General features: G+C 42.7%; 1 protein-coding gene across 1 annotated transcript; it reads left to right on the plus strand.

The window, feature by feature from the left end:
* Positions 1 to 2,113: 2,113 nt before the first annotated feature.
* Positions 2,114 to 87,419, plus strand: LOC120994922 (amine oxidase [flavin-containing] B-like). Its single transcript, XM_040423811.1, has 15 exons — positions 2,114 to 2,251; positions 11,683 to 11,777; positions 17,399 to 17,536; positions 22,555 to 22,659; positions 42,985 to 43,076; positions 44,481 to 44,622; positions 46,938 to 47,087; positions 47,926 to 48,085; positions 51,889 to 51,985; positions 59,418 to 59,471; positions 63,434 to 63,491; positions 77,909 to 78,006; positions 78,175 to 78,286; positions 83,870 to 83,932; positions 86,492 to 87,419. Exons 1-15 carry the CDS (start codon positions 2,206 to 2,208, stop codon positions 86,654 to 86,656), a joined length of 1,575 nt encoding a protein of 524 aa, XP_040279745.1. The 5' UTR covers positions 2,114 to 2,205; the 3' UTR covers positions 86,657 to 87,419.
* The last annotated feature ends 35,277 nt before the right edge of the window (positions 87,420 to 122,696 follow it).

The raw sequence follows: 122,696 nt of genomic DNA on the forward strand, positions 1-122,696 counted from the left end.
ATAAAACAAATATAACAATTTCAATATTTCAGTACCCATTTTTCATAAAGTAGGCAAACATGTCTTCTGTAATACTTATCACTGGCTCCCCATTGCCCAGCGAATTCACTTCAAAGTACTAACAAATACATACAAGGCCGTCCATAACCTGTCCCCTCCCTACATCTCTGAGCTACTTTCCCGATACGTCCCCACATGCAATCTCCGATCCTCACAAGACCTCCTTCTCTCCTCTCCCCACAATCGACTCCAAGATTTCTCCCGTGCATCCCCCATACTCGAACTCGCTACCCCAACATATCAGACTCTCACCGACAGTGGAATCCTTCAAAAGAAACCTGAAAACCCACCTCTTTAGACAAGCCTACTGTCACGGGGGGGGGGGGGGGGGGGGGGGGGGGGGAGTGGGGGAAAACCCCCCACCGTACAATGTAAGGTATAATAGGGAAGCAGCTAGGCCAGGATACCAGGATCAGGTCACCTCCTACAGCGTCCCTAATCCTCACCCTAACACCAAGCGGATGCAGTACGTACTGACACACAGGAACCAGCATTCCAGCAACAGCACCCAGACTTGGCTTCTGGTTCACCCCTCCGGGAAACCATGGAGCCCCCATCCGGAGGCACAACTAACAGTACGGTACGACTTGCATACATGCTGGACATAAAACGCCAACTTACCGGACATGTAACTACAACAAGACGAGACACCAAACCCTGAACATAAACCCACACAGGTTAGGTAGGGGAACGTGAAGGATAGAATGGGAAGACATCGTTGTCCCACTAGGTGGCCCTCACACTGGAAGATGGACCAACCAGACAAGGAGCATAACTCCAGCACACACCAAGACTGGAGTACAACTGACTCCTGACCTTAAGCCACAGGTATAAGAAGCACCTAGTGACCACACCCAGCAAGGAAGTTAACCCTTACTGCACCAGACAGGAGAAGGCTACAACTTAAAGGGGAAGTGCACACACCAGCCACAACGTTGCCCCCGGCAACAGCAGGCGTGGCAACCATGTCACGGTGCACACATCTTAAAAGGTGAAACTAACATATGAGATAGACTCATTATATGCAAAGCGAGATATTTCAAGCCTTTATTTGGTATAATTTGGACGATTATGGCTTACAGCTTATGAAACCCCAAAGTCACAATCTCAGGTACCCTTTGCTCAGGGGGTATGGACTAATTAGCTGACTAGAGTGTGACACTTTGAGCCTAGAATATTGAACCTTTTCACAAAATTCTCATTTTAAGCTGCATTAATGCAATTCCTTTTAATTTGTATTACTGAAATAAATGGACTATTCAAATTTTTCGCGTTTCACCTGTATAACAGCTGCCTTGCATCTTGGCAATTTCTCAAGAGTTACTATTTGGATTGCATGAAAGCAAATAATAAAAGCAATACATTTCAACGACACTTTATAATTCAGAGGGAACTTGTACAGACAGAAGCAGACATTCAAACAAGAGGAGAGAGTCTTTGCTCACAAGTGCTCGCAATCTATGAAGAAATACTCAAAAGGTAGAAGTGCTTATTTTGTACAACGGTCCAGCCATCTGTTATTAAAACGGAATAGAAACAGGGTAGCAAGCGAACTCGGAAATGGAAAATGTTGCCTATTATGTATTTGTTGACATAAAGGGTAACTATAGACTGCAGTATTTTACAGAGCCGCATAGATTTTGAACAAAGCATTTCATCTTTAGGCAGTCAAGCTAAATTCTATATATAAATTTCACCTAAAGAATTTGCTGTAATTGATATGAATATCAAAAAGGATTGTTTAAAGCCAAATAATTCCTTCTAGTCTTTAATTGCACAAGTGGTTGTAGATTAAGTAACATAAGCAACGTGGGAAAACTGAAGCGAACGTTAATTATTAACCTCGAATTCACAATAGGGCTGTTATTAGGATCTTACATAATAAGATGATTTTAAGCAAACTAAGCATTTACAGTATGTAGGATTTCAAATGTTGCCCCAGAGCAGATAACATTCTCTGTGTATTGTTTATATGGGAAAGCATCCAAGTCTGAGCCTCCTCCTAACACCCACTCCTTCACCAACCAATCCTGGTGCACTCTGCTCCTAGGCTCCATGTAAGTAACGGGCTGTAGAGGATCACGGACACTCTCTGCTGACAGCCTCAGCCTGAAGGAATCACCCTGCGAGGAGAAAAGCAGAGCCATGAGGGACACATACGACGTGATAGTCATTGGCGGAGGCATTTCAGGTCTGTCATTTCTGTTTAACAATTGAGTTGCTAATGATCAGTTAATGAATAGAAGTAAATGTATATATTTTTTTATGCACTTATATAGCGCTGATATATTTCATAACGCTTTACAGTATTCTGCAGGAAAAATGTACTGCTTCCACAAATACACAAAGATTTAAAATGATCCAAAAGGTGAAATGTTCACCCTCAGGATGAAATTTGGAGGAGGTGGGTGTGTCTGCTTGGGGCGGCTGTTGTGAAAATGTTATAGCTCTGATATAGCTGACTGTGTATTAGTTATTTCTCTACTGTGTAAATGGACAAGCCTACAGGTAGCAGATGTAGCAGAGCCTGATATGTGATTTATTTATTTGAGCAACATTGTTTGGGGCTACAGATGGGGAAAGCTACTATTCAGTACTATTTTATATATAGTATAACATAGGGGAAAGCTACTATTCAGTACTATTTTATATATAGTATAACATAGGGGAAAGCTACTATTAAGTACTATTTTATATATAGTATAGCATGGGGGAAAGCTACTATTCAGTACTATTTTATATATAGTATAGCATGGGGGAAAGCTACTATTCAGTACTATTTTATATATAGCATAGTAATAGAGATGAGCGAATCACTCAAATCTTGATTTGGGTTTGATTCAGCCAAATTGGTCTGGTCTGAATCAATTCTACCTGAAAATTCTGCCTGAAAAATTGTTTATGACATTCTGAGGTTTTAGGACTCATATTTTTTTCTCTCTTATCTTTCACTTTCTTAAAAAAAAAAAAAAAGACGTATATATGTGTATGTATGTATGTTCCGCGATCACTCAAAAACGCAACTATCGATTTCAGTGAAACTTGGTATACACATCCCTTGCTACCTGGAAAAAAATCTTGTGGGGGGGGTCTCAACTCTCTAGGATATACCGTTCCTGAGATATTCCCAAAAAATTACCTGCATTAGCCAATACAAGCCTGCAAGTCTTTCTCTTTATATCCCAACTGCTATACACACGGTCACATGTCCCTTATCAGCCAATAGAAGCTTGCAGGTCCTTAGTCTCCACATACACACAGTTAAGGCAGCGGAGTACTGTCAAGGTCACTGTTAAGGGGGCGAGCTCCTGAGGAGGTCACTGTCAAGGGAGTGGGGTGCTGTGAAACTCACTGTTAAAGGGCCGGACTGCTGTGGAGGTCCAATTTTAAAGTGGCGGGGCACTGTGGGGGGTGAGTGTTAAGAGGTGGGGGATTGTGGAGTTCACTGTTAAAGGGGGATACTGTCTATCTTGTAATGACACACACAAACATTAAATTAAATAGATGAAATATACCCGTGCAAAGCCGGGTCCTTCTGCTAGTAGAGAATAAAATTATGAAAGGTTCAATTTAAATACACTTTTATGTTCACCTTTTTATGTATGAAATTATGTAAAAAAAACATGTGAAGTATTGCAGACTAAAACTTGTTTAGTAGAGGTGATTTTTCAGCTTGCTCTTGTATGAATGGTAGTCAGCTCAATATCTTCAGAGGATTTCAATAAAAAGTAACACCTCCAGTATAAGGCCTTATTCACACAGTCAGTGTTCAGTCAGTGATTTCCAGGTGTTGCTCTAAACACGTAACAGTTGCAGATCTTTCCCTTAGGCTCAGTTCAGACCTGAGCATTCTGAAAGGAGCGCTCTGTATGCGCGATTGTACGGGCGTTTACAATCGCGCATACAGAGACAAGCGTACACACAGTGTCGCGCGTTCCCGAAAGTCTATGTACGGGAACGCGCGACAAGCGCCCAAAAAAACGCTCCTGTACTTGTTTGAGCGTCGGGCGTTTTACAGCGCGATCGTACGCGCTGTAAAACGCCCAGGTGAGAACCATTCCCATAGGGAAGCATTGGTTTCTCCTTGTTGAGCGTTATACAGCGCGTAGGAACGCGCTGTAAAACGCTCAGGTCTGAACTGAGCCTTAGGCCTTTTTGCACGCGGTCGTTCCATGCATTGGGGACTGCAATTTGCAGTCCCCAATGCACAGACCCCATCCGTGCGGCAGCCACGACGGATCCAGACCCATTCAACTTGAATGTGTCCGTGATCCGTCCGCACCGTAAAAATGGAACATGTTCTATTTTTTTGCGGTGCGAAGGCATGGACAGAAACACCATGGAAGCACTACGTAGTGCTTTCATGGGGTTCCATGCCTCCGTTCCCCTCCGCAGCTCCGGATTGCAGACCCATTCAAGTGAATGGGTCCGCATCGATGATGTGGGGTGCACACGGCCGGTACCTGCATATTGCGGACCAGCTGTTTGCGGGCCGCAATATGGGCCATGGCCAGCAACGGCCGTGTGCATGAGGCCTTATACCTTGAAATGTGAAGGCATAAAGCTGTATAAAGATCCTACTATTGACTGCTATGGGGACAACTCAGTTTCTCCTCCTGCCTTTCTCTTCTTGTGTAGTGACTGTTGCACAAGACATGGAGAATTCCACAATACTTTCCTATTTCAGTCCTAAATTGTATGACTTAGCTTTCATGGTGCCTGCCATAAGGGTACGTCTAAACAATGACATGTGTTGCGTTACAGCAAGTCGCAGAGCTGTGATTTGGCGGTAAAACACAGCCAAGTTGCAGGTGAGTCGTGTGACACGCGTAACTTCTATTAAAGCCTATGGAGCAAGGTTATGTCTACACGGTGATTTTTGCATGACCAAAGATCTCAGTGTAGCGGGGATGTCAAAATTATATATGGGGTCGCAGCACAACTCCCACCTTTTGCGAAAAATCCAAGACCACTACGACAGCATATCTGCGACATGATTGACTATCACACCAAAAAACGAAACGGAGTAGGACAAATATTACTGAATATGAGAGCTAAATTATATGTGCAACTAGCCTTTACAAGTTGAATTATTCTTGGCAGCGTTTCACTGTAGCATGTCTCTATATGCTTAAAAGGTCAGATGTAATTTTTTATACATGTGTTTGTTTTTGGTATTATGTTGAACTACGATTTCAAACAGAACTTGTAAGATTTGGACTAAAGGGCAGTCACGGTTGATGACCAATGCAAATATAGTATAAAAAATAGCCTGGTAAACTTTAAAAAGGTATTCAAGTCAGTGCCTGTAGGTGATTCTTGCCTGCTATGTATTTTCCTAATTGCAACCTCGATCGTTACGCAACTGGCCATGCTATGAAAAGAACAATCTAGAGCAGGCATGGCCAACCTGCGGCTCTCCAGCTGTTGTAAAACTACAACTCCCACCATGCCCTGCTGTAGGCTGCCAGCAGAAGGCAGTCTGGGCATGCTGGGAGTTGTAGTTTTGCAACAGCTGGAGAGCCTCAGGTTGGCCATCCCTGATCTAGAGGCAGAGTGCTGCAGAACCAAGGTGCACCTGCGATTAGCTAGTGTGCAGTGAAGAGGATTTGTGTTCAGAGCTGTGTCTGCTGAGAGAGGAAGAGACTCTGAAATCTGATGGGAAAGGGAAAGACTTCTCCCTTGGCCGTGGACTTGCTCTGGCCTGCTGCTGACAGGGCTACTTGAGTAAGTGTTTTTTCCCCAGTGAGGAGACCACTCTGGTAAGTGGTTGTAGACAACTTCTGGATAGAGAATGCAACATGGTAGGCCTAACCTGATATTCTGTACTGTGTGATGCACTGTGGCCTAGATAAAGAGACTGTTCTGGTGCTATGGGCAACTGTCTGGTAGAGGTGCAGCGAGCTCCTGAGGAGCAGGTGCAGAGGATGGAAGTGGTAGTTGCCAGGATGAGATGTTGTGTCATGGTGAACACCCTCAGGCCATCACTCCCTGAGGATTGGTGCAGTGGAAATGTGGTTTGAAGAATCAGACCAGAAGTGAACGTAGAACAATCTCTTTTTACTTAGTACAAAATATTATAACTTGTGGTAAATTCAGTAGCAGCAAATTCAAAGTGCAGTTTCTGGCACCAGTTGAAGAGGTATGATGGCCAATTGGATGACTTTATATTGGCCTTGTGGGTATAGGTGTCCACTGTAAGGTTCAGACTTGAGCGCTATCTGGCCTAGTGGTGGTATAAATGATAAGTGTCTGAGACGTAGTCCTGCACCTTGCAGCAGTGTCCGTAAAGCAGTATTTTGCTCATCACTATGCTGCCTTGTCCCTCGGGTGCTTTCTTGAAGCTGAATTTTGCTGGTCTCTCTGGAGTGTCTCTGTACAGTATTAAAATGTATGGGCTCCAATGAGCCAAAGTTGCTAATATATATGGAATCCCACAGGCGAAACGGCGTTGGGCAGGGTTTGACCGAGGGGCCGACACGCAGCATCTGGTAATACACTTTTTTATTCTCTTTTGTCAGTTTACTTTTGACTGCCAGCTTGTGGATAGTGTGGGATGAACATCTGCCGAGACGGTTCGCAAACGCGATCAAATGTTCGCGAACCGCAAGTTCACGGCGGGTCCCTTTCATTTTAATTGCAGGCGAACCTGAAAAACCTTCAGCTCCTATTTGTAGCCAAGAAATAATTACTAGAAGTGCACAAATAGTCCCACAACATGGACAGTGACATACCAGATGTATTATTCAAATTTGCGATCTCCATTCATTATTTTTTTTCAATGCGAAATATCGGCAATATAATTTTCGCGTACGCGAATGCGCACACCAGTTATAATTATTTTTTCCAATACCGTTTGTCACTGTGTGTAGCAGAAGGAACGCAGCAAAACATCAAATAAATGCTGCTGGACCCAAATGCACTATAAAGAAAGTATATTATTGGTATATAACACCCCGCTTCTATCAGTTTTTTTGGGGGGCGACTGGTATATCACAGCAGTTATAATTATTTTTTCTAATTGCGTTTGTCACTTTGTGTAGCTGCAGAACTGCTCACCACTGCTGCACAATACAAATCCACTATAATATACTTTCTATGTTAGAAAGTATATTATAAGTATATTACACCCCTCAGTACTGCACACCTATCAATAGTACACCTATACCAGTCCTTAAAAAGACTTTTGTGGACCTATTTGATAGCGTTTTTGTTCCTAACAGCCTGTCCCTGCTCCACACAGCAACCTTTCCCTACACTGACAAAAGACTGAATGTAAAATGGCGGCCAGATCAGGTCTATTTATAAGGTAGGGGGTATGTCCATGGGCTGAAACGTCTCAATTGGCTGTCCTGTACCACCTGATGGATGTGTCATGGGTCAAAGTTCTTCACAATATAAAAGAATATGGCGGGCCCGAATATCGGCATATGTTCGCATGTTCAGTGAATTGCGAACGAGCAAAGCCATCACTACTTGTGGATCCTTGTACCTAGTTTCTTTGAAACAGGTTTACTTAAACTCTGTTTTCTTACCTCTTGCTGGCAGTCTTGTGCCACGGCCTATGGTGTGCGCTGTGACACTGTTGCTACACTTGCGGTTGCCCACGGCAATGTGTTGCTGTGTGAGCATGCGGTGGCAGTGTCTCGGCCTTCTGGGTTATTGCCGTGACATGGTTGCCACGCATGTTGTTGCCTGCGGCAACATGTAGCTTTCTATGCTTGTGTGTGAACTTCCCCTTTAAGTGGCTTTCTTCCCTTGTCTGGTGTTGAAAGGGTTAACTCCCTTCCTTTTGTTAAGGCCGGGTTCACACGAACGTGTGTGACCCGTGCCTGTGAAGCGGCCCGCAAATAGCGGGCCGCAATGCTTGTTCGCCGGCCGTAGGTCAGCCGCATAGGATCGCGGACCCATTCACTTTAATGGGTCCGCGATCCGGCCGTTCCGCGAAAAGATAGGACTTGTTCTATCTTTTAGCGGAACGGAACAACGGGACGTAACCCCAGGAGGCACTCCGTAGTGCTTCCGAGGGGTCCCGTCCCGTGCGGCCGTTCCGCGATTCCGGATTAGCGGACCCATTGAAGTGAATGGGTCCGCATCCGTGATGCGGAATTCACACGGAACTGTGGCCGTGTATTGCGGCCCGCGATTTGCGGGCCGCAATACGGCCACGGGTCACGCACGTTCGTGTGAACTTAGCCTAACACTGGGTTTATGTGTGTGTGTGTGTGTGTGTGTGGCTGCTTGGGCTATTTAGCCTCTGCTGGATGCCTGAAGCTGAGGGGTACTCCAGTCATGGTGTATGCTGGAGCTATCCTCCTGGTCTTCATATTCCATCTGTCCAGTGAGGGCCACCCTTGTGGTCATAGATGTTTTTATGTTGTCTCACGTTTATTGCAGCTATGGTGGTCCTGGGTTCCTGTGTTGTTGTGGTTTGTGCTGTGTCCTTTTAATGTTGGTGTGGACATCAGCACTTGTGCACGGGTTCCAGTCAGTGTGTCTGTGGCAGGTAAGTGTGTTACTGGTTTCACTTACCTGCCATCTCTATAGCTGTATGTGTTCCCCTCTCCTTGCAGCCTGGCCTCAGATAGAGACTCCTGTTCCTCCATGACTGGAATGAACAGGTTGTTTCTACCCTGCTCCTACGTGAGGGATTACCAGGGCGACTTAGGTCCCTTTCACACGAGCGAGTTTTCTGCGCGGGTGCAATGCGTGACGTGAACGCATAGCACCCGCACTGAATCCTGACCCATTCATTTCAATGGGTCTGTATACATGAGCGTTGTTTTTCACGCATCAGTTTCACGCAGCCCTGGCCCCATAGAAGTGAATGGGGATGCGTGAAAAATGCATTGCATTCACTGATGGTTGCTAAGAGATGTTGTTAGTAAACATTCAGTCTTTTTGAAAAACGCATCAAAACGCATTGCACCTGCGCGGAAACAACTGAACAACTAAACACAACCGCAGACCAAACTGACTGAACTTGCTTGCAAAATAGTGCGAGTTTCACTGAATGCACTCTGAACGCATCCGGCCCCAATCCGAAACGCCCGTGTGAAACCAGCCCCCTATTTCTAGGAATCCTGAGTATGAGTCGTCCTACCATCGGGGTCCGCTCATACAGTGAGGAGTCAGGGAGAGGATTAGGGACGTGGTAGGAGGTGACCTGCTCCCTTATTACTCCTTTTGCCAGGCTGATCCCCCTTTTAACCTCTGACACCGCACGGTGGGGGGTTTCCCCCACTCCCCGCCGTGACATCTTGTTTATTATTACTATTATTATTTTCACTCTATTTTCAGCCAGAATCTTTGTGTTGCCGACCCCTCGGCCCTCCCCTGGGTCCATCAGTCCTTTACTGTCCGTTCATATCTGCTGCTTACTCTAGTATTTAATTATGCTGATCTATATGTATATCATTCTTTAATAAAAATTTTGCTTAATATTTGCCCTGTGTACCACAGTCTGCTGTTGCAGATATTTTTTTTATGATATCATCTTCAATAAATTGCTAATTTTGTAAAATATCTGTGTTGAGGGGTGTCCAATGTCTGTCAGTTTACTGACTATGTATTTTGTCCTCCTGACATTATTACATATGTATATAATTGCCCGGTCTTTCTAATAGGTGTGTTGTTTATTCAACACGTGTTTTGTACATGGACTATCTGCTGCGGAGGCGGCAGTGTTATATATGAAGAGAAAATTTGAAGTTAATAAAGAAGTTATTTCAAGCATTTGGTGTGCTCTTTAAACCTACTGTTTCCATAGAACAGCGCACATCCAAGATTTACCACGGTCCAGAGGACCGGGGTTACACCATGGAAGCATGTCCGCTTTTACGGATCCATCATGCCCATTACAGTCCATGAGTTCATAAAAAAAATAAAAAAAACACTGATACAACATAGATGGGATCATGTTTCATGGATTGTTGCTAGGAGATGCTCTTAAAATAATTTTCAGCTGAGCGGTGTCCATGGAATACAGATGACACACAAAGGGCAAAAAACACATGGACCAAACATGGATCCTTCACAGACATCTTCACGGATGCACCACTCACCATCTTGTCACTGATGTCATCACAGACACGGATGTGTGAATGAGGCCTTAGGCTGCTTCCCTTCTGGTTTTGGTTCAAAAGACTGAATAAAAAAAAGCTCTGTGTGACACCACCCTTAGGCCTCTTTCACACGGCCGTTTTTTTTTTCCGTTTTGCGGGCCGTTTTTTTGCGGGCCGTATACGGAACCATTCATTTCAATGGTTCCGCAAAAAAAACTGAATGTGTTCCGTATGCATTACGTTTCCGTATTTCCGTTTTTTCGTTACGTTTAAAGATAGAACATGTCCTATATTTGGCCGCAAATCACGTTCCGTTGCTCCATTAAAGTCTATGGGTCCGCAAAAAAACGGAATGCATACGGAAATGCATCCGTATGTCTTCCGTATCCGTTCCGTTTTTTGCGGAACCATCTATTGAAAATGTTATGCCCAGCCCAATTTTTTCTATGAAATTACTGTACACTGTATATGCCATACGGAAAAACGGAACGGAAAAACGGAACGGAAACACAACGGAAACAAAAAACGGAACAACGGATCCGTTTAAAACTGACCGCAAAACACTGAAAAAGACATACTGTCGTGTGAAAGATGCCTTAGGGTCATGCAGACGACCATTCCCCGGCTGTGCCCCTATTGTGGCCCGCAGACAGCCGGTCCGCAATATACAGACCCCCACCGTTTGTGCACAGCATCTGTTTTTTTTTGTGGCTCCATGTTTTGCGGACCACAAAATACATATGGTCATGTGCATGAGCGCTTATTCTTAAGTTTCTAGTAGGAATAATAGAGAAACTGCACCACATAGGAATAGATATGTCTGAATTGTTATTGCATGGGCAATACAAGTAGTTATTAAAGCATGTTTTTTTGCCTTTGAAATAAACTAAGACTTAGGGCTCATGCACACAACTGTGCCGTGTTTTGCAGTCTGAAAATTGCAGATCCACAAAACACGGATGCTGCCAGTGTTCATTCTGCAATTTGCGAGTTGCCTATAATAGAAATGTCTATTCTTGTCCGCAAAACCCAGAGTACTGTCCGCATCTTTTGCGGCTCCTTTGAAGTGAATTGGTCAGCATCCGAGCCGCAAAAAAAAAATGTAGCTCGGGTGCGGAACCAAATGTTCATGTGCATGAGACCTTATAGAGGCAGCATGGTGGCTTGCAGGGCTGGGGTCCTTGGTTCAAATCCAACCAAGAACAACATCTGCATGGACTTTGTATGTTCTCCCCGTATTTGCTGGGGTTTTCTCCAGGTTCTCCGGTTTCCTCCCACACTCTAAAGACATACTGATAGTGAACTCATATTGTGAGCACAATTTTTGACAGCCAGATGCTAATGTCTGTAAATCCCTGCCGAATATAGTAACGCTATGTAGGTGTGTATAATAAATAAATAAAAATAAATAACGTTTTCCCTACCATATATCCATATATATGCTTATCTACAGTATTACACAAGTTCTCTTAAATAATGAGGGTTATAGAAAAACATACAATTCTTATTAACTCTTGTGTATGTTTAAAGTTCGCAATTATATCTTTTTTGATTTTAGGCCTTTCAGCTGCTAAACTGCTAGCAGAAGCAGGACTTCACGTAATTGTGTTGGAGGCCCAGAACAGAGTTGGTGGACGAACACATACTATACGAGTGAGTTTTATATATAATATATATATTTATAGTGGTACATGTTTATTACAGAATTTGGTTGTAAAATCAGCAAATCGACAACATAGTACAGTTCAATATTAGTGACAGTGTTGAAAATATTTTTTGGGATTCCCATAGATTTTCACCACAAGTTTCATTTATTGCAATGCGTAGAGCGAAATCCATGGCTAAGTTCCAAACCAAGATCGACAAGGAAATCCACATGTAACACAGGCAGATTTTAATGCTAATTTTGGAGCAGATTTTTAGTCTGGAGTCATAGAATACTTTTTATGCTGTGTGTGCACATGCCCTAATTGTGTGTATATATATATATATATATATATATATATATATATATACACTGCTCAAAAAAATAAAGGGAACACTTAAACAACACAATGTAACTCCAAGTCAATCACACTTCTGTGAAATCAAACTGTTCACTTAGGAAGCAACACTGAGTGACAATCAATTTCACATGCTGTTGTGCAAATGGGATAGACAACAGGTGGAAATTATAGGCAATTAGCAAGACACCCCCAATAAAGGAGTGGTTCTGCAGGTGGTAACCACAGACCACTTCTCAGTTCCTATGCTTCCTGGCTGATGTTTTGGTCACTTTTGAATGCTGGCGGTGCTTTCACTCTAGTGGTAGCATGAGACGGAGTCTACAACCCACACAAGTGGCTCAGGTAGTGCAGCTTATCCAGGATGGCACATCAATGCGAGCTGTGGCAAGAAGGTTTGCTGTGTCTGTCAGCGTAGTGTCCAGAGCATGGAGGCACTACCAGGAGACAGGCCAGTACATCAGGAGACGTGGAGGAGGCCGTAGGAGGGCAACAACCCAGCATCAGGACCGCTACCTCCGCCTTTGTGCAAGGAGGAACAGGAGGAGCACTGCCAGAGCCCTGCAAAATGACCTCCAGCAGGCCACAAATGTGCATGTGTCTGCTCAAACGGTCAGAAACAGACTCCATGAGGGTGATATGAGGGCCCGACGTCCACAGGTGGGAGTTGTGCTTACAGCCCAACACCGTGCAGGATGTTTGGCATTTGCCAGAAAACACCAAGATTGGCAAATTCGCCACTGGCGCCCTGTGCTCTTCACAGATGAAAGCAGGTTCACACTGAGCACATGTGACAGACGTGACAGAGTCTGGAGACGCCGTGGAGAACGTTCTGCTGCCTGCAACATCCTCCAGCATGACCGGTTTGGCATTGGGTCAGTAATGGTGTGGGGTGGCATTTCTTTGGAGGGCTGCACAGCCCTCCATGTGCTCGCCAGAGGTAGCCTGACTGCTATTAAGTACCGAGATGAGATCTTCAGACCCCTTGTGAGACCATATGCTGGTGCGGTTGGTCCTGGGTTCCTCCTAATGCAAGACAATGCTAGACCTCATGTGGCTGGAGTGTGTCAGCAGTTCCTGCAAGACGAAGGCATTGATGCTATGGACTGGCCCGCCCGTTCCCCAGACATGAATCCAATTGAGCACATCTGGGACATCATGTCTCGCTCTATCCACCAATGTCACGTTGCACCACAGACTGTCCAGGAGTTGGCAGATGCTTTAGTCCAGGTCTGGGAGGAGATCCCTCAGGAGACCGTCCGCCACCTCATCAGGAGCATGCACAGGCGTTGTAGGGAGGTCATACAGGCACGTGGAGGCCACACACACTACTGAGCCTCATTTTGACTTGTTTTAAGGACATTACATCAAAGTTGGATCAGCCTGTAGTGTGTTTTTCCACTTTAATTTTGAGTGTTACTCCAAATCCAGGCCTCCATGGGTTAAAAAATTTGATTTCCATTTTTTTATTTTTGTGTGATTTTTGTTGTCAGCACATTCAACTATGTAAAGAACAAAGTATTTCAGAAAAATATTTAATTAATTCAGATCTAGGATGTGTTATTTTTGTGTTCCCTTTATTTTTTTGAGCAGTGTGTGTGTGTGTGTGTGTGTGTGTGTATATATATATATATATATATATATATATATATATATATATATATATATATAAAAAAAAGTTTTACATAAAAGTCAATAAAAATAAATAAAAAAATAAATAAAATATATATATATATATACAGTGGGGGAAATAATTATTTGACCCCTCACTGATTTTGTAAGTTTGTCCAATGACAAAGAAATGAAAAGTCTCAGAACAGTATCATTTCAATGGTAGGTTTATTGTAACAGTGGCAGATAGCACATCAAAAGGAAAATCGAAAAAATAACTTTAAATAAAAGATAGCAACTGATTTGCATTTCATTGAGTGAAATAAGTATTTGAACCCTCTAACAAAAAAAGACTTAATACTTGGTGGAAAACGTTTCTTGTAATTGATGACCAAGTTTGCGCACATTTTAGGAGGAATGTTGGTCCACTCCTCTTTGCAGATCATCTCTAAATCCCTAAGGTTTCGAGGCTGTCTCTGTGCAACTCTGAGCTTGAGCTCCCTCCATAGGTTTTCGATTGGATTAAGGTCGGAGACTGACTAGGCCACTCCATGACCTTAATGTGCTTCTTCTTGAGCCACTCCTTTGTTGCCTTTGCTGTATGTTTTGGCTCATTGTCGTGCTGGAACACCCATCCACGACCCATTTTCAGTTTCCTGGCAGAGGGAAGGAGGTTGTCGCTCAGGATTTCACGATACATGGCTCCGTCCATTTTCCCGTTTATGCGAATAAGTTGTCCTGTGCCCTTAGCAGAAAAACACCCCCAAAGCAAAATGTTTCCACCCCCATGCTTGACGGTGGGGACGGTGTTTTGGGGGTCATAGGCAGCATTTTTCTTCCTCCAAACACAGCGAGTTGAGTTAATGCCAAAGAGCTCTATTTTGGTCTCATCAGACCACAGCACCTTCTCCCAGTCACTCTCTGAATCATTCAGGTGTTCATTGGCAAACTTCAGACGGGCCTGCACATGTGCCTTCCTGAGCAGGGGGACCTTGCGAGCCCTGCAGGATTTTAATCCATTGCGGTGTAATGTATTTCCAATGGTTTTCTTGGTGACTGTGGTCCCTGCTAATTTGAGGTCATTAACTAACTCCTCCCGTGTAGTTCTAGGATGCTTTTTCACCTTTCTCAGAACCATTGACACCCCACGAGGTGAGATCTTGCGTGGAGCCCCAGAGCGAGGTCGATTGATGGTCATTTTGTGCTCCTTCCATTTTCGAACAATCGCACCAACAGTTGTCACCTTCTCTCCCAGCTTCTTGCTAATGGTTTTGTAGCCCATTCCAGCCTTGTGCAGGTCTACAATTTTGTCTCTGACATCCTTGGACAGCTCTTTGGTCTTTCCCATGTTGGAGAGTTTGGAGTCTGCTTGATTGATTCTGTGGACAGGTGTCTTTTATACAGGTGACTAGTTAAGACAGGTGTCCTTAATGAGGGTGACTAATTGAGTAGAAGTGTCTAACCACTCTGTGGGAGCCAGAACTCTTAATGGTTGGTAGGGGTTCAAATACTTATTTCACTCAATGAAATGCAAATCAGTTGCTATCTTTTATTTAAAGTTATTTTTTCGATTTTCCTTTTGATGTGCTATCTGCCACTGTTACAATAAACCTACCATTGAAATGATACTGTTCTGAGACTTTTCATTTCTTTGTCATTGGACAAACTTACAAAATCAGTGAGGGGTCAAATAATTATTTCCCCCACTGTATATATATATATATATATATATATATATATTTTATTTATTTTTTTATTTATTTTTATTGACTTTTATGTAAAACTTTTTTTTTTTTTTTAAAACATTTTTATAAATTTGCCAATGTCAACTTAAAAAAAATGATAATGATTTAGAATACGTATGTCTAGGCTATACGATATGCCATATTTTAATTATCACCTGTGATATCCCATACATACAAACAAATCAACTTGTAAGGCCCCTTTCACACGGGCGAGTATTCCGCGCGGATGGGATGCGCGAGTTGAACGCATTGCACCCGCACTTTATACCGACCCATTCATTTCTATGGGGCTGTTCACATGAGCGGCGATTTTCACGCATCACTTGTGCGTTGCGTGAAAATCGCAGCATGCTCTATATGCTGCGTTTTTCACGCAACGCAGGCCCCATAGAAGTGAATGGGGTTGCGTTAAAATCGCAAGCATCCGCAAGCAAGTGCGGCTGCGGTGCGATTTTCACGCACGGTTGCTAGGAGACTATCGGGATGGAGACCCGATCATTATTATTTTCCCTTATAATATGGTTATTAGGGAAAATAATAGCATTCTGAATACAGAATGCATAGTAAACTAGCGCTGGAGGGGTTAAAAAATAATTTAACTCACCTTAGTCCACTTGATCGCGTAGCCCGGCATCTCCTTCTGTCTCCTTTGTTGAATAGGACCTGTGGTGAGCATTAATTACAGGACCTTTGATGACATCACTCCGGTCATCACATGGAACGTCACATGAACGAAAAGATCATGTGACGTACCATGTGATGACCGGAGTGACGTCATCAAAGGTCCTGTTCCTATAATTAATGCTCACCACAGGTCCTATTCAACAGAAGGCGATGCCGGGCTGCGATCAAGTGGACTAAGGTGAGTTAAATTATTCTTTTATTTTTTATTTATTTTTTTTAATCCCTCCAGCGCTGTTTTACTATGCATTCTGTATTCAGAATGCTATTATTTTCCCTTATAACCATGTTATAAGGGAAAATAATACAATCTACAGAACACCGATCCCAAGCCCGAACTTCTGTGAAGAAGTTTGGGTTTGGGTACCAAACATGCGCGATTTTTCTCACGCGAGTGCAAAACGCATTACAATGTTTTGCACTCGCGCTGAAAAATCACGGGTGTTCCCGCAACGCACCCGCACATTTTCCCGCAACGCCCATGTGAAAGGGGCCTAAGAGTTCCCATTTTCTAACATTACATATCATTAGTTGGTTTTCAAGTCATTTAGGGCTCATGCACATGAACATATATTCTTTCCATGTCCGGATTTTTTGGGGTACTGTATGTGGAAACATTAATTTCAATGGGTCCGCAAAAAAAAACAAAAGTTACTCTGTGTGCATTCCATTTCTGAATTTCCGTTCCGCAAAAGAATAGAACATGTCCTATTATTGTCCACAATACTGACAAGAATACGACTATTCTATTAGGGACAGCTGTTCCGTTTTGCAAAATACTGAATGTACACAGTCTTCATCCGTATTTTTTGCGGATCAGTGTTTTGCGGACTTCTCCAAAAACAGTCCAATACTGATAAGAGAAATCCAACACTGTCTCAATAAAAACAATTCTTTATTGGTCACTTCTTAAAAAGATCCATAAAGTGTGAATTCACATGCTATGTTTTCAGACGAACGCATGTCATCCTTTTATCAAGTATATAGTTGAACCGCTTCGTTGAACCATTACTATGATGAAAGACAACACGTGTTAATCTAAAACGAGTAGCATGTGAATTCCGATTTTATGAATTTTGACTAAGAAGTGACTAATAAAGAATCATTTTATCGAGACGCAGTGCTGGATTTCTCTTATCAGAGTATTTCTCTACAGTAAAGGGGCAGAATGTTGCTGAAATTTCTGTCACTATTTTATTGAACTAAATGCGGCCTGCTTTCTCTTTGTTAAAAGAACAAGGACGTTCAATATGTGGATGTTGGAGGTGCTTATGTGGGACCAACGCAAAATCGTCTACTACGGCTGGCGAAAGAACTTGGTATAGAGACTTATAAAGTATATTTAAAAGGGCATCTTCTCCACCACAGAGAGGTATACCAAGCTTTCTTTGTAAATGTGAATTTCTCCTGCTCGAATAATATGGATGTGATAGTGGTTAGGAATACTCAATGGATGTGATAGTGGTTAGGAATTCAAATAGTGCTGAGGAATGACAACCAATGATATCCATACAGCTTCATACATTTTGAATATAATATTTTTTATGTCCACTCCATTATTACAGCAAGGACGGCAGCCTAATCTGGACAAGATATTAAGTGGCTCAACTAAATATTTAATACTTGCCAGAAAACAACTGTTAGTATTTAGTCACAAATAGAAGTTTAAAAGTGTTGCTTGTACAGATGATTAAAACTTGTTGTGACTCCTGCCCTACATACAGGATGTTTATATAGGAAATAACAAATGTATCTAACACATTCCAAGCCTTAGGTTTACAAATGTGGTGTTCATACACATGCAAGGCTATCCATGCACTGATAAAATAAAGTTTTTTTCTTTCACTGTTGCATTTGACTCAATTTGAACTAAAGATCATTTTTTCAATTGGTCTTTCTAAAAAAAAAATAACCACAGTCTTTGTGCAGCCTTGAGTTTCTTTAGTAGCAGGATCTGAATTTTCACTGTGTTCCATCAGGCTGCTCATCTGATGGCTCCCTACCTCTGATCTCTGATAAACATTCACTAAAGCTTAAAGGGACACTGACAGGCCCAATAAGCATAATTGGCTATATATATATATGCATGCACAGGTCTTCTAATGTGCATTAAAAACATATAAGTATAACCCCTGTCCACCTTATAAATACAGCAAACTGATGTTTTATAACCTGAAGTAATCGCTTTTCTTTCTGCCCAAGGGGCGGCGTTTCAGCTTGACTTCTGCCCAGCCAGCCTCCCCCAACCGCCGTTTTGAAGCGCCGCCCAGCTCATCAATATTCTCTTCGCTGGGCGGCTTCTGCTGTCCCCGACGTTCCTAGTTCCGGCGCATGCCCAATAGAAAGCTATGGTGCCGGGCGCATGCGCAGAAGCTGAAAGTGAGTCCGATGCCCATAGCTTTCTATTGGGCATGCGCCAGATCTCTATTGGGCATGCGCCGGATCTTGGAACGTCGGGGACAGCAGAAGCCGCCAAGCGAAGTGAATATTCATGAGCTGGGCTGTGCTTCAAAACGGCGGTTGGGGGGAGTTTGGCTGGGCAGAAGTGAAGCTGAAACGCCGCCCCTTGGGCAGAAAGAAAAGCGATTACTTCAGGTTATAAAACATCAGTTTGCTGTATTTATAAGGTGGACAGGGGTTATACTTATATGTTTTTAATGCACATTAGAAGACCTGTGCATGCATATATATAGCTAATTATGCTTATTGGGCCTGTCAGTGTCCCTTTAATTCTGATCTTACTGATAAGAATGTGGCTTAAATAAGTGTTTTAGTAATTTAGAGATAAGGTTCATAGAATGACTAGCACAAAGTGAAAGTAAAAAGTATGATTCACACAGCCAGAAAAACAGTTAACCCTTTGTAACAGAATGGCTTAATATTTTTACAAAGACCAATTGCATAACAATTATTTTAGCCCAAAATATGTAAAATGCAATAATAAAAAATGTGCATATCTTTCAAATAATGTGTTCTATCCTTAGGCTGCATTCACACGTCCGTGGTGTGTTGCGGACCCGCAAATTGCGGGTCCGCAACACACCAGCCCGGCACCCCCATTGAAATGCCTATTCTTGTCCGCAAGCTGCGGACAAGACTAGGACATGCTCTATCTTTTTGCGGAGCTGCGGACCCAAAGATCGGGGCCGCGCACCGCAAATGCGGACAGCACACTGTGTGCTGTCCGCATCCATTCCATCCCCATAGAGAATGAATGGGTCCGCACCCGTTCCGCAAAATTGCGGAACGGATGCAGACCCATTTTGCGGACGTGTGAATGGAGCCTTAAAGAGGTTGTTCCATCACAACAAAAGTCTGATAGTCGGGGTTCCGACCACTGGGGCCTCCACTAATCATCAAAACAGAGGCCAGAGTCATGCATTTGGTCTCTTGTCTATTCAGCTCTATTGGGCTGCCAGAGATGGTGAAGAGGTTGAATGGAGTGGTGGAAACGCATGCATGTTTGCCTCTTCATTAATGCACAGAGAATTCTCTCATGACAGGTGTCATAATGGAACAATCTATTTAAAGAGGACTGCCATCTCTTCTAACATGTCTGTTTTAGTAAATACCGTATTTTTCGCTTTATAAGATGCACCCGATGATAAGACCACCCCAGATTTTAGAGAAGGAAAATAAGAAAAAATATTTTTCATCAGTCTTCATATCAGATCCTCAGATCAGACCCCCATAAATATCAGGACATCATATCAGACTCCCATATCAGCCCTCCATGTCAGAACCCCATCAGACCCTTGATCAGCCCTTAAGGTAATACCCCCATCAGACCTCAGATCAGCCCTTAAGGTAATACCCCCATCAGACCTCAGATCAACCTTTAGGGTAATAAATACCACCATCAGACCTCAGATCAGAATAAAATAAAAAACTCTTACCTCTCCTGCACCGCGGATCCATTTAATCTCGGGCAGAAGTCACTCTCCTCTTCTCCGGCCGGAGCAGCATGCAGCATCAGATCATAGTGCACGCACTACGTCCTGACGCTGTACGGGGTCAGGAAGGTGCAGTGCCGGCCCCAGCAAAGAAGACCAGTATCGGAAGTGCTTGCACCCAGCTCCCAGCACCTAATGCATACTAGTGAGCGCTTCCATTTTGGGGGAAAAAGTGCGTCTTATAAAGCAGTGTTTTCCAACCAGTGTTCCTCCAGCTGTTGCAAAACTACAACTCCCAGCATGCCCGCACAGCAAAAGGCTGTCTGGGCATGCTGGGAGTTGTAGTTTTGCAACAGCTGGAGGCACACTGGTAAACACTGTATAAAGCGAAAAATACGGTACCTGCATTTCTTTTGAAATACCAATTTATAGGTCATTTATTTAAAGAAATCTCTGTGTTGTGGCGTTCATCTGGTATTTTTAAATATGTGCAATTAAATTGACAACTGGATGATGGGGATTTGTCACTGTACAAACTTTCATTGTCCAATTAGCACTTGGACACGAGACTGTGCATGCATAGACCCTATCAATAAGAGGAATTGTAACGCCCTGTTATCAATTTATTCATAAATTTCTAGGAGAACATGGTAGAACATTGGGGAGATTTATCAAAATTCCACCTTTCAGCTCCTGATAAAAGATGCTTCAGAATTAACATTTTATGAGCAATGCATGTACTGTATGTGCTAAAACAAACAAATCAGGGGAGCCAATTGATCATCTTTAACAAAGAACTCCTGCAAAGAAATGTATTCTCTGACCTGCTAGAAAGGTACATGATGTAATTTGTAGTAAAGGTAATCTTCTTACCAGAGTCCTCATTCATGAACTATCCCCTCCATTCTACTTTTTGGCTGTCATGTGACCAGCTATCAGATTTTCCAAATAATACAGCATCTTATGTGTGGACAGGAAGCCATTTTCTCTGTGTATTCCTATAGGGCCCTCAATAAATAGAGAAGTAACTGACTTCCTGTTCTGTATCAGTTGGAGATCAGAGAGCTGGTCACATGACGGCTGAGGATCAGAGGGGAGGTTATAACTCACAAATACAGTCTCTGATGAGAAGATTACATTCACTACAGTTTACATCATATACTTTTTTGCAGGTTAGAGAACACAATTTTTTGTGCAAGTACTTCTTTAAAGGGCTTCTGTCACCCCACTAAACAGTTTTTTTTTTTTGTGTACTTACAATCCCTATACTGCGATTTATCCATACATAATGTGATTAATCATTTTGGTTCAGTAGATTCTGCTAAAAACGTACTTTTATAATATGTAAATTACCTGTCTACCAGCAAGTAGGGCGGCTACTTGCTGGTAGCAGCCGCATCCTCCTTTCATAATGACGCCCCCTCCGCATGTTGATTGACAGGGTCAGCGAACGGGATCTTTCTCTGGCTGGCCCTGTCTGCTATCAAGATCTCACGCCTGCACCGTAACGGTATTCAATCTGCGCAGGCGCACTGAGTGGCGGATGCTCGCTCGGCCGCTCCATCCTCAATGCGCCTGCGCCGATGACGTCACATCTACACCAGGCGCATTGAGGATTGAGCGGCCGAGCGAGCGTCCTCCTCTCAGTGCGCCTGCGCCGACTGAAGACAGGTACGGCGCAGGCGCCAGATTTTGAATGCAAACAGGGCCAGCAGAGAAAGATCCCGTCCGCTGGCCCTGTCAATCAACATGCGGAGGGGGCGTCATTATGATAGGAGGATGCGGCTGCTACCAGCAAGTAACCGCCCTACTTGCTGGTAGACAGGTAATTTATATATTATAAAAGTATGTTTTTAGCAGAATCTACTGAACCAAAATGATTAATCACATTATGTATGGATAAATCGCAGTATAGGGATTATAAGTACACAAAAAAAAAAGTTTAGTGGGGTGAGAAAATCCCTTTAAGAGTTGACCAGTTTTATATATGAACATAATGAATCTATGGAGAAGGGTATGAATATAAATCCCAACTTACAGCCACAGTTACTAAGAAGTGCAAATAGGGATGAACATTCTTCACATTGAGTATATTAGCAAAACCACTTTCTCTAAAATGATTACTACATTAAAAAAACAAAAATCTGCATGTCCTAAGAAATATTTCTAGATGGCCTCTGTTTTCCTACAGTAGCTGTCAGTGATTTACCGCATGAGTGAGAACATTGTCTATACACACAAGAATGGTGGTCTCCAGTAGTTATCCTGTGTAGCCTGTGATTCTGGTCAAAGAAGTTGCATTATGGTGCCTTGAAGGGTAAGCACCAAAGAAAGAAAAGAAGGGTGACATGAAAAAATAATGCATGATAGCCAGAGTTTGGCTTTAATGCATATGTATATGAAATGACAGAACTGTTGTTGTTTTGTTTTACTTCGGATAAATCTCTCTGCAGATTATTTAATTTATATACATATTAATAATGAAACTTATTTTTAGGGTAAGTCATACAAATTTCTTGGAGCTTTCCCATCATCCTATAATCCTCTGGTTTTCTTGGATTACAACAACTTCGTGAGAACTATGGATCAGTGGGGTAGTGAGGTAAGATATTTTTCTAGGTCTGTATTAAGGTTTGTTGTTGAAAGATTGAAAGTGCTCTCTTTTGAAACACTTAGGTTTCTGCCTCATGAAGAGATATAGCTGTTTTTAAAAGCTTGCAGTCTCAGGGGGAGATTTATCAAACTGGTGTAAAGTAGAACTGGCTTAGTTACCCATAGAACCAATCAGACTCTTTATTAGAAAAAAGGGTGTAAAGATTTTCATTAGCAACACTCTGAGCATTGCTGAATATAGTCCCTCGTCAGAGTTCTACTGAGTGCTGAAGAAGTCTATGTGGAACATACAGCCTGCCTATTTTTTAGCACCTAAGTCTCCGGATCCGCAATACACCCGGCTGGCACCCCATAGAAATGCCTATTCTTGTCCGCAATTATGGACAAGAATAGGACATGTTCTGTTTTTTTTCCGGAGCCGCGGACCGGAATTTCGGGGGCACGTTCTGGAAATGCGGATGCGGAGAGCACATAGCGTGCTCTCCGCATCCATTCCGTCCCCATAGAGAATGAATGGGTCCGCACCCGTTCCGCAATTTGCGGAATAGATGCGGACCTATTATACGGACGTGTGAATGGAGCCTGAAAGACAGAAATGTTTTTAATATCACTGGTTCAACAATGACATTTGTATAGTAAAAGTTATTTGAAACATAAGGTCTGGTGTCTGCTAATATGGATATAACAATTGTAAGAAGGAACAAGGAGCCGTCATTGATGGAAGATACGTGTCACCGAGGTTCCTGGCCTCGGTGAGGTAAGAACCGGATTTTTCCCTGAAGTGTCAGTTTTGCAATTGCAGGCTGACACTTCAGCTGTTATTATGGCTGTAAAGCCGATCCGGCCAGTTCTTATTGGGAGCAGCCAAAGAGCAGGGTGGGTGGCTGTTCCCCATGGTTCCAGGCCGGATTTTGGGCTAGGATATAAAAACCCAGCCAGCATGTTCAGCTGTGTGGATTATCCTCCATCTGACAGTGGCGCTCTGTCAGTCTCGGCGTTGGAGCTTGAGAGTTTGGGCTGGGATTAAGGCATACTACACTGTTTGAGGACAAAAACACGTGGACTACTGCTTCATTCAAGGACTTATGTGCTGCAGCCTGGTGTGAACAAACACCAGACTCAAGGTGACTGTTTTTCCTTGAACTTGTTATTTTGTCACTTTACGTCTGTGTGAATACTGCACTGTTTAAGTTAAAGACGTTGTCATTGCCTCTGTACTGCGTCCGCAAGTCTGTCTACCAGAGCAAATCCCCACAATTGGTGTCGGATGCGGGCAAACGCAGTGAGGCAGGGAGCGTCTCAAAATATCCACGATGCCCGGAAAGTAGGGATGAGCGAACCCGAACTGTATAGTTCGGGTTCGTACCGAATTTTGGGGTGTCCGTGACACGGACCCGAACCCGAACATTTTCGTAAAAGTTTGGGTTCGGTGTTCGGCTCTTTCTTGGCGCTTTTTGAAAGGCTGCAAAGCAGCCAATCAACAAGCGTCATACTACTTGCCCCAAGAGGCCATCACAGCCATGCCTACTATTGGCATGGCTGTGATTGGCCAGTGCAGCATGTGACCCAGCCTCTATTTAAGATGGAGTCACGTAGCGCCGCACGTCACTCTGCTATGATCAGTATAGGGAGAGGTTGCAGCTGCGACGTTAGGGCGAGATTAGGCATTTTAACTCCTCCAAAAGACTTCATTCTGTGATCGATCTGCAGCTGTGGATCATTGAAGTGCTATTATTGACTTGCTCACTTTTTTGAGGCTGCCCAGAGCGTTTTTAGATCACTTTTTTTCTGGGGTGATCGGCGGCCATTTTGTGACTTGTGGTGCGCCAGCACAAGCTATCACCAAGTGTATTTAACCATCGATAGTGTGGTTATTTTGTGCTATATCCTACATCAGCTGCAGGCTGAGCCTGTGTCACCGAAGTGCATTTAACCATCAACAGTCTGGTTTTTTTTTGGCCATATACTACATCTGGTGCAGGCTGAGCCTGTGTCACCCAAGTGCATTTAACCATCAACAGTGTGGTTATTTTTTGGCCATATATTACATCAGGGGCAAGTTGAGCCTGTCACCCAGCGCCTAAAAAATAGACCTGACATTTCTATTCAACCAAATCTGTACTGTTTTAGCTGGTCAAGTTATTTGTAGTGACCGTAAAAGCACACTTTTTTTTCTGGGTTGAAAAACCATTCCCAAATTTGCCATTCTCAAAATAACTAGTTTCTGGTATTTGAGGCCTACTTGAAATCTATCCCAAACAGAATATCTTACATTGAAGCTAGTGATAGTGTCATTCAGAAAAACCTAAGACACACGCTAGCGTGCTGATAGAAATCTGATTCTGTGATTAAACCTATACCTGTCACACAGCGCAAAAAAAAACAGGCCTCACATCTCTATTTAACCAAATCTCTACTGTTTTAGCTGGTCAAGTTATTTGTAGTGACCATAAAGGCACACTTTTTTTTCTGGGTTGAAAAACCATTCCCAAATTTGCCATTCTCAAAATTGTGGTGAACGGGAACAATGAGGAAAACATCTAATAAGGGACGCGGACGTGGACATGGTCGTGGTGGTGTTAGTGGATCCTCTGGTGCTGGGAGAGGACGTGGCCGTTCTGCCACAGCCACACGTCCTAGTGAACCAACTACCTCAGGTCCCAGTAGCTAGCAGAATTTACAGCGATATTTGGTGGGGCCCAATGCCGTTCTAAGGATGGTAAGGCCTGAGCAGGTGCAGGCATTAGTCAATTGGGTGGCCGACAGTGGATCCAGCACGTTCACATTATCTCCCACCCAGTCTTCTGCAGAGGGCGCACAGATGGCGCATGAAAACCAAGCCCATCGGTCTGTCACATCACCCCCATGCATATCAGAGAAACTGTCTGAGCCTCAAGTTATGCAGCAGTCTCTTATGCTGTTTGAAGACTCTGCTGCCAGGGTTTCCCAAGGGCATCCACCTAGCCCTTCCCCAGGGGTGGAAGAGATAGAATGCACTAACGCACAACCACTTATTTTTCCTGATGATGAGGACATGGGAATACCACCTCAGCACGTCTCTGATGATGACGAAACACAGGTGCCAACTGCTGCGTCTTTCTGCAGTGTGCAGACTGAACAGGAGGTCAGGGATCAAGACTGGGTGGAAGACGATGCAGGGGACGATGAGGTCCTAGACCCCACATGGAATGAAGGTCGTGCCACTGACTTTCACAGTTCGGAGGAAGAGGCAGTGGTGAGACCGAGCCAACAGCGTAGCAAAAGAGGGAGCAGTGGGCAAAATCAGAACACCCGCCGCCAAGAGACTCCGCCTGCTACTGACCGCCGCCATCTGGGACTGAGCACCCCAAAGGCAGCTTCAAGGAGTTCCCTGGCATGGCACTTCTTCAAACAATGTGCTGACGACAAGACCCGAGTGGTTTGCACGCTGTGCCATCAGAGCCTGAAGCGAGGCATTAACGTTCTGAACCTTAGCACAACCTGCATGACCAGGCACCTGCATGCAAAGCATGAACTGCAGTGGAGTAAACACCTTAAAAACAAAGAAGTCACTCAGGCTCCCCCTGCTACCTCTTCTGCTGCTGCTGCCTTGGCCTCTTCTGCTGCTGCTGCCGCCGCCTCGGCCTCTTCCTCCGCCTCTGGAGGAACGTTGGCACCTGCCGCCCAGCAAACATGGGATGTACCACCAACACCACCACCTGCGTCACCAAGCATCTCAACCATGTCACACGGCAGCGTTCAGCTCTCCATCTCACAAACATTTGAGAGAAATCGTAAATTCCCACCTAGCCACCCTCGATCCCTGGCCCTGAATGCCAGCATTTCTAAACTACTGGCCTATGAAATGCTGTCATTTAGGCTGGTGGACACACACAGCTTCAAACAGCTCATGTCACTTGCTGTCCCACAGTATGTTGTTCCCAGCCGCCACTACTTCTCCAAGAGAGCCGTGCCTTCCCTGCACAAACAAGTGTCCGATAAAATCAAGTGTGCACTGCGCAACGCCATCTGTGGCAAGGTCCACCTAACCACAGATACGTGGACCAGTAAGCACGGCCAGGGACGCTATATCTCCCTAATTGCACACTGGGTAAATGTAGTGGCGGCTGGGCCCCAGGCGGAGAGCTGTTTGGCGCACGTCCTTCCGCCGCCAAGGATCGCAGGGCAACATTCTTTGCCTCCTGTCTCCTCCTCCTCCTACTCAGCTTCCTCCTCCTCTTCTTCCACCTGCTCATCCAGTCAGCCACACACCTTCAGCACAGCATGGGGTAAACGTCAGCAGGCCATTCTGAAACTCATATGTTTGGGGGACAGGCCCCACACCGCACAGGAGTTGTGGCGGGGTATAGAACAACAGACCGACGAGTGGTTGCTGCCGGTGAGCCTCAAGCCCGGCCTGGTGGTGTGCGATAATGGGCGAAATCTCGTTGCAGCTCTGGGACTAGCCGGTTTGACGCACATCCCTTGCCTGGCGCATGTGCTGAATTTGGTGGTGCAGAAGTTCATTCGCAACTACCCCGACATGTCAGAGCTGCTGCATAAAGTGCGGGCCGTCTGTTCGCGCTTCCGGCGTTCACACCCTGCCGCTGCTCGCCTGTCTGCGCTACAGCGTAACTTCGGCCTTCCCGCTCACCGCCTCATATGCGACGTGCCCACCAGGTGGAACTCCACCTTGCATATGCTGGACAGACTGTGCGAGCAGCAGCAGGCCATAGTGGAGTTTCAGCTGCAGCACGCACGGGTCAGTCGCACTGCGGATCAGACACACCTCACCACCAATGACTGGGCCTCCATGCGAGACCTGTGTGCCCTGTTGCGCTGTTTCGAGTACTCCACCAACATGGCTAGTGGCGATGACGCCGTTATCAGCGTTACAATACCACTTCTATGTCTCCTTGAGAAAGAGGAGGTGGCCCAGGAGGAAGAGGAGGAAGAGGGGTCATTTTTAGCACTTTCAGGCCAGTCTCTTCAAAGTGACTCAGAGGGAGGTTTTTTGCAACACCAGAGGCCAGGTACAAATGTGGCCAGACAGGGCCCACTACTGGAGGACGAGGAGGACGAGGATGAGGAGGAGGTGGAGGAGGATGAGGATGAAGCATATTCACAGCGGGGTGGCACCCAAAGCAGCTCGGGCCCATCACTGGTGCGTGGCTGGGGGGAAACACAGGACGATGACGATACGCCTCCCACAGAGGACAGCTTGTCCTTACCTCTGGGCAGCCTGGCACACATGAGCGACTACATGCTGCAGTGCCTGCGCAACGACAGCAGAGTTGCCCACATTTTAACGTGTGCGGAATACTGGGTTGCCACCCTGCTAGATCCCCGGTACAAAGACAATGTGCCCACCTTACTTCCTACACTGGAGCGTGATAGGAAGATGCGCGAGTACAAGCGCACGTTGGTAGACGCGCTACTGAGAGCATTCCCAAATGTCACAGGGGAACCAGTGGAAGCCCAAGGCGAAGGCAGAGGAGGAGCAAGAGGTCGCCAACGCAGCTGTGTCACGGCCAGCTCCTCTGAGGGCAGGGTTAGCATGGCAGAGATGTGGAAAAGTTTTGTCACCACGCCACAGCTAACTGCACCACCACCTGATACGGAACGTGTTAGCAGGAGGCAACATTTCACTAACATGGTGGAACAGTACCTGTGCATACCCCTCCACGTACTGACTGATGGTTCGGCCCCATTCAACTTCTGGGTCTCCAAATTGTCCACGTGGCCAGAGCTAGCCTTTTATGCCTTGGAGGTGCTGGCCTGCCCGGCGGCCAGCGTTTTGTCTGAACGTGTATTCAGCACGGCAGGGGGCGTCATTACAGACAAACGCAGCCGCCTGTCTACAGCCAATGTGGACAAGCTGACGTTCATAAAAATGAACCAGGCATGGATGCCACAGGACCTGTCCATCCCTTGTGCAGATTAGATATTAACTACCTCCCCTTAACAATATATTATTCTACTCCAGTCTCCAGGGCACTTCTTCATTCAATACTATTTTTAATTTCATTTTACCATTATATTGCGGGGCAACCCAAAGTTGAATGAACCTCTCTTCTGTCTGGGTGCCGGGGCCTAAATGTGTGACAGTGGCCTGTTCCAGTGGTGGGTGACGTGAAGCCTGATTCTCTGCTATGACATGAAGACAGATTCTGTGCTGACATGAAGCCAGATTCTCTGCTATGGCATGAAGAGACTGATTCTCTGCTGACATGAAGCCAGATTCTTTGCTATGGCATGAAGAGACTGATTCTCTGCTGACGTGAAGCCAGATTCTCTGTACAATTGATATTGGTTCATTTTTATTTTTTTAATTTTAATTTTAATTCATTTCCCTATCCACATTTGTTTGCAGGGGATTTACCTACATGTTGCTGCCTTTTGCAGCCCTCTAGCTCTTTCCTGGTCTGTTTTACAGCCTTTTTAGTGCCCAAAAGTTCGGGTCCCCATTGACTTCAATGGGGTTCGGGTTCGGGACGAAGTTCCGATCGGGTTCGGATCCCGAACCCGAACATTTCCGGGAAGTTCGGCTGAACTTCTCGAACCCAAACATCCAGGTGTTCCTTCAACTCTACCGGAAAGCTGTCCGCGCAGCAATTCCGAAGATGACCCCCTCGGATGACGTCGAGACCTATCTGGCGGTCTTCGAAAAAGTGGCTGTGAGGGAAAAGTTACCCCGAGACCAGTGGGCTGAGGTTGTTGCTCCGTTCCTGGTGTCTGATCCCCAGCAAGTATTGTTTGATCTCCCCGATGATCAGGCGACTGACTACCCGACAGTAAAAAGTGAGATCCTGGCGAGACTCAGGGTGAATGTATTGGTCCAGGCCCAGAGGGTACATCAGTGGGAATTTAACCCGGCTGAACCCGCCAGACCACAATATTATGATCTGCTGCACCGTTTGCAAAAATGGCTGCAGCTTGACATGTTGACTCCCACTGCTATGTTGGATCGGCTGTTGGCGATGTGTTTTGGAGGGCTTTTCCGTACCCTCTCCAGCACTGGATCGGCCAGGTGTCTCCGAATAATGCTCTGGAGATGGTCGACCTGGTGGAGCGCTATGAGGCCACCAGAAATCTGCAGGGGGGTTCTTTTGGGAGGGAGCCAGTTAAACCCCGGAAATCTCCACTCCAAACCCGGCAGCTGGTGCCAGCCAAACACGCCCGGGACATACCCCCTGCAGACCCAGCCCCGGTGGTCTGCTGGCGGTGTCACGAAACTGGACATATAAGAGCTGACTGTCCCCATTGGGGTGAACCCATGGATACCAACTATGGCTACCGTCACTCATTGTATGCCAGAAAGCTATGTGCCACAGGTACCTCCGAGACTGTAGACAATAGTCACCTGTGCCAGGTGGAAGTGGGGGACACTGCGGTGGCACTGTTGGATTCAGGGAGCCTGGTGTCCCTGATAAGAGCTGCCCTGGTGCGGCCGGCTGAGTATACTGGCCGATGAGTTGGAGTTGTCTGCATTCATGGGGACTTAAAGGAGTATCCCACCACCCTGGTCTCTCTGTCAATGGTGGCTGCATGAGGTGGCTGTCGAGTTACCAAAGTTACCGTATGAATTGATAATTGGGAGAGACTTCCCCAGATACGAAAGTTACCGATACCCGGGAGACAGATGTAACCCTAGCAGAGTGGACTGGCTCAGGGGGGAGGCTAGAACCTTGGGAACCTGAGTCAGAGGGGCCAGCAGTAGGAGTAACCGCCACTTCGGTGGAAGAGGGGGAGACAACCCCGTTAAGTGTGATGGTGGGAGAAGTAGAGGACTTGCCGCCTGGTCCTGAGCTGGCAGACCTCAATGTCTCTGGGGATAATTTCGGTACTGCACAACACCAGGATCCGACTTTATCCCGAGCCTGGGAGAATGTGGTAGTAGTTGAGGGTAAGCCGCAACAACCGGGGGCCGAATCTATGTTCCCCCGTTTTGTGGTTCTACAGGAGATGCTGTACCAGGTAAATAAACTACGGGGCGAGCATATTGAACAGTTGGTGGTGCCCAAGGCATATCGCAAGCTCGTGTTGGAGTTAGCCCACCAACATGTTCTTGGGGGACACCTGGGCCAGCAGAAAATGCAGGACCGGATTTTACAGCGGTTATACTGGCCCAGTGTGTTCAGAGAGGTAGAAGAGTATTGCAAGTCTTGCCCAACCTGACAGATAACCAGCCCCCAGCCACATTTCCGTAGTCCTCTAGTCCCTCTCCCGATTATTGAGGTTCCATTCGAGTGGATCGCTATGGATCTCATAGGCCCAGTACCGAAGTCAGCTAGAGGGCACCAGCACATCCTGGTCATCCTCGACTATGCAACGCGGTACCTGGAGGTGGTGCCACTGTGTCATACGTCAGCCAAACTCACAGCTAAGGAGTTAATGGAAATGTTTTCTAGAGTGGGTCTGCCTAAGGAGGTTCTAACTGACCAAGGGACCCCATTTATGTCTAAGGTCATGAAGGAACTCTGTAAGTTGCTCCACAGAAAACAGTTACGGACATCCGTGTATCATCCGCAAACGAATAGCCTGGTAGAGAGGTTTAACCAGATGTTAAAAAGAGTGGTGTCTAAGGATGGGAGGGACTGGGACCTTCTTCTGCCCTATCTCATGTTCGCAGTGCGAGAAGTACCCCAGGCCTCTACCGGGTTCTTGCCCTTCGAACTACTATACGGCAGACACCCTCGTGGTTTATTGGACGTCGCCAAAGAGGCGTGGGAACAACAAACCACACCGCACAAGTGTTGTTGAGTACCGCACAAGAAACATGTCAGGGTATTTCTAGCAGCTGTGTGGTAGATTGATCATATTCTGTAGAGAGTTGGTTACATTTCAACTGGATTTGTTATAATGACAATAAGTTCCAGCTGTGCAAACGCAGCTCACTATATTAATTAACCCCTTGAGGATAAAGCCTATTTTTGCCTTAAGCACAGCGTTTTTTTAAATCTGACATTATTTTATGTGGTAAATTTAAGCTGATGATCTTTGTCTCCATAAAATTTGTAAAATATAGCAATTTTCAAAATTTGAGTTTGTCTACTTTTAAGACTGATAGTAATACCTCTTAAAATTTGTTATAAATTAACATTTACCATATATCTACTTTATGTTGGCATCATTTTGTAAATGTCATTTTATTTTTTAGAAGGCTTATAATTTTAGAAGCAATTTTTCACATTTTGAAGAAAATTTCCAAAACCAACTTTATTAACCCCTTAAAGACCGGGCTAATTTTCACCTTAAGGACAGGCCATTTTTTGCAAATCTGACCAGTGTCACTTTATGTGTGAATAACTTTAAACTGCTTTTACTTATCCAGGCCATTCTGAGGTTTTTTGTCACATATTGTACTTCAAGACACTGGTAAAATGGAGTCAAAAAAATTCTTTTTTATTTATAAAAAAAATACAAAATTTACCAAAAATTTGCAAAATTCAAAGTTTTAATTTCTCTACTTCTATAATACATAGTAATACCTCCAAAAATAGTTATTATTTACATTCCCCATATGTCTACTTCATGTTTAGATAATTTTGGGAATGCCATTTTATTTTTTGTTGCAAGGCTTAGAGCAGGCATCTCAAACTCGCGGCCCTCCAGCTGTTGCAAAACTACAACTCCCAGCATGCCCGGATAGCCTACAGGTATCGGCCTAAAGCGGGGCATTGTGGGAGTTGTAGTTTTACAAAAGTTGGAGGGCCGCGAGTTTGAGATGCTTGGCTTAGAGGTTTAGAAGCAAATCTTGAAATTTTCTGAAACCCACTTTTTAAGGACCAGTTCAGGTCTGAAGTCACTTTGTTAGGCTTACATAATAGAAACCACCCAAAAATGACCCCATTCTAGAAACTACACCCCTCAAGGTATTCAAAACTGATTTTACAAACATCGTTAATCCTTTAGGCTGGGTTCACATGGGCATGACGGATTTGTTCAGGATGTGTCCCGGGTGCATTGCGGCAAACCCGCGTGAGTAGGTACGCAATTGCAGTCAGTTTTGACTGCGATTGCGTTCAGTTTTTATCGCGCGGGTGCAATGCGTTTTGCACGCGCGTGATAAAAAACTGAATGTGGTACCCAGACCCGAACTTCACTGAAGTTCAGGTTTGGGTTAGGTGGTGTGTAGATGTAATTATTTTCCCTGATAACATGGTTATAAGGGAAAATTAAAAGCATTCTTTAATACAGAATGCTTAGTACAAAGTCAATTGAGGGTTAAAAAATAAAAATAAATTAACTCACCTCCTCCAATTGATCGCGTAGCTGCCGGTCTCCTGTTCTTTCTTCAGGACCTGTCAAAGGACCTGTGGTGACGTCACTGAGCTCATCACATGGTCCAATCACATGATCCATCACCATGGTAATAGACCATGTGATTGGACCATGTGATGTGATGTCACCACAGGTCCTTTAGCCGGCAGCTCATGATTAAAGAAGTAAGAAGAGATCGGCAACTATGTGATCAAGAGGAGGAGGTGAGTTATTTTAATTTTATTTTTTAACCCTCAATTGACCTTCTACTAAGCATTCTGTATTAAAAAATGCTATTTTCCCTTATAACCATGCGTGAAAATCACTCAGCCCCATTCACTTCTATGGGGCCTGCATTGCGTGGTAAACGCACAATATAGAGCATGCTGCAATGAAAATCACCGCTCATGTGCACAGCCCCATAGAAATGAATGGGTCCGGATTCGGTGCGGGTGCAATGCGTTCACCTCACGCATTGCACCCGTGCGGAAATCTTGCCCGTGTGAACTCAGCCTTAGGTGTTCCACAAGAGTTAATGGCAAATTAACCAGAAATCCAGTAACAAAGCAAGGGTTAACAGCCAAACAAAACTCTATATTTATTGCCCTGATTCTGTAGTTTGCATAAACACCCCATATGTGGTCGTAAACTGCTGTGCGGGCACACGGCAGGGCACAAAAGGAAGGGAACGCCATATGGTTTTTGGAAGGCAGATTTTGCTTGACTGGTTTATTTACACCTTGTCCCATTTGAAGCCCCCCTGATGCACCCCTACAGTAGAAACTCCAAAAAAGTGACCCCATTTTGCGGGATGAGATGTCGGGTTGATTGGCACTATCTTGGGGTGCATATGACATTTTGGTCGCTTGCTATTACACTTTTTGTGATGTAAGGTGACAAAAATGGCTTTTGACACCGTATTTATATATATATATATATATATATATATATATATATATATATATATATATATACAGTACAGACCAAAAGTTTGGACACACCTTCTCATTCAAAGAGTTTTCTTTATTTTCATGACTATAAAGGCATCAAAACTAATGAATTAACACATGTGGAATTATATACATAACAAACAAGTGTGAAACAACTGAAAATATGTCATATTCTAGGTTCTTCAAAGTAGCCACCTTTTGCTTTGATTTACTGCTTTGCACACTCTTGGCATTCTCTTGATGAGCTTCAAGAGGTAGTCCCCTGAAATGGTTTTTACTTCACAGGTGTGCCCTGTCAGGTTTAATAAGTGGGATTTCTTGCCTTATAAATGGGGTTGGGACCATCAGTGGCGTTGAGGAGAAGTCAGGTGGATACACAGCTGATAGTCCTACTGAATAGACTGTTAGAATTTGTATTATGGCAAGAAAAAAGCAGCTAAGTAAAGAAAAACGAGTGGCCATCATTACTTTAAGAAATGAAGGTCAGTCGGTCAGCCGAAAAATTGGGAAAACTTTGAAAGTAAGGGCTATTTGACCATGAAGGAAAGTGATCGGGTGCTGCGCCAGATGACCTGGCCTCCACAGTCACCAGACCTGAACCCAATCGAGATGGTTTGGGGTGAGCTGGACCGCAGTGTGAAGGCAAAAGGGCCAACAAGTGCTAAGCATCTCTGGGAACTCCTTCAAGACTGTTGGAAGACCATTTCAGGGGACTACCTCTTGAAGCTCATCAAGAGAATGCCAAGAGTGTGCAAAGCAGTAATCAAAGCAAAAGGTGGCTACTTTGAAGAACCTAGAATATGACATATTTCCAGTTGTTTCACACTTGTTTGTTATGTATATAATTCCACATGTGTTAATTCATAGTTTTGATGCCTTTATAGTCATGAAAATAAAGAAAACTCTTTGAATGAGAAGGTGTGTCCAAACTTTTGGTCTGAAGAAAAAAAAGGGATTGGTTGATCCAGCTTGTATTCGTGGTAATCCAAAGGCTTTATTCAATATTCAATAAAATCCAGGTACAGGAATGCAGGTCTACATGTTTCGGGCACAATACAATCTTAGCCCTTACTCATGACAATTTCCAGTACACTGCAAGAGGTTTTTATAGAGAGGAGGGAGGGACTGACTTCCTCACCTGAAATAATCAGGCTGAGGTTCAACCACTCCCATCCGCAAATCAACACTCAATTAAAAACATACCATAAATTTATGTGATTCATAAAAACATATGTTCAAAGAAATAACAATGACATATTCAGAAAAATAATAGTAATGGTAAAGGAACGGGGTGAGGAAAATAAGAGAGGGAGGGATGCTATACTTTTGGTCTGTACTGTATATATATATATATATATTTTTTTTTTTGCTGTGTTCATCTGAGGGGTTAGGTCATGTGTTATTTTTATAGAGCAGGTTTTTACAGACGCGGTGATGCCTAATATGTATACTTTCTTTATTTACTTAAGTTTAACACAATAATATCATTTTTGAAACAAAAAGAAAATCCTGTTTTAATGTCTCCATAGTCTGAGAGCCATATATTTTTATTTTTGTTGGCGATTATCCTATGTAGGGGCTCATTTTATGTGGGATGAGATGGCGGTTTGATTGGTACTATTTTGGGATGCATATAACTTTTTGATCGCTTGCTATTACTTTTTGTGATGTTAGGTGACAAAAATGGCTTGACACAGTTTTTTTTTTGTTTGTTTTTTTATGGTATTTACCTGAGGGGTTAGGTCATGTGATGTTTTTATAGAGCAGGTTCTTACGGACGCGGCGATACCTAATATGTATAGTTTTCTTATTTATTTTACTTTAACACAATACCACCAGCATTTTAGAAAAAAAAATCTTGTTTTAGTGTCTCCATAGTCTGAGAGCCATGTGTAGTGCATTTTATTTTTTTTATTTTTAATCAGTGATAGGGAGGGGGCCCCCTCCCTCTGTGATCCCGTCAAGAATCGGGGGCTGAAACGGCACAGCAGCCCCCGATGGGAGAGGGAGGGAGCTCCCTCCCTGTTAACCCCTTCCATACAGCGGTCCCTACAGACCGCGGCATGGAAGGGGTTAAACAGCTGACATCACAGCACAGATGTCAGCCGTTTCAAGCAGAGTGTCAGCAATGTGCTGACACTCTGCTAAAACCGCTCGGCCATCCTGGAAATGAGAGTGGGCAGGCGGGATGATCGCCTGCACCCCCCTCCCTCGCACAGCCCACCGGAACATAACAATGAGGGCTGCAGGGGGAAGGTTAGAAATTAAAAGATCTGTCATTTTGAAGTTTCTGATCCCCGTGAGATCATAAACTTCCGAAAGCTCTGCAAACCGCAGGTCTGAATTGACCTGCGGTTTGCAGCATTCGCCGATACGGGGGGTCACAGGACCCCCCCTAGGCAATGTCAAAAACATTAGGATCAAGGGCCTGCTGGTGACCCTCTAATACATTACGGGCAAGGTCAACCATTGACCAAATTATGGGCGAGGGCCTGCTGGTGAGCTGACCCTCAAACATTATATGCGAGGGCCTGCTGGTGAGCTGACCCTGTAAAACATTATGGTTGGGGGCCTGCTGGTGAGCTGACCCTCTAAAAGATTGTAGGTAGGGCCTGCTGGTGAGCTGACCCTCTAAAACATTATATGCAAGGTCATGCAGGTGAGCTGGCCCTCTAAAAGATTGTAGGTGAGGGCCTGCTGGTGGGCTGACCCGCTTGTGAAGAGCAGAAGCTGACTGGAAAGGCGACAACCATGTTACAGCTGGTATTCCACTATTGCCCTCTGCTGTTCACAAATCGTGGCTAACATGTGGAGCTTTGAGTTCCGGCACGTGCTCACGTCGCACAACAGTTGATGAGCTGGCAATTGTAAGTGCTGCTGCAGCGTTGACAGACCAGCGGAAGCTGTCGATGACTTGCTGAAATGAGCACACATGAGGCGCACCTTCACCAGTAGCTCAGGCAAATTGGGGAAGGTTTTGAGAAACCGCTGAACTAAGTTGAAGACGAGGGCTAGACATGGGATGTGTGTGAGCTTACCTAGCTCCAAAGCCGCCACCAAGTTACGGCCATTATCAGACACAACCATGACTGGTTCTAGGTTGAGTGGCGAGAGCCACAGCTCAGCCTGGTCTCTTATCCCCTGCCACAGCTCTGCGGCGGTGTTCTGTTTGTCACCTAAGCAGATCAGCTTAAGCACGGCATGTTGACGCTTCCCCACTGCAGTGCTACACTGCTTCCAGCTACCGACTGATGCCTGACTGGTGCTGCACGTGGATAATTTGGAGGTGGAAGTGGAGGCGAAGGAGAAGTGGGGGTTGGAGCCACTAACGTAGGTGCTGGCGGAAACACTGATCAACGTAGGGCCCGCAATCCTTGGTGTCGGTAGCACCTGTGCCATCCCAGGTTAGGACTCGCTCCCGGCCTCCACAACGTTCACCCAGTGTGCCATCAGGGAAATGTAGTGTCCCTGGCCGAATGCACTTGTCCATGTGTCCGTGGTTAAGTGGACCATCCCAGTAACTGCGTTGTTCAGGGCACGGGTGATGTTACAGGACACATGCTGGTGTAAGTCGGGCACGGCACACTGTGAAAAATAGTGGTGGCAGGGTACTGCGTAACGAGGGACAGCCGCCGACATCAGGCTGCGGAAGACCTCAGTGTCCACAAGCCTAAATGGCAACATTTCCAGGGCCAGCAATTTGCAAAGTTGCACATCAAGTGCTATGGCCTGTGGGTGGGTGGCTGAGTATTTGCGCTTGCGTTCAAATGCCTGGGGAAAGGACATTTGTACGCTGCGCTGGGACACGGAAGTGGATGTGGTTGCTGATGGTGCTTGCGAAGGTCCAGGTGCAGGGCGGGAGTCATCCAGGCCTGCGCCTTCGACAGGGGATTGGCCAGCACGTAACACAGAGGAAGAGACAGAGGTGTGACCCGCAGACACTGATTGTGGACCCAGGCGTTTGGCCCATCTATTTCGGTGCTTTGATGTCAAGTGGCGGATCAAGCTAGTGATGGAGAGGTTGCTAGTGTTCACGCCCGTGCTCATTTTTGTATAGCACAGGTTACAATTCTTTTGTCATCCGCACTTTCCTCAAAAAAGCGCCAGACTGCAAACACCTACCCCTTGGTAAGGGAGATTTCTGCAAGGGTGTGCTTTGGGAAACCGTTGCGGGCCTGTTTGGTGTGCCCCGACTTCTCCCTTTTGCCACCCCACTGCCTCTTCCAGCCTGTTGTGGTGCTGCGGATCCTTCCCCCTCTGTACTGCTGTCCTCGCTCGGCTTGCCACCTTCCCAGGTTAGGTCAGTGACTTCATTGTCCACCACCTCCTCTTCCACTTCCTCACTCTGCTCATCCTCCTGACTTGTTGACCTAACCACAACCTCAGTGATTGACAACTGTGTCTCATACTCATCATCAACCTCTTGAGACACTAATTGCCGTTGACTTATTGGCAAATGTGTCTCATCATCATCTTTCACCTCGTGAAACACGAATTCCCGTTCCCCACCGTCATCTTCTTTGTGACTGTGGATGCTCAAGAGTTTGGGAATCAGGGCACAAGATCTCATGTCCCTCTTCAAGCAGGCTTGTCGAGAGGCCCAAATGAAGAAATGGTGCTGAAAAGAGCTCCTCGGAATATCCGAGTGTGGGATCACTCGTTTGGCAAGACTCTCCATGGTGGGAGGAAGGAGGATCAGGGTGAGGATTGTGTTAACCAGACTCTTGGCTACTGAGACTGGACTTTGTGGAAGACATGGTGGTGCTTAACCGACTGGAAGCATTATCTGCTGCAATCCAATCAACCACCTGGTCGCACTGGTCTGACTTCAAGAGCGTTGTCTTCCGCCGCCCTGCAAACTGGGACATGAAGCTAGATATCATGGATGATTGTTTTTCTTGTGCTCTGGCACAAGGCACAGTTCAACGTGCCCAGGGCCACGGCCTCTGCGTGCACCATCAGCATCACAGCCACTTCCCTGTCCCTTACTGCTCGCCTTCTTCATATTAAATGTTATATATGCTTGAAAGTATGTCACACGAACAGTAGCGTAGGATTTGTAAGTGTATGTGCAAATTTTTTTGGGATGTGGAAACGTTAGACAGGAGAAATACCGCAGATAATGTCGCTAATGTCAGCAGCAGCTAATATAAAATTACCGGGAATGTCACCGGTATTTGGAATGTGGAAACGTTACACAGGAGAAATACCGCGGATAATGTCGCTCATGTCAGCAGCGGCTAATATAAAATTACAGGGAATGTCACAGGTATTTGGGATGTGGAAATGTTGCACAAGAGAAATACTGCAGATAATGTCGCTGATGTCACCAGCGGCTAATAAAAAAATTACAGGGAATGTTACAGGTATTTGGGATGTGGAAACGTTACACAGGAGATGTACGCCAGGTAATGTCGCTGTCCGCAGTGGACACAGTCTATGGAAAAAGTACACTGGATGTCACAGATATTTTTGGGATGCGCACACGTTACACAGGAGATGTAGCACAGATAATGTCGCTGTCTGCAGCGGCCTAACTATTGCACGCTATTTTGCGCAGGATGCGCTAAAAATAGATATTGCTGCCACACACAATAGTCCTTAAAAGGACTTTTGGGTCTGTAAAGTTTTAGCAATTTAATGCAGGTTGCACTAAAAATATGTATAGCTGCTGCCGCACACAACAATAGTCCTTAAAAGGACTTTTAGGTCTCTGACAAGTTTTTCAACTTAAATATTTTTTTTTTTCACTCCCTACCCTATCCCTTCTTCAGCACAGCTCTCCCTGACTAACACTGAGCCAAACACACGTTCCGGCCAGTCAATCACTGTAATGCCAGTAACCAACATGGCTACGACATTACAGTGAAGTACTTACCTACATGTTTATTGGTTGCATAGCAGCCAACAAACATGCGGGGAGGCGACTCGAGCATTGCGCTCGAGCACATGCAGTATTCGGCCAAATACTGCCATGTGCCAAGCATCACATGCTCGATCAACACTACCACCAATCGGATATTAATTAGAATTATTTTTTTTGTTACATAGTTAATACAGTTGAAAAAAGACTTAAAGAGGACCTTTCACCTGTATAAACTATGTGAACCGAGTATGCTGCCATATAGAGCGGTGCCCGGGGATCTCACTGCACTTACTATTATCCCCGGGCGCCGCTCCGTTCTCCCGTTATAGGTTCCGGTACCTTTTGCTTTTTAAGTTATAGTAGGCGGGTCTTCCCTTGTCCTGTGGGCGTCTCCTTCTCCTAGGCTGCAGCGCTGGGCAATCGCAGCGCACAGCTCACAGCCTGGGAGAAAAAAAACTCCCAGGCTGTGAGCTGTGCGCTGCGATTGGCCAGCGCTGCAGCCTAGGAGAAGGAGACGCCCACAGGACAAGGGAAGACCCGCCTACTATAACTTAAAAAGCAAAGGTACCGGAGCCTATAACGGGAGAACGGAGCGGCGCCCGGGGATAATAGTAAGTGCACTGAGATCCCCGGGCACCGCTCTATATGGCAGCATACTCAGTTCACATAGTTTATACAGGTGAAAGGTCCTCTTTAAGTCCATCAAGTTCAACCAAGTGATAGGTGGGACCGCAAATCCCAGAAGGAAGTGAGACTATACACGGTCATGGTCATATTCGGACCCATCTGTGCAGAGCAATCTTTAGTTTTTATTGATGGCATTTTGGAGTGTTATGATCATTTCTTTAAAAACATTTTTCGGAGGTGAAGCGGAAAAAACGTTGAATCCACCATTTAGATTTTTTTTCCATTATGGCATCTACCAAACAGGATAAATACTTTTATATTTTAATACTTTAGGCATATTTTAAGAATATACATTTTTAAAATGGGAAAGGGTGGAAAGTAAAATTTTTAAATATTTTTCATATTTAAAAAAATAAATGTTTTCACACTTACTTTAAGTAAATCTGGTTGACTTTAACATGTGATCATCTGATTGCTTCTCCCATAGGCCCCCTGCACACGAACGTGTGTGCCCCGTGGTTGTGCTGCGGCCCGAAAAATGCAGGCCGCAATGCACGAACACAGTCCGTGGGACAGCCACAGCGGATCGCTGACCCATTCACTTGAATGGGTCCGCGATCCGGCCGTTCCGCAAAAAGATAGGACATGTTCTATCTTTTTGCGGAACGGAAGTACGGGACGAAACCCCACGGAAGCACTCCGTAGTGCTTCCCTAGGGTTCCGTTCCGTGCTTCCGTTCCGTACCATTTCGCATCTCCGGATTTGCGGACCCATTCAAGTGATGACTGTTATTTCTTGCACATGCTATTGTTGCTTTGTTATGATTACATCGTCTATTGTGACCTGGTTTTCTGCTCTACATCACAGGCAGGCCACGGTCGCCATCTATTTTGGTTGGCAACCATGGCATGTGTGATAAGGTGATATCATGTACACCTGTGGTATGCATTTAGTTACATGTTACTTTGGGTGATTCTACATCTCACCCACCATAGTGTGGTTTAGCACCTTGTATTTCTGGCACGATCCCCTGTCAGTATGGTATATGTGAGGGTGGGGGTTTTGCGGCTCTGATACACGGGGCGTACTATCCTCCCATTGCCTTGTGCCTTATGTCATTGTATGTTTACTTTATGTCTTAATAAAACTACATATATTTTATGAGTGTTTTCCTCTTTTTTTTTTATGGGGTTATTGTTTGTTTTTCTTTTCTTTTTGGTTATAGTAATTTATGCTAGACCCCAGTGTATTGCATGCACTTTATCAGAGTTTTTCTTATTGGTTGGTCCTATCAAAACCTGCCTTCTCAATGGCAGGCCTCGGAGCCTGAATGGCTGCCCTGATCTCGGCGTGCAAAGAAAAAAAATATAGTCTGAAAGCACAAAAACAAACACAATCCAACAGCACAAATAATAAAGTAAATACAATAGTGCCATACTCACTATAGAAAATGTAGTAATGCAAATGCTACGAGATTCTTGGCAAATACATTTTGTAAAAAATCATTTGTGCCTGTCCACCAACGACAAAGTAATCTCTTTAGGACAGGAACCTACACTAAATACTACCTGCTCTGGTGCTATATTGGCCTCCATTTATTTCAGGGAATGCAGGTTCCAAATTCATGCTGATCTCGCCGTGGTCACATTCCCGGAAGTGCAGTGTCCCCAGCAAAAGACAGCTCAGATATCGTGGTCGCAATTGACCAAGGCATCTCAAAGGTTAAAAGATCTGCGTTATCATATAAGGTGGATATCAGGAATGGATTCAAGTAATTATCCCACAAATGTAAAACTCTTTTTTAGTCAATTACTTTATTTGCTTTTCTGGAGGAGTTTCTTCTCTTTCTGTGGGCGGGCATAAAATGACTGGGCCGCGCAGCAAATATTTGAATGGACCCCCTCCCCAGGAACTTCTTTGTAATCCCCTCCTCCTATGCAACCCCCCAGTGGCTAGTTAAGGTCACTCTCTCAGACCAGGCCTAGCAGCTGCTCCGTACGTTTCAAACACAAATATACTGTACATTATGTCACTGTATATACTGTCACTGTATACAATGTCATTGTATAATACTGTTGAGGGGGCCCTGACAATAAAATCTTAGTCCTCCTCCTGGTTGGGCCCCTTCTGAGTTTGGGCCCATAGCAGCCGCTTCCCCTGCTTCGACTATAGCTAAGTCACTGCATATGGTATGTAATGCCCCCATAATTTCCTTCTCCACTGAATCACCTTGCAGGATAACAGGCTGAACTGGATGGACATACAGCATGTCTTTTTTCAGCCTTAAAAATTATGTTACTATATTACCGTCTAAAGAGATATTGCTATATACTTCAATGAATTTAGACGTAGGGATGAATGAAAGGTGTCTGGAGCATTTCACCTATCTTTCTGTTAGCTTACTATGCTGGCACTGAGGGGAAGGGAAGGGACAGGGAAGCTAGTGAGCATGTTAGACCACCACCAAATGCAGGAGGCACTACCAAAGAAGAAAATATAATGCTCATATGAAAAACTGAATCATTTTATTGAATGTATACTGCAATAATACTTCATTTGAAATGCCCTTTTTCCTGCATTGTAATGCTTTTTGTGTGATAACGCCTTTAAATGGAGAAATTCTGGTTAGATTCCTGTAGATTCACCATGGAAAGCTCCTCATGCTAAAGACTGGGACAAAATGTCAATGAAAGAATTCATACACAAAGTATGCTGGACAAAGTAAGTAGTTATAACTGTGCATAAAACACTGTAGGAAACAGGAAAAATAATCTTTGCTTTGTGAAACATTACAGTGTACACTATAGGTAAATGACTCGTCAGCTCTACGACTTCTGTATTTACAGAAGACCAGTACAAAGGGGTAGGAAAAATGTTCTATATCATCTCTATCATTTGGGAACAGTATGTACAGGATTATGAATGTGTGTTTTGATGGGAGCTGCTGGACACCAGAGCATTGACCTTAAATGGGTTATCCAGAATTTGATATTGATGGACTATCCTTAGCATAGATCATCAATATCAGATTGGTGGGGGTCCGACTCCCGACGATCAGCTGTTTGAAGAGGCTGCTGCTCTCACTGGGTTTCACAGCTTACCAAGCACAGTGCTGTACATTATATGGCAGCTGTGCTTGGCATTATGACCGATGTACTATGACATCAATGGCCTAGAAGGAGGCCTAAGTGCTCAGGAAACGCTGTGGCCTCTTGGAGTTGGACCCCCACCAATTTATTGATGACCTACCCTGAGGATAAGTCATTAATATAAAATTTCCAGATAACCTCTTTATATATATTTGAAGAGAGTCCTGCTTTGATTGTATCTATGAATGCTAAATTGCATACATCCTTATTAAACAACTATTACCTCTGAACTACTTCATCTTTGAATATAGAAGGAAAGCTACAGTTCATGTCCTTTATTCGCTTAAATTTTTCTTGGTAATATGAATATATAAGGTTAAAGGGATTCTGTCACCAGTGACCTCCCTATCCAGCTGCCTGCATAGACACCTTGCTGTGGTTCACTTGATTAAAATGAAGTTTTTCTTTCGTTGATCTAAAGCTTCTTTCCCAAGTTATGATACCTTTTCCTTAATATTCAGATTAGATCTTTTGTGCATTGATGGCATCAACATTGCTCTTGTTGCACACAAGCTCCACTCATTTCTGTGGCCGGCCCCTTCCTGGTTGCTTTGATTGAACGGGTCAGGCAGTGGCAAAATAGCAAAGGAGGGTCTGGCCACAGAAATGAGTAGAGCTTGGGTGCAACAAGAGCAATTGTAACCTTATTGCACCAAAGGCCTAATCTGCATATTAAGAAAAAAAATATCATAACTTGGGAACAAAGCCTCAGATCAACAAAAAAAAACTGTGTTTTAATCAGGTGAATCACAGTTATTTGTCTATGCAGCTGGAAAGAGAGGTCACTGGTGACAGATTTCCATTAAGAATGGGTTTACTTTGATTTTGGAATATCTACAGCTTTCCTATAGATCTAGGAAGTAAATCTGATTTTGTGCACATACTTACAGTACAAATACATTTAACTGCAAAGACATTCTTTTTGTGCTCATTAAATTTATATTACATTTTATGTCATTTATACTTATTTGAACAGTGAAGCAAGGAGGTTTGCAGAGTTGGTTGTGAATTTGGTTGTTACTGCAGAGACACAGCAGGTTTCCACACTATGGTTCCTCTGGTATATAAAGAACTGTGGTGGAACTACAAGGACTTTCTCAACTGACAATGGTGGGCAGGTAAATGCATTACTGTATATATACTTTTATTATGTACATTTAAAAAAACATACTTTATTAGGGTGGGTTCGCACTAGTGTTATAACATTACGTTATAGGTTCCGTTTATAACAGAATGTAATGGAATAGCCAGACGGAATGCAAAATGGAAGCCTTTAAGAGACATTCCATTTTGCTCCGTCCCAATAAAAGTCTATGCCCAAGCAAAACGGATCTGTCTGGTTTCCTGTGAACAGGACTTTGTTTCCGTCCTGCATAACGGAAACCAGACTCCTCCGTTATGTTTGCCCATGGACTTCTATTAGGACGGAGCAAAACGGAATGCCTCTTAAAGGTTTCTGTTTTGCATTCAGTCTGGCCATTCCGTTATATTCCATAAACTGAACCTATAACTGAATGCCATAACGCTAGTGCGAACCCACCCTTAGATGTTTACAGATAGCATATCAACAACAAGTGACTCTATCAGGGTATCTAGATAAAGGGCTTACATGAAAAAGAGGGAAAAAAGCCTAGTATTGCATCCAGCTTTGCATTCCCAAAATATAAATGTTTATTCATTTGTTAATGTCATAGAATGTACCCATGTGCGACATAATGGTCAGAAAACTGGACAGAGCAGAGTTAACCAACAGATTCTAAAAAATAAGATTTGGCATCCAGAGTTTATTATAAATGTAAAGTTTTCATGATATACTAAGAATGACCATGGGTATGAATCATATTTATGAGCTGATTAGTACATTTAATAAGATTTTTAAGGAAGAAAAGAGGAGCAAGATTTTATTTTTTTATCAGACAGCAATTGGGATCAATGATGGTGGCAGCAGGTGTTAATGAACTGCATATCAACAAATGAATAGGTTCTCATCAAATCATGGCTTTGAAGATAATGTCCAATAGGGTTAGCATTGATTTTCTGTGGCCTTATAAAGAAATATTGTGAAAAGTTTAATGTGCAAATGTGGCTGTATCTTTAAGTTACATCAAAGAGTTGTTTCATTACTGATCTTTGTACTGATTCAGTCATTTTATAATCTTTGTACTGAAGTCATTTTATAATCTCATAAAGGATGATAACATTTCTCCTCTGACTTTACTTGTAAGGAGTTACTCTTCTCACAAAATTCCACAAGTATAAACTAGAAAAATATCACGCAATGTTACCTACTATATTACAGAGGTAATCTTCCGTCAAAGTAGTGCTTGTAGGGCAGAAGACAGTGCCTCATGGTGTGCTTCTGGGTCAGTAATATTGAGCTATAGTGGCGGTATACATTCTACGTGCAAACAGTATAAAGTAAAAAAAAAACATTGTTGACTGACTGTAGGCTTTCCTTTTAAAACTGATGCTTCAGGAATTAGTTGTGCAAAAATGGTAATATCTTGCAAAAACTTACAGCAAAGTTCCTAGTCTTATTAAATATAGGTAGCGATGAGCGAATTTCTCCTGATTTTGTCCGAATTGGTAGGGTGAATCGATTTGGGTCTGAATAAATTTGATTTGAGTTTAAAGTGATTTAATAGAAGAGTTGTGGATGATATTCTAGGGTCTCCTAGTAGTGTATGCAAGCCAGCATTAGTAATGCCAAAATGACAGTGATATATATGCCTATGAGTAAACACAAAAATAAAATAAAAGTATGTAAAAATGTTCACTTTTTGGTAGAAAATGCCTTCCAGCGTTCATGTGATCCTCCTTCATCTTTCCGGTCTTCTAATCAGAAAAATCACCATTTTGATAAATTTGGTCAAATTGAATCTCCCAAATTTCAGGTTTCACAACATGAATTTTTGATAAATTTGGGTCAAGCTCAATTAGTTTAGAATTAATTTGCTAATTTCCATATATATAGACTGTATAAATTGGTAACTAATCTAGTGCATTTTATAATCTGTTCTGAAAAACACTATTTACTTGCATTTATTGTACTTTTGGTTGGTTAGATTTATGCACTTATTTACCCAATATAATACCAAAAAGATCCAGTTTTACCATATTATCTACTTGTCTAAAAAATTCCACAGTGAGTTGGGACTAAGCTTCTGGAAACAGCCAAGTTGTTTCTGTAGCTCCAATTGTAGTCAATGGGACCTACGCAAGCAGTGTAGAAGAGCAAGCTTCGGGAGTTATGGAAGGAGTGTAGCTTGTTCTGCTACACTGTGAGCTATAGAACAGCAGAACACCTACCTACTTGGGTGTTTCTGTAAGCCCGGCCTACTAGGGCCAGCACTTAGTCCCATCTCTCGCTTACACAGCAAGATGGAACAACCTCTTTAAGATGTCTGGTTCAAATCTTTGTCTATTCTTTTAGGAGAGAAAGTTTGTAGGAGGATCTGGGCAGATAAGTGAAAAGATGATGGCACGTCTGCAGGATAGAGTGAAGTTAGAGAGACCAGTGGTCAGGCTTGATCAGACTGGTGAAGTTGTCATTGTGGAGACTTTAAATCATGAAGTGTACCAGGTAAATGGAGTGAAATATGTTACAATATAGCTTCACTTTTGAAAATGATTTATGTATGTATCTACTAAAAAATAGATTAATACTGCAATACATGATTTAAAACAATTTGAAATCTAGAAAAGTGTATATTTTCTACTATTTTATATAAGAATTGTATGTAAGAATTGGACTCTTAAATAAGCAATCTGTTTGTCATGAGAGCACTGGCCCAAAAACATTTTGATTTCTTAAGAACATGGCTGTTTTCTGACCTCAAAGAAATAATGATTTTTTTTCATCGTCCGTTATCAACGGTTAAAACAGCTGTTTTAAATTTTTTTCATGTGTTTTTTTTTATAGTATAGGTATTTGCAGATGTCGAAATTCCAATTATGTGTTCTTTTTACATGCAGCGGTCTGTCTGGCTTAATCCCGGCATATTTGCCAGGTAGCTGCAGGATCTCCGTCGGACCCCATTATAGTCAATGGGGCCATCAAGGATTCCAGTAACATCCGCAATGTCGGACTTAGAGAGCTGCCAGAACAGCCAGCCAGAGTTAATAATGCTGGTGTAAAACTAGCCTAATGGTTAATATTCTCAAAGTGAAAAGGTACGGCCCTTAAATGAACATGTCCTTAAAATTGTTTTCATGGTCATTAAACAGTTCGTCCCGATCAATCCCATTATCATATACCCTATTAATGAATGCTGCATTAAAAAGGGAGATCCTCATCTCTCTGCCAGAGAGAAGAATGGCTACATGGAGAAGATCTCTGTGAAAAATTATTGCTACCTAGTAATAACCTAGAAAAGCCTAGAAAGACTTTGATTTAAAAAAAAAGTTTTTTTTTTTCGCAGAGCAAATTTGTTATCAGTGCCATACCACCAGTACTGAGCACAAAGATTCACTTTAATCCAGAGCTACCCTCACTTAGAAACCAGCTAATACATCGTCTCCCAATGGGATCTGTGATCAAGTGCATGGTGTATTACAAGGAAGCCTTTTGGAGGAAAATGGGTAACATATATATTTTTTTTTAACTCAACATTTACATCTATTTCCTGCTGCCTATTTAACTCTATCATATGCCTTGGCAATGTACACAGTTTGTGATCACTTTCATTTGTACTTGTCCCATAGGGGTTCACAATCTAATAGAGAAAATTTCTAAAAACTTAATTAACCTGTCAGTAAAGTAACAACAACTCTATTAAACCATGCATCATTATTGAACAACACCATATTAGCATATGGGAGAAAAGGGTGGACCTCAGTACATATGAAACTAATTGCTTTATTCTTCTAGAAGTAATGGGTCATTTAAATGCTGAACGTGTAGATTGAGAAGAGCCAGGGGTTCTAGGACAGAGCCTAGTGGGAACCTAACAGAGAGGGGATGAGACAAGGAAGTGGTGGGTAGATAATATCATGTTAAAAAAATAACATTATGTGCAATTATATAAAAATAGAGAAAATAACTATAATGAAAAGTAGAGATGAGTAAACCTGTTGAGATTCAGTTCAGGTTCACCAAATGTTTTGACAAATTTGGAGAGAGAGAGAGAATATCTGATTCTATCTGCTTTGCTCCAATAAATGGCTTTTGTCCTGAAAAAGCTAGTTGAAGATGGATGGCTTGGCTATTTTCCTAGTTTTGCTGCATAAGTATGTGTCACAATGTGTTCACTGTGACACTGTGTTGCCATGTAGGCTGGCTGCCAACGCTATTGCATACTGGCTGCGGAGTTGTGTGGATGTATGTCTATGGCCGTGTGTCGGTACGGTAGAGCACATTGTCTTTCCGTATATGCCGGATGCTGGTGTCGTGCGGTCTCCTGTGGCTGTGTATAAACTGCCTCCTGTGACTGTGCTCTCTGTGTTTGTTCTCCATTTCCATTGTATGCCGTGGGGGCTAGTCATGAAAATGTGTATCTACATTTGCCATTGCTACCATGTTGGCTGGTTGCCAGAGTCATGTTATGTGTATTTAGGGCTGTGTGTTCATGCAGCAGCGCATACTCTCTGCAGTCCATAAGTACTGGCAGCAGTGGCTTGTATTGTGAATAGTGTCTGTTTCTAGTTTTGTCTGGTCCCTGTGGGGTTAAGTTCACCAGTCTGTATTCTAGTACTTGTATGTGCCTGCCTGAGTATGCGGGGCGCCCTTAGGGTTTGGGCTAAAGTCACTCGGCATAGTGATTCTGTAATGGGTGCCTCCCCACAGGGCCCTCTATATCGTGTCCCAGGTTTGGTAGGAATGCTGAGTGGTGTAGTGTGGCCTAAATGTCTCTATGTGTCACGGTGCTCCTACCTGGATACTGCTGGACCCCAGGCTTTGGCTTCAAATCAATAAATAGGGGGAATAAATGAGGGATTTGAAAGAATAACTTGAGTCCAGACCTTGAGATGAAGTTCAATGGCAGCGTTACTTGAATAAACATTTCTTCAAACAGTTTTCAGGCTTTGTCTTGGTTCCAGCAGGCTTTAGCATTAGCTTTTACATGAACATAACAGTTGCATAAAGATATTAGCAATGCACATTGTGGATGACCTGAACAAAATACATAAGATGACATTGTGTTAGCCCATTCGAGATAGTAGCAGGATGCAGGAGTGCTAACACCACTCTGGGGTGTTACAGTTTTACATCTGCCACTAATCTGCCTGATCCGTAACAATGACTGGAAGGATGTGCTTTAGTTGTAGAACTTAACTTTTATAAATGCTCTTAGGGGGAAAAAAAAGAATTACCATTTATCTGAAATTAATTGAAAAATATTTGGTTTTGTTAGAATTTGGAATGAGCAAATCCATTTTGGCATTAACTTGAGATGAACCAGAGAGAGATCCTCCAAAGTATATTATTCAACTGAATGCAAGACAAGAAAACTAAAATATCCCACCAAGGATTACATCGCTCACAATGAGACAGGCAATCTACCTCTCTTTCCAGAAGGAAAAGCCTTAACAATAAAACTCTGGCAGAATTGTGGTTTTCGTCCGATTCCACCACATTTCTAATGTCGCTATTAGAAAGTACAACTTATCCCACAAAAAACAAGCCCTCGTAGAAAAATTAAATAAGTTATAATTGTAGTACTGCTAATGCTAATTGGCCACTATCCATCAGAGGGATAAAGTGAGTGTCAGGACCACTGTCACTGGTGTACTGGATAAGCATTGGAGTCCAGCATAGGGATAGCAGGTAACAGACATCAAGTGTATTTAGTGGGCTAGACCATTCTTCCTTGACCATGCCCCCTTTCCCCACAGGTCCCATAGCTGCTTAGTGGTCTGTCTCCATTGGAGTTATGCCACTAGTTCATGCTCTACCTGCTGCTCTATTAAGATTCTCTAGATTGGTGGGGGTACCAGTGGACAGACCCCCATCGATCATTTAGTTTTTCCCTATCCCGTGGATAGGTGATAACTTTAAAACTTGGCACAACCAATTTAACATTACATATTAGATATGAGTCCAAAAATTATGTAATAATAATTAAATATAAGGGCAGTCCTCAGGGCTGCATGTTGTTAATGTAATAGCAGTTTTAAATTAATAAAAACTAAAAACAATTATCCTTATTCCAAAGCTTGGAAAACACATTTGAAGAATTACACCTCCAGTATAATGACGACATGCAGTGTAAGAAGTCAACTACTATGAATATTTGGTAAAAGTTCTGGGATGATGTGGCAAAGAAATAACAGACCAACAAATTGTATATTATGACAAATATTTAAATAATGAGAAAATCACTTGTTACAAAAGCTACCACCTTAATACACACAGAAATAAGCACACTACCACAATATAGTGAGGAGATGACACTAATCCCCCCTAGTCAAAAGAGCCACATAGAACAACATAACCCAATTGTCTGCAGCCTTTGACCTTCAAGGAACAAAGATACATAGTATACCTCTCCTTTCTGAATTTGGTAGCGCTTTCCCCTTTCTGACTTGGTTAGAGCAGAGTGGTGTTGTATGAAAGGCGTTTTGATCCTGGAACTCCTAGGTGATGGACCCCTTGGCGTCCTCTTGGTGGTTTCCCTCTAGTATCTTCAGTCTATCTTCTTCCTCTTCCTTTCCTTGCTCCCCCCTTTGTCTCCCCTCTGACTATTTATATCTTTAAGAGCTAGTTCCAGAACCTACTATGATATATCTTTGCAGGTTCTGATTGGTTGCTTGTGTTAGCTTTCTAACACTTTCCAGGTAATTCCTCGCATGACTGATGGAAGAAACTAGAACTTGATGCTTCTAGCAGTTTCCACCATTCTCCTGAATGTTTTTCACTAAGAGACAGTCGTTGTTGCCTTTGATATGTTAATGGTGTTTGACCAGTTGGACCCTATCTTGATATCACTAACTAGCCCTAACTGGTTTGGAGAGGAATGTATCTTTACAACTAGAGGTCAAAAGCTGAGACACTACAATATATATAAATATATACAAACTGAAATAAAATGATACAAATACAAAAAATATGATTCCTTAGTATACTGGCTTGAAAAAACTCATCATTGTCTATGGAAAAATAGACTGGGTGAGAAATCAATTTTTGAATGCAACCAAAATAAATTGCGAACATGGACCTTTTTACTTTTTGCTTTTTCATAGTACTTTTTTGCTAATTTAAATAAACTTGCATAAAATATGTTTTTGTAGACAGGTCATGTTGCTTTTGACCATTAGCTTGGAGATCTTTGTCAGAAGTTTATTAAAATTAGAGGCATACTTTATATAAAATGGGATATAACAAGCAAAGAGCATGCACAGCATTGTAATAGTACAATAATCTATATTTTTCTACATCTATAAAGGATACTGTGGATGTTTTATAATTGAAGATGAAGATACTCCAATAGGATTCACTTTGGATGACACTAAACATGATGGATCTGCACCTGCTATAATAGGGTATGGATTAAGGAGTAGTGGGAGTGATTTTGATATCTTTTTGAAATGCGGATCTTATTGAAAAGTGGACTTTGATCCGAATTAAAAATAAAATTCAATTTGCTGTGAAGCTCAATTCCCTCATGCTTCCTGGTAACTAATCAATTTTCACTGAAATGATATTCTAAAAAACTCACTTCTTCCATTTGAGTGGGAAGAGGCCACCACCGTCATCTTAATTAAAGATCCTGCTTGAAATCTTGTCCGCAGTAACATATGACATCACAACACCGGCCAGAGTGATGATATCATCACTCACTACGCAAAATTTCGCATGGGATCTTCAATCAAGATGGCCGCGTTGGCCTCTTTGTGTTAAATGGATAAGGTATTATAATTTTTTTGTATCTGATTATCCCTGAAAACCCTCATTTTTAATCTTAGATGCCCGATCAGCAATGAACACGGTATCTGAGGGGTTCAATGATGGGGAAGGAGGGGGGGGGAACAGAACAATCGCTGTTCACTATCATTTCGCCCACTACTTACAAAGAAATACGCTTCATGACAAATTAATTAGTCACAAAGCTAATTTCTATGTGAGATTTGGCAAAGCAGCTGAATCAAATGTTTGTAAACTTTGCTCAACACTAATTATTACATACTAGACATTAAGCCTGTTACAATAACGGGCGCTATAACAGTAGTGCATAAACATTAGTAGGAACAGTCTATATTAAATAGCAAGGGAACTTGACCACACTGACTGGTGGCTGAGACTGGTGGCTGTGGCCGGTGGCCGAGACTGGCGGCTGTGGCTGAGACTGCTGGCTGTGACTGAGACTGCTGGCACTGACTGGTGGCAGAGACTGGTGGCTGTGGCTGAGACCACTGGCAAAAATGGCGGCTGGTACTGATGAACAGAAATGGTGGTGTTCCGACCTGCTTGCCGGCGCACAGGTGTGGGTGGTGCAGGCGGCATGTAGAGCATTGTGTCCTCATTGGTCGGCACGCTGGTGTGAGTGGAGCGGGGGGCGTGTTATTAGGATTATTCCTGCAGTATAGAAATCTTTTTCTAGAGGTAGTTGTGCATTGTGTGTGTGTGTATGTATATGTGTGTGTATATGTGTGTATATATATATATATATATATATATATATATATATATATATTACTCTTTTTATGAGGCAAGGTAACCAAAAAATGGCTGTTCTGGCACAGTTTTTATTATTAGTTTTTCCATTATGCCCCATGACAGCACCTGTGAGAGATCCTCCCCCTTCCGGACAGGAAACAGGAATTTCCCAGATCTTTAAATTGGTCCCTTGCCTTCCACCGCTCAGTTCTTTCCTGTTTCCTGTCCAGGGACAGGAGGATTTCTTTCCAGGTCTATTTTTCGGCTGCAGGACCTCTAGGGTTAAAGAGAAACCTAGTGGAGGTACCTGTCTGCGTAAGTCTCCACTAGGAGCCGCTGAGAAGCCCGGCGTCTGCTGTTTTTTCCCTTCTTCGGTAGCCATGGGGGGATGCCTGTAGCTGCCTTGTGACCCTGCCTGCCGGCGAAGTTGCGGCGTGAGGGGGGAGGTACGTCTTCTCCTCTCATTGAGGCTGGCTGAGCTGGGCGTGCATGTCGCACCGGGAGTGGCGCGTGCGTTCCACCGGCCGGAGGGGGAGGAGCTTAACATGGCGGGTGCTGCGCGGCCCATTTAAAAAAGGGAACGCCGGCCAGCCAACGTGGAGGGAGCAGCAGCAGGCAGATACTGACCGGACGCCAGGCGGCACCTGCAGCCCTCCATTGGCCCCCCTTGAAGCAGCATTATCATGCAAGAAGAGGGGGAAGTACAACAGCGCACCGACAGACAGGAGCAGCTTTCAGAATCCAGCATATTACTCCTGGGGGTAAGAGGGGTTAACCCCCACCATCTCCCTTTGGGGAGTTATTATTATGGTCAGATTAGACTGATTAGGCTGTTTTTATTAAATGCAGGTTAAAAAAGCCCCAAGAAAAGCTTCCCACAAAACGAGAGCTAAGGAGTGTGGAATTTGCAAGCGAAAGTTGAATCCGTCTTACCCCAAAACATGTCAACCATGTCTGGATAAGTTAGTGGCAGAGGAGTCGCCATCTTTATTGCAAAGTATCCAAGATTTAGTTAAAAATGAAGTCCGTTCTTCTGTGGAGGAGCTTAAAAAATTCCTGCCTAACTCATCCAGACATAAGAGGGCCCAGGTGATAGTGGAGGATACTATGGACTCTAGGTCCGAGGAGGGCACTATTGCAGACTCGGATTCCTCCTCTGAGGATTTGACAGGGCAGGGAAGCCGTTATTTAGAGCGGAAGATACAGATTTGCTATTGAAGGCGGTTAGATCCACGATGAAGCTTGAGGAAGAAAAGGAGTCCAGGTCTAGACCAGAGCTAATGTTTGAGAGCCTAAAGAGTCTAGGGTGTTCCTCATTCAGGACTGTATCAAGGACCTGATTAAACGTGAATGGGAGGAGCCCGATAAAAAATTCTTTATCCCTAGAGCGGTCAAGAGAAAGTACCCCTTTGACGATCAAGAAGTATCAGCTTGGCAGGAGGTACCGAGGGTAGACGCTCCCGTAGCTAAAATAAATAAGAAGTCAGTTCTCCCGTTTGAGGATTTAGGGTCCCTTAAAGATCCCATGGACAAAAGGGCTGATGCATACTTAGGGAAGAATTGGGAAGCTTCCACTTCTGCCTTTAAACCAAATATAGCGACTACCTTGGTGGCAAGGTCATTAAAGCTCTGGTTGGAGGAATTAGAGTCTCATATAGAGAACAAGACTCCTAGAGATCAGCTGCTGGAGGCTATACCAACTATGTCCAGTGCAGTGGACTTTATCTCTGATGCCTCCGCTGACGCTTTAAGGGTTTCCGCTAGGGCGGCTGCACTGTCCAATTCAGCCAGAAGGTCGTTATGGTTGAAGGGGTGGAAAGGCAATGTAGCTTCAAAATCTAAGCTTTGTGCCCTCCCTTGCCAAGGAGATTTTTTGTTTGGGTCAGCCTTAGATGGTATTTTAGATAAGGCATCTGATAAGAAAAAAGGATTTCCAGCACCGTCCTTTCCTAAACAGGGGAAGCCATTTCGGAGTAATGAAAGAAGGAAAGGTTTTGGGGATCAAAAAGAAAGGAGGGAGTGGAGATCTGATAAATCAAAAAGGTGCTGTTTAAATCCAGACCTCAAACATCAAGTTCCACTCAACAATGACACCAGACCCCAAGTGGGCGGTCGTCTTTCTTTATTTTTTCCGGCCTGGCGAAATATTACCGCAAGCGCCTGGGTAAAGGATATTATAAAGGAAGGCTATTGCCTAGACTTCAAGAGACTACCACCCAGGACATTCAAAATTACTTCATTAAACCAAAATTCTCCTAAACAGGTGGCACTTTCGGAGGAAATAAACAACCTCCTGGAAAAGGCAGTCCTTGTTCCAGTCCCAAAGGATGAACAAGGAGAGGGTTTTTATTCAACCCTATTTCTGGTCCCCAAGCCCAACGGTACATTCAGGCTGATAATAAACCTGAAGGGTCTCAACCAGTATCTGTCCTACCAGAAATTCAGGATGGAATCCATCTCCTCCACGGTCCTCCATCTGTTCCCCAACTGCGTGATGGCTTCAATAGACATAAAAGATGCCTACTATCACGTGCCCATTCATCCTTTGTCCCAAAGATACCTGAGGGTAGCAGTGAAGATGGGAGAATCAATTGTCCATTTGCAGTTTAGAGCACTTCCTTTTGGGATATCGCAGGCGCCGAGGCTCTTCACAAAGCTGATGGCGGAGGTAATGGCAGAAGTAAGAAGGTCAGACATCATTATAATCTCATACCTGGACGACCTTCTCTTGGTAGGGCAGTCCCCAGAGATGTTGAAATCTCAGATACAGAAGGTCCTGGGGATCCTGATGAGCCTGGGCTGATTAATAAATTATCCCTGATTCCAACATCCAAATGCGTTTTTCTAGGCATCCTATTAGATTCTCAGACTCAGAAATCTTATCTTCCGGCAGACAAGAAGGAGGGTATTCAGCAGAAGATCAGGTCTTTCAGCAAAACCAAGGAAGTCTCCCTTGCCTTCCACCGCTCAGTATTTGACCAGATTCCTGGGACCAGCAATGCACCTATATATAGTGAAAACTAAAAACACAATCGAGAAAGCATACCAGAAAAAAAACTCTGCGCCAAATATATGCCTGGCATACCTCCTCTTTGGCACAAGCCGGGCATATATTTGGCGCAGAGTTTTTTTCTGGTATGCTTTCTCGATTGTGTTTTTAGTTTTCACTATGGGTTGGATCACATACTATTTTTATAGAGCAGGTTATTATGGAAACAGCGATGCCTAATATGTGCATTTTTTTAATTTATTTTGCACAATAAAAGCATGTTTGAAAAAAAAAATCATATTTTTGTGTCTCCATTTTCTGAAAGCCATATTTTTTTAATTTTTTGGATGATTGGCTTATGTAGCTCATTTTTTGTGGGATGAGGTCACGGTTTGATTAGTGTTAATTTTGGATACATATGACTTTTTTGATCACTTTTTATACCAGTTTTGGGTAAGTGTGGTGGGTAAAATTGCAATTCCATTTTTTTTTTTTTTTTTATGGTGTTCACCATGCGGTAAAAGTAACATGATCCTTTTATAGATAAGATCCTTACGGCAATACCAAACATGTTTAGTGTTTTATTTTTTTAATTTTTAACCAATTATTTGTGGATATAGGAAGTTTTTATTTATTCATAAATTTTTTTACTTTTTCACTTTTTTTTTATTTTTTTGTACCCAGACCCACTTGGTACTGCAGTGTGTTGAACTCACACTAAGCCTGATCAGGCTCCTACGGCAAGCCGGATGCCTGTGAAGGCGTCCGGTTGCCATGGTAACCATCCGGATGCTGCCATAGTGCAGCGGCCCGATGGGGGAAGGAGGGAGCTCCCTTCCTCAGTTTACTCTTCAAGCATCGGACCGCTGCCACAGCAGAGCAGCGACCCGATGGTTAGCCCTTCCATACAGCGGTCCCTAAAGACCACAGCATGGAAGGGGTTAAATGGCCGTTTCAAGCAGAGTGTTAGCTGTACATTACAGCTAACACTCTACCCCTTCTGCCGCTCTGCCATCCTGAAAGGAAGAGGGGGGTAGATCCAGAAGATGCCATGTTGAAAGGGGGGCGGGGTGTTGTGTGTGTGTGTGGGGGGGGGGGGGGCATTAACCCTTCAAGCATCGGGACGCAACCAGGGCAGAGCAGCGGCCTGATGGTTACCCCCTTCCAGACAGAGGTCCCTAAGGACCGCGGCATGGAAGGAGTTAAACAGTTATGGAGTGCTGTGTGTGTATGTTTGTGTGGAGTGCTGTGTGTGTGTTTGTGTGGAGCACTCTATCCTGATTGGACGCCCTGCCGTGCATGCCCAGTGCAAAACTGGTGACACACACACATGGACACGGCACACTCACACAGGGCTTTTATTATGTAGGATAATGTATCTTATAAGGACTAGAATAATTTTCTAAATACATGTTCTTATTTTGTACTGAATTACAGCACGTATTAAAGTCCAGATCTGCATTTAAAGTTCTGCAGAGCTGAAATCTCCATGCTAGTTAAATGTCTACATACAGCATAGGCTAGGTCCATATCACATTTAGTTTTCCATTTTTCTGATCCATCAGGAGAACATTAAAAAAAGAGTCTTTTATTTTGAGCATCTGTTGTGCTTATTTTGCATCAGTTTGCAACTTTTTCCATCTGAGATCTATTATTTTTGACGGGAAAGTCCTTTGTGGAACACTTTTCCTAAAATCAATAAAAATGGCTCTCAGACTGAAATGGCAAAAAAAAAGGGGAGGAAAATAAGCAAAATAGATGCTGTTTTTCAATTTTTTTTAATTTTGTGCTCTTCTGACTGATTAGAAGAATGGAAAACTAAATAGTGCTGTGAACTTAGCCTTAGGCCCCTTTCAGACGAGCGAGTTTCACGCTTCCGACTCGCGGTGTGAGTATGCATCAGATCCCGTCCTTACTTCCAAGCACTGACTGGGTCGCATAGCATTATATTGATTTATGATGCTATGTAACCCTTAGGCCTCTTTCAGACGGGCGTTGCGGGAAAATGTGCTGGTGCGTTGAGGGAACACGCACGATTTTTCCGCGCGAGTGCAAAACATTGTAATGCGTTTTGCACTCGCGTGAGAAAAATCGCGCATGTTTGGTATCCGAACTTCTTTACAGAAGTTCGGGCTTGGGATCGGGTTGTGTAGATTGTATTATTTCCCCTTATAACATGGTTATAAGGGAAAATAATAGCATTCTTAATACAGAATGCATAGTACAATAACGCTGGAGGGGTTAAAAAAAAATTAATTTGAATTTAACTCACCTTAATCCACTTGATCGCGCAGCCAGCTTCTCGTCTGTCTCCTTCTTTGCTGAACAGGACCTGTGGTGAGCATTCATTGCAGGAACGGGACCTGTGGTGACGTCACTCCGGTCATTACATCAGCCATCACCATGGTAAAAGATCATGTGATGACCGGAGTGACGTCACCACAGGTTCTGTTCCTGCAATGAATGCTCACCACAGGTCCTGAGGAGACAGACGAGAAGCCGGCTTCGCGATCAAGTGGACTAAGGTGAGTTAAATTATTTTATTTATTTTTTTTAACCCCTCCAGCGCTATTTTACTATGCATTCTGTATTCAGAATGCTATTATTTTCCCTTTTATAACCATGTTATAAGGGAAAATAATAATGATCGGGTCTCCATCCCGATCGTCTCCTAGCAACCGTGCTTGAAAATCGCACCGCATCCGCACTTGCTTGCGGATGCTTGTGATTTTCACGCAACCCCATTCACTTCTATGGGGCCTGCGTTGCGTGAAAAACGAAGAATATAGAGCATGCTGCGATTTTCACGCAATGCACAAGTGATGCGTGAAAATCACTGCTCATGTGAACAGCCCCATAGAAATGAATGGGTTGGGATTCAGTGCGGGTGCAATGCGTTCAACTCACGCATCGCATCCGCACGGAAAACTCGCCCGTGTGAAAGGGGCCTTACAGTTCTGGAATGTATTGTATAACACTGACATAATACTGTCAGTGTTATCAAATACATTCCAGAACTGTAAGGCAGCGGTGGGAGGTCAGGCCGGGAGCTGCGTTGCGGACTCGCTACGGGAGGAACGCAAAGGGCCTAAGGGTTATAGCATCATAACCCTCTCCCTGACACACACTGCGAGTATGATGAGCGGGATTCGCTTGTGTGAACGGGACCCCAGTCTAGTGATATGCATTCTGGGAGGTGTCATCTTTACACACTGAATACAAATTTGGTGTAAGAAAAGCAAACTGAAAAAAATCTGAAAAAAAAAATAGAAATTTGCTTAGAAAATTTGATTAGATTTTTTTAATTGAATTTCAATTTTTGCTTATAGATTTATTTTATCAAGAAAAGCATCCTTATTGGCAAACCTGAGCAAAGAAGAAAGGTATTTTGATTTACGTGTACTATAATGTATATAGTTAGGCTGGGTTCACACGGGCGTTGCGGGAAAAGGTGCGGGAACATGCGCGATTTTTCCGCGCGAGTGCAAAACATTGTAATGCGTTTTGCACGCGCGTGAGAAATCAGCATGTTTGGTACATAAACCCGAACTTCTTCACAGAAGTTCGGGTTTGGGATCGGGGTTGTGTAGATTGTATTATTTCCCCTTATAACATGGTTATAAGGGAAAATAATAGCATTCTTAATACAGAATGCATAGTACAATAACGCTGGAGGGGTTAAAAAAAAATAATTTTAATTTAACTCACTTTAATCCACTTGCTTGCGCAGACGGCATCTCTTCTGTCTTCTTCTTTGCTGTGTACAGGAAAAGGACCTGTAGTGACGTCACTCCGGTCATCACATGGTCCATCACATGATCCATCACACTGGTAAAAGATCATGTGATGACCGGAGTGGCGTCACCACAGGTACTTTTCCTGTACACAGCAAAGAAGAAGACAGAAGAGATGCCGGCTGCGCGAGCAAGTGGATTAAGGAGAGTTAAATAATTTTTTGCATTTTTTTTAACCCCTCCAGCGCTATTGTACTATGCATTCTGTATTCAGAATGCTATTATTTTCCCTTATAACCATGTTATAAGGGAAAATAATAATGATCGGGTCTCCATCCCGATCGTCTCCTAGCAATCGTTCTTGAAAATCGCACCGCATCCGTACTTGCTCATGTGCACAGCCCCATAGAAATGAATGGGTCCGGATTCAGTGCGGGTGCAATGCGTTCACCTCCCGCATTGCACCCGCGCGGAAATCTCGCCCGTGTGAACTCGGCCTTAGTAGTTTATGTAATGTAGTTTATATTAATAGTACATTTTTTACTTTAATTCATTGTTTTTCTGCTATAATGATATTATTTATATTTTAAAATAGTACTAAAAGCCTATGAGATAGAAGTATATTTTTATTTCATTTCAATCCTTTTTTTTATAGCACTATTTTTGAATACCATTTGTTCATAAATAAATGTAAAAATTTATGAAAATGAAGAGACAAAATTATTAGGGGTTTAATCTCATTTATGTGACCAGTTTTATTTACATAATACTTTAAATACTGCTTGCAGCGTTTTGGTGTCCGCCTGGCGATGCGGAGCCAAACGGATCCGTCCTGACTTGCAATGTAAGTCAATAGGGATGGATCCATTTATATTGACACAAATATGGTGCAATTGTAAACGGATCCGTCCCCCATTGACTTTCAATGTAAGTCAGGACGGATCCGTTTGACTTACACTTAGACTTAGATATTTATTTTTTTACTAAGTGATGCAGACTGATCCATACTGAACGGATACCATCGTTTGCATTTATAGGTGCGGATCCGTCTGTCCAGATACCAGACGGATCCGCACCTAACGCAGGTGTGAAAGTAGCCTTAGGGCTGTTTTACATGAGCGAGTCCATTGCGGGAATCACGTTCCGTGTGTCCTCTGGACTTGTAGGAGCGCACAACATTATCATGATTTATAATGCTGTGTGTCTCTGCATGGCCTTTTTTCCACAGAATCATAGTGACATAAAGCTGTCAGTATGATTCTGTAGAAATAAGGTCAAGCAGTGACACATAGCATTATAAATCATGATAATTCCGTGCGCTCCTGCAAGTCCAGAGCAGAGGATCACACTCACACACGGAGTGTGATTCCTGCAATGGACTCGCGCGTGTGAAACAGCTCTTACAGAAACCCCAATTCTTATGACCATAAGGCCTCATGCACACGACCGTTGTGTGCATCCGTGGCCGTTGTGCCGTTTTCCGTTTTTTTTCGCGGACCCGTTGACTTTCAATGGGTCCGTGGAAAAATCGTAAAATGCACCGTTTTGCAGCCGCATCCGTGATCCGTGTTTCCTGTCCGTCAAAAAAATATGACCTGTCCTATTTTTTTGATGGACAACGGTTCACGGACTCCCTCCCTCTATTGTATTATTTTCATTGGTGGCACAGTGTGCGGCCTCCCCTCTCCCCCCCCCTCCCGATCATTGGTGGCAGCGGAGAGTTCTGATCGGAGTCCCAGTTTAATCGTTGGGGCTCCGATCGGTAACCATGGCAACCAGGACGCTACTGCAGTCCTGGTTGCCATGGTTACTTAGCAATATTAGAAGCATCATACTTACCTGCTGCGCTGTCTGTGACCGACCGGGAACTCCTCCTACTGGTAAGTGACAGATCATTAAGCAATGCGCTGCACAGACCTGTTACTTACCAGTAGGAGGAGCTCCCGGCCGGTCACAGACAGCGCAGCAGGTAAGTATGATGCTTCTAATATTGCTAAGTAACCATGGCAACCAGGACTGCAGTAGCATCCTGGTTGCCATGGTTACCGACCGGAGCCCCAGCGATTAAACTGGGACTCCGATCGGAACTCTCCGCTGCCACCAATGATTGGGGGGGGAGAGGGGAGGCCGCACACTGTGCCACCAATGAAAATAATACAATAGAGGGAGGGAGGGGGGCGGCGCACACTGGCCACCAATGAAATTAATACAATAGAGGGAGGGGGGCCGAGGGGGGTCTGCCCCCTGCTGCCTGGCAGCACCTGATCTCTTACAGGGGACTATGATATGCACAATTAACCCCCCTCAGGTGCGGCACCTGAGGGGTTAATTGTGCGGATCACAGCCCCCTGTAAGAGATCGGGTGCTGCCAGGCAGCAGGGGGCAGTCATGTACATAGTTCTTAGTATATTCTAACTTAAAGCGTCCCCATCACCATGGGAACGCCTCTGTGTTAGAATATACTGTCGGATCTGAGTTTCACGATCTAACTCATATCCGATAGTATATTCTAACATAGAGGCGTTCCCATGGTGATGGGGACGCTTCAAGTTAAAATATACCATCGGATTGGAGAAAACTCTGATCCGATGGTAGAATAGGGACTCCTGACTTTACATTGAAAGTCAATGGGGGACGGATCCGTTTGCAATTGCACCATATTGTGTCAATGTCAAACGGATCTGTCCCTATTGACTTGCATTGTAATTCAGGACGGATCCGTTTGGCTCCGCACGGCCAGGCGGACACCAAAACGACTTTTTTTTCATGTCCGTGGATCCTCCAAAAATCAAGGAAGACCCACGGACGAAAAAACGGTCACAGACCAACGGAACCCCGTTTTGCGGACCGTGAAAAAATACTGTCGTGTGCATGAGGTTTCTTTTTTTTGTGTCACACTAAACTAGTTTAACAATACCATGCAAAAACTGGAGAACACTTGTGACATAATGGCGCTGCGGTTGGGTATAGGGAGCAGCGACATAAGGGTAAATGTTAAGGTTCCCCCTCTGCACCTCAGAATGCTCCTCCAAGCAATATAGAAACACATGCACAGGCCGGAAGGACGGATCTGGCACTAATACATTCCTATGGGGAAAAATGCCGGCATTCAGGCAAGTCTTGAGTTTTTTTCGCCGGAGATAAAACCGTAGCATGCTCCGGTTTAATCTTTTGCCTGATCAGTCAAAACGACTGAACTGAAGACATCCTGATGCATCCTGAATGGATTACTCTCCATTCAGAATGGATGGGGATATGCCTGATCAGTTCTTTTCCAGTATAGAGCCCCTGTGACGGAACTCTATGCCGGAAAAGAAAAACGCTAGTGTGAAAGTACCCTAAGTGGCGGTAGAATTTGAACATTTTATGACAATGGGTAAATCAGCCATTTGCAATATGCTTTGCTCTAAATTTATCTGAATAATGGTTTCTTTGTATTAGCCATATTCTATTTAAGTCCTTGTGTGATCTCTAGAGTAAGATTTATTACAGCCCTTAGATGCCATTTGTTTTATAGCTGTAATTTTATTATGAATACTTCTACTAAAATACTGTCCTCAGAGAGCCATGTTTAACTAAAATTCACGATCTGAAAAATATTCACTTAATAGGAAAAGAAAAATATGTGAATACTATGCCAAAGTCATGGGAACTGAAGAAGCTTTGCATGTAAGTAATTACTGCTGTATATAATAACTAGAGATGAGCGAATCAAAGTGGAATTCGATCCAAATTTCAGGAAAAATGCGATTTGCACCGATTCCGAATTTCCTCATGCTTTGTGGTAAAGAATCCCATTTTTTCATAAAATGGCTGCTGCAGGTATTAGGACAGGGAGCAAGGAACTCTGGGAACGAGGGAACACCCACAATGCCATGCATGCAGCCAATCAGCAGCCAGCCATCCCTGTAATGTCACAGCCCTATAAATAGCCTCAACCATCTTGGATTCAGCCATTTTCTAGTGCAGGGAGAGATGTCTGCAGGCGCTAGGGACAGTGGTGGAAATACGCTTCTGTTACAATAATACAACCGCATGCATCTGTCATGAATGGATCGGTTGTATAATGTCTTCTATAGCCATGACGGATCCATCTTTAACACAATTGAAAGTCAATGGGGGACTGATCCGTTTTCTATTGCTTCAGAGAAAACTGATCCGTCCCCATTAACTTACATTGTGTGTCAGGACGGATCCATCTTGCTCTGCACCACATCGTGGACAGAAAAACGCTGGTTGCAGAGTTTTTCTGTCCGCGATGGGGACGCAACGAAACGGAACGGAATACATTTTGGTGCATTCCGTTTCGTTCAGTTTTGTCCCCATTGACCATGAATGGGGACAAAACTGAGGCGTATTCTTACGCTATTGAGATCCTATGACGGATCTCAATAGTGGAATTGAAAACGCTAATGTGAAAGTAGCCTAAAATGCTTGTTCATATTTTTAACACATTTTCACTTTATTTAGAATTTTGCAAAACCATTCCCCTGCCAAACAGCTATGCAGTGGTGGGCTGGAATACCATAGGTCCAGCCGATAGCTATACTGAGCATGTGCATGTCCTCTTCCAATTGTATTGTAACAGACACATACTGTATATCATAGAATCAGGACTATTTGCATATTCCTAAATGCTGCTAACAGCTCAGGAAGATGGCTGCCCTCATTTTTTATTCAGAAAATACAAACAGGTTAGAAAAAAAAGGAAATGTATCACTATCTGGTTTCAACTGTAAAGTGAGCATGGGTGGATCTTGGGAGTAGTAGTACTCAATGTTTGGATGCTCTCTAAGCCATGCAGTGATGGGGAGGGCACATCATTTCTTCCCTTTGGGGCACACCCCGGAGTTTGGCATTCTCCTGCCTGGTGTTGGTTGGTGTGCCCTTGGTGTTGTTGAATGGTAAAGTGCAAGGCAGGATTCCTTGGCAGCTGGAGAGATTGGTGCAGTGTAAAAATGGAGGCCAAGTTAACAGTAAACAATTCTTTACTGTGCAATTTACACTGATCTTACGATGTACGGTACACAGCTGCAGTTGAAATTAACAGGCTTTAGAGCAATTCTCCTTACACTGCACTGCTCTAGCTGATTTGTGCTAAGGGTTTCTTTCATCAGAAATAACATTATGTAGCTGACTGACATTAGCGATGTGCTAATGTCAGCAGTACATAACAGTGGGCTTTATAACTCCCTCCCTGCCGCCGTTCTCTTAAAAAAAAGACTTTTACAATATGCAAATGAACCTCTAGGTGCTATTTGGTCATTGCTTCAGCACCTAGAGGCTCGGTCTACACACCCTTTGGCACGCCCAGGTCCAGTTGATTGACTTTCGAGTTCTCCTCAGTGTCCTGTAAATCCCGCGCCTGCGCCGTCCCGTTTAGTATTCGGTGCAGGCGCTGTGAGTGAAGGACACACTCCTGCTGCTAGCTCCCTCACTGCGCCTGCGCCGAAGGAAGGAAGCCGGCAGCAGGAGTGTGTCCTTCACTCACTGCGCCTGCGCTGAATATTAAAAGGAATGTCGCAGGCGCGGGATTCACGGGACACTGAGGAGAACTTGAAAGTCAATCAACTGGACCTGGGCGTGCCAAAGGGTGCGTAGACCGAGCCTCTAGGTGCTGAAGCAATGACCAAATAGCACCTAGAGGTGCATTAGAATATTTTAAAAGTCTTTATTTTAAGAGAATGGCGGCAGGCAGGGAGTTATAAAGCATACTGTTATGTACTGCTGACATTAGCACATCGCTAATGTCAGTCAGCTACATAACGTTATTTCTCATGACAGAAACCCTTTAAGCATCCAGGAATGTAAGTGCAACACTTTTCTTTCTCTCTCTTTATGCATTGCAACCACTAAGCTCTGCAACTTTTTTAGAGGTTGCTCTGGACTACAGATTTAGCTCTGCCAGATCTAGGTCCTCTTCTATAACCAGTTGGTTTACAAAGTATAGCTAGTAGGGTGAGGGCTATTTCACCCAGACATGTGGCTATGGAAATTTAAAGGTCCCATTTAGACAGCTTTTCTCCACAGAACTTCTACTCATACCTCCTATTATACGGTACCTTTGTCGTGCTCCTTAGGATATCCTTGTTCTTTTTCTCTGCTCGTTTGCAGCTTTGCTTGTCCCTGGCTGATTTGATCCAGAGCAGGGTTCGGCTATGTCTGCTCTTCTTACTTTCTCACTCTAGACTAGACTGGTTCCATGTCCAACTAGAGGATCCATGTCCAACTAGTGGCTGGAAGTTATGGCACAGTAATGCACAATACATCACACTTCTGATATGTTATGCAGCATACACATAGGAAAACAAATTTTTAAGGGGAACCACTACCTTACCAGTGGAATACTGCAACTGGCAAATAAAAATTAGATAAAAGAATACAGAGGCTCTACTGTCAACAATCCACGGACTAGTGCTCTCTCCAAATGGCAGTACCTATTGCCAAATTATTGGATATACTATAAAGGTTCAAGAAGTGGAGGGCACTCAAATGACTAGGTGTATATACAATCAATTGCAAATGTGAATTATAAAGGATTATTTATTATGGTTTGCATATATAAAATGATTAAAATATATATTGCGTCTTGCAATAGCAGCAGTGTCTTGGCCACAAATAAAACTAGTTATGTGCAATCAATTGGACTATGTATATCCCACAGGATTATGGGTTACCTACTCATACAGGTGATCAATCTGTATGGAGGGATCGGCAAAGCACACAAATATACACAATATTGTATTATAGAAATCGAGAGGGATAAAATCACATGATGTTTCGATCAGGATAAATCGCATAAAAGACTGATGATGTCTTGATTATATATAGTCTTGTTCTTATGTCCCAAACAAAGGTTAGCAGCCGACTGATGAAGGTGCAAGTGTGCACCGAAACGCGTTTAGTATAGGACAGACAGACAGCACAAGGACTTATAACGATTTAATAAGCCGAAAATTGCCACAAAGGAAAAATCGCTATTTGATGTCTACAGAGCAGGTTACAAACTCGCTTATGTCATCACCCAGCTGATCACAGTACTACAGCTACTCTTCCGGTCACGTGGGACGCTATCCTCTGCACCACGTGGGAACGCCGCACGAGAAGCCAAGACGCCGTAGTGGAGAGACGCCGAGGGAGCAACGAATCACGTGCGCACCAACGCCATCTAGGATCGGACTATAGTCCATACAGTCCAGGGGTACTGTGAGTATAGAACCTGCCTACAGCCGCTTTCTGAGACCCACAACAGATGGGGTAAGACTGATCTTTTATCTATTCGGCTGCTAACCTTTGTTTGGGACATAAGAACAAGACTATATATAATCAAGACATCATCAGTCTTTTATGCGATTTATCCTGATCGAAACATCATGTGATTTTATCCATCTCGATTTCATCTCGATTTTTATAATACAATATTGTGTATATTTGTGGATTGATCACCTGTATGAGTAGGTAACCCATAATTCTGTGGGATATACATAGTCCAATTGACTGCACATAACTAGTTTTATTTGTGGCCAAGACACTGCTGCTATTGCAAGACCCAGTGGTGTTATATATTTTAATCATTTTATATATGCAAACCATAATAAATAATCCTTTATAATTCACATTTGCAATTGATTGTATATACACCCAGTCATTTGAGTGCCCTCCACTTCTTGAACCTTTATAGTATATCAAATAAAAATTAGAGGTGACACATTCCCTTTAAAGAACCTAATGACAACTGATCTGCTCCAGTGTTTTCTTCAGGTGGGTTTTTCTTCAGCTGGAGTTTATTAATGCTATAGTGACTGGGACTACCAGTGCTACCCTAAAGGTCCTTCATAGTTAATATATTAAATAAAAAAATTGATGCGCTTCACAGTGGATTCAGATTCAAATCAATCAAGAACAACCTCTTTATTCTGACCCATGAGCAAAGTTGACAGTTCACGCCAACTGGTGAAGCACAATAATTATTTTTTTCGTTTATTGAATTTGGAGGATTTGTACACTTTTTCATATTGTTTATTGCACCATGGGGTTTAATGTAGATAGACTTAGCATTACTTGCTCTAAAAAAAAAACTACAGAGCTTGTGTAACCTTTCACCTGGTTAGTTAATAGTCAGTCTAGTTCTGCCTGAGGAACAGTGAGGACCTACATGCGCAAGCTCCATTAGAGCTAGGCCTGAGCTCAGAGATCCTTCATCTCTGAGACTTCTACAGCCATGGAAGCTACTTTATAATCAAATGTGCCCCAGAGAGAAATCAGAAGATCCAGAATCTACAAGGTCATGTATTGGAGTGAGTCAGCAAGGTATTGTGCACGTTTATGACAGAGAGACATTAGAGCTGTGAGTGGGAACATTGCTAATGCACCCTTCCATACTTTGAGACTGTTTATCTAGCTGTATCATAAAACTGCACTCCTCAGCCTATATGCTGTTATTGGGGATGATTACTCTGTGTTATTTGCCCTGGAACTGTGCTTTACTATTGCCGAATGTACTACTACTCCTATTCTGCACTTTAGTAAAGAGAGACAAGCTTACCATTCCTTTGTAACTGTTTTCCCTCTTCACTCCTGTCCACGGACTGAAAACAGGAGTGGCATCTTGAGATTAATCCAATATGTAATTGTAATGTAAAAATCCAGCACTAGGTGCTCCATGTCCATCAGCAAGAAATCAAATCCTGGCTTTCTCCGCGACAACTTAAAATTGGAACCATGGTAACAGACAACAGGAAGAACATTGTGTAGGCGCTGCGTCAAAGGGGCAGAGCCATGCGCTCTGCATGGCACACGTGTTTAATCTGGTTGTCAAGCGGTTCCTGAAGTCTTCCACCCATCTGCAAGACATCCTAAAAATGGCCAGGAAACTATGCATGCACTTCAGCCACTCGTACACCGCAAAGCATACACTCCTTGAGCTGCAGCGGCAGAACGGAATTTCCCAACATAGACTGATATGCTACGTTTCCAGCCATTGCAATTCCACCCTCCATATGTTGGACCGACTGTGTAACTTCGATGTCAGCCAGTGTCAGCTCATGAGTGACACCTGCCGTTTGCTCAGGCCTTTTGAGCAGGCCACATTATTTTTCAGTCGCCAGGACAACGGGATGAACAATGTCATTCCACTGCTTCATGTCCTGGAACAGATGCTGGTAAATATGGCAGGGGTCTGGAGAAGTGGCGCCTAGATCTCACGGCCACATGATCCCTGTAGGGGCTGAACTGGAGGAGGAGGACATTGGAGAACAAGCAATGTCTAGCGAAATGGGTGGTTTTGCTACACAGGTGGCAGGAGAGGAGGAGCAAGAGGTGCAGGGGCGATGAGGAAGATGAGGCAGAGGACCCAGACACACCGTGGCAGTATGCAGAGTCACTTGCGCAAATGGTCCGCTGCATGCTCACTTGCTTGCGTAGTGACAGCCGAATTGTCACCATTCGGCAGAAGGATTACTTCTGGCTCTTCACCTTGTTGGACCCTTGCTACCTGCTGAGAGGGAGGACAAAATTAAGTACTATAGAGACATCCTATGAAGTCAGTTGGCTGCTGCCTATCTGTGCCATCTGTGCCATCGTCCATCCTCTGCGCTCACGTTCCACTGCCATGGCTGCTGGGGAGGGGTGGGGTGGCAGGAGCAGTACCAGCTCCATCAGCAGCAGCCTGAGTCTACAGTCGCTGATGAGCTCACCAGCATCTAGACCTGGAGCAGAACCTGAACCAGCCGACCTTGAAAATCCACTGGACTACTGGGCAGCCAAACTGGATTTGTGGTCGCAACTGGCAGAGTTTGCCCTGGAAAAGCTATCCTGCCCAGCCAGTAGTGTGGCATCAGAGTGGGTGTTTAGTGCGGCAGGGGCCCATAGTTACCGCAAGAAGAACTCTCCTGTCCACCAAAAATGTGGAGAGACTGACCTTTGTCAAGATGAATCAGGCATGGATCAGCCAGGATTTCCACCCACCAATTCCTAATGTATCAGACTAGATCATCCATGGTGCCACACCAACACTTTGACAAAAGAGACTGGTTTCTTCTTGCTACCTGCCTCAGCTACTTGTCACGGGGTTCCGAAGGTGCACTCGGTCCCCCATTGCCCGCAGAACTGTTGCTTAGCTTTTGGAATGAGGTTCTGTGTTTGACCTCATTCCCAGGGCGGCTTTACTAGCTGGGTGGCTCCCTGCTCCTAGTCTGCCTTGAGCGCCGAGCTGATCACTCGGTGCTCGACTGGTTGGTCTGTCGGTCATGTGACGCTGGCCACGTCACATGACCCTCACTCCCCACTATAAATACAGGCAGCCTGCTGGCTACAGGTTGCCTGTTAATTTTTAGGTTCCTGGCTATTTGTTGGACTGCTGAATACTTACCTGATCCTGTTCCCTGACCATCCTTTTGCCTGCTCCTCCTGTACTGCGCATCCGTCCTGGTATTGTGACCTCGGCTCCCACCTGACTACTCTCTTAGGACTCCTCTTGTACTTCTCTGCTCTCCTGGTATTTATGACCCCGGCTTCTCCTGACAATTCTCTGCTTGCTCCATTTGTACTTTGCAGCTTTCCTGGTATTGACTCGGTCCGTTCACGTCCTGTTGTTTGTCTGTCTTTCATCCCTGCACTTACTCCAAGTTAGGGATTGCCGTCCAGTTGTCCCCTGTCATTAGGACTCGCGAGGCAAGTAGGCAGGGCCAGGGGTAAGGGTGGAGCGCAGTGGTCACTTCCCTCCCCCCTGTGTGTGTGTGTACGTGACCGTTACACTACTATTCTGATGCTGCCACCCGCCTGATACCACATATCTGATGCCAAGTGCTCCTTTGTTTTCCCACCATGTTCAGCGGGTACTGGTATAATAGTGGCAAAATAAAAATATATTTGCCATTCAGCGATGCAGTTATATGTTCTAAAACAGTTTTTTGCATGTATTAGGCCTCATGCACACGACCGTGGTGTGTTTTGCGGTCCGCAAATCGCGGATACACAACAGACGGATGGCGTCCGTGCGCGTTCTGCAATTTACAGAGCGGCCCCGACAGCCTTCAATATAAATGCCTATTCTTGTCCGCAAAGCGCGGACAAGAAAAGGACGTGTTATATTTTTTCAGCGGGGCCACGGAACGGAGCAACGGATGCGGACAGCACATGGAGTACTGTCCGCATCTTTTGCAGCCCCATTGAAGTGAATGGGTCCAAAACGGCGGCTCGGATGTGGACCCAAACAACGCCCTTGTGCATGAGGCCTTAGGCCCCTTTCACACGGGCGAGTATTCCGCGCGGATGTGATGCGTGAGGTGAACGCATTGCACCCGCACTGAATACTGACCCATTCATTTCAATGAGGCTGTTCAGATGAGCGGTGATTTTCACGCATCACTTGTGCGTTGCGTGAAAATCGCAGCATGCTCTATATTCTGCGTTTTTCACGCAACGCAGGCCCCATAGAAGTGAATGGGGTTGCGTGAAAATCGCAAGCATCCGCAAGCAAGTGCGGATGCGGTGCGATTTTCACGCATGGTTGCTAGGTGACAGTCTATTCACTGTATTATTTTCCCTTATAACATGGTTATGAGGGAAAATAATAGCATTCTGAATACAGAATGCTTAGAACAATAGCGCTGGAGGGGTTAAAAAAAATAAAAAAAATTAACTCACCTTCTCCTCTTGTTCGCGTAGTTCCTGATCTCTTCTTTACTTCTATAATGATGAACTACCGGCTAGGACCTGTGGTGACGTTGGAGCATGTGATCTGACGTCACCAAAGGTCCTTTAGCCCACAGCTCATCATTAAAGAAGTAAAGAAGAGACCGGGAACTACTCGAACAAGAGGAGAAGGTGAGTTAATTTTTTTTATTATTTTTTAACCCTCAATTTATCACCTACTAATCATTCTGTGTTCAGAATGCTATTATTTTCCCTTATAGCCATGTTATAAGGGAAAATAATAACATCTACACAACACCTAACCCAAGCCCGAACTTCTGTGAAAAAGTTCGGGTGTGGGTACCAAACATGCCTGATTTTTCTCACGCGAGTGCAAAACGCATTACAATGTTTTGCACTTGCGCGGAAAAATCGCGGGTGTTCCCGCAACGCACCCGCACATTTTCCCGCAACGCCTGTGTGAAAGAGGCCTAAGAGGTGAGAAGAACATGGAGATTGGCAGCACATGAGGCTATCTGAAAGTCTCTGTTCTGACCTTGCAGTTTGTTGTTTAGTGATGACCACACCCCTTGTCAGGTGTTGCCTTTGGTCAATACTGGGGCTCTATTTAGTTCACTCTCACACTGCTTACCATGCGGTTGATATTTCCTGCTTGGTGTTTGTTGAGCTGGTGTGTTGTTCCTGTGGATCACCAGCTTCTCCATTCCCTCTCCAAAGATAAGTGCTTTTGTTGTGACACTTGTGTGTTGTGTTTCTAGTCTCATTCCCTGCCACAGTTCCTAGGGATTTCCAGGGTCTCCTGGGTCTAGGTTCCGGTGTATGAGTTTTTCCACCTTCAGAGTCTACTCATACTGGCAGGAGTCAGGGAGAGGTCTAGGGATTCCTAGGAGATCACCATCCCTCTTCCTTAGCTTTGAGGCCTAGACTCTGGTTTATTTCCCTCTGTGTGTTTTATGTTTTGTCCCCTACCCATTACGTGTGATATTATCAACCGCCGAAAAAACGTCATTTTGTTTGTGCCAGTACAGCTATAGATACGGTTTCTGCACTGGTCGATCGTATGCAGGGACTGTCTTTGGAGGTTGCTGACCTCCGCACCGCCGTATCGCTGCGTCAGAGACCACAGGCAGCGGTTTCCGGCAACGGGAACCAGGCCTGCCCTGAACCAAAGGTCGCTCTCCCAGGTAGGTTTTCCGGAGGAATTGACAACTTTATTCGGTTCAGGGAGTCGTGCAAACTATATTTTAGACTACGTCCTAACTTCTGGGGACGAGACTCAAAGAGTGGGGATTATTATTTCGTTATTGAAAGGTGATGCGCAGTCTTGGGCTTTTTCTTTGCCGACCAGATCACAATCCCTCCCGTCGGTATATACATTTTTCAGAGCTCTGGGACTTATGTTTTCATGTGTTTTCTTGTGTTGTCCCCTCAACATTACGTGTGACTGTGGCCTCCTGATGCTGCCGCCACCTACAGACTCTGTGATTGGGCCACTCTGTGGTCTCCTCATGCTGCTTCTACCTCACCACTATGTTACCTTGTCACTATGTGGTCTCCTCATGCTGATGCCACCTCCACATTATGTCACCATGCCACTCTGTGGCCTCCTGATTCTGCTGCCGCCTCCACACTATGTCACCTTTCCACTCTGTGGCCTTCTGATGCTGCCACTACCTACACACTTTGTCATTTTGCCACTCTGTGGCCTCCTGATGCTGCTGCCACCTCAACACTCTGTCATTGGGCCACTCTGTGGTATCCTCAAGCTGCTTTCACCTCACCACTATGTCATAGGGCCACTCTGTGGACTTTTCATGCTGTTCCTACCCTCCCACTTCATGACTGGGCCACTATTTAGCCTTTTTGGCTTGGCTGACCATCATTTATTTGACCCTTCCTCTAATCTGTCAGAAGGAAGGTAAAATGAGACGCACAATGGATCCTGTCTGTGTAGCAGCTGTAAGGCCATCTTTGTTTTGGATCCACTCCAGTTTCTTTTGGCATTAGCAATACTGATGGATTACTGACCAAATGCTGACCGAGTGAAGGCAGATGCTCCACAGACCGGATCCGTTTTTTGTGGGTTATTATTCTGATGGATCAGACGAAGGGCAAAATAATCATTGACATCAACAGAAAATTACTGCTGACACCCTCTCCACTCTGTCGGGGGGATCTACTTGTATAAGCGTTTAATAGAACAGGGTCTGTAGACATCTATGTGGAATCAGCTGACGACGGTGTAACAGGAGTGCGCTTCTTCTTGGCGCTAACATTGACCTGTAAGGCTGAGTTCATACGTGAGTTATTTGGTCAGTTCTGGCCCCGTGAATCGAAAGTGTCCTGAAAAAATATGTATGACACTCTGGGGTCTCCTAGGACTGAATCCAACTACTTTCAAGCCCTTTAACGGAGACTAATATGACTATGAGTAAACAGATGTTATCCAGTGGTAACAAACAACCTAATAAAACACACTTTAATACAACATTTTTATAAATGAAAAAACTGTCCAAAATTATCCCTTTTTGTTAACAGATGCCTTCTTTTCTGTCTTCTCACCTGTAAAATTGTGGCCATCATGTTAAGTGAATTATCCAAAACAAATCACAAAAGTTTCAGATTCACTTGAATTAAAAATTTTTGGGCAAATTTATAACAAAGTTGATTTGTCTACAGCTTGTAATATATTTTTACACATTTAAGTATTGGCTGCAAGCAGGTGTGCCCTCTCCCCTGATGTCCTTTGCCTTTACTATTGGTCCTGAGGGAATTCTGATTAATAAGTACCCCGTATTGTAGGATAAACATGGAAAAACTAGAGGAAGAACTATTCTCATGTTCATAAAATGATTGCACAGATGAGTCCATCCTTACTTTAAGTAGAATTTGCCTAAGGACTCCAATTTCTCATGAAACAAATTCAATACAATAGGGTGACATGCTAGCAAAATAGTTTGCAGGCTGCATTTCTCAACATAACCACTGGGTAGCCACACAGAGATACCTTTAGGACAGACATCTCATTGAAGAATGTTCTGAAAGCAAAGTTTTTTGCCACAAAACTTAGAAAATCTTGAGCCTAAAAGAAATATAAGGAAGGACGCAGATATATATCAAGGGGAGAAAAACAGAACTGGATTGCACATCCACAATGCTATGCTTAGATCTAATTAAACTCTCTTCTCAGAGCAATATTAAAGTGTACTGCATGCTGTACAAGAGGCATTAGTGTACATTTTGATCAAAAGGCATAAGCCCACTCACCACGTCAAGTTTGCCTCTTTGAGTGGGACCTACTCAAAGAGGCAACAGAAAAAGACAAAACTACACATCATTGCTTATTATTATTATTATTATTATTATTATTATTATTATTATTATTATTTATTCCTCATGGTGAATGCTATGAACATTTTTTTAAATGAAGTTGGTTAATGTTCGTTTCTTCTGACATTGCTTTTTAGCAGCTAAATAATGAAATATTTGGGTTATCATATTTCATTAGGGAATTGTTATATACCGTATCTGTTTTTAGTTTTTAAAATGGAAAAGTACTTCTAGAACTGGTAACACATTTTTAAGGGTGGATGAATGAATATTTTGTTGATGTTTCTCAAATTAGTCATGGTATTAATGTGATCTTTAAATATTCTGATTAAATATTTCACATTATAAATATATTTAAGTCTTGAACATCCTAACCTGGGATGTTGTGTTCATATTTTTAGCTTTTTTATCTCCTTTCTGCAGTTTTGGTCTTTTCAGTTTCTGTGGGAGGATAGCAGCTCCTCACATGTGACCATTAACCAGGCTACATCTTCTTAACCCCACTCACACATTTTTCCTAACCTCTATTCACTTTCCTTTTTCCACTGCATAAATACAGGGAGTGCAGAATTATTAGGCAAGTTGTATTTTTGAGGATTAATTTTATTATTGAACAACAACCATGTTCTCAATGAACCCAAAAAACTCATTAATATCAAAGCTGAATATTTTTGGAAGTAGTTTTTAGTTTGTTTTTAGTTTTAGCTATTTTAGGGGGATATCTGTGTGTGCAGGTGACTATTACTGTGCATGATTATTAGGCAACTTAACAAAAAACAAATATATACCCATTTCAATTACTTATTTTTACCAGTGAAACCAATATAACATCTCAACATTCACAAATATACATTTCTGACATTCAAAAATAAATCAAAAATAAATCAGTGACCAATATAGCCACCTTTCTTTGCAAGGACACTCAAAAGTCTGCCATCCATGGATTCTGTCAGTGTTTTGATCTGTTCACCATCAACATTGCATGCAGCAGCAACCACAGCCTCCCAGACACTGTTCAGAGAGGTGTACTGTTTTCCCTCCTTGTAAATCTCACATTTGATGATGGACCACAGGTTCTCAATGGGGTTCAGATCAGGTGAACAAGGAGGCCATGTCATTAGATTTTCTTCTTTTATACCCTTTCTTGCCAGCCACGCTGTGGAGTACTTGGACGCGTGTGATGGAGCATTGTCCTGCATGAAAATCATGTTTTTCTTGAAGGATGCAGACTTCTTCCTGTACCACTGCTTGAAGAAGGTGTCTTCCAGAAACTGGCAGTAGGACTGGGAGTTGAGCTTGACTCCATCCTCAACCCGAAAAGGCCCCACAAGCTCATCTTTGATGATACCAGCCCAAACCAGTACTCCACCTCCACCTTGCTGGCATCTGAGTCGGACTGGAGCTCTCTGCCCTTTACCAATCCAGCCACGGGCCCATCCATCTGGCCCATCAAGACTCACTCTCATTTCATCAGTCCATAAAACCTTAGAAAAATCAGTCTTGAGATATTTCTTGGCCCAGTCTTGACGTTTCAGCTTGTGTGTCTTGTTCAGTGGTGGTCGTCTTTCAGCCTTTCTTACCTTGGCCATGTCTCTGAGTATTGCACACCTTGTGCTTTTGGGCACTCCAGTGATGTTGCAGCTCTGAAATATGGCTAAACTGGTGGCAAGTGGCATCTTGGCAGCTGCACGCTTGACTTTTCTCATTTCATGGGCAGTTATTTTGCGCCTTGGTTTTTCCACACACTTCTTGCGACCCTGTTGACTATTTTGAATGAAACGCTTGATTGTTCGATGATCACGCTTCAGAAGCTTTGCAATTTTAAAAGTGCTGCATCCCTCTGCAAGATATCTCACTATTTTTGACTTTTCTGAGCCTGTCAAGTCCTTCTTTTGACCCATTTTGCCAAAGGAAAGGAAGTTGCCTAATAATTATGCACACCTGATATAGGGTGTTGATGTCATTAGACCACACCCCTTTTTATTACAGAGATGCACATCAGCTAATATGCTTAATTGGTAGTAGGCTTTCGACCCTATACAGCTTGGAGTAAGACAACATGCATAAAGAGGATGATGTGGTCAAAATACTCATTTGCCTAATAATTCTGCACGCAGTGTATAGTCCCTCACACACAGCTTCAGCAATTCCATTTGTAAATAGCACTATGGTATGCAATTCCCTCCACACCAATTTCCTTCTCTAATATGTAGAAAGAACTATAGCTACATATTTCTAAGAATTTGGAAGTTAGGGTTAAATGAATGACAGGTGTCTGGACCACTTCACCTACTTATCTATGAGATCACTACACTGATACTGAGAGGGTGAAGGTAGCAGGGAAGTTGCTGAGAATGTCAGTCCACCACTGAATGCAAGAGAAGGTGGACCACAGTCTTGGTCACAGAAGAAACAGCAGGGGGTGCTACCAAAAAGGAAAATATAATGTACATTATAAAACCTAACAATATTTTTCAGTATTTCGTGTATAGTACAATAATACTTAATTTTAAATGCCCTATTTAGTGTTGAGCGAAGCAAACTTTGGATGCTTCATCCGAAGTCGCTTCATTCAAAACTTTGGAATAATACTGTAGAATAATACAGATTAGAATGTATGGGCTCTGATGAGCCAAAGTTATTCACAAAATCGCGCGTGACTTCATTGAATAACTTCGGTAATTGATTTTTAAAGTGGAAAACCACATTAAAACTTGAAGCCAAACTCTGCTTCGGTTCCGAGGTACTAGTCGGAACCGAAGCCTAGTTCAGTTTCAAGCTTTAAAGTGGTTTTCCACTTTAAAAATCAACTACCCAAGTCATTCAAGGAAGTCACGTGCGACTTTGTGAATAACTTACTTCAGCTCATCGGAGCCCATACATTCTAATACTGTACGGAGACGAATCTCCATTTAATATTATTCCGAAGTTTTGAACAAATCGACTTCGGATAAGGCATCCAAAACTTTATTGGCTCAACACTAGCCCTATTCATTCCAGTAGTAGTAATGTCTCATGGAATAACCCCATTAAGACATGATTTGCATGCATTTTTTTTCTTTTACCATTTGTAAATTATTTTAATTATTATTTTTTTACAGCCAGTGCACTATGAAGAAAAGGACTGGTGTAAAGAACAATACTCAGGTGGATGCTACACCGCATATTTTCCTCCTGGAATTATGACTCAGTTTGGAAGGTATAAATGTACAAAAGAGGAAATAGAAAGATTCTACAATACATATTTATTAGCTTATAATGTCTTTACTTACTTGAATACAATCTCCTTCTTTAATTACAATTTGTAAGAAAAAAAAATCTAATTTTATTGAGATAATCCGTAGATTTGTGTTATATGTTCCTACAGTGTGATACGAAAGCCTGTTGGAAAGATTTACTTTGCTGGAACAGAAACAGCTACACAATGGAGTGGATACATGGAAGGTGCTATAGAGGCTGGAGAAAGGGCAGCCCGAGAGGTGAAGTAAAATCACATAGTATATTGGATGTTTGTATCTAAAAATGAAGTGAATGTTGTGTTCACAGACAAGCAGTTTCTTCATTGTGCTGATCACCTAGGGTCCTGGAGACCGGTCATCAATGTAAAAGCCCCAGTGGACCTTTTTAACTAGCTTGATCTATATATTATATTGAAATGTACTTCTCAGCTACAACACCCTTGCTATAAACCTCCCTTACTCACAGTTTGTTATATCCTTATGCAACTCCTGAAAACCAAAGTTATCTTTTGTGAAAATTGGGATCTACTTGATACAGAATTGTTACAATTAAATTTCAAACCCATAATTAAAAAAATAAGGCAATGATCATGTTAACAAACTTCTGCCATGCTATAGTGAGATGTTTTCATCAGAAAGGTTTTGGGTCCTAAGACCACAACCAATTATTGAGATAAAGGAACAGAAGCACTCAGGAGAGTACTTTCTGTTCAAACCTACTTGACTCTTTATCTCTCACCTTTTTATGAATCTGTATACTTGCTCTGTCTTCAAGAAGAGTCAAGCAACTCCAAAGTTATAGCAATCTGTAGGGGTCTTATGATATGTCAGAAGTTTGTTAAAATGATAAATACCCTTTAATTATGTACACATCAGATATAACAATTAAAGGTGTTGTCCGGACCCTGAAAACAAATTAAGGATGTTAGGGCATCTTGTATGAGTGGAAAGAAATCTACTCACTTGCTCTGGTCATCCCAGTTCCTGCAGCGAATTTCTGTCTCTGCCACTTCTGGTCCCTGCCTGTCTGTCACCACTTCTCATCAGTCAACGACCTCAGAGGTCATATCCCTTGCCTCCACATATCATTACTTGGCCAGCAGCAGTGACATGCAGGGAGCTGGCACATCATACTTCCACCCAGACATGGACCTGTAGTGATGGAGACAAAGCTGCGCCACAAGAACCGGGACAACTGGAGCAGGTGAAATTCTTATTATTTTTTTTATTTTTTTACTCACACACCATACCCAGTCATCCCGATTTTGTCTGGGCCCAGACAACCCCATTAACCCCTTAAGGACTTAGGACGTACCGGTACGCCATGTTTGCCGAGTCCTTAACGACCCAGGGCGTACTGGTACGTCCTAAGTTTAAAACTAGATTGCGGCGCTGCGGGCGGTGATCGGAACAGGATGCGGGCATCCTGTCACAACAACGGGGGGGGGGGGTGAGGTCCCGAGTCCTGCGTTTTGCTGCTTTTACCTTATGCGGTGGCGGTGATCGGAGGTGCCATCGGGTTACCATCCAGCTGTAGGGGGACCCGATGGCATCATGGCTGCCTTCCGGTGACGAGCCTGTGAGATCCAGCCCCCTGGATCTCACAGGCCGGAAGCTGTATGAGTAATACACACTGTATTACTCATACAGCCAATGCATTCCAATACAGAAGTATTGGAATGCATTGTAAAAGGGATTAGACCCCCAAAAGTTGAAGTCCCAAAGTGGTACAAAAAATAAAGTAAAAGAAAAGTTGAAAAAATAAAGTTTTCCCCCCAAAAATTAAAAGTTTCAAGTAAAAATAAACAAACACGTCGTTTTCCCCAAATAAAGTAAAAAAAAAAACATATTGGGTATTGCCGCGTCCGTATCGATCGGCTCTATAAACATATCACAAGACCTAACCCCTCAGATTAACACCATAAAAAATAAAAACTGTGCTAAATAAACAATTTGTTTGTCACCTTACATCACAAAAAGTACAACAGCAAGCAATCAAAAAGGCGTTTGCCCATCAAAATAGTACCAATCTAACCGTCACCTCATCCCGCAAAAAATGAGCTCCTACTGAGACAATCGCCCAAAAAATAAAAAAACTATGTCTCAGAATATGGAGACACTAAAACATCATTTTTTTTGTTTCAAAAATGATATTATTGTGTAAAACTTACATAAATAAAAAAGTATACATATTAGGTATCGCAGCATCCGAAATAACTTGCTCTATAAAAATATCACATGACCTAACCCCTCAGGTGAATATCGTAAAAAAATAAAAATAAAAACGGTGTAAAAAAAGCCATTTTTTGTCACCTTACATCACAAAAGTGGAATAGCAAGCGATCAAAAAGTCACACGCACCCCAAAATAGTGCCAATAAAACTATCATATCATCCCACAAAAATCATACCCTACCCAAGGTAATCGCCCAAAAACTGAAAAAATTATGGCTCTCAGACTATGGAAACACTAAAACATGATTTTTTTTGTTTCAAAAAAGAAATCATTGTGTAAAACTTGCATAAATAAAAAAAAAAGTATACATATTAGGCATCGCCGCATCCATGACAACCTCGTCTATAAAAATATTACATGATCTAACCTGTCAGATGAATGTTGTAAATAACAAAAAATTAAAACTGTGCCAAAACAGCTATTTCTTGTTACCTTGCCTCACAAAAAGTGTAATATAGAGCAACCAAAAATCATATGTACCCTAAACTAGTACCAACAATACTGCCACCCTATCCCGTAGTTTCTAAAATGGGGTCACTTTTTTGGAGTTTCTACTCTAGGGGTGCATCAGGGGGGCTTCAAATGGGACATGGTGTAAAAAAAAACAGTCCAGCAAAATCTGCCTTCCAAAAACCGTATGGCATTTCTTTCCTTCTGCGCCCTGCCGTGTGCTCGTTCAGCAGTTTACGACCACATATGAGGTGTTTCTGTAAACTACAGAATCAGGGCCATAAATATTGAGTTTTGTTTGGCTGTTAACCCTTGATTTGTTACTGGGAAAAATTGATTAAAATGGAAAATTTGCCAGAAAATTTAAATTCAGAAATTTCATCCCCATTTGCCAATAACTCTTGTGGAACACCTAAAGGGTTAACTATGTTTGTAAAATCTGTTTTGAATACCTTCAGGGGTGTAGTTTCTTAGATGGGGTCACTTTTATGGAGTTTCTACTCTAGGGGTGCATCAGGGGGGCTTCAAATGGGACATGGTGTCAAAAAACACAGTCCAGCAAAACCTGCCTTCCAAAAACCGTATGGCATTCCTTTCCTTCTGCGCCCTGCCATGTGCCCGTACAGCGGTTTACGACCACATATGGGGTGTTTCTGTAAACTACAGAATCGGGACCATAAATATTGAGTTTGGTTTGGCTGTTAACCCTTGCTTTGTAACTGGAAAAAAATTATTAAAATGGAAATTCTGCCAAAAAAGGGAAATCTTGAAATTGTATCTCTATTTTCCATTAATTCTTGTGGAACACCTAAAGGGTTAACAAAGTTTGTAAAATAAGTTTTGAATACCTTTAGGGGTGTAGGTTATAGAATGGGGTAATTTTTGGGTGGTTTCTATTATGTAAGCCTCGCAAAGTGACTTCAGACCTGAACTGGTCCCTAAAAATTGGGTTTTTGAAAATTTCTGAAAAATTTCAATATTTGCTCCTAAACTTCTAAGCCTTGTAACATCCCCAAAAAATAAAATATCATTCCCAAAATGATCCAAACATGAAGAAGACATATGGGGAATGTAAAGTAATAACTATTTTTGGAGGTATTACTATGTATTATAGAAGTAGAGAAATTGAAACTTGGAAATTTGCAATTTTTTTACAAATTTTTGGTAAATTTGGTATTTATTTATAAATAAAAATGAATTTTTTTTACTTCATTTTACCAGTGTCATGAAGTACAATATGTGATGAAAAAACAATCTCAGAATGGCCTGGATAAGGCAACGCGTTTTAAAGTTATCAGCACTTAAATTGACACTGGTCAGATTTGCAAAAAATGGCCAAGTCCTTAAGGTGAAATAGGGCTGAGTCCTTAAGGGGTTAAGGCCCGACATAATGATAGTAACTAGTGTTGGTCGACCACCCGAACTCAATGGAAGTCAAAGGGAGAACCAGAGCATTAAAACAGGCAACCTCTGCTCTGAAGAGGGAGGGTGTCTGGTTCACAGGAAAAGGTCAGAAATTGATGGAAACATCACTGAAATGGTTCGGGAACAGCATGGGGAGGATGTCTGGATGCATCTTTGACTCCCAGGTCTCTACTGGGAACGATGTTGTCCGAGTATTACGCCACTTTTACAGACTGACAATAATACGCACAAAACCGAAGATACAATCGATTTTAGAGGAAAAATTGTTATGAAACATTATTTCCTGCATATTTACAAGTGCTGCCAAAAAAATACAAGGAAGAGGCACTCCGATACAACCTGCATATCACATAAAAGAGGGCCTCATTCACATTGTGGTACAATTGTTCAGGTAGTGGGACTCATACACTCATAAAGCCTATGCACTAAGTGAAAGGGCTGCCTAAAATTACATGGTACCCGCACTACAATACACCCTTTATTACACATAAAGGAGGGCATCCTACACACCCTTGAAAAATTATGATTGATGGCCTGCTGGTGACCCTCAAACTATTTGAGCAAGGGCCTGCTGATCTGATAAAAAATTACACTGAATGAATGTCACTGATATTTAGGATGCGCAAACGTTAGAGGAGGTATAGCGCAAGTAATGTCACTGTTACCAGCGGCTAATAAAAAATGTCACTGATATTAAGGATGCGCAAACATTACACAGGCGATGTAGCGCTGATAATGTCACTGTCACCAGCAGCCAAACAATTGCACTGAATGTCAAAGATATTTAGGCTATGCAAATATAAAATAAAAGATGTAGCAGAGGTTGTGTCACTATCAGAAGCGGCACTAACAATTGCATGCAATTTAGCGCAGGTTGTGCTAATAATATATATTGCAGCCAGATACAACTATAGTCCTTAAAAGGACTTTTGTTTTATTTTAACAATTCCACGCTATTTAGCGCAGGTTGCACTGATAATTTTATTGCTGCCAGATACAACAATAGTTCTTAAAAGGGCTTTTGGATCTCAGTTTTTTCACTAAAATATTACTATTTCACTCCTTACACTATCTGTCCCTTCTTCAGCACAGCTATCCCTGACTAAGACTGAGCCAAACACATGCCATCGGGTGCTATATAGCACCCGATGACTGGTTCCAGCCAGCCAATCACTTTAATGCCAGTAGCCAACATGGCTACGGCATTAGTGAGTGCCAGTATCTCTGCGCACGTTTATTGGCTGTGTAGCAGCTCGAGTTTTTGGGGAGGTATTTTCTGCTGCTGGGCATTATTTGGTGGTTCACTGTGATATTTGGCTCTGGTGGACCACCTATTTCAGTGGACCCTACCATGTGTGAATTATGGGCCCACTACAAAATAAGGCCACTTTTTCCCCCCAGTTTCCAGTCTGCCCCTGAATACAATATTACACTGTAATTGTGAAGGCATTATAAAATATACACATTTGAGACATACAAAAAATACCAGTAGCAATCAGTATATTTGTTGTACTGTCCCTCAAAAGTATTTAACTCTTATGCTTTCTGTACTTTGGAAAGGGTGATGTTACTTTTAGACAAGTTCTCATCTACCTTGATTGCTAATAATGTAGAACCTCTTTAGGACCGATAAACCTTCAGCTATTTATGCCCTTGACCAGGGTTTCCCACTCATATCTGAATGTAGTTGTTTCATAAATCATGTCCTTACAGGTCATGTGCAAGATGGGACTGATCCGAGAGGACCAGATATGGGTACCAGAGCCAGAATCTGTGGTAAGTTTAAGAATGGACAAACAACTAAATGACAGACAGATAAAAGACAGAAAAAGTCTGCAGTCAATTCTCGTCATAGAATACCCTATGTCCTATATGTATAACTATTTATAACATTCTAAAGAGGTTCCTTACGTACAAACAGCTCTTATAATAAGTACATTGGATAAAACATAAATCTACTCTGAGGATACATTCGCATTTTATAGAGACCAGTTCAACAGTAAAACATGATTTTGCATATCTTTTATGTTGCATGAAAATGTTTTATTAATGTTACACCTGAATAGAAACACAGAATTTTTGCGTCTCATACTAATAACTTTTGTTATAAATCCTTGACTTTTACCTGATTCAATAAAACATTCTAGGTAATATACATTTAAAGATATTGATGCTACAAATAATTTTTTGCCCAAGAGGGCAAGCAAAATTGCATTTAGGATTGTAAAGAAGTTTAAAAGCAACAAATCATTTTAAAAATATCAGTTATGGTATAGTTGTAACATTCTCATGACACTGCAGTAGTCATTAACCTTCTGTCAGTGCCAGATCTGTAACAATAAGAGAAGGCCTTTAGTGATCCCAAAATGCAGATCTGTATTTTAATATTAAAATAAAAAGTACCTAAAGCAAATCAGTGTGGGCTCAAATACTAATATACAGTATGAAGCTGCACAGGCGGGTCCATCCACCAGGTTTGAGTTTTGCTTTATGTGGATTTATGTACATTATAGGAGAGATAAGGGAGATGGCTATAGGAGGTGCAGAGGTAGCAGTGTTTTATATAAATTGTATTATAAATTGTAATTGTATTATAAATTGTAAATGGGTGTAGGTGGGGGGGGTCTTACAGATTTTTCATTTGGACAAAGAAGCTCCAAGAAAGACCTCAAAATTATTCTACTATTGCATTGTATAGATTTACAAATGAGTGAATTAGAAAACATATCTCAGATTGATGCAGCAAAGGAAGGTGCAATAATCAATCTGAGAGTGCCTGAAAGGGATTGTTAATGTGTTTTGGCCTTTTTATGTTTAGGAGATAAGCATATAATTACATATCTATTGAAATGTGGTGCATAAGGACTGCATTGTGACGTGGCTCCTGTTTAGTACACATACAGTAAGTTACATGATGGCATCATTCAGTGGACGGTCTGTATGCCATGTACCTGGTAGACTTTTTGCTTACATATTTGCGCAGGATTTGCAGAGAGAACCTGTGAGCCATGTTTTCACAGCCAGACATTATTTTAATGTTTCTATAAAGATCTATTCAGGCAATTGAGTGCTTTGTTCATCTGTTCGCAACTTTCATGCACATTTACCCACTTGCATTAAGGTCTGGCTGATTATCTGCTTGTGTATACAGTATGTCCAGAAAGCAAAAAGTGAAAAGAATTATTTTCACATTGTACAAATTGTCACATGTGTATGGCCAGTAAAAATAAAAATAAAAATCTAAGGAAGGATAACATCAGTGGCGTGTAGTGCACTATTGCAATTAGACACTCCTATAATCCTGCCCAATGCCCTTTCTGATGTCCCCTCAGTAATGGGGTCCCCCCAAAGAGTATGATGCCCCTTAGTGCCTCATCATACTATGATGCCCCCTTAGTCCCCCCCAAAGTGTCCCATCACGCTAGAATGTCCCCTACACAGCATGATGCTACTTTTGTGCCCAAGACACAGTGTAATGCTCCCTTAAGTGTCCTAACACAATATGAAGCCCCCTTAACTTGCTCCCCACAGAGTGATGGCACGTCATAGTTATGCCACCTTAAGTGTCCCTCACACAGTGATTCCCCTTTAAGTGTTCCCCACACAGAGTGATGCTCCATTAAGTGGCCCCCACACAGTATGAAGTGCCATTAAATAACCCCTAAACACTGCTGCCCTCTCAAGTGCCCCCACACAGAGTGATGTCCCCTTAAGTGGCCCCTCACACAGAGTTATAACACCCCACTAGCCCTCCTTCGAGTTATGTCTCCTTAAGTGACCTCCTCCTAACAGAGGTATACCCTCTTAAGTGGCTCCCCTCAGAGAGATACCGCCTGACAGTTATGCCCTCTTAAGTGGCCCCACTCACAGTTATACCCCCTTACATAGCCCTCCTTGAAGTGATGCAATTCTTAGAATTATGCCACCTTAAGTGGCCCCCCTCACAGAGGTATTTCCCCCCTTAAATGACCACCCCCCTCAGAAAGGTATGATCCTTAAGTGGCCCCTCCCTACAGAGTTATTCCCTCTTAGGTGTTTCCAGTCTAAATACTCACCTAACTGACATCCCTCGATGAGCATCTGCTCCTCTCTGCCTGCTGCGCTATATCACTACATCATCCCTGCTTGCGCTGAGATGCAGATTGCAGGGGAATAGTGAAGCATTTTATTCAACTATATCTTTGTCCTGAGAATGAAGATACTGTTGAATACAGGACATGCTGGCAACCACAGTCCAGATTCAGACCACTGTCCACCAGTTGAGTACCCCTGCTCTATGTAATCATTTGGAATTGATTTAATGACCAACTTTCTAATTGTGTTTCTCCAATCTAGGACGTTCCAGCGTTTCCAATCACCACAACATTTTTAGAGAGGAATTTGCCCTCTGCTCAAGGTTTACTGAGATTCATCGGATATACAACTTTCTTTGCAACAGCTGCTGCTGGAATGATGGCCATCAAGAAGGGTTGCCTGAGCGTTAAATGCAATTTTCATTAATTTGTACATTAATGTTCACTTCTTGAAATGTTTTTTTTAAAATATAGTATGTGACATATAAAGAATGTAATGCCAGCATTTGGTATTAGTAATCTTATCAAAAAGTACTGTAGTGTTCTCGGGTTTAAAGGGGCTGTTCTGTTTCAGCAAGACTGGGAATAAGCCTGAAATAAAGAATTTAGCAATACTTACCAGTGCCTCCTCTCTGGTTTTCCTGTTCAGGCTCTGTTTACTCAGCTGAAGTGGTGATGTTACATTGCTGACATGTGACCGCTGCAGCCTGCCATTGTCCTCAGTGGTACACTGAAGATGACAGTGATTGGCTTTAGCAATCACATGTTGTTGATGTGACATCAGCACTGCACCCAGCTGGGAGAACTGAATCAACTGCACTGGATCTGCAAGGTACTGTAAGTTTTGCACAATTTAAGGTAATCTTCAGTATTTTCTTTCAGAAACTGGACATCTGTCCCTTTAAACACTTAGCACATCTTTTAAGGAAAAAGCAATAGCACACATGATCACGATTTTCATGTATTTTTAATGCAGCCAAAACCTTTGCAAGTCCCCAGCAAAACCAATGGTTATCTACTACTTTGTGTGAATAGGCTTTTAACAAAACCCACAAAAATATAGTGCACGTGAAGGTGTAAACTCGTAGAAATGGAATAAAATGTGTAATATTATCACTGACATTTTTATGTTTCAGCAAACTAATAAACAGTTATGCATATGTAAACAAATTAAAACATTTGCAAGTGAAGTGAATAATCTTTATTGTCTTGTGACAGTGACATCTGTCAAAGGGTGGGATACAGTATATTAGGCAGCTAGAAAAAACAGTTAGGGATCATTTAGTCATGATACTTTTCAACTTTGCAGTAGTATACAAAGTATCAAAATTAGACCACATCACTTGACACTTCTACAGAGATGTGGCACATCAAAGGGAACCTGTCACCGGGATTTTGGGTATAGAGCTGAGGACATGGGTTGCTAGATGGCCGCTAGCACATCCGCAATACCCAGTCCCCATAGCTCTGTGTGCTTTTATTGTGTATAAAAACAGATTTGATACATATGCAAATTAACCTGAGATGAGTCAGAGCTTGAAAATATTACTCTTCTCTGGTCACACAAGTAAGATATGACTCTTTTATGTTAATTTGCATATGTATCAAATCGTTTTTTTTTTTTACACCATCTATTGAGGATGTGCTAGTAGCCATCTAGCAACCCATGTCCTCAGCTCTATACCCAAAATCCCGGTGACAGGTTCCCTTTAAGGAGCTGATCCACAGCACATGGCCAACCTCAGCTGAGTTTCTTACTACAAAAATGGGAATCCAAGAAAACTGTGCCACAACATCAAATTCGAACACTACAGCCATGCTACCTCTTTTGGGAACTCCTTGCATGCGAGGAGGGAGTTGCTTGGGTAAGGGGGGGATGGGCAGTTAAATAATTTGCTGTGGGGCCCATCACCGCTTATGAATATGCCCGTACTATTAAAATATAAAAATTGTTTATCCCATACGGCGAATGGCATAACGGAAAAGAAAATGGGCTATTTGCCCATTTTTTTCATCCCATCACTTATCCATAAAATAATGAATAAAATGTGATCAAAAAGTTAAACACACTCCAAAATGATAATGAAAACTACACATTGTCCCGCAAAAAATGAGACCCAACACAGCTTGGTAGACATGACTATAAAAAAGTTATGGGGGTCAGAATATGACTATGTAAAAAAATAAATACAGACAAGACCAATCAGAATGCAGATACCGTAACTTCCCCCACTACCCAAGAGCAGTGTGTATCCTCTCACCTACAGCTAACCAGAGACAGACAAGACCAATCAGAATGCAGATAACCTCCCCCACTACCCCAGAGCAGTGTGTATCCTCTCAAATACAGCTAACCAGAGACAAGCCCTGCAATTACATGAAATCAGTAAGCATCTGTTTTAGCCTCTTAATAGTCACCTTAAAAGGTTTATTATAAACCATTTTGGGGTATATATAGTGTATTAAATAACTTTTATTATTTTATTTTAAAAAAATAACATAATTTTATTATGTGGGTCACTACACTGATGATAATGTCACATTTCTACATTTCTATATACTTTTTTTTACTATCTTTCTCTCCTCCTGTCAGCACTGCAGCTGCTCCCTCATTCTCCTCCACAGTGTCAGGGGGGAGGGGGCGGCTGCTTTAGCTGCTCATATCTCAGGTTTGGTACCAGATAGACATATGGGCTTTGTATTGTTTGTACATTCCAAGCTTTCAGACAATACCAGAGTGACAGCAGTATGTTCAGGATAGGGGAAGATATCACTGATAGAAATCGGGATGCAGTGAATGCAGCTGAAAGTGAAAGTAAAAGCAGGTTTTAACCGCAATTATTCCCGACTCGATTTCTAACAGTAATTTCTCCTCTGTTTGGCTTTAGCTGTCATTCTGGTATAAAAGCCTTGAATGTCAGCTTTCAAACAAGACCAGTTGCATGTTTCTAGCTGCTACCATTCAGGAGAAAGCAGCATCTAAAACAGCCCCCCCCCCTCCAATTTTTGCCCAAGCCCAGGCACTCGGGGCTGAGCTCCTCCTCCCAGTGTTCTGCCCGTCTCTTGTTTATATCAGAGAGGAGACGGCTGCACATGACAACGCTGTGAGAAGAGGCTGCTCAATGTGAAAGTGACACACTTTTCTAGCTGTTCTGAGATGAAACTGAAAAAGCATTTATACAGCAGGGTGTACTATACCATTAGGGTATGAAAAATGAAACGGCAGGTACACTTTAAAACACCAAAAAAACCTATACAAAAGCGATATCTTTGTAATTGTACTGACCCAGGGAATGAAGAACAGAGGTCTGTTTTGCCACATAAGGAACAAAGCCCATAAAACTGTGGAGGAATTGCATTTTTATTTTCAATTCAACCCCATTTGGGATTTTATTCCTGTTCCCCACTACATTGTATGACATATTAAATGGGATTATCTCTACAGCAAGTAGTTGAGGAGCCAACCTGGAAGGAGGCCATTTTAGATATAGTATTCATAAATGGGAATTTGGTATCTGATATTACTGTAGGGGAAAGCTTGGGATCTAGTGATCACCAGTCAGTGTGGTTTACTATTTACTTTTCTAAAATTAGATTAGTGGTATACGAGTCCCTATCAGATTGGAACAGTTTCAATGGAGTCCAGGATAAATGGGACTACTTAAAAGTGGCATTATTGAAGACAACAGAAAATTGCATTAGGCTTGTCAGTAAAAGCAAAAAAAAAGGAAGAGACCACTGTGGTACTCAGCAGAAGTGGCCAAAATCATTAAAAACAAAAAGAGAGCATTTAGTAATTATAAAAAAATAAAAAACGAGGGTGACAGGCAAATTTATAAGATTAGGCAGAGAGAGGCCAAACCAGTTATAAGAGCTTCTAAAGCACAGGCAGAAGAGAAATGAGCTCAGTCAGTGAAAAAAGGCGATAAGACATTCTTCAGATACATAAATGAAAAAAGGAAACTAAAACAAGGAATTACCAAATTAAAAACAAAAGGAAGCTATATGGAAGAAGATAAAAAACTAGCTGACTGCCTCAATGAAACTAATGAATCTTTTGATGCATGTGTCTTTACAGAGGAAGAGGTTCTAAGTCAGCTGTCTAAAATTAAAACAAATAAGTCACAAGGGCCTGATGGGATACACCCAAAGCTATTATAAGAGCTCAGCGGCGAACTAGCAAAACCATTAACAGATTTATTTAACCAATCACTGGCAACAGGAGTCGATCCCAGAAGATTGGAAATTGGCAAATGTTGTGCCCATTCACAAGAAAGGTAGTAGGGAGGAATCGGGCAACTATAGGCCAGTAAGCCTGACATCAATAGTGGGGAAATTAATGGAAACCATACTTAAGGAGAGGATTGTGGAACATCTAAAATCCCATAGATTGAAAGATGAAAAACAGCATGGGTTTACTTCAGGCAGATCATGTCAAACTAATCTTATATATTTTTTTTTGATTGGGTGACTAAAATAATAGATGGCGGAGGTGCAGTAGACATCGCTTATCTGGACTTTAGTAAGGCTTTTGATACTGTCCCACATAGAAGGCTTATCAATAAATTGCAGTCTTTGTGCGTGGACTCCCATACTGTTGAAGGGAATAGGCAGTGGCTGAGGGACAGACAACAGAGGGTTGTAGTCAATGGAGTATATTCAGACCATGGTCTTGTTACCAGTGGGGTACCTCACCCATATTGTTTAATATCTTTATCAGCAAAATTGCAGAAGGCCTCGATGGAAAGGTGTGGGTTTTTGCTGATGACACAAAGATTTGTAACAGGGTTGATGTTGCTGGGATACACCAAATGGAAAAGGATTTAGGAAAACTAGAGTAATGGTCAAAAATCTGGCAACTAAAATTTAATGTTGATAAGTACAAGATAATGCACCTGGGGCGTAAAAACCCTATCTGAGGAAAGGGATTTAGGGTCATTATTTCAGAAGACTTAAAGGTAGGCAGACAATGTCATAGAGCAGCAGGAAATGCTAGCAGAATGCTTGGGTGTATAGGGAGAGGCATTACCAGTAGAAAGAGGGATGTGCTCATGCCCCTCTACAGAGCACTAGTGAGCCCTTATTTGGAGTATTGTGCACAGTACTGGAGACCATATCTCCAGAAGGATATTGATACTTTGAAGTGAGTTCAGAGAAGAACTACTAAACTAGTACATGGATTGCAGGATAAAACTTACCAGGAAAGATTAAAGGACCTTAACATGTATAACTTGGAAGAAAGACAAGACAGAGGGGATATGATAGAAACTTTTAAATACATAAAGGGAATCAACAAGGTAAAAGAGGAGAGAATATTTAAAAGAAGAAAAACTGCTACAAGAGGACATAGTTTTAAATTAGAGGGGCAAAGGTTTAAAAGTAATATCAGGAAGTATTACTTTACTGAGAGAGTAGTGGATGCATGGAATAACGTTCCTGCAGAAGTGTTAGCTGCAAATACAGTGAAGGAGTTTAAGCATGCATGGGATAGGCATAAGGCCATCCTTCATATAAGATAGGGCCAAGGGCTATTCATAGTATTTAGTATATTGGGCAGACTAGATGGGCCAAATGGTTCTTATCTGCCGACACATTCTATGTTTCTAAATAGTGGCATTAGAAAGTACAACTTCTCCCGCAAAAAAACAAGCCCTTATATGGATATGTGAATGGACAAATAACAAAATTTATGGCTCTGTGAAGACGGGAAAGAAAAATTAAAATGCAAAAATGAAAAACTTCCGGGGTTACTATACAGCTAACACATAGCACTTGGACACAAATGTATTAACATCTGTGATTTGTATTTGTTCTGTAGCCTAGACATGGATATTGTAAAAAATGTATTGCCATCTTACAAACTAGCAATGTGTCCAGACATCTGAGGAAGCTGTATTGTAGATCAGGTGTATAAAATAGGACTGGGTAGGAGCTGGCGTGAGATGCGACTTTTCTGCGACATTTGGAAAAGTCGCAAAACATAAATGAGCCACAATCCCAGCCTTATCTGACCTTCTCGTCTGTAAAATGGAACTCAAGAGGATTTGGCGAACAGACGCAAAAGTCCCAAATAACATCAAAAATTTGCAAAAAAAATCACAAAAATACACTTTGCAACTTTTTTAGACGAAAAAATTGACGTATCTTGCTTCATAAATGAGATACTTAGTTCTAGACACTGATATTCTGGAAGCAAGAAATGTGGGCAAGTGTAAGGGTCTGAGTGACTTTAACAAGGGCTAAGTTGCGATGGCTAGTACCTATAAGAGGAACTTCCACAGAAGGACAGACTCTGAACCAGCAAAATAGGCACAAAAGGTCATCTTGTCAGATCCCATAAAAAAGCTACAGTAGAGCAAATTGCTTAACAATGCACTGCTGGATGTGACAAAAAGTGAGGTTTTCTCAGAGAAGACCTTGACACAGAGCAAATACGCACCTTCATTTAAAGCAGCCTTTAAGGACCTTACTAAGATTTACAAGGAACAAATATCCTCATGGTGGGAGATTCAATCGATAGAAAACAATCTTAAAAATAAAATTGTACCCAGAGGCCTGAGAATTACCCTGACCCCAGCAATTAGATGTAGGTTCACCTCTCTAATGAGCAAGTGGGAGGAAGAGGCAACTAAAAGCTCTCTGAGATTTATGCACCTATTGTTGGAAGAAGAAAAGGCTAATCTGGTGAAACTAGAGAGTAAATTGAAAGATCAGATTGAACTCACACAAAAATTTGGGGGAGAAACTGAGTTTGCGAATAAGGAACTTCAACTTAAGAACACTATCGACAAATTCCAGTTTCACCTTAAAGAGCGAAAACATCGCCAGTTTAATAAGGACCTGCAAGACTTTCGGGACAATAGGGTGTACTCCACATTAGATCGCAGTATATCACAGATGAAACATCCGGAAGGGGATGTTTCATCTAGTGACACTGAGGCCTCAGAAAACGATAGGGAAACAAGCCAGGCATATAGAGGAAGGGGAAGGGGCTTTCAGAAACCCCAAAACTTTAGAGGTAGAGGAGAGAGGAGTAATCAGAGAGGAAGACAGGAGCAAGGTGGGTCAGATTTTTTAGATACACCCTACCTTCTACGCAATCGAGGGTTCCAAAAATCACTACCTCAGACCAACAGGCCGTCGGGCAACGTAACCAAATAGTCAACCTCTCCAATCAGCAGCTTCAGGACTTAGAAATGTGTTTACTTAGTAAGGGCCTTTCCTTTGTCCCCACCTCTAGTTTTAACCTCTTTAATTGGGTAAGAGATATCCATCTCTTTGCTAGAAAACTCAGATGGTGAAAACATTTTGCGCTTATCGCAAAACGAGAGAGCAAAGAGATGGGTATCTCACCCGATATCCTTCAAGATGTTCGCCTCCTATATAGCTTGAGCGACAGTATCCCTCAAGAAGGTAAAGGCCCCTTTACTCCATTTAAAAATAAGAGCCTCAAAATGCCTCCCCTGGGAGACCCTACGTGTATTGATGTCTTTGTCAATCAAGTTTGCCGGGACTTGTCTAATGTTATATCCCGTCATGGTGGTTTCAATTGTAGTAAAAGTGAGTACAAAGCATTATTAGATTTGGAGAAAAAGAAGAATCTAACCATCAAACCCTCGGATAAGGGGGGCAACATCGTTTTGATGAACACCAATGACTACAAAAACATGTGCCATGCTTTGCTTGATGACAAAGATACATATGAGAAACTGAGTGGTGATCCTACCGTCAAATATCAGAAGGATCTAATTGATATACTGCGACAAGCTAAGACTGAAAACCTCATCTCAGGGGATGAATTTGACTATTTATATAAAAAACATCCCACTGTAGGTACTTTTTACAGCTTACCCAAAATCCACAAGGGTGGCACCCCTGTTAAAGGACGCCCGATTGTATCGGGTGTAAACAGTTTGACCCAAAATTTGGGGATCTATTTGGATCACATTTTAGCACCATTTGTCAAAACACTGCCCTCATACCTGAGAGATACGAGTGACCTCCTTGGTCGCCTTGAGGGAATTAGTCTGGAGGAGGGAACATCTTTGGCCTCAATTGATGTTGAGGCCCTCTACTCGTCCATACCCCATGACTTGGGTATGAGGGCAGTGGAATCATTCCTCTTTACCAGAGGACAACAGTTCTGCCCACACAATATGTTTGTTTTGCGATTGCTTGAATTTGTCCATACAAGGAACTACTTCCTGTTTGACGGTGTCCTCTACCACCAGCTATGGGGCACTGCGATGGTGAGTTCTTGTGCCCCATCGTATGCTAATTTGTTCCTGGGCTGGTGGGAGAGGACGCTGGTCTTTAGCGATGTACCCATCAGACACATTCCATGCATTGTTACCTGGGCAAGATTCATAGACAATGTCTTTGTTGTCTGGAAAGGGGGAGAAATGGAATTTTCTGACTTTGTTAAGGAATTGAATGTCAACTGTATCAATATGAAATTCACCTCAGTCTTTGAAAAGAATACCCTGCCTTTTCTTGGCATCTTGATCTCAAGGGGCAAGGATGACCTGATACAAACAAATATCTTCAGGAAGCCCACCTCCACGAACTCACTTCTACACTGGAGCAGCCACCATCCCTTCCCCCTGAAAAGGGGAATACCAGTGGGACAGTACCTGCGCATCAGGAGGAACTGCTCCACCTGGGACGCATTTAAAGAACAGGCTAATGACTTGAGAAGTCGTTTTCGGGAGAGGGGCTACCCGGATGCAGTCCTTAAGTGTGCCTTTAAAAGAGCATGTGAGAGTAAGAGAGACGACCTTCTCTATTCCAAACCTAAAAAAACAGAGAGTGGTTTGATACGCCTTATATGCACGTTTGATGACTCCTCTGAAGAAGTCAAACAGATATTAAGAAAGCACTGGGAGGTTCTCCTCATTGATCCAGACATTAGAAAGGTGGTCTCCGAAACAGTACAGGTCTCTTATCGTAGGGGCCTCAGTCTTAGGGATCGCCTAGTGCACAGCCACTACAGTGAGACACAAGATTTGAAGGAGACATGGCTCCCACGTCCAATCGGTTGTTTTCACTGTAGTGGCTGTGTGGCGTGTGGACATATCACACAGGGAAGGTCGTTCTGTGCCAATGTGTCCGGTAAAAATTACCAAATCAGACACTTTATAAATTGTCACACCAGGGGAGTGATCTACAGGGCCAACTGCAAATGCGGCCTTGAGTACATAGGGAAAACTACCCGTGAATTGCGACGATGGATAGGTGAACATCTGGGTGACATTAGGAATGACAGAGATACACCCATGGCAAAACATGTCAACACGGTACATGGTGGTGATGCGTCGGAATTGAGATTTATGGGTATTGAAGTAGTCGCAAGACCAAAATGGGGGGGGGGACTGGGACCGGAGGATTTTGCAGAGAGAGACGTGGTGGATCTTCCACCTCCAAACTGTGGTCCCCACGGGCCTGAATGAGCAACTGTCATTCAGTTGCTATATAGAACCGTAACATATCACTCTGCTTATCAGTGATACGATCCGGTCCTACCCCCCACCCCTGACATACGCAAAACATTGATATATTAATTGAGCGGCATAGTTAGCCACTCTACTGTAAATCTGGCTGGGATACTCATAGAGGATGATCATTAAATCTAGGTGGCGTTAATAGCGATTGTTTGGAGATAACAGTTATTTGAGGATTCACCTTATAAACTCTGACATTCCACTAGGTGATCTGCAGACCAGGCAGACCAATGGAAAATACTTAGAATTTAAGTGGGAGCAAGGGTTGAGCATATTTGCCCTCTGATTTTACCTTTGCACCACAATACACCCGCCTCACACATGCGCAGTAGAGAGCGTTCGCCGTCCGACATATAACAAGTGAAGACGGCATGTTGCTTGGTCACTTTAAATGTCCGGGTCTCGGCTTCATCATGAAGGCTGGGTTTACCTGTGGTTACCTGGCAACAGGAATACGCCTCCACGCCAAGCGTTATAGGAAGGAGCTGGGTCATGTGATTATATGCTGAACAGCTGATGCATCACATGATTCTGACGCTGCATGACGCTGAGGGGGTGTAGAATAGGGGCGGGGCTTCACGGCTTTTTAAATCACCCGCGAACACGGCTCCATTGCCACTGCCACACGCGGGACGCCGAGGAGAACCCTCCACCTATTTCTATCTGGAAACAGTTACTACCTACAACTGGACAGATAAGTTGATTATGCTTACATGCTTGTACACCATAACAACCTAGCATCGATAAGCTTAGAGCATTGAACAGGCCTTCAACGTCTACTGGTGATATTACTAGTGGGAGATCTGTTACAATGTATACCAGATAGACACCTTTAATCAATATGATACATTTGTGACCTGACCATGATTGGTTCACTATATTTGGATTAGAGTCTCATCGATGAGTATATCTCTTGAATTGTTGAGACTGGTGACCTAGGGTTACTCTTGGTTAATTTTCCGGATAGTGATACCTATACCCGGACAATAGTACACTGCTCAAAAAAATAAAGGGAACACAAAAATAACACATCCTAGATCTGAATTAATTAAATATTCTTCTGAAATACTTTGTTCTTTACATAGTTGAATGTGCTGACAACAAAATCACACAAAAATAAAAAACGGAAATCAAATTTTTCAACCCATGGAGGTCTGGATTTGGAGTCACACTCAAAATTAAAGTGGAAAAACACACTACAGGCTGATCCAACTTTGGTGTAATGTCCTTAAAACAAGTCAAAATGAGGCTCAGTAGTGTGTGTGGCCTCCACGTGCCTGTATGACCTCCCTACAATGCCTGTGCATGCTCCTGATGAGGTGGCGGACGGTCTCCTGAGGGATCTCCTCCCAGACCTGGACTAAAGCATCTGCCAACTCCTGGACAGTCTGTGGTGCAAAATGACGTTGGTGGATAGAGCGAGACATGATGTCCCAGATTTGCTCAATTGGATTCAGGTCTGGGGAACGGGCGGGCCAGTCCATAGCATCAATGCCTTCGTCTTGCAGGAACTGCTGACACACTCCAGCCACATCAGGTCTAGCATTGTCTTGCATTAGGAAGAACCCAGGGCCAACCGCACCAGCATATGGTCTCACAAGGGGTCTGAGGATCTCATCTCGGTACCTAATGGCAGTCAGGCGGCGAGCACATGGAGGGCTGTGCGGCCCTCCAAAGAAATGCCACCCCACACCATTACTGACCCAATGCCAAACCGGTCATGCTGGAGGATGTTGCAGGCAGCAGAACGTTCTCCACGGCGTCTCCAGACTCTGCCACATCTGTCACATGTGCTCAGTGTGAACCTGCTTTCATCTGTGAAGAGCACAGGGCGCCAGTGGCGAATTTGCCAATCTTGGTGTTCTCTGGCAAATGCCAAACGTCCTGCACGGTGTTGGGCCGTAAGCACAACCCCCACCTGTGGACGTCGGGCCCTCATATCACCCTCATGGAGTCTGTTTCTGACCATTTGAGCAGACACATGCACATTTGTGGCCTGCTGGAGGTCATTTTGCAGGGCTCTGGCAGTGCTCCTCCTGTTCCTCCTTGCACAAAGGCGGAGGTAGCGGTCCTGCTGCTGGGTTGTTGCCCTCCTACGGCCTCCTCCACGTCTCCTGATAGCGCCTCCATGCTCTGGACACTACGCTGACAGACACAGCAAACCTTCTTGCCACAGCTCGCATTGATGTGCCATCCTGGATAAGCTGCACTACCTGAGCCACTTGTGTGGGTTGTAGACTCCGTCTCATGCTACCACTAGAGTGAAAGCACCGCCAGCATTCAAAAGTGACCAAAACATCAGCCAGGAAGCATAGGAACTGAGAAGTGGTCTGTGGTTACCACCTGCAGAACCACTCCTTTATTGGGGGTGTCTTGCTAATTGCCTATAATTTCCACCTGTTGTCTATCCCATTTACACAACAGCATGTGAAATTGATTGTCACTCAGTGTTGCTTCCTAAGTGGACAGTAGGATTTCACAGAAGTATGATTGACTTGGAGTTACATTGTGTTGTTTAAGTGTTCCCTTTATTTTTTTGAGCAGTGTATATATTTAATAAAAATTATACCATCTTGATCTCCGTATGACTAGAGACTAAATACCAGGAATTACCATAGGTCACGTGAACTAGAGGGTAAGTTGGCCATATACCTTTGTTACTATAACGTTTGGCTGGCTCGAGTTCACATTATAACCTATCTGTGAATTAACAACTGGTGTGCAGTTGTCTACAACAAGATGGACTGTGGTATCTAATCAGATATGGTATGTTGATGTGCTCTCTGTGACCCCTCTTCTTGGCTGGAGAAGTGACCCCAGTTTAGGGGCCTCCTGGATATAATTCTGTCCCCTGATGAATCAGGTATTATTGAGGAAACGCGTCGGGACATTATGATCTTCTGATAATACATTTATTATATTTGTGTGTGGATTAGACCAGGTATCGCAGGTGGCCGTCAGCCATACTGTGATCACACTTGACCTTATCCATAACACATTGTATGCCAGTTCATATGCCCTCCTTGTAACTGTCATCGGTCTATATTACCTACGGGACCAATTTCTGTCTATCGGGCAAAGCTGGGCAGTCCACATTTAGGGAGGGTGACAATAGGGCTCTTGCAGTAGATAGGGGGGAGCATAGGCAGTGACAGGGTTGCTTAGGGCTTGGACCCAGCACTGTGTCTTTCTGCCTTGGTACCTAGCTACCTCTCATCCTGGCTTTACTAACATTTTGCTATCCCTATATTTGGTCCTTTGCCATCTCCGTTTATTTTTTTTATAGGAGATTAGTGTAATCAGTAGTTACAATTGAAAAGTGTTTAGTATAGAAGGGCCCATTATTTTATCTCAAGACATTATTAAATGTTAAGTTTTAATTAAATAAGCTACCCATTACTGTGAAGTGTTTTTGGATTTAAAGGGTTTAGCCCATTATTTAGCAATTATAGTCTGACCCACTACAATTGGTTGTGTTATAACAGAACATTTAGTGTAAGAACGTGTAGTTTGCGGTGTAGCTACAGACCTGAGTGCCAATGCTAACCCCTGTCCACATACCAAAAATGCTTACAAAGGGCACCTGTGCAGGGCCACAAGTGCAGGATTTGCTCCCCTGTATACAGTATATGAACAACTGCATGTGGGTTTGAGCACTTCCTGCTTGTTTAACCACCTCCGGACCGCTGTACGCACAGACGCGTCCTGGAGGTGGTTGTTTCATTCCGAGTGGACGCGCCGGCGCGTCTTCTCGCGAGACGCGAGATTTCGGTCACAGCCGGCCGCGCATGCGCATCGCGGGCCGGCAAAAGTTCGAGGAGAGTTGCATCAGCAACCTGCCAGCCAATGATCGTCGCTGGCAGGTTGCTGATTTTTAAAAAATCGAATCACAAACCAGATAACAGATCATATTAGTAAATATGATCTGTTATATGGCTTCTCTGCTCCTGTGCTGGTCCTTTTCGTCGGTTGGATCCAGCACAGGAGCAGACTTCACAGTGAGTACACCAAACAGCACACCTTAGCCCCAGATCACCCCCCTGCACCCCAATTAACCCTTTGATCACCCCTTTGATCGCCCCTGTCAATCACTAGTGAAAGGAAAAAAAGTGATCAGTGTAAACTGTCACTTTTTTTTTTTCACTGGTATTGGCTGTTAGGTTTTAGGGATAGTTTAGGCCCCTTGGTTAGGTAGTTAGCGTCAGTTAGCGCCCACCCCACCGCACCGCAGTCACTTTTATTCGCTGATTAGCGTATCGCTAATCAGCATTTGTACTTTTATAGTATCTGTAAGTGATCAAAACTGATCACGGTCAGATCTATAATAGTATTAGTGTCACTTTAGTTTGCCCTCCACCCAAAACGCAGTGTTTGCCCGATCAGGCCTGATCGGTCGCCCACACGTGCGTTCACCCACGCCCGCCCCACCGCAGTGACAAAAAATTATTATTTTTTGATCACTGCACATTCACTTTACACGCACTGCGGCGATAAAAAAATCTGTTTTGATATTTTTTATCAACCGCAGCGGCCTCCGGTACTTCGCTAGCCTCCCCTTTGTAAGACAGGTTTGCTTTTTTTCTTGGGTAGTCTCAGGGAATACCCCTAAATTTAGTAGTCCAAAATGTCAAACAGGGGGTATTCTTCTGAAGAGGCCTACAGGATTCTGACCCAGTCGGATGAGGAGTGGGAACCCTCATCTGACGAATCTAGCGGGTCAGAATATGAACCTGTAGAAAGCAGTGGCTCTCTGACCCAAAGTTCGGACGAGGAGGTTGAGGTCCCTGGCAGCACCAGGCGTACCCGGCCCCGTGTCGCTAGACCACAGGTTACGCAGGATCCGCTTCAAGAGCAGCAGAGTGGGGCTGTCGCTGCCGGATCACGTGGTGAGGCATACACCAGCAGCGCAGCCCTTCCTGGACCTAGTACCAGCACTGCCGTACAACCTGGTGAAGTAGCGAGCACCAGAAGGGCAGTTGAAGCTGGTACGGTGGCACGTGCAGTAGTTACCCCGTCGCAGCCACCGCGCAGACAGGCCCGTAGACCCCCTAGAGTCCCTGAGGTGCTGGCAAACCCTGATTGGCAGTCACCAACTTCAGCCGCACCTGTAGTTCCCCCTTTCACCGCCCAGTCTGGAGTTCGGGTTGAGACGGCTCAAATCGCTTCGGCCCTGGGATTTTTTGAGCTGTTCTTGACTGCGGAGCTCTTGGACTTAGTCGTGGCAGAGACCAACCAATATGCCACACAATTTATAACCGCAAACCCGGAAAGCTATTATGCCCAGCCTTTCCGGTGGAAACCAGTCCAAGTTTCCGAACTTAAAATTTTTCTGGGCCTTCTCCTCAACATGGGCCTGACAAAAAAGCATGAATTGCGGTCATATTGGTCCACGAACCCAATTCATCACATGCCCATGTTCTCTGCTGCTATGTCCAGGACACGATTTGAGACCATCCTGCGTTTTCTGCATTTTAGCGACAACACCACCTCCCGTCCCAGAGGCCACCCAGCTTTTGACCGGCTCCACAAAATTCGGCCCCTCATAGACCATTTCAACCAGAAATTTGCAGATTTGTATACCCCTGAGAAAAACATCTGCGTAGACGAGTCCCTAATACATTTTACCGGGCGCCTTGGCTTCAAACAATACATCCCAAGCAAGCGTGCCCGGTATGGGGTCAAATTGTATAAGCTCTGTGAAAGGGCCACAGGCTATACCCACAAATTTCGGATCTATGAGGGAAAAGATCAGACCCTGGAGCCGGTCGGTTGCCCTGACTACCTGGGGAGCAGTGGGAAGACAGTCTGGGACTTGGTGTCACCCTTATTCGGCAAGGGGTACCATCTTTATGTGGACAATTTTTACACAAGTGTGGCCCTCTTTAGGCATTTGTTTCTAGAACGGATTTGCGCCTGTGGCACCGCGCGAACTAGTCGCGTGGGCTTCCCCCAACGGCTTGTAACCACCCGTCTTGCAAGGGGGGAGAGGGCTGCCTTGTGTAACGAAGAACTGCTCGCGGTGAAATGGAGAGACAAGCGTGACGTTTACATGCTCTCCTCCATTCACGCAGACACGACAATCCAAATTGAAAGGGCAACCCGTGTCATTGAAAAGCCCCTCTCAGTCCACGACTATAATGCGCTCATGGGAGGGGTGGACTTCAATGACCAGATGTTGGCTCCCTATTTAGTTTCCCGCAGAACCAGACGCTGGTATAAGAAGGTGTCTGTATATTTAATTCAATTGGCGCTGTACAATAGTTTTGTTCTCTACAGTAAGGCTGGGAGAACAGGATCCTTCCTCAAATTCCAGGAAGAGATCATCGCGAACCTCCTTTACCCAGGAGGTTCCGTGGCCCCATCCACCAGTGTAGTTAGCCGTCTACACGAGCGACATTTCCCCAGTGTCGTTGCTGGTACCTCAACCCAACCGCCACCCCGAAAAAAATGTCGTGTCTGTAGCAGGAGTGGAATAAGGCGTGACACCCGCTATTTCTGTCCTGACTGCCCTGACCACCCTGCCCTATGCTTAGGTGAGTGTTTCCGGAAGTACCACACACAGGTACACCTAGCATAGGGATTGCATCTCACAGGACAGGCACACAGGGCTATTAGGGCCCTTTTACTCACAGCTGCTGCAAACCTCTCCTTTCACCTGGGATAAAGTGCATAACGTACTTCGCCACATCTTTGGGCGATTTGCGCTTTGCACATTGTCCCATGGGGAAGGAGAGGTTTGTTCTATAAAGGTAAAAAAAAACTAAACAAAAAAAAAATTACCGGTAAGTAAAAAAGTTACAAAAGTAAAAAAAAGTTAATATGTTCTGTTCTAAAGTTAATAAAGTTATTGCTTTGCAGCCTGTTTTTTTTTTTTTTTTTTTTTTTTTTTTTTTTTTTTTACCTTTCAGGTGGACCAACCGATCGACTAACTGCAGCACTGATGTGCATTCGGACAGAAGCATTGCGCTGCTGTCAGATTACACGCAAGTCGGTGTATGCGGCGCTGCAAGACGAGATTTCTCCTCTGCAGTAAAAGATACGTTTGCCGAGGCATATGAGCTGAGGAGGTGGCGGTGTTCATATACTTTGGCAAACACTTTGTATATATAAAAAAAAAAATCCCGGCAATGATTTATTCATCCACATCGATTGATGTGAATGGAGAAATCGGGTTTGCCAGGGCATACGAGCTAAGTGGGCATGGATGTTGGGCGGAGCTCCTATGTCCTGGCAGACGCCTTTCCCCTCCTTTTTCTTTTTTTGGCAGAGATTTTTTCATCCACATTGATTGATGCGAATGAAGAAATCTGTGCCGTTCATTTTTTTCTTTCAGCCCAGCGGCTGAACGGAAAAAAAAAATCTCATTACCTGTATGCTCAATATAAGGAGAATAGCAGAAACTCCTAATGCTGGGCATACATGTAATGATTGCGGAGACCCTCAAATGCCAGGGCAGTACAAACACCCCACAAATAACACCATTTTGGAAAGAAGACACCCCAAGGTATTCGCTGAGGGGCATATTGAGTCCATGAAAGATTGAAATTTTTGTCCCAAGTTAGCGGAAAGGGAGACTTTGTGAGAAAAAAAAATAAAAAAATCAATTTCCGCTAACTTGTGCCAAAAATTTTTTTTTTCTATGAACTCGCCATGCCCCTCATTGAATACCTTGGGGTGTCTTCTTTCCAAAATGGGGTCACATGTGGGGTATTTATACTGCCCTGGCATTTTAGGGGCCCCAAAGCGTGAGAAGAAGTCTGGTATCCAAATGTCTAAAAATGCCCTCCTAAAAGGAATTTGGGCCCCTTTGCCCACCTAGGCTGCAAAAAAGTGTCACACATGTGGTATCTCCGTATTCAGTAGAAGTTGGTGAATGTGTTTTGGGGTGTCATTTTACATATACCCATGCTGGGTGAGATAAATATCTTGGTCAAATGCCAACTTTGTATAAAAAAATGGGAAAAGTTGTCTTTTGCCAAGATATTTCTCTCACCCAGCATGGGTATATGTAAAATGACACCACAAAACACATTCCCCAACTTCTCCCGAGTACGGCGATACCAGATGTGTGACACTTTTTTGCAGCCTAGGTGGGCAAAGGGGCCCACATTCCAAAGAGCACCTTTCGGATTTCACAGGTCATATACCTACTTACCACACATTAGGGCCCCTGGAAAATGCCAGGGCAGTATAACTACCCCACAAGTGACCCTATTTTGGAAAGAAGACACCCCAAGGTATTCCGTGAGGGGCATGGCGAGTTCCTAGAATTTTTTATTTTTTGTCACAAGTTAGTGGAAAATTATGATTTTTTTTTTTATTTTTTTTTTACATACAAAGTCTCATATTCCACTAACTTGTGACAAAAAATAAAAACTTCCATGAACTCACTATGCCCATCAGCGAATACCTTGGGGTCTCTTCTTTCCAAAATGGGGTCACTTGTGGGGTAGTTATACTGCCCTGGCATTCTAGGGGCCCAAATGTGTGGTAAGGAGTTTGAAATCAAATTCTGTAAAAAATGACGAGTGAAATCCGAAAGGTGCTCTTTGGAATATGGGCCCCTTTGCCCACCTAGGCTGCAAAAAAGTGTCACACATCTGGTATCTCCGTATTCAGTAGAAGTTGGGGAATGTGTTTTGGGGTGTCTTTTTACATATACCCATGCTGGGTGAGATAAATATCTTGGTCAAATGCCAACTTTGTATCAAAAAATGGGAAAAGTTGTCTTTTGCCAAGATATTTCTCTCACCCAGCATGGGTATATGTAAAATGACACCCCAAAACACATTCCCCAACTTCTACTGAATACGGAGATACCAGATGTGTGACACTTTTTTGAAGCCTAGGTGGGCAAAGGGGCCCATATTCCAAAGAGCACCTTTCGGATTTCACTCGTCATTTTTTACAGAATTTGATTTCAAACTCCTTACCACACATTTGGGCCCCTAGAATGCCAGGGCAGTATAACTACCCCACAAGTGACCCCATTTTGGAAAGAAGAGACCCCAAGGTATTCGCTGATGGGCATGGCGAGTTCATGGAAGTTTTTATTTTTTGTCACAAGTTAGTGAAATATGAGACTTTGTATGAAAAAAAAAAAAAAAAAAAAATCATCATTTTCCACTAACTTGTGACATAAAATAAAAAATTCTAGGAACTCACCATACCCCTCACGGAATACCTTGGGGTGTCTTCTTTCCAAAATGGGGTCACTTGCGGGGTAGTTATACTGCCCTGGCATTCTAGGGGCCCAAATGTGTGGTAAGGAGTTTGAAATCAAATTCTGTAAAAAATGACGAGTGTAATCCGAAAGGTGCTCTTTGGAATATGGGCCCCTTTGCCCACCTAGGCTGCAAAAAAGTGTCACACATCTGGTATCTCCGTACTCAGTAGAAGTTGGGGAATGTGTTTTGGGGTGTCATTTTACATATACCCATGCTGGGTGAGAGAAATATCTTGGCAAAAGACAACTTTTCCCATTTTTTTATACAAAGTTGGCATTTGACCAAGATATTTATCTCACCCAGCATGGGTATATGTAAAAAGACACCCCAAAACACATTCCCCAACTTCTACTGAATAAGGAGATACCAGATGTGTGACACTTTTTTGCAGCCTAGGTGGGCAAAGGGGCCCATATTCCAAAGAGCACCTTTCGGATTTCACTCGTCATTTTTTACAGAATTTGATTTCAAACTCCTTACCACACATTTGGGCCCCTAGAATGCCAGGGCAGTATAACTACCCCACAAGTGACCCCATTTTGGAAAGAAGACACCCCAAGGTATTTCGTGAGGGGCATGGCGAGTTCCTAGAATTTTTTATTTTTTGTCACAAGTTAGTGGAAAATGATGATTTTTTTTTTATTTTTTTTTTTCATACAAAGTCTCATATTCCACTAACTTGTGACAAAAAATAAAAACTTCCATGAACTCACCATGCCCATCAGTGAATACCTTGGGGTCTCTTCTTTCCAAAATGGGGTCACTTGTGGGGTAGTTATACTGCCCTGGCATTCTAGGGGCCCAAATGTGTGGTAAGGAGTTTGAAATCAAATTCTGTAAAAAATGACGAGTGAAATCCGAAAGGTGCTCTTTGGAATATGGGCCCCTTTGCCCACCTAGGCTGCAAAAAAGTGTCACACATCTGGTATCTACGTACTCAGTAGAAGTTGGGGAATGTGTTTTGGGGTGTCATTTTACATATACCCATGCTGGGTGAGAGAAATATCTTGGCAAAAGACAACTTTTCCCATTTTTTTATACAAAGTTGGCATTTGACCAAGATATTTCTCTCACCCAGCATGGGTATATGTAAAAAGACACCCCAAAACACATTCCCCAACTTCTACTGAATACGGAGATACCAGATGTGTGACACTTTTTTGCAGCCTAGGTGGGCAAAGGGGCCCATATTCCAAAGAGCACCTTTCGGATTTCACTCGTCATTTTTTACAGAATTTGATTTCAAACTCCTTACCACACATTTGGGCCCCTAGAATGCCAGGGCAGTATAACTACCCCACAAGTGACCCCATTTTGGAAAGAAGAGACCCCAAGGTATTCGCTGATGGGCATAGTGAGTTCATAGAACTTTTTATTTTTTGTCACAAGTTAGTGGAATATGAGACTTTGTAATAAAAAAAAAAAAAAAAAAAAATCATCATTTTCCGCTAACTTGTGACAAAAAATAAAAAGTTCTATGAACTCACTATGCCCATCAGTGAATACCTTAGGGTGTGTACTTTCCGAAATGGGGTCATTTGTGGGGTGTTTGTACTGTCTGGCCATTGTAGAACCTCAGGAAACATGACAGGTGCTCAGAAAGTCAGAGCTGCTTCAAAAAGCGGAAATTCACATTTTTGTACCATAGTTTGTAAACGCTATAACTTTTACCCAAACCATTTTTTTTTTACCCAAACATTTTTTTTTAATCAAAGACATGTAGGACAATAAATTTAGAGCAAAATTTATATATAGATCTTGTTTTTTTTGCAAAATTTTACAACTGAAAGTGAAAAATGTCATTTTTTTGCAAAAAAATCGTTAAATTTTGATTAATAACAAAAAAAGTAAAAATGTCAGCAGCAATGAAATACCACCAAATGAAAGCTCTATTAGTGAGAAGAAAAGGAGGCAAAATTCATTTGGGTGGTAAGTTGCATGACCGAGCAATAAATGGTGAAATTAGTGTAGGTCAGAAGTGTAAAAAGTGGCCTGGTCTTTCAGGGTGTTTAGGCACTGGGGGCTGAGGTGGTTAATACCACGCCATTCTTTTCAGTTTGTATATATAGAGATGCCTGTTGGTGTATAAACTCCAATTTAAATGTGCCTGCTTTCCATCTACAGGCTACATTTAGGTGCACCTGTGAGGCCTGGGCCATATCAGCCAGTTTTGAGTGGGACTCGCAGACTCCTCCCTCCTCCCACTGCAAGCATGGTTACATGCTGGAGGTAACTGGTGAGTTGTTTGTGAGTCGGACCTTTACGCTCCTGTAATTTGCCTACTGGCTCCTGGTATTGCCCACATAGGCACAGGTAGGTGAGAGTTAGGTCCCGAGCTACTTGAGAAACCTTGGCGCGGTGCTCGGGCTCAGACATGTCCTACACCGTAGGACATGTTGGCTAATCTCTCAATTTTAAAATCAGTTTGAGGGTTTAGGAAGACCGCAGAGTGCACCTGTCTTTGCTATTATTTTGTTATATTGTTATATTGATTATCACATCCACATAATTGCTATCTTATGTAGGATGTCTATTGTGGTACTTGTGGTTCGCTGCGGTCATCCTCCACTGTATGCATTTTTGCTGGGGATCGTCATTAGCAACGGGCCACAAGTGCAGGATTTGCTCCCCTATATATATGCACAACTGCATGTGGGTTTGAGCACTTCCTGCTTGTTTAATACCACGCCATTCTTTTCAGTTTGTATACAAAGGGCACCTGAGCATAAGAACTGCATGATAGAGCAATGGAAAATGGTGGCCTGATGTGATGAATTGGGTTTTCTTTTGCATTATGTGGAAGTTGGGTTACGTGTATCACACATCCAGGAAAGAGATGGCAGCAGGATGCACTACAATAATAATACTAGTTGACAGAAGCAATAGTGCCTAAGTTAATTTTTCTTCTGGGAAATCTTAGGTCCAGACATTTATGTAGACATGACTTTGACATATGCCGCCCACCTAAACATTGTTATACACCAATGTGGCTGCACATGTGTGTCTCTCTCCATTCACTGCTAGGGGACTTCTGAAATTAGCTGAGCACGCTTACTAGGTTATTTTCGGAAGCTCCACAGTAGTGTTGAGTGGAGTTCTGAAAAATTCCATTTGGCAGCTTTGCTGAATTTCACAAAGACATTCGATTAGTGATGAATTACTTCACCACAAAACGCATTCTTTTGTATGTAGCGGGTGCAATGACGGTAAAAAATTATCGCGCCGTCCCCCTGTCTTTGAACCCCTCAGGTGCCACATTCATCACTGATCACAGCATCTGAGATTAAAATAAAGGCCTTTCAGAGGTTAATCTGGTTTAAAAAAAAAACATATTTATCCATTTGCTCTCGGAGAGGCTGTCGCAGCCATCTTGATTGAAGACACCGGGTGAAATCTTGCACAATGACGCTGGCCTGACGTGGTGACATCATCACTGATTTCACGCAGCATCTTCAATCAAGTTGCATGTGACTGCCTCTCCGAGAGCAATCGGATGAGGTTCCCCCCCACCCTTTCAAGAAATATAGATTTGTTACCACGAAGTGCAAGGAAATTCACGGCAAATCAAATTTTTCCTGAAATTCGGATCTAAATCAATTAATTTATCTTTGATTCGCTCAACACTACTCCACAGTATTGCAGAAGAGCTGATTTTTGGCACTTGATATGAGACTGTATCTATATAAACTCGCAGATCATATCACAATGAATCCCTTGTGTACCTAAGATTTGCTTATTGGGTATTCTTTCAGAAGAACATTGTGCACACTAGAATTTTTCTTAGGTATAGCATAAGGGGGCCCCCAAACACCTCTTTGGCGGTCTTGGTGCCAAATTCTACATTTGGGCTACAAGTTAGATATTTGTTCTGTTTCATATGTGTATTTGAATGGGGATGATAAAAAAAAACAAAAAAAATTCACATGCTGCAACAAAAACCCCATGTATGGAACATGTTTTAATCACAGATCTTTCTGCAAAAATTTTACTTTGTTTTCACGTCTTTACACTTTTTTTTTATATGCACAGCACTGCATATAAACTTGGTTTTATGCATATATTTTTTATTAATGAAAAATATCACAAGAATTGCAATGTTATTTCATCAAAATATGAATGCCATTTATATTCATTGGATTTACATACAATAGTCTCAAAGTCTTATAGTAATCATGAAAAGACACAAGTGTTAAACTGTATATTTTTTTTAGATTAAATCTGTTTATTTCTCAAACCCAGAAATAACTACTCCACAAATATCATTTCACAATTTAGTTCATTACACTGCCACAGAGGCACTTAATGAAATTCTTTCAAGGCACAAACTACTGGGTTACAAAAAAGTATACTTCAGCAATGTGTTCAACAAAAGTTAAAAAGGACCCACTATTAATACTTTGAATACATTCTGCAATTTAGTTAAGAAATTCTAGAGAATTTTATTTTCAAATGTTTGCACCGAAAATGAAACCTAATTAAATAGTGAGAAAGTATACGTCCACGTAGTAGATAATGAGCAAATATAGTGGAGGACGTTAAAATAAAACAAAAAAGTTTATTAATGACGGTATGATTAAAAATACATAACACGGGTGTGTGGCCTAAAACCGTACAAAATGATGGGCTTGCTGGGCGTCAGATAATATGTAGGGTCCACTGAGACTGCCTAGGTATAGCGCTAAACTAGCAGTCAATACCAATGAAGCTTTTGCCAGTCTTGGATACACTTTATGCCAATATCCAGAGATACAACCCATACCCAAGGTAAAGACCCTACTAAAAAATATGTCGCATTGGGCAATGCGTGGCATATGATGTATATTATGCCACTATGTCCCAAAGTAACAATAGGGTAAAACCTGAGCAGAGTATCCAGCACAGAATACAGAGACCGCAACAAAGTTGCTACTGGATACTTGATTGTCACACAGGGTATGGTCGTGCACTCTGCCATCCGCTGTGTACAACTGCAATGGTGCCTGACTTAGGCCGGTGAGGTGGACATCTGATAATGGCTCATACACAGCCAACTGTCAAAAGTGTAAATCAAATAAGGCTCGACGCTTTTCTGTGCACTAGATAGTGCACTTCCTCAGGGGCTGATAAGGTGTATAGCACCAAACACATAAAGCCTTCCTAAGTCGCACTCTCTAGTTTGAGAGTCGGCGTGCTAATGTGGCTCAGGAATAGCCACGGCACATCATAGTGCATGATGATCTTAATGAATAAAACTTGATTGTGTTCACAATTTATAATTTGCAACAAAACTATCAAGAATCCACTAGAAATGACTCAATTTCCAGGCTACAAAAAATTTCATCTCAATAAATCAGAATATCATCCAAAAGTTAATTTATTTCAGCAATTCAATTTAAAAAACTTATATATTCTATAGATTCATTACACACAGAGTTATCTATTTCAAGCATTTATTTCAGTTAATGTTGATGATTATAGGGCTTACAGCTACTAAAATCCCAAAAGTTACCTTGGAAAATTAGAATATTATATAAGAGCAATTAAAAAATTATTTTTAAACATAGAAATGTTGGCCTACTGAAAAGTGTGAAAAGTATGTACACTATAAACACCAATGCGGCATGGCATGGAGGCAATCAGCCTGTGGCACTGCATACTTGTTATGGAAGCCCAGGTTGCTTTGATAGTGGCCTTTAGCTCATCTGCATAATTGGATCTGGTACCTCTCATCTTCCTCTTGACAATATGCATAGATACTCTTTGGGGTTTAGGTCATGGCGAGTTTGCTGGCCAATCAACCACAGTGATACCCTGGTTATTAAACCAGGTATTGGTACTTTTGACAATGTGGCAAGGTGCCAGGTATTGCTGGAAAATAAAATCAGCATCTCCATTAAGCCTGTCAGCAGTGGGAAGCATGAATTGCTCTAAAATTCTGGGTAGATGACTATGCTGACTTTGGACTTGATAAAACACAGAGGACAAACACCAGCAGATGACATTGCTTACCAAACCATCATGCCTATGAAGACTTCACACTAGACCTTAAGCAACTTGAATTGTATTCCTCTCTATTCTTCACCCAGAATCTGGGACCTTAACCACTTCCCATCTGGGCCATTTGCCCCCTTCCTGACCAGGCCTAATTTTGCAAATCTGACATATCTCACTTTATGTGGTAATAACTTTGGAACGCCTTTACTTATCCAAGTCATTCAGAGATTGTTTTCTCATGACACATTGTACTTCATGATAGTCATAAATTTGAGTCAATATATTTAACCTTTATTTATGAAAAAATCTCAAATTTACCAAAAATTTTGAAAAATTTGCTTTTAAAACAGAAAGTGATACCTCATAAAATATTTATTACTTAACATTCCCCATATGTCTACTTTATGTTGGCATCATTTTGGAAATGTCATTTTATTTTTTTAGGACGTTAGAAGGCTTAGAAGTTTAGAAGCAATTCTTAACATTTTTAAGAAAATTGCCAAAACCCACTTTTTAACCCCTTAGGGACGCATGACGTACCGGTACGGCATGTTTCCCGAGTCCTTAAGGACCCATGACGTACCGGTACGTCATGTGTTGTTCCGATCACTGCCGCCCGGCCGGCTGTGATCGGAACAAGGTGCCTGCTCAAATCATTGAGCAGGCACCTCGGCTAAATGCGCGGGGGTGTCCCGTGACCCCCCCATGTCCGCGATCGCAATAAACCGCAGGTCAATTCAGACCTGCGGTTTGTTGCGATTTCTGCAGTTTCTGATCCCCGCGGTCCCTGACCGCGGCGATCAGAAACTTTAGTGTGGCGAAAATATATATTTATCACCCCCCTGCACCTCTGAATGATTTTAGCCCGGTGGGAGGTGCAGGGGGGGTTGCGGGCGGTGAGGGAGGCGGGCGGTGCTGCAGGCGGGATCGCGATCCCCCGCCCTCCTCCCATTGAATAATCGTTGGTGGCTAGTGGGTATACCAGGGTGCCAGCACATTGCTGACACCCTGGTATAAACGGCTGACATCAGTGATGCGATGTCAGCCGTTTAACCCTTTCCATACAGCGGTCCGTACGGACCGCTGGATGGAAAAGGTTAACAGCTCATGGAGCACCCTCTCTCTCCCATCAGGGGGCTGCTGTGCCTTTGCAGCCCCCCGATGGAGAGGGAGAGAGCCCCCAGACAGCCCCCCGCCAGCCCCGTCCTCACCCTTCCCCGTCTGCGAAGTTGTGGCAGACGGGGAAGGTTCCCATGGCAACAGGACGCCTTCTCAGGCGTCCTGCTGTCCATGGTGCTGAACAGATCTGTGCTGAAGGCATAGATCTGTTCAGTGTAAGTAAAATACAGTGCAGTACCCTATATAGAGTACTGTACTGTATTATACAGACAACAGACCCACTGGATCTTCAAGAACCAAGTGGGTCTGGGTAAAATAAAAAAGTAAAAAAAAGTGAAAAAAAGTAAAAATCAAAAAACAAATTTATCACTGATTAAAAATGAAAAAAATAAAATTCCCTACACATGTTTGGTATCGCCGCGTCCGTAACAACCTGATATATAAAACGGTTATGTTACTTTACCCGAACGGTGAACGCCATAAAAATAAAAAACTATGATGAAATTTAAATTTTGCCCACCTTACTTCCCCAAAAAAGGTAATAAAAGTGATCAATAAAGTCACATGTACGCCAAAATAGTATCAATCAAACAGTAATCTCATCCCGCAAAAAATGAGACCCTACTTAAGATAATCGCCCAAAAACTGAAAAAACTATGGCTCTTAGACTATGGAAACACTAAAACATCATTTTTTTGTTTCAAAAATGAAATCATTGTGTAAAACTTACATAAATTAAAAAAAAGTATACATATTAGGTATCGCCGAGTCCGTATCGACCGGCTCTATAAAAATATCTTATGACCGAACCCCTCAGGTGACCACCGTAAAAAAATAAAAATAAAAACGGTGTAAAAAAATCAATTTTTTGTCATCTTACGTCACAAAAAGTGTAATAGCAAGCGATCAAAAAGTCATATGCACCCCAAAATAGTGCAAATCAAACCATCATCTCATCCCGCAAAAAAATAAGACCCTACTTAAGATAATCGCCCAAAAACTGAAAAAACTATGGCTCTTAGACTATGGAGACACTAAAACTTTTTTTTTGTTTTAAAAATGAAATCATTGGGTAAAACTTACATAAATGAAAAGAATTGTATACATATTAGGTATCGCCGCGTCCGTGACAACCTGCTCTATAAAATTACCACATGATCTAACCTGTCAGATGAATGTTGTAAATAACAAAAAAAAAAAAAAAGTGCCAAAAAAGCTATTTCTTGTTACCTTGCCGCACAAAAAGTGTAATATAGAGCAACTAAAAATCATATGTACCCTAAACTAGTACCAACAAAACTGCCACCCTATCCCGTAGTTTCTAAAATGGGGTCACTTTTCTGGAGTTTCTACTCTAGGGGTGCATCAGGGGGGCTTCAAATGGGACATGGTGTCAAAAAAACCAGTCCAGCAAAACCTGCCTTCCAAAAACCGTATGGCATTCCTTTTCTTCTGCGCCCTGCCGTGTGACCGTACAGCATTTTACGATCACATATGGGGTGTTTCTGTAAACTACAGAATCAGGGCCATAAATAATGAGTTTTGTTTGGCTGTTAACCCTTGCTTTGTAACTGGAAAAAAAATATTAAAATGGAAAATCTGCCAAAAAAGTGAAATTTTGAAATTGTATCTCTATTTTCCATAAAATCTTGCGCAACACCTAAAGGGTTAACAAAGTTTGTAAAATCTGTTTTGAATACCTTGAGGGGTGTAGTTTCTTAGATGGGGTCACTTTTATGGAGTTTCTACTCTAGGGGTGCATCAGGGGGGCTTCAAATGGGACATGGTGTCAAAAAAACCAGTCCAGCAAAATCTGCCTTCCAAAAACCGTATGGCATTCCTTTCCTTCTGCGCCCTGCTGTGTGCCCGTACAGCGGTTTACGACCACATATGGGGTGTTTCTGTAAACTACAGAATCAGGGCCATAAATATAAAGTTTTGTTTGGCTGTTAACCCTTGCTTTGTAACTGGAAAAAAAATATTAAAATGGAAAATCTGCCAAAAAAGCTATTTCTTGTTACCTTGCCGCACAAAAAGTGTAATATAGAGCAACTAAAAATCATATGTACCCTAAACTAGTACCAACAAAACTGCCACCCTATCCCGTAGTTTCTAAAATGGGGTCACTTTTCTGGAGTTTCTACTCTAGGGGTGCATCAGGGGGGCTTCAAATGGGACATGGTGTCAAAAAAACCAGTCCAGCAAAACCTGCCTTCCAAAAACCGTATGGCATTCCTTTTCTTCTGCGCCCTGCCGTGTGACCGTACAGCATTTTACGATCACATATGGGGTGTTTCTGTAAACTACAGAATTAGGGCCATAAATAATGAGTTTTGTTTGGCTGTTAACCCTTGCTTTGTAACTGGAAAAAAAATATTAAAATGGAAAATCTGCCAAAAAAGTGAAATTTTGAAATTGTATCTCTATTTTCCATAAAATCTTGCGCAACACCTAAAGGGTTAACAAAGTTTGTAAAATCTGTTTTGAATACCTTGAGGGGTGTAGTTTCTTAGATGGGGTCACTTTTATGGAGTTTCTACTCTAGGGGTGCATCAGGGGGGCTTCAAATGGGACATGGTGTCAAAAAAACCAGTCCAGCAAAATCTGCCTTCCAAAAACCGTATGGCATTCCTTTCCTTCTGCGCCCTGCTGTGTGCCCGTACAGCGGTTTACGACCACATATGGGGTGTTTCTGTAAACTACAGAATCAGGGCCATAAATATAAAGTTTTGTTTGGCTGTTAACCCTTGCTTTGTAACTGGAAAAAAAATATTAAAATGGAAAATCTGCCAAAAAAGTGAAATTTTCAAATTGTATCTCTATTTTCCATTAAATCTTGTGCAACACCTAAAGGGTTAACAAAGTTTGTAAAAATCAGTTTTGAATACCTTTAGGGGTGTAGTTTCTTAGATGGGGTCACTTTTATGGAGTTTCTACTCTAGGGGTGCATCAGGGGGGCTTCAAATGGGACATGGTGTCAAAAAAACAGTCCAGCAAAATCTGGCTTCCAAAAACCATACGGCGCACCTTTCACTCTACGCCACGCTGTGTGGCCGTACAGTAGTTTACGGCCACATATGGGGTGTTTCTGTAAACGGCAGAGTAAGGGCAATAAAGATACAGTCTTGTTTGGCTGTTAACCTTTGCTTTGTTAGTGGAAAAATGGGTTAAAATGGAAAATTAGGCAAAAAATGAAATTCTCAAATTTCATCCCCATTTGCCAATAACTCTTGTGCAACACCTAAAGGGTTAACGAAGTTTGTAAAATCAGTTTTGAATACCTTGAGGGGTGTAGTTTATAGAATGGGGTCATATTTGGGCGATTTCTATTATGTAAGCCTCGCAAAGTGACTTCAGACCTGTAGTGGTCCCTAAAAATTGGGTTTTTGTAAATTTCTGAAAAATTTCAAGATTTGCTTCTAAACTTCTAAGCCTTGTAACATCCCCAAAAAATAAAATATCATTCCCAAAATGCTACAAACATGAAGTAGACATATGGGGAATGTAAAGTCATCACAATTTTTGGGGGTATTACTATGTATTACAGAACTAGAGAAACTGAAACTTTGAAATTTGCTAATTTTTTCAAAATTTTTGGTAAATATGGTATTTTTTTATGCAAAAAAAATAAACTTTTTGGACCCAATTTTAGCAGTGTCATGAAGTACAATATGTGACGAAAAAACAATCTCAGAACGGCCTGGATAAGTCAAAGCGTTTTAAAGTTATCAGCACTTAAAGTGACACTGGTCAGATTTGCAAAAAATGGCCAAGTCCTTAAGGTGAAATAGGGCTGAGTCCTTAAGGGGTTAAGGACCAGTTCAGGTCTAAAGTCACTTTGTGGGGCCTACATAGTGGATACCCGCATAAATGACACCATTGTAGAAACTACAACCCTCAAGTTGCTTACAACCGATTTTACAAACTTTGTTAACCCTTTAGGCGTTCCACAAGAATTTAAGGAAAATGGAGATCAAATTTTTAAATTTCACTTTCAGAAACACCCCACATTTGGTCATAACATAAACTGCTGTATGGGCACACGGCAGGGCGCAGAAGAAAAGGAACTCCACATGGTTTTTAGATGCCATGTCCCATTTGAAGCCCTCCTGATGCACCCTTACAGTAGAAACTCCCAATAAGTGATCCCATTTTGGAAACTAGGGGATAAGGTGCCAGTTTTATTGCTACTATTTTTGGGTATATATGATCTTTTGATCGTTCATTATAACACTTTATGGGGCAAGGTGACCAAAAAATTGGTTGTTTTAGCACAGTTTTTATTTATTTATTTTTACAGCGTTCACCTGAGGGGTTCGGTCAAGTGAAATTTTTATAGAGCAGATTGTTACGGATGTGGCGATACCTAATATGTTTACTTTTTCTTATTTATTTAAGTTTTACACAATAATAGCATTTTTGAAACAAAAAAAATGTTTTAATGTGTCCATGTTCTGAGAGCTATAGTTTTTTTTATTTTTTGAGAGATTTTCTTATGTAGGGGGTCATTTTTTGTGGGATGAGGTGACGGTTTTATTGGTCCCATTTTGTGGGACATACGCCTTTTTGATCACTTGGTGTTGCACTTTTTGTGATGTAAGGTGACAAAAATGGCTTTGACAGTTATATATTTATTAATTTTTTATGGTGTTTATCGGACTGGGTCGATTATGTGATATATTTATAGAGCCGACCGTCACGGACGCAGCAATACCAAATATGTCTATTTTATTTTTTCTATTTTTAACTTTTTTTTTATTCCTTACTTGGGGAATTATTTTTTTTACATGTGAAACCTTTTTTTTTTTTAACACTTTATTTTTTTATTTTACACTTTTCGCCCCCTTAAGGTCATACAAGACCTCTGGGGACATTTACTTCACAGGAGAAATACACCCCCACAGAGAGGCTGTACAGCATTGTACAGCATTGTACAGCCTCAGTGCAGGGCTGATCGAGGTCTGTGAAAGACCTCACACAGCTCCTGCACTCTCCGGTCCTGGTGGTCACAAAACCGCCGGGCCAGAACAGGAAGCGCTGTGTATGCAGCGATCCAGAAGGCAGGGACACTGTCCCTGCCTTCTCTAAGGGTTGCCCTGCTGTCACTGACAGCGGGCAACCCGATCAGCAGCTGCACGATTAGCGTGCAGCTGCAGTTTCTGAATGGACGTTCTGGAACGTCCATTCAGAAATAGAGTACCACCTCACTGACGTTTATAGTCAACGTGCGGATGGGAGGTGGTTAGTTTCTAAATGAAACATATTTACTTTGGACCACTTAGTAACCATCAGGTCCTTTATCACTTAAGCCCAGGTAAGACGCGTCTGACATTGTCTCTGGGTCATGAGTGGCTTGCCATAAGGAATGCACCGGTATAGCCCATTTCTAGGATACGTCTGTGTGTGGTGGCTCTTGAAGCACTGACTCCAGCTGTAGTTCACTTTTTGTGAATCTTCCCCAAATTCTTGAATGGCCATTTCTTGACAATCCTTTCAAGGCTGAGATTATCCCTGTTGCTTGTGCACCTTTTATTACCACACTTTTCTCTGCCATTCAACTTTCCATTAAAATGCTTGGAGACAGCACTCTGTGAACAGCCATCTTCTTTAGCAAAGACCTTTTATGGCTTACCCTCCTTGTAAAGGGTATCCATGACTGTCTTCTGGACAACTGTCAAATCAGCAGTCTTCCCCTTGATTGTGTAGCCTACTGAACCAGACTGAGGGCCAATTTAAAGGCTCGGGATACCTTTGGATGTGTTGAATAGTTTAGTAGAGTGTGGTTTTTCAAAACATTATAATTTTCTGAGACATTGAATTTTGAGTCAGTAAATAAATGCTTAAAATAGATCATTCTATGTGTAATGAATCTATACAATATATGAGTTTCCCTTTTTTGAATTGAATTACTGAAATTAATTAACTTTTCAATGATATTCTAATTTATTGAGATGACCCTGTAACAAGTCTTAGTAGTTATTACTGGCTTGGATATCTACTTTACTCTGGCTTCACATTGCTGTAATATGCATTTTAGCTTCTGGATTATGGCTGTAATACATACCCTTTCATCCCTTCATAGTATTACTGAACCTACCAAACCTAGATCATTAAAGGAATAGCAATAGGCAGCATTTAATCTCCGAAATCTAGGAAGGGCTGATATAATTTAATTTTTTAGTACATTTATCACTGTTCCTCAGCGCTATGTATATTCGGCTTGGTGAACTAATGGTCCACAAAAATATCTAAAAATTTGTACTATATCTTATCGGAGAAAAATGCTTCTTTCTCCATTGATCATGGTGCTTTTATCCTCTGCCTTTTGCTCCTAAACTTTTCAGTTACTGTTAATTCATTGATAACTCTATCTTTGGAAATGTTTTATTCATATTAATAGTGTCCAGTATAATGTCCTCTAAGATGCTTCTGAGTGAGAGAGAGAGAGCAGTCTCTCCTCTGTTTACTCCACATGCAGAGGCGAAAATTGGAGGAAAATGCAGAATACAAATCATATAACAGCAAGATGTATTGTTAGTCTTCATGTACAAACACACAATTTATTGTGGAAAGTCACCTCAAAAGACAGGTACACTCATAAACACATTTAAATTAGTCATCTCAGCTTTTTACAAAATGTGTCCTTTCTTCTGTCCTTGGAAGAAAGTTTGCTTGGTTAATACTTACCCATCGGTCGAGCTGCTGATGCTGCCATCTCCATGCAGGCTGCATGCTTTGTCGATTGAGTCCCAACCAGATAGGTTCCCTAGTCTTCATGTGCAGCTGCATTATACTGTAGTAAATGCAACAGAGATGGCAGCATCAGCGATGCAATGGACAGGTAAGTATTAACCAAATGATCTTTCAACCACAGGGCAGAAGAAAGGACGGAAAAGACGCCAAAATGTATGTGTCCTATTGTAGACTCACATACATGACACAAGGATATAAAAATACCAAAGAGTAAATCCTTGTCATGCACAACATTCCTCAAGCCCTGTACACTACATATATTTCCTTGTAGTGTAATTACTTTTATGATGCCTGCAGTGTATACAGATACAGCAGCCCATCACTTGGTATTTGAGATAATAGTCCCCATTTAAGGCTGCCCTTAAAGGGTTTTTCCAAGTTCTAGATATTAATAACCGAGGTCACCAATATCAGATAAGTTGGGGTCTGACACCTAGCACCTCACTGATCCAAAACACTGGCTAGAGTTGCATCCACAGTGTACGTAATGCCTGAATGTGGAGTAAAAAGTAACTTTTTTAGATGAGAAGTTGGAATTAGAAAGAAAAATCGTCAGCTTACACTATCTTCATCAAAATACTCGCTATCCAATACAGCACTTTAATATTTGAATATTTTATGATACATTTATAGATTTCCAAAGTCATAACATTAACACATTGTACAATGCACAATCAATACCCAAACATTAATAGATTCAACAGTATATCACGCAAGTTCTTACTCTTTATTATTTTGTATACTTTATTTTTAAAGCACATTAGTAGTCAAGAACATGTCAATGTAATTATAACTAAATTACTTATTTTGACTGCATATTTGACTTCTAATAACTTGTATTAGCCACAATTACAATTGGTCTTGTATAGCTATCCGCTATTGGAAAGATATAGTTAATATATATTCATCAACAACACAGGGCAATGCACATAGATAAATGTTATGCTCCAAAATGTCCACTGATTATTTAATTTCCACTCACTTTATTATCTTCTTTCTAATGAGATATTCAAGTTTGCATGTATAAGGTCTCTTTAACATTGGCTGAGGATCGGGTTAACATTCACATGAATGCTTATTCCTGATAATTGTCCCTTATAAAGATGATGGCAATCACCGGAAAAATTAGCAAAACGCTTGTTTATTGGGTGATTGCCCTGTGTAAACATGCAAACTTAATGGGGGACAAATAATCATAATAGCGAGCATAATGTCTATCACTTAACCTTGGCTACGTGAAAAACACTTTCAATAAACCCTGATCAACTTTCAGTATACACTATCAATCAGCGTTCATTATTGGCCTGGCACTGAGCTATATAAGAGTACCATAAGAAAATTCCAGTTTGGAAAGTGGGTTACAAAAGTACTACCAAAAAGATGTCTTAAGAGTCATCATTATTAACAGTCAAGAGTAGATTGAGAACTCAAGCACACAGTGATGTCATCAGCAGTGTCAAGGCTGATGAGTTAAAAGACTGATATAATAAGCAATTTTTAAGGCTGTGCAACCTGCCTACAAGATCCACTTCTGGATTACTGCTAACTTCCTAGCTCCACCTGTACTTGCCATTTGAAACAATGGCAAATGTGAAGTTATAACTTTCTGCAGGTTTGCTGTTTATGCATTTGAAATTTTTACCTAGTATCACCGATGTATTAGGGAAAAGGAGCTAAGCTACCTGACGCACATGCTACATATGGAGGAAATCATGGATTAAAGTGATCTCCAACCCTTTAATCCAGCATCCTACGTGTGTTCATTCTGAGTCACCTGCATTCCTTCTAAGACTTACAGGTAGTACACATGCAGGCCGTCTGTTAGCAGTAACCTGCATGCAGATCCAGCTTTTCTATGTGCCAAAGCGTACTGGGTTTAGATGTCAGGTACCGAATGCTTGTCCTATTATGCAACTCCCCATAGGGTACAGACTCACAATCAGGTTTCATCTGGAAGCCTAAATCAGGAGTGAAAAAAAAAAATAGTAGTATCTGTCCTTAAGGGAACAGCTACACGTTGACTGGTATTGCGCATCTTCTTGCCGCTGGAAAGTCACTCTACATTTTTGGTAACGATAGTCAATGGTGTCGCAATACGACATGCGGTAACTGTGATGCAGTCGCTGCATTTCGCATTGTGACACCATTGACTATTCAGCATGACTTTTCAGTGACTGTTTGTCAGACAGAAGCAATCTGTAACCACCTCTGTCAGCAGCCTTAAAGGGGTATTCCGGTAGTCAAAAGTTATCGCCTAGTCACAGGATAGGGGATAACTATGATTGGTGGGGGTCCTATTTTTGGCAACCCCACCAGTCACTGCCCCTTACCCCCTGCAGGCTCCCTGCTGCTCCCCTGAAATGATCAGAGCAGCCGGTCACACATGCGGCGGGCCGATCCATTCATTTCTATGGGAGTTTCGGAGATAGCCAACTACAGTGCTCGGCTATCGCCGGAACTCCGATAGAAATGAATGGAAATCTGGCCTGGGTGCCAAACCTCTACTTTCTAAGCTCTTCTATGTACAGTACTAGACCAGTTAAGTTCCCACTATTTAAACTGACCACATCAAAGTACATGAAAGGTTATGATATTGTGCTGCACATACTAAATCACAGCATGTGGACAGTGTATTCAGAACACAAAATGCACATAGCACATCAGATGCTTTCTACATTTTTGGGATAATGGTTTAAAGTAACTTAAGGAAAATACACTGGTAAAAGATACACATAACAATAGATAAATAAAACATCTACTGTATGTGCAAAATATTGTTCTTAGACATATGGGGCTCATTTATCATTTGAGGTTATTTTGTGTCAGTTTTAAGTCCGGCTTTGTGTGCCTGCACCACATTTATGAAATAGTGCACCATAAAAATATATATTTGGCATGAGAGCAATGTGGTTTACACCTACCGGTATATGTGTAAAAATACGCCTGGGGGTTTCCTGGTGTAGGTTTCGACTTTTGCTAAAGTCATACTTAGTAAATGAGCCATAATCCAGGTCTAACTCACTCGAGCTCATTTTTAGCTCTTATACATAGGCCACAGTGAAAAGTGGCGAGGGTTATGAAATGTCGCAGTTGCCATGACTTTTTTAGACCACAAAACTGATGTACAGTATCTGATTTGATAAATGTCTCCCTGGGATACCTGTAAAGAGGTACTTTATAATACATGAAATGTTCTGAGGTATTTATATATTTTTAATTATTACCTGCAAGTCATGAATAAGATGAAGGATTACTGAAACCACATTGCAACATTGATGTTTCAATATAGAAAATAATGTTACATCTACTGTGCATCCATCACAAAGAAATTCAACTAGGTTAGAATGTTGTTTTTACCATTTGTCAAGATTCTTACCTTACAAAATAGCGTCAAATTAACAAAAATAAGATAAAGAATCCATTATAAAAAGCCAACATTGGGATATCAGTAACAGGCAATGCACACCTGATTTAAAGGCTATGGACAACTTTGATGTGGGAAAACATTTTTTTCACAATTGTTAGTGGTTACCTTGAGTTAAAAATACTGCACTATGTTTCACACTGCAGTCTTCATTCCCTCATTTTAAGAACCCCTGATATATAGTTTACAACCTTTTACCAGTTTCAGACTTTTCTCATGTGGGTGTGTCCCTCTCAGTAATACATGCGGTATGTGAGATCTGTGTGTTCAAGGTGCTGTTGGCTTCACTAGCTCTCATGAGTAATTGTACAGTGTCACTCCTGTACTTATTTTTGTCCCTTCTACAGCCAGTGAGGTTGCCTTGTGTTAACAGAAACTAATGCTGAGGAGTGTGTCCTTTGCCTCACCCCTGCAGTCTTCTGAGAGTTCTTTCTCTACACTCATACAAAGCCTATGCGACTCTTTCCTTTC

Source organism: Bufo bufo, chromosome 3 (assembly GCF_905171765.1).
Source record: "Bufo bufo chromosome 3, aBufBuf1.1, whole genome shotgun sequence".
Classification (NCBI taxonomy): domain Eukaryota; kingdom Metazoa; phylum Chordata; class Amphibia; order Anura; family Bufonidae; genus Bufo; species Bufo bufo.

Excerpts from the sequence above, each read along its gene's own strand:
- LOC120994922 (XM_040423811.1), top strand. The coding sequence starts at position 2,206 with ATGAGGGACACATACGACGTGATAGTCATTGGCGGAGGCATTTCAG. Across the intron at positions 47,088-47,925 it reads TAAATCATGAAGTGTACCAG|AGCAAATTTGTTATCAGTGC; the intron begins GTAAATGGAGTG and ends TTTTTTTCGCAG. Across the intron at positions 63,492-77,908 it reads GAACTGAAGAAGCTTTGCAT|CCAGTGCACTATGAAGAAAA; the intron begins GTAAGTAATTAC and ends ATTTTTTTACAG.